The sequence below is a fragment of the Paralichthys olivaceus genome, chromosome 5 (genome assembly GCF_024713975.1).
Source record: "Paralichthys olivaceus isolate ysfri-2021 chromosome 5, ASM2471397v2, whole genome shotgun sequence".
NCBI classification, from domain to species: Eukaryota; Metazoa; Chordata; class Actinopteri; order Pleuronectiformes; family Paralichthyidae; genus Paralichthys; species Paralichthys olivaceus.
Window position 1 is genome coordinate 5,286,730 of NC_091097.1, and position 129,751 is coordinate 5,416,480.

At 39.1% G+C, this 129,751-nt stretch overlaps 6 protein-coding genes and 1 long non-coding RNA gene across 13 annotated transcripts in view; 4 read left to right on the plus strand and 3 right to left on the minus strand.

Annotated features, from left to right (window-relative positions):
* Positions 1-18,274, minus strand: part of unm_sa1261 (un-named sa1261) — an 18,686-nt gene extending 412 nt beyond the window's left edge. The window contains exons 1-4 of the mRNA XM_020094198.2: positions 18,035-18,274; positions 7,190-7,408; positions 2,906-3,108; positions 1-1,663 (exon numbers count right to left, since the gene is read on the minus strand). The exon at positions 1-1,663 is cut by the window's left edge and continues 412 nt beyond it. Of these exons, the coding sequence (XP_019949757.2) occupies positions 845-1,663; positions 2,906-3,108; positions 7,190-7,361 (1,194 nt within the window). The 5' untranslated portion in view covers positions 7,362-7,408; positions 18,035-18,274 and the 3' untranslated portion in view covers positions 1-844. The remainder of the gene's footprint in view (positions 1,664-2,905; positions 3,109-7,189; positions 7,409-18,034) is intronic.
* Positions 18,275-32,233: 13,959 nt separating this feature from the next.
* LOC109634168 (uncharacterized) lies at positions 32,234-42,330 on the plus strand. 4 transcript variants are annotated; one of them, XM_020094468.2, is made up of 6 exons: positions 32,234-32,416; positions 34,943-35,033; positions 35,205-35,376; positions 36,494-36,614; positions 36,700-36,795; positions 38,781-42,330. In XM_020094468.2, the coding sequence occupies exons 2-6, from the start codon at positions 34,968-34,970 to the stop codon at positions 39,148-39,150; spliced, it is 825 nt and encodes a 274-aa protein (XP_019950027.2). In that variant the 5' UTR covers positions 32,234-32,416; positions 34,943-34,967; the 3' UTR covers positions 39,151-42,330. The 4 variants fall into 4 exon arrangements, 3 of the variants coding, with proteins under 3 accessions (XP_019950027.2, XP_019950028.2, XP_069381151.1); XM_020094469.2 differs by having other exon boundaries at positions 36,706-36,795; XM_069525050.1 differs by lacking the exon at positions 36,494-36,614 and having other exon boundaries at positions 35,205-35,407.
* radil2a (Ras association and DIL domains 2a) lies at positions 40,829-69,889 on the minus strand. Of its 2 annotated transcripts, none has more exons than XM_020094128.2 (16): positions 69,000-69,889; positions 67,005-67,229; positions 66,597-66,832; positions 63,853-64,178; positions 60,425-61,120; positions 60,201-60,238; positions 59,147-59,316; positions 58,944-59,056; positions 55,395-55,614; positions 54,803-54,975; positions 51,088-51,232; positions 48,906-49,087; positions 48,403-48,784; positions 43,450-43,577; positions 42,494-42,633; positions 40,829-42,402 (listed from the first exon to the last, which is right to left on the minus strand). In XM_020094128.2, exons 1-16 carry the CDS (start codon positions 69,125-69,127, stop codon positions 42,306-42,308), a joined length of 3,399 nt encoding a protein of 1,132 aa, XP_019949687.2. In that variant the 5' UTR covers positions 69,128-69,889; the 3' UTR covers positions 40,829-42,305. The 2 variants fall into 2 exon arrangements, with proteins under 2 accessions (XP_019949687.2, XP_019949685.2); XM_020094126.2 differs by having other exon boundaries at positions 67,005-67,343; positions 69,000-69,887.
* On the plus strand, positions 61,127-66,600 carry LOC138407732 (uncharacterized). The gene is made up of 3 exons (XR_011241066.1): positions 61,127-61,914; positions 65,858-65,945; positions 66,044-66,600. It is a non-coding gene; the product is annotated as an uncharacterized lncRNA (long non-coding RNA).
* A 4,355-nt stretch (positions 69,890-74,244) lies between the features above and the next one.
* Positions 74,245-87,342, plus strand: grap2a (GRB2 related adaptor protein 2a). The gene is made up of 8 exons (XM_020094440.2): positions 74,245-74,423; positions 79,973-80,132; positions 80,229-80,320; positions 80,911-81,030; positions 83,163-83,352; positions 84,074-84,166; positions 84,288-84,404; positions 86,733-87,342. The coding sequence occupies exons 2-8, from the start codon at positions 80,055-80,057 to the stop codon at positions 86,910-86,912; spliced, it is 870 nt and encodes a 289-aa protein (XP_019949999.2). The 5' UTR covers positions 74,245-74,423; positions 79,973-80,054; the 3' UTR covers positions 86,913-87,342.
* Positions 87,343-88,934: 1,592 nt separating this feature from the next.
* fam83fa (family with sequence similarity 83 member Fa) lies at positions 88,935-103,264 on the plus strand. The gene is made up of 5 exons (XM_020094413.2): positions 88,935-89,522; positions 96,652-96,819; positions 98,542-98,663; positions 100,818-101,590; positions 102,515-103,264. The coding sequence occupies exons 1-5, from the start codon at positions 88,950-88,952 to the stop codon at positions 102,562-102,564; spliced, it is 1,686 nt and encodes a 561-aa protein (XP_019949972.2). The 5' UTR covers positions 88,935-88,949; the 3' UTR covers positions 102,565-103,264.
* A 2,870-nt stretch (positions 103,265-106,134) lies between these two features.
* On the minus strand, positions 106,135-117,976 carry LOC109634127 (cytohesin-2-like). Of its 3 annotated transcripts, none has more exons than XM_069524802.1 (13): positions 117,421-117,976; positions 116,727-116,803; positions 116,394-116,449; positions 115,176-115,242; positions 113,358-113,476; positions 112,075-112,155; positions 111,841-111,953; positions 111,490-111,638; positions 109,804-109,915; positions 109,636-109,712; positions 108,883-108,954; positions 108,513-108,661; positions 106,135-107,487 (listed from the first exon to the last, which is right to left on the minus strand). In XM_069524802.1, exons 1-13 carry the CDS (start codon positions 117,458-117,460, stop codon positions 107,409-107,411), a joined length of 1,191 nt encoding a protein of 396 aa, XP_069380903.1. In that variant the 5' UTR covers positions 117,461-117,976; the 3' UTR covers positions 106,135-107,408. The 3 variants fall into 3 exon arrangements, with proteins under 3 accessions (XP_069380903.1, XP_069380904.1, XP_069380905.1); XM_069524803.1 differs by having other exon boundaries at positions 116,394-116,446; positions 117,421-117,568; XM_069524804.1 differs by lacking the exon at positions 108,513-108,661.
* Positions 117,977-129,751: the final 11,775 nt, after the last annotated feature.

Sequence of the window (129,751 nt, forward strand, 5' to 3'; positions counted from 1 at the left end):
ATTTAAGGTATGTTTGTCAGGTTCCAAAGTAGATGATTGTTGGGATTAATTAAGACTTGTTAAAAATTGTTGGCCACACGTGTTCATATTGTTGGTTGCTACTGTACAGTGGGTTGAGGCATCACAGGTAAACATGAAAAGGACATTTTGTATGAAAAAACGCTCGACATACATCTACGTCCATGAGCGAACACAACAACATGTTGGTGAATATTTTTAAAGTAAAAGCTGTAACTAAAACTTTTCTTCAATTGATCTTTTGATTTCTCAGAGATGAAACAGAAAGGCAGCTTCAGATGTCCGCCACCACTCAGTGAATCAAATCATAAATATATGCATCAGACATAAATAAATAATTTAACCTTGAATAAAATAAGACACACACTTCACAGAAACGTTTCTACCAAACTCGACAATGGTGCACGACTATAAACACACATTATTACCATCAGTCTTATTGACAGCTGATCACATTCCTCTCTTTTTTTCTTCACAGACTAGTTTAATCCAAACGTTTGAACATATTGCTTCTGGATCTTTTTTTTTTTTCCTTTAATTTTCTTTTATTCCATTGAGTTTCACATCTTGTTTTATTTCAGGAACGTAAGTAAAGAGCACAGGAGGCTACAGGGTGTAATTGTCTCTCTGGTCATTTCCTCAGAGTCGGTCGTCATCAGAAATGATTCAATCCGCAGTGAAGCCGCAACAACGTGTACATCAGACTGTTGATAGCTTCTTCTGCGCCAAACACTTTTCTCCTCTTCATAATCGGAGAAATCCTCCTCTTCGGCTCACAGCAGCCTCACACGTGAGCATGTCGCCTGTTAAGCAGCATCAGCAGCCTCTACACGCAGATCTCGATGGGTGTGGCCACCAGGATGCGTCCCCTTTCGTTGTTTTCCCTGTTGGCCCGTTCATAGCTGCCGGTGGAGGACGGCGAGCTGTTGGTGGACATAGAGGAGTAGTGGGTGTCCATCATGATGCTTCCCTTCGCCGCCACACAGGCAGGTGACAAGCTCTGTTGCTTCAGTCTGTCCACTAATACGTCTTCTTCAGATGAGGACGAGCTGATGTCCAGTGGAGGAGCGCTGCTCGCTAAACCTCCGTTGCTGTTGCTGTTTCCGTTCTCCGTGTCCAACATCCAGCACTGGTTAAAGTAGCTGAAGACTTCTTTGACGGAGCAGCGGCGCTCCTGCTCGATGGAGAGGAGCCTTCGAAACATTCGTAGAGCTTCATCTGTGAAGCGGCGCCACTGTGAGGGCACTGTGCCCGTCCGGCGACGCTGCCAGCGCACAAACTCCTCATAGAAGGCGTCGTTCGGCATGGCCTTCTCCCAGGGGAAGTTTCCTGTCAGCATGCAGAAGAGCAGCACGCCAAACGCCCAAACGTCAGTGCTGTAGTCAACACAGAAACCCTCATGTCGCGAGGTATCACACAGCTCGGGCGCCGTGTACGGGATTGTACCGCTCACCCGCTTCACCGGAGAGCCGGCACGCCGCGTCATCCCAAAGTCTGACAGCTTAACCTTTCTGCACTCTTTGTCAAAGATGAGGATGTTCTCCGGCTTGATGTCCCTGTGGACCAGCTTCTTACAGTGCAGGTAATCCAGGGCGATCGCCACCTGGTGGACACAGCGCTTAGCCACCACCTCAGGGAGTCCCACCTGAACAAAGAGAGCAGACCAATTAGGGAACACGTACCGGACGACACTTCCTTAAAGAGTAACTAGAGTTTCAGTGAAACGTTAGCTACACATGTACTGGTTATCACAGTCCCTCTCTCGTTCCAATGGCGATGTTGTGTGGTCCTGTAGTTCCACACCTCATAGTTAGTCACCACACATAATTAACAAACCAGATTTCTAGACTGAGTCATTATTCATTAAAGGTTCCCTGTGCGGCGTTTGACCACTAGTAGCGCTACAGAGCTGATTTATCAGTGTTTTGTTTGTCTCAATATCTGGCTGTCAAACTAGCACCATTATAGAACTTGATGATGTTTGGTAAGACTGTACTTAAAGTTCCCCTTATTGCATTTATAAACAATATATTTAAATGTCATCACAACACAGTCTTCTTAGATATTTGTGGGCAATGTCTCATCTATTCACACGGATGAGGTGCAGATTATGTCCTATATTGTACAATTACAGCTGTGACTCACTTCAGAGGCTGGCCTCTGAGTCAGACAATCTTTTTTTTGTTTTTTTGGCCAGACAATCTTTTTTCCCCAGATTCATATGAGGTCAGTGTGACCTTTGACCACTGAAACCAAATCACTTTATCTTTGACTGATCAACTGATTAAACTTTAAAGAAATTCCCTCGAGCAGTCTCCAGATAGTACATTCAAGAGACCAAGTGAACATGTGTACCAAATATCTTATTTCATTAAAAACATTTACTTTGTGAGGCCACACAGACCATGACCTTTGACCTTTGGTTATAAAAATGAAATCCTAGTTGAAGTGAATGTTCCTTGATGGTGTTCCAGAGATATCGCCTTCACAAGGCAAAACATTTGCTTTGTCACCATGACTTTTGACCTTTGACTGCCAAAATAGAATCAGATCATCCTTGAGTCCAAGTGAATCTTAGTAACAAATGTGAAGAAATTCCCTCAAGGACGAGAATCAAACGTCTGGACAACCTGAAAACATAATGCCTCCGGCCACTGACTGTCGCCGGCATGGAGGCATAAAAACAAATTATTGTCGTGTCCATCTCCAGCTCTGTTGCTAGGTAACAGCAATAAGGGTGGAACTAGCTGGTGACAGTGATCAAGGAAATCCTCTGCAGACCCGACTGCCTAATTTCGGTTCGGCCTCTGCAGTCTACGCTGGAACACCACACCTAATTGTGATATGTTTACTTCCACCCACAAACCGGCCTCTTTGCCCGTCTCACCTGTGGAGGGATAATGTCAAACAGATCTCCGGCCAGAGCGTACTCCTGAGCGAAGATGTAGTACTCGTCCGTCTCGAAGGCGATGCCATACATGTTGATGATGAAGGGACAGGGCGACAGGTAGAGGGAGATGCTGTACTCTCTCAGGAAGCTCTTCAGCTTGGTGGTCTTCTTCCTCAAAAACTTCAGGGCCATTTTCGTACCTGAAAAACACAGAGAGCAAATGGTTGTGTAACATTCAATCACATCTCTCACTGCTTATTCTCTTCCACATGATAATAGCATGTGGTGATGTATTTCACAGCCCCCAAACTGCATGTGGGGAACTTAATTAGAATGATTTCCAATTTCAGGAATAATTGCCGTCTCCAGTGTCACAGTTAAACCCTGATAGGCCCAGCAGATTTATTCTGTAAGTATTTCAAATCCTCTGCTGGATGCCACAAAGACCAGAATGTTTCTGATCTGCTTTTCATGTCTGGGATTTTGCAGTAAAGTGATGTTTACTGCTGCAAACATGTCCTCAAAGAGAATCTGTAACAAGATTAGAAATCCAAAAAGAAGAAGAGAGTCTCATTCTACCCTGAAGTGAATCATTTCATTTGATATAATAGTGTAAGGGATGCACAAACACATGTGGTGGGAGAACAGAAAGAAGGACGTGCTTCAGAGGCTTGACTCACCTCAACAGCCTCTCACTGCCCCTGAACAAGAGGAGAGGGAAATTACCAGGACTAATCCGAGGGCTGGCAGAAAAACCCCAGACAATAAAGCTGGAGAGCTGCCATGTCTGCCTCTCCGTGTCAGCGGAGACGAGACGGGACACATCTCCAATACCACCGCCTCAGCTCTGCAAAGTGCTGTGTGCCTTTTACAGCCATGTTAGGAGAGGCCAAGTGGAGGAGGGGGGCTTTGTTTTTTAAGACGTGCTACAAAAGTAATGTCTACAACGCAATAACAAAAAATGCAGTGTCACATCAGCACCATATTAGTAAGTATAAGGACTTTGAAAAGATTGAGCAAGAAGAGAGTCTTTTCTGAAGAAAGACCCACACCGAGGAAATTGCCTCTTTAGTGGAGGAGGTGATTGTTGCTCTCATCTGTTCAAATGGGTTTTGTAATTTCTTTTTGGATCCAGAGAGAGTGGAAGTCTGACAAGCAGCATTTATTCCGTCTGTATTCTCTTAAAAGTGACTTTCTTCACAATTCTGTGTTTGATCTAAAGTGTACAAATTGTTGTTTAATTGACCCTAGAATGAGAACTTTATATTGAAATACTTTATATTTATATTAGGAGTAAGTCCTCTCTACGGAAGCTGCCATGTTTTTTGCAGTAGCCCAAACTTGACAAACTAAAGATCTTTTGAGTTTTTATGACAACTGAAGGCTACCACAGGTTCTCTTTCATGCATCACATGCAACTTCACCATTAGATGTCACTAAATATCATCGATATCATCCTCTTCAATTCGGTTCTAATACTCGATTTTAAATTCCCCCATGTTGACAGAACATTTAGAAATAAATAGATCAACTTCTATCATGCACTTATTATATTTTGCAACAGTTGCCATGATACTATATAATTATAAAATGTTGCTATGGATTTGGTGAGTTAGCCGTGGGTTACATCTTGAGTCAACCAATTTTTGCCTAAATATAAACATATTTTGTCAAACTGGCACCATTATCAGTTCCTGTTTGCAGACAAATATTTAAAAAACTTAAAAACGTGATTATTTTCAGGCAATTTCTGCAGTTACAACTAGAATGTCACTAAAACTCTAACTCAATAGATCCAGATTTTTATTTGAAGATGTTTTAATATCCCCAAAACCTTTATTTAATCAAGATCCATAAATTGTTCCCTGAGAAATGCATGTGTCCCATCTCACAAGTGTGAAAAAAAATTCCTGGCTCATCACCGTGATCTAGGTCCGCACCAAGTGTGATGAGCCCAGTGTGTTTCTCTGCAGTCCAACTATTGAGTAAATAACCACAGTCCTGTCCAAGATGCTGTGAACACATGTGATTCACAGAAGTGAGAAAGTGTTGGCTTGTGTTGCAGCAGTTTTGTGTTTACATGTAAAATGAATCTTTGTTAAGCTGGCCTGTTGCTAATATGCAAAGATAAACACAATCTGTTCAGAGACACTAGAGCTGACGCCTGTGGAGCCACAGCTCTGAGTGTTTTGGGTCCGAAACAGAAGTTTTAAATTGACCCAGATTTAGAACCTTACTGACCCACAATGTTGCCGTCAAAAGTTTATTGTCTCTTTTCCATCCAATCGTTGCATAATTAGCTGCAACTCAACACTGAACAACGCTGTTTTATCAAACACAAATTAGTCAATCAATCCTCCACATTTGAAACACATTTTTAATGATGGGACTTAACTGTGTGCAATCCAATGGCTCATGTGCAGTCTGTTTCACTGTAGATATATTCTGCTCTCTCTGTATATATAATTTATATTCTATTTAGAATGTATTTCCTTGCTAAGGAGCAGTAGCGTCTCAGGAGATATAGTGGGTCATCCATTAACCAGAAAGTTGTTGGTTCAATCCCAGTCTACCCCATTCGATGTCCCGAAGATACTGAACCCCAAATTGCTCCTGACTGCAATTCTGGCACAAAGATGGACTGTATGAATGTGTGTGTACTGTAAATCGCTTTCAGTGGTCATCAAGAGTGGAAAAGCTCTGTATAAATATATTTACATTTGTATTAACTTACACTTGTACTTTACTTATATATTACCTTTAATGAAATCTATTTTTGACTGTCCTCTTTGCTGCTGTTGCAGCAAAATCTCCCTGTTTTCGGATAAAGGATTATCTTGTCTTTTAATCAGGCAGCTGTTTTTTTAAAAAATGGTCCTGTTACAGTGCCCCTGAGTAATTTTTGGTTTTGGTAACTTTTTTAAAGAAAACATTTTAGAAAATTAAAAAAAATCAAAAAAACAGTTGCTACAACTTCTGAAATTAGAGAATTTGGTTCAAAAAAAAGTTCAAAATCTAAATATTTTCAGGTTTTCTACTGCATACAAAAGAATAACCTTATTTATAAACCTAATTATATTGAATGTTAGAAGCTTAAAAATAATGAAATTGTATGTATCTTCCTATAGCAGAGCTGTGCTGCTATAATATAGTTCATTGTAATATTTTGACTTTAAGGCCTATTTAATGATCCACTAGTGCCCATTACATACAGTATGTCCCATATTCCGTATTACATTAAAATTCTTCTGGCTTAGCCTCGAGTTTCCTGATTCAATAAAATGCATTTTCACACAATTAAGATTCAAGGGTCAGAAACGATTTTACCTTCAGTCTATTTACTGTGTTTCCACTGTTGGCTTGACATTTATACTGAGACATTTATTCACGAGACGTTTGAGGGCAGGCTGATTCAGAAAAGATTTCCATTACCACTCGCCGATAATGAAACCACAGGTTCACATGGATTTTCATGCACCCATCAACAGCACGTTTTAGTGCCTTGTGTGCTCCATATAAGATAATGAGCTTCTGAGCAGAGCAGACTTTGGATTTTATTGTGTGGAGGTTAAACTCAATTTCTTTCAGAGTTTGTTTCTAAAAGGAAACGCTGAACAACAGCACAGATCACATGTTTCAGAGGAACGCTCTGTACGTAAAACGCTCCATCCTTCTGCTCTGAATCTCAGAGTTTAGATCGATAAAACTGAACAATATCCTATTTTCACCAACTCCAAGTCTGAATACATTTCTGGAGGGAGGTGAGTTTTGTCCACCCACAGGAGAGAAAGAGCTGGGACTTGTAAGTGTAACTGTAAACATGTCTCCTGCTCCGTACAAAGAAAGATGGACTAAATGTTGGATCATCAAACACAGGAAGTCTTCAGGTAATTATTTATTAATAATTAATTTAAGTTAAAGTAGCAAGAACAGCATAATTTAAGTAAAAGTAGCAAACACACTGTTCATAAATGTGTTGCATTTGATTGCATAAATAAAGATTATTATTATCGTTGTTATAATTAATATTATTGTTTGAATATCCAATTATAAGTAGAAGTAAAATTGCTTTCAAATAGAGAACTAATGAACCTCCTGGGGGCATCATTGAGACTCACCATCATTACTTTCTCATGTTCCCAGAAACTTCAAGAATATTTCTAGATTTCATTGATGGCAAACTTAACTTTAGTTTTTTGTTGTTTGGACAAAAAATAAGAATAAAATATGAAATGAATTTATTATCTAATAAATAAATAATTAGTTGCAGCATCGTGTTACCTCTGATCTTGTGGACGACCAGGTCCACTTTCCCGTACGTGCCCTTGCCCAGTTCACGGACGACCTCATAGTATTTGTTGATGTCCAGTTTTTCCAAGTTCTGCGCTGCAATCAGCTGGAGTTCCTCCAGGATGTCGATGGAGGCGCGGGAGCCATGGGGCAAGGAGTTCATTCTTGCGGTGGGGCGGGCCTGGGCCGAGGGCTGGTCTGGAGACGTTCCTGTAGAACAGGCGGAGCAGGAAGGAAAGCAGGGTTCAAATGTTGAACAGTATCCACCCACATCCCTATTCCCACACAACACATATTGTACTGCATGCACACACACAAGTATCAATTGTACACAGGGAAAGGAGAAAGCTTTGTGTGCAAAGTACCAAATTAATTGTTATATAATCTGTGGTTTGATTTTTTCCCTGAAACCAGAGAGCTCCAGTACAAAGGCTTTACAAAAATGAAAAGTTAGGTGTCGATAGTGTTTGTTTACACTTGTGGCTTTTCTACAACAAACGAGAATGATTAGTCTACAGCAAGGCTAGGTTTGTCAGGCTGGATTTTCTTATTGATTTTACATAATAATAATGAGGTAAGTTAAATTAAACAAGTTTAGGTTTTAAGAGAACTGTTAAGTGATTGGAACAATCTTCAGACCCGAGGTCACACCTTTTCAAAATAAAGGCGCTACAATTCTAAGTTTTTAAATGCGTTGAATCTACGTCCCCTTAAAAAAGACGTGGGTAGAACATTAGTTATAACGTTAACTGATAGGAAACAGATTCATGGAAACTCACTGACCTACAATACAATGATTTTATTACAAAAAAATGTATTCTAAAGATCCTGCTCCTTCTGACCAACATGACCCCACTCAGTCACCTGCTGCCTTCCATTCTCAGCAAGTCTGCCTCACCTTCCTCCTCCCCTTTCTCCTACTGCTACTGGGAGAGGAAACCAAACAACACCAATCTGCTCTATCCTCTGCCGTTCATCAACCCGTGGCGACCTATGTGTCTGAATGACTGGAGAAACTTTCGCAGCCCTGATGGTGAAGCAGAATTGCACCATCTCTCAGTAACAGGGATGAGAAAGTGTGGAATGAGATGGGACTCGAGCCACATCCGGTGCATGAGGCCCATCTGTGCCCGCCATAAGAAAGGTACTGTCTGCAGTTCAAGTAAAATGTGTGAGAACAATGAAACCAAACAAACACGTACAGTATGTTTCATGGATAAAAACTGTGGGGATATTTCATCTAAATTAAACTGATCAAACACTGAGAAAACCAATGCTCTTCATGAAAACATTATCATTGAGTTAAATAAAGTCAGGAAAATGTCAGAGCAGAGTAAGACATTTTTAATGTCTCAGCAAAGTAAGTCATATAAATGTCAACGTAGAGTCAAGTGCCTCAAGTAGTAAACAGAAATGTCACAGTATCTTGAGTCATAATATTACAAGATATCAAAAATGTCATAATATGGTTAGCCATCAAAAATGCATAGCATAGTAAGGTATGAAAAACCTCATAAAAGTCAAGAAGAGTATAGTAGGCATAAAAACATGATTTAACGTAACAGTATAGTAAGTTTTATATGACACATAAAAAAAGTCATTGGGATAGTCAGCGATCAAAAACATCATAAACATGTCATGGTATAGTTCGGCATCAAAAACAGTACAGCTTTTTTGCCATTCACCCAAACATTCATCCAGTCAGTGCATCTATGTGCAGCACTTTATATGGGAAGGGGAAACTTTGGGGTTCAGTATATTGCCCAAGGAATCGAACTGCCAACTTTCTGGTTAGAGGTCAACCCACTCTAACCCCTTAGCCACAGCCACCCCCAAACTCCTCAAACACGTGATCAAAAAAAAAAGTCCAAGTATTGAAAGGCATTAAACATTTGATCATTTGATTATTATTTGAATTTTGACTACCAATTAGATTATGTAGATAAACATTTTTGGGATTTTGTGTTGTATTCTTTTACAGCAAGTATGTGTGAACAGTTCTTCTGTTATGTGTCTGACGTTGCTCTGTTTGACTGGTTGTTTTCCAGGTGGTCAGATCAACAGGTCGATCGGGGAGAGTGACAACAGGTTTGCGTGATCAGGTCTCTGAGAGAGGAGGGGCCGGGCAGACTCAAGCTGACAGAGAATGGGTGAAGTGTGCTGCATTGAATTACATTCCAGTCAACCCATTGCATTTATCTTCTGTATTTGTGCAGATAGGTTGAATTGTGAGGTCAGCAGTAACCCAGAGTCCAAACTTGGTCTTGTGTTGAAAGTGGTTTCTATTTGTCCTCCTGTTTAGCTCACCTTATACTTACCAGCGCAGGTGGTAGGTTCCAGGCAGGTGAGGGTATAAAGGAAAATGCCAGTGTGTAGAGAGGAGTTGGCAGGTTGCTGTGAGCCTGCAGAGTTTTCTAGTCTGGTGCTATTGTGTTTTCTCTAGTGTGATTAAGTTTTGTTATATTTCCCAGGGATCTTTTTGTCTTTCTCTTGTTGTACCTTTTTGTTAATAAAATGCAATTCTTTTTCATCTACTCCTGCTTCTTCGGCATTGCTTTTTTCCAAGCCTTCCAATTTTTATACATCCATTTATAAAAAGCAAATTTTTACTATCTGCGTCTCTAGTATCTGAACTTGCTGTTGCCGCAGACACCACCCTCAGAATGAAATGTCAAATTTGAGAACACTGCGAACGCAGACTGTATGTGCTGAGTGTGAAACTAGAACAAGCAGGTAAAAAGGATGAGTCAGCTGAGACCAGAGGAAGCCGTCAGTCACTGGAGCGCTCAGCATCTGTCTGACAAGCTCAATAAAACACAAATGGATGCGACAGACAGTTTTTCTAGGTGCAAACACATGTCTCTTCATTTTACGGTCTGGTTTTGTGATTAGAATTGTCCAATTAAAATTCAAACTGTAATAAACCGTGACCGTTTTGCACAGTTTATCTTCACAGCTTCGCATCACAGAGTCCACATTACCAACACAATATATTGAAGTGGATTTTGTCGCTGCTCATACAGCTCTGATTGGATTTCAAAAGTGCCTGAAGAGTGCACCTCACCTCAGCCTTTCAAATGAGATGCTGGCAGCTCCAAGAGACTATTTGTCTTTACACAGCTCTTTGTTTCCAGCTCTTGCCAATAAGCACAAAAAACTTGTTTCAATAGAGGAAAAGAGTGGTTACTCATCTACAAATTGTTTTAATAGTGCGATGTAACCAGGCTCAGGTTATACAATTAAAGCCTATCAGATGTTTCATAAGAAGCATGAATCCATAAACCTGTTTTTATGTGTGTACTTAAAAACGTCAGATGGGGGGGGGGGGGGCAGATGGAGAGAAAGAGATGTTCTTAAAACCGAAATGTCATATTTCCATCTTACTGCACCTTCTTCACCTGTAATGGTTTCATTGTATTTGACTGGAGAATTCGTTTCCCAATATCGGACTGGTGCAGACATTGACAGGGGATGCAGGTGCTTGTCAATTTGACAACAAAGTAAAAGCACAACATTCATTTTGTCTATACTATATATAGAGATGAATTACAGAGCATTTCTTTTGAAACGTTAAGAACTTGGGTCTGAAATGGTGTTGATTGCTTAACCGACTTCTGAAATAGCCTATATGCAATGTATGAAAAAAAGCACCTGTTCAGTAATTATCAGTCAAACTCATAGATGAACAGTAATGAAGCACATTCAGTTTCATTTTATGAAAGACATTAATTATAAAATCTTCATTGCAGATAAACCAAGTAGGATGAACACAAAGTTTTCTAACTTCACTCTGCACCATAAACAGTTTAGAACAGGCACTAGCTGATCCATATACACACATCTTTTTGTTTATTATTATTTATCCTACAATGTAAAGCATCTTGGATGTTGTGAAAACTTCATGAGAACATCTCAGCAGGACCACATTTTTACTGCTGCCTTGTTTTACTCTTGGCTTCATTTAACCATGAAAACCTTGACATGTATACATGTATTATGCACAGGTTCAAACTCATATCCCTCTCTCAGCCAATAAGATCCTGAAGACAAGTGTATGCTCTTATGTGCTTTCACGCTACTGTCATATCAAAGAACCTGGGGATGAAAGAAGTCGCAACCAGCACTAATTAGAAGCATATTCGGTTCGCTGCAGCTCCCAGGAGCTCCTTCACGGTGTAACCGTGCTACGACTGCTTCCTGGAGGCCCTCAAGGAACGCCAAGCCCAGTTTGCCTCACCGACAAGAGGGAACGAGAACCGCTCGCTGTCTCTTTTCAGTGAAGTGCTCTTCAGTAATCAAAGCACAGCTGGAACTCAGCCAACCTGCGTTGCGTCATTGCTGCTCGTCTCCACTTCTGCACCTCCATAATAATGTTACATGCCTATTGAACCACACAGGAGGGGAGTCTCAGGACGAATGACAGGACGGTGTCATTCCTACCATATCTACTGGATGATCTGCTTTAAGTTTTCAACAGCTCCTTGTAGACTACGCTTTCTAATAATGTGGAAATCTTGACACTTGTTGAACTTAATCTGTTGATTTTCCAACTGTAAAATTTGTATTTCGGTCACACGTCTTAAGGAAATCCAAGGAACTAGTAGAAAGTTTGTTTATTAATTGTGTTCATGCAGCGCCTCCTGCCTCCCAGCTCCTGTTTCAGTTGTACTGGTTTCTCTTTGCTTGTGTGGAGCTGAGTGGTGATGAACTAAACTACCAGCGCCTTGAGTTTACAGCTAATAAGCCTAAAGACAAAAAAATATATAGTTAACTTGTGTCTTGCTAGCAAACAGACAGAGGGTAAAACAAACCACATCTAAATGTGTATTTTTGGACATTTTCTTTCCATTAGAATGAAAGAATACGACGAAGCAAAATTGACTAGTGCGCGAAAAACAGTTTTTGCCTTTTGTGTCCTATCTTAAACTGCATAATTTTGATTGAGGCTCCTCATCTAATAACTATTCATCCTACTACTGTTGAGTATTTAACAATTGTGTGAGTGTGAAGGTATTACAATAAATTGTAACACTAGTCAGAGATATGATACTATATTTAAGTTTTTGTATAAATAATTATAAGTGCTGTTTTTTACATCCATGAAGATAATGCTGAAACAAACTGTATTTTTAATAGTTTATGATATTTGAAATTAAAACTTTCCTAGAACATGTACAGTCTGACTCACACAAAGTCATGGACCTTAAAATACATGTTTTGACTGAGTATCGATTCACTGTGAACTTCACAGTGGGAAGTCATTCGTTTTTCAACCTGCTGTTTTGAAGCCTTTAGTTTGGCATTTTGTTTAACGCCATCTTGTTTTTTTGAAACCAGATGTAACCATGTTTGAAGGAGTGGAGGTAGAGCCTGACTGAAATCTCTAGGACACTGCATGCCCACCCACATCTGTGACCTGCACCCATTGGATGTTAGTAAAGACTATAATAGGCTATGGCTGTGGCGTTTCTTAAAGCCTGTGAGAAAAGAAAAGAAAATGGTGGATATAGACCGAGTAAGACTTTCAGCTGTGACTGACTGGTCCAATTTTCTAGTCACACAACATGGAAATAACTATAGAGGTCAAAAAATGTCTTTCACCTCTTCACACAAAGGAGCTTGTGCAAGTTTTTATTTTGTGCAGACTTCAGCTCCTGCAATGCAAAGCTCTCAGGTATCACAAAAAAGTCAGTAAATCAATTCAGCTTGTACAGAATGATGCTGCCAGAGTTTTGACTGGAACAAAAAGCCTAGATCAGATTGTTCCTGTTGTGAAGTCCCTGCAGTTTTCCAGTTAGTGTTTGGATAGATTTTAAGATCATGGCACGTGTTTATAAATCTATTCATGGCCCCGGACCATCGCTGATATGCTGCCAAGATACAGTTTGTTCCTAGTGACTCAGATGCACAGACGTTGTGCTGCTTGCTAAACCAAAATCACAGACCAAAAATAAATCAAAAATCAAAGACACTGCTTTCTTCATGTTTTAAGAGAACATCAGTGGATTCAAACCTGATAAAAGTGCTGAGTAACCATGTCCCTTTGATTGTGGATTAAGCACTGCAGGAACAAAAAACAGCCTCTGCCACCTCATTTGTGTTTGAGCCAACATTGACTTGTAAAAAACATCAGCACCCAATTAATCATTTGCAACGTTAAATCAATATGTCGCCCAACTGAAAAACACTTAATGAACAAGTGCTACCATCTTAAACAATATGTGGCTCCATAAAAGTCTTTTAGCTCTGCAAAGGGAGAGACGAGAAAAAAAACAATTCATCATCTCTTGTTAAATTAGATTTGAGGGGGTTCTGTGGACAGTCTGTCGCTCCAACCACCACTGGACTATCTCAATAACCACCACATGGATTGACGTGGACGTCAGTGTCCTTCAAAGAATACATTTCTAATGACTTCAGTGTAAGGCTGATTTTTGTTATAACGCCACCATAAGGTTAAAACCTCTTGACTGGTCTGTTCAAAAACCTATTGGATGGTCTAGAATGAGATTAGGTCCATATATAAATAACTCAGGTTACCCTCAGGTTGAACTGTACAACTTTAAAAATCTTAGTTTGTTATAAAACAAAGCCAATCTGAACAAATACCTGAAAACCTGACCGGACGTTTCTGCATCACATCCCTACATGCAGGTGTTTTAAATGTCTAAATGGTTCCTCTACCATTCCCAGTGGAGAAGCTCGCCCTTCTGGTGCCTCATGTTCGATGTCACCGATTGTTTCCATTACTGCCAATCTGAGCCAGAGCTGATATAAACATGCTTCTGCTCCAGAGTCACTTTGACCTATGAATGCTGATTGTATCTATTAACAGCATGATGATAGTGTTTTCTGACCAGTGGAAAATGGGCTTTAGTGATTAACACAATCATGAGAAGCGTGTGGCATGTTTTCTTCTTAAGATACTTTCTTGATCCCAACAGGAAAATGTAAGCATTCAGCAACTTGTACGGGAGTTAAAGAAAAGCAGCACAGCAGGAACACAAGAACGCAAGTAGTAAAAAAAATTGCGAAATAAACAGAAAGAGCAGCAGAAACAAGATTAAAGAGCTGATTAATATATAAAAATAAAATTATATAAAATAAATTGTTCAGTCATGTGAAAAAAAGGGCGAACAAACCTGACTGAATACGAGAATGAGAATGAGCGTTCATTATTATTGCACCACCGAGAAAATCAGCTGTGATGGAAAACCAACGCTTTTGATTTGTTCTCACACTGCATGGATCAATCGTCAAGCCACGACCCGACTGGTCACACTGTACATACCCGTCACCCCATTCACAATGCTAACAATGAAAAACACTTTGCCACAGCTCGACCAGCATAGCCTCCGCTTTTTTACATGTCATTAATTCAACTGACCGTCTGCTGGGAGCACCATGTCCACCCTATGATATTAGGAGCTTAATCTTGTGTCCAAAGCGCCGCCTACGCCTCCACCTCGACTTTTTTTTATGTGTAATATAAAACCTTAATAGCTAACAACCCAAAGAGCTTATTTTAATGGAACAGACTAGTGCCTGTGAAACCAGTCATGCATCATTAAGTGCGACTGCATCAGAATGAACGCAGAACAAACACCAGAGGAGGACGGAACACATCGGTTTCACCAGGTCCACAAAACAACGACACTGCAAAGGAAATGATATCAGAGCTGTTTGACTCATACACTCTGACGGTGCAGGCAGCTCAGAATAAAATGAAGAACGGCCGTCTCCTCTGTCAGAGTCTGAGCTGCAGAACTGAATGTGATCTGAGGAGGAATCCTGACGCTCAGCTGCGCATTTTCCAGCCTGAAACATTCTTTGATCTTTGACAGTAAACGGAAGATTAACTGGTTGTTAGTTATTGTTGCTTCAGCATAAATCTGAGGCAGGTAATAGTTGCTGATATAACAGAAGTGGATTTTGAGTTGTGCCAGTCAGGCAGGTTTGTTTTAATTAACCTGAACTTTTGACCTGAGACATTTGTATTGTGCTTTCGTAAACACAGTGGAATTTTTTTAATGCTTGACTGGAAAACGAAGGCTTATAGAGCTGAGATGACTCGTCAACTGACAGAAAAAAAATCAACATATATTATGTGCTCTTTTCAAGCACAAACTGTGAAGAAAAGCTAAACTTTCTCCTGTAACTACTTCTAAAATGTGATGGTTTCCTCCTCGGACAAAACAACATTTCATTTATTAGAAAAAAAATGAATATTTTGAGTGATAGTGGATAAGAGCAATACCTGATAATAGCAAATTATCTTACCTGAGGAGCTAAAACTACAGAATCAATAAAGATCAGCAAATATTTTCATCATTTTGGCAAAATTTGCAATAAGATTAAGACAAAAATTCAAATATTAGGTTTAAGCCTTTTGTTGAGCAAGACAAAAAGTGTCGGAATGTTTCTGTGACATTCACGAAATAAAAACTGAAACTATTCCAGTTTCAATTTCATTGTAATCAGGAGTTGAAGTGGGCCGGAACGATCTGGGACAGACACCTTCAGCTAATAAGTAATTAAATCTGATTGGCAGATTCATACATAACAATGTGGGCCGGTGGACCGTCCAAAAAAAAATCCATTAGGTTTTCAGGGACCTTTTCTGTGTTTCTGTCATTTGACCTGCTGACAGAACATAAACAGCTGTATTTTCCAGACTGATTATAATTATATTATGAACTTAAATAGTTGAGGAGGTCATCTGTAGATGAATCATTAAGAAAAAATGTTTTTGGTGTAGCCAAAGACCAAATACCCATCACACCTTCCATAGAGCTCAAGATGGCACCAGACTACAGAAAGCCTGTCCACCTGCTGTTAAAGCTAATCTGCAGAAATTGGTTGTAATTCCCCTGGAGGGCAGTAGTGACATAGTCCTCAATTAATCAAATCAGAGTAAACAACTAAAATGATTCTTTAAACCTGCAACAAAAAGGCCACATTGTATGTTTATCTTTATTATGAATCAAAAAAAAAAAATTCTAACAGGAGGCAAAATCTAAATGTGTTCAGTTTACAGTGAGCTGAGCCCGGGGGCAGGGGAGGCGCAGCTTCATCCTTATCTACAAATGTTCGTGAAACTGCCTCAAACTGCAAATTCTGACTGAATGATCAAACAAAACTGTCTTTAACTGCTCAGTCAACAGTAAAAGTAGAGTAATGTTCCGTCATCAAGAGTTTTCACTGCTGCATCAGACTGTTCAAGCCTTAAGCTCCGTCCTCTCATTCTTACTTATTCAAGTCAGAGTCAGTGAACTTGACATGTGCAGTGAGACGTTCCGACTCTGCCCACTGACACTAAACAAAACCAGTGGGATTATCTCTGCCCTGTGAGCACCTCTCTCCTCTGGAAATGTTTGTAGAAGTAAAACTCCGTCCTGCCGACCGACACAAGTGTGTGGACGTGGCGCCTCGTGCGACTACCTGCAGTCTTGGCCCTGCCAGTGGGGGCCCCTGGTGGTCAGCTCCTGCGGCGCTCGCGGAGCCATGGAGCACATCAAAGCTGACCAGGCTTTAACCGGTTCGGACCACAGCATCTGCACTGAGGCTTTGTGCCCGCACGCTCGGCGGCACTTCACTGAGCTGCTGCTTTAATGCCAACCTGTTTCTGCTGCTGTGAATCCTACACTACAGTCAACATTTCCCTCTTTTGTCCCCTTTAATCTCCATCTCTTTCTTCTTCTTGGACTTTGTCTCCTCTTGGCTGTGCGGACGTCTGCATCAGTGCAATGTTACAACCAGCATCTCACAATGAAACAGCTGTAAGACTAATGATTATTGTCAGTATCCATTAATCTGTAGATGAGTCAGTTCATTTTATTCTCTGTGAAATATCAAACATGTATTAAACACAAAGTTTCCAGATCCCACGTTCACTTCTTCTTATTCTGTTGTGATAAGGAGGGAGAGCGAATCGTCCATCTGAGGAAGCTGAGGTATGGCGGTTCAATCTGAGTCTCCCCCATTCTGCGTGCCAAAGTGTCCATGAGCAAGATACCGAACCCTAAATTGCCCTCGACGGCTGCTGACAGTGTGTGAGAGATGTGTGGTATAGGAAGTGCTGCACTGTATGAATGAGTGTGTGAATGGGTGAACTGTGCTGTAGCCTCGGGTGGTCAAATAGACTAGAAAAGAATTTATCATTCTAAACAAAACCTAAAAGATCATTCAAGTGTCTCTGGTGATACTTTCCTATGGAGGCCCTGAAGTGACAAATCACAACAAATCCCAAAATACATCCAACACAGAAAGTGCAGCTCTGCAGACACAAAGCATTGCTTCACATCCTATAGCTGCAGTGCATGTGAACCCAGGCAGCACTGGGGTGTGTGCACGTGAGCATGTGCACAAATGCAGAATGTGCAATCAATAAATTTACAAATGTCAATAAGCAAAATAGACACACACACACACACACACACACACACACACACGTGCAGCTGGGACACAATAGCTCCACAGCAGCTCCATTGTTCTGCTCAGTCACTGTTTGATCACATGGTGCAAGTTAAATGATTAAATTTAAATTCAATTTAAATGTGATTAAATAATAATAAAAACATCAACAGAGTTAAAATGAGGACAGTAAACAGTGTGAGATCCTCCTGGGCTTGTAAACACACCAGTGGTTCAGTGTGATGAGAACACACTCACACAGCAGTGCAGCAACACAACCGCAGACACACAACCTCAGTGTGAGGGTGCATGCATGAAAACACAGCTGGAGAATAAAGGAAGGTGTTTGGTTCACAGTGTGTGTGTGTGTGTGTGTGTGTGTGTGTGTGTGTGTGTTGAAGATGAAGAGAGGTGATGTGTTACCTCTGAGAATGAGCAGCCTGCAGCATCAATCCATCCACACTGAGTCCTCAGCTCCCAGGAACCCTCACAGACCTGACTGACAGTGATGATACTGACACTAATAATGAATGGTTCTATCTATGATGGTGATGGATCCTGCAGGGAGACAGTGAGTCTGAAGCAGAGACCTCCACCACCGCCTGTCTGTGTCCCTGTCTCTCTTTCTGTCTCTCTCTGTCTCTCTGTCTTTTTCTCTGTCTCTCTCTGTCTCTCTCTCTCTCTATTGTCTCCGCACTCGGCCCGCAGACCCGCCCACCGCCTCCGACGGCCAATCAGAGCGTAGAGCGGTTGTGCGCTCCCCTGCGACGACGATGCCTTCACGTACTGTCGGTATTATTTCGACTTCGACTAATGATTATTGCCTCTGCAACTTTAAAGACCAGAGCAGGGAGCTGCTGCTTATGTTGGATGGTTGGTTTTACACGAGATCGTCTGACTTTGTCATTTATACAGTGCTTTGTTTGATCTGATTCATTATGTTTTATTGTTTTATTAATGTTTTCATGATCTTTGATTTGATGGTTATCTTGTAGAGCACTTTGTTACTGTATTTTAAAAGGTGCTTTATGAGTTAAGTTTAGATTATAATGGATTTATTGCATAATTAACTTCTAAATATTTGTGTGCAATAACTACATTGCTGATATATACTCAATACTCAGTGTATATTCTTAATTTTTATGTTTAATTTATATATTTTTATTGTTTCTGCTATAATTTTAGGTCTGTGTGTTACTATCCTTGGTTAGGGCCACTGTAAGCAAAGACAGTGTGCTTATTTTATTCAGACTGACATGACTTTATTTAAATATCAAGTTGACACAAGAGGAGAAAACTGTTGAAATTATGATTTGGGCTTAAATTGTGTTTGTACACCAATTTGAAGAAAATAAACGTTAAAATAGTCAATTATTGATAGTTTCAGTTACTTTTCATTAAGAAATGGAATAATATTGCAATGTACGTTTCTATACTGTTAATATAACTAAAAACCGTTGCGTTTTTATATGTGTCTGTGCCATGTGTGTCCTATGTATGACATGAATGTGTGGCAGCTTTGCACTTTGTTAAATTGAAAAATTAAATAATTCAGACTTGCGGTTTGTGAGTTTTTATTGAAAGTTTTAAGAAAAAAATCCCCTGCTTCAGATGCTCAATTAGCACTATCTGAAACTGGAGAGACATTGTTTCCCCACGTCCTTGAAGGCAGCATGAGAGAGTGGCGGGCACGAGCACGGCTTGTGCACGGTCAAACGTGCAGCTGCTCGTTGAAATCGATGCTTTTTGCAGCTCTGCAGCAGCAGCAGTGAATTAAAGGTGTGAGCTGACCTCAGTCAAAGCTAAAGTGACCTTGTGATTTTTATTGTTGTCTCCTGTGGCGGAAGTTGTGCTGCTGTAGTTTGGTGCATTGACTGAAGTTTACTTATCGCTGGGCTCATTCATCATCATCCATCTGCAAATGGATCATTACCTCTGTTTGTATTTTGTTTATACGTTTTGTTTCCTCATGTCTACGAAAAAACAGAACTCAAATCTGTGACAGAAACATCTATATCGAACAAGTTCAAACATTGGTGAATATTGATTGCAGATAATCCAGGTAGGATGAACACAAACTTCACTCTGCACCATAGACTGTTTATAAAAAGCTCTGCACACAATGTCCAGCCCACAAACAATAACAAAGTGACAGTATATAGTAGAACTGTTTGAGGAGGACTCACTGATGATAATTCTGAAGTAGCTCTGGAGCATTAACACAAGACAAGAGAACAGCCCATTACAAACAGGCAGGTGTAGAGCGGGCAGTGCTCCTGTAAAATAATATAATAATCATAACTATGTCTTCAAAAACAATAGCTTCCTAGCACCATCACTGCTTGGGGCCATAAGAAACACTCACTGAAGCTATAACCTGTGATGAGGGACCATATGTTATAAAGTCTTGACCTTCTATGTAAAGTGCCTTGAGAACATGTATATTATGATTTGGCTCTTTACAAATAAAGTAAATTGAATATGTAGACTGCTGCTTCATTTTGAAGTGGACATAGGCTGAAAAAAGAACAGGATCCAAAGGACTTTATATGAAATCTATATCATATTCTACTGCAAAACTTCCCCATTGTAGGACCGATAAAAGAGGATCTTATTTTATCTTATCTGAACGACATTTACATTGGAATGTGTGTTACAGCTGCTGCCAGGAAATTTAGTAGCCCTAATTATCTATAGCTGAGAAAATAAAATAAATAAATTCGAAGGAAAATATTTTCTACTTAGTATTCGTGGTGTTTTTAAGATCTAAAGTTATGAATATTAATATTCACAGCAACATGAAGGAAGAAGACAGTACAGATAATCATCTGTACTGTAGACTGTAAATAAAGATGGACAATGTGTCGCCAATCACAATGTTTCACTTACACTTCATTCATTCTTCTCAGTATACAATACTGAGAAGAATGAAATATAATAAAGACTTTAAGTTGAAAGGATGAGATTAAAATGTTTCATTGTTAACAACTAATTTTAAATTTTTAAACACTGATTTGTACTAATGAAGAACATAAAAAGGTATTTAAACATAAGAATGCATGCGACGCAGATAAAGGTTGAGGTTACCACATGATCATCCTAAGTCATCGGCTGTGTTGCCACGGCAGATTTGTATTCTGCAGGAAAACTGATTAATCTTAGAGGAGACCATTTGAGCAGCAGTGAGGAGAGAAAACACACCCATGTTTTCGTTTTACTATCCAATCACTGCTGGCTTCATTCAGGAGTTGATTATTCAGTCACACCTCACAGTTAAATGTTCAAAGTGGTTCCCTCGACAGTTTTGCAGTCGTGTCCTCTCGATGCCCGGGATGAGAGCTCGTTTAAAAAATTGACTTTCTGACAACACCTTAAATCAGACTGGGAGCAAACAAATCCTGCAGAGTGGGAGGAAGAGGAGAAGGAGAGGTGACTCATTTGTGTATTTCTCCAGTGCGTGTCCTCACAGTCAGGGATTAAAGGACGGTGTATGTACAAGGACACTGGGGCTGTTTTCAGACATGCGGAAAATATCCAGAAAATTGTTGTCAGGAAGGAGTTTTCCTTTTGCATATGTGGAACGCAGAGGGAGATTGTCTGAAACATATAGATGAGGGGTGGCACCAGGGCATGAGTACGCAAGAGCTAGAACGTGGTGTGGAAGACACACTGTTACCTATAGATATATATTGTCTTTAAATATCTTGTGTCCAAGTTTAGATCTTTGTCGGTGTCTTGCACATGTATGGCTCCTCTTTTTCATTTCATCAGAGCTTTGGCAGGAAGATTTCAAGAGGAAGGAGGAAGAACTGATGGACAGATGGATGGATAGATAGATAGATAGATAGATAGATAGATGGATAGATAGATAGATAGACAGATAGATAGATGGATGTAAAAACAGCTGAATGTAAAGCTGCTGTTGGCTCAAACTGAAGGTGGAGGACACTCTGCTGAAGGATCCTCTGCTACAGTTTTCCTGTGGGGCGTTTAAGAGCAGATCATTAGTCGGCTGTTGGCTCGTTATCATGACGACGTGTCTGAATGCATCGTCTGATCAATTCTCCTCGGGAGAGAATAATGAAATCCCAGGGTTGGAAGGAAGTCGTGGATGCTACAGTCGCTATGCCTCTTCGAAGCTGACTGGGTATCTGCAGTTCAGGAAGAGTCTTGTAAAGCACTGAATTGATTAGAAAAAGGCCTCAGAAGGTGTTAAAATGTCTTGAATACTTTTGCTCTGCTGTCCGAAGTTTCTATTTTAGCAAATTATTACCTACTGAATGCATCAATTGTCTTTAAAAGATTGTCTTTTACCAGAAATTCTCCTTTTGTTGTGCACGCTTCTGTCCCGGACAATCTCGTGCTGCATTCTTCATATGTGAAAAATCGACTCCAGAAAATATGGTCTGGACATTGTTTGTGATTTATTTTTCTATTGTTTGTGATCATATAATGCTTTTAAAGTCTAACATTTGATGAACACACGCACACACAGACACACTGAGCCCTGGATTATATTTGTCATGTAAAAGTGCAGCATTAGTGATCCAGAGGAATTTGTGCCTCACATTTGTCCTCAATCGCACCCACGTAGTTTATCGGTGAACAGCTGGGACTCTTTCAATCAAGGTTAGAGGCAATCTCCCAGAATGCCAGGCAGCAGCATGAACCCCCCCCCCCCTGCTCTGGGCTGACATCCAGTGTTTTTAATCAGGAGTCAGACTCAGCGTAGCCAGTTACTGCCCTGTCGGTTGGGGCATCTCTTCAGATAAACAGACTCAATATCCTGACGACCGTTCCTGTGAGCGCAGGCAGGCCAAAGCCCAGAGAAAGATCAGGTGAAAGATCGCTGCTGTTATGTAATTACAGGCTAAAACGTGGCTGTGGCTGCATAGCGGGCAGTGGCTGGGTGGGGGTTTGGATGGGTAATTAATCCAGACGCAGTGGCCTGGAGCTGCAGCAGTGATTGACTGTGCTGTTGTGTTGGAACATTATTCCAGAAACCTGCTTCACTGGAATCCAGCCTTGATTAAAAAAAACACCATGAATTTAACATGTGGAGCTGCCTCCACATCTAATTAAAGCTTCTGATAATGAATACTAACCTGCTCCGCTACAGGAGCCGCCATCATCCTATTAAGAAGTGGAAAACAACATTGTGTGCAATGTTTTATTGTCTCCAAATAAAGCCCCTTCTCCATTCGTCAAATAAGCCACTAACACCAAAACATCTGGTGTTTGTCTGCAATGGGAACGGTTTCAATCGGCAGTCACTCCTGGGTCATATCACTTCCTCTATCACTTTGGTAGAGAGAGGTTTTAATCAGCTCCGAGCTATGATCAGCAGTGATGGAAACATGACACCTGGGTGCTAATGTGGTAAAACAGCGAGGTGAGAGAGTGCATGAAGTCGGACAGAAAGGCAAACTCCTCTACTGGCAATGGGAACAAAGTCAATCTCTTTTCTTTTTTAACCTTTCTTGTGCAGTAAAAGTGTTATTAGCAACTGCAGAGTAAACAGTCTGCTTCCTGTTTATACCATCACATGAGATGTGTGTTTTCAGGTGTGCTAGTATGCACAGACATTATTTCTGATAAAACACTTTCAATATTAAAACACCATTTTCTCTGTAATATCGAAATTGGCCTTAAAAAATCCTCATCTGTCTTTTTTTTCTCTGTATTTGATACTAATGACATTCACAGACATATGAGCCTCAACAGTATGTTGGGCCTTATCCACCAATGTTTTCTTAAGAATTTTCCTAAATGTGTTTGTGAACAAAAACAGTCTTCCACAGCAGAATGTATATGTCCTGCTTCCTGCATACACAGGTGTCTGAAAACAGCTTTAGTTGAAAAGAAGAATGGAAATACAAAATGAAATGGCTGAAGATGCTCTATGGTTTGAGATAGATATGCTGTGTGGTCGCTCAGACGCCAACCACAAACCAGTCAATCCAAACGGAGGTCTACATTTCACCACTTTTCATCGTATGATCTACTGCTCCCATTGTTGTGGAGATTATCTTTCAACCAGACATGCAGCAGTGAAATTAAGGGCCACACGGGTCAGTGAACTGGCACAGCTGGATTACATCTGGATGGAAATGTGGTTACGGTAAACATGAAGCTGCAGCTTATAGCTGTTTATAATGAGGAACAAGAAAAGGCACATTCTAGATGTTTTGTTCCGCTTTTTAACCTCCTTCCACCACACGCACACAAACAGTTTTGTTCACCTGAATATGATTCATGCAAAATAAAAAGGTTCCATTTATATTACAGTCATAACAAATTAAAACTTCAGTTTCAACAAACAGAAATGTGGATGCTAAAATGATTTCTAACAGTGTATTATTTGTCACTCTGGTAAACACACCTACAACGTGTATCTGTGTGTTTCAAAGGGTAATGGGAAGCTCCAAGTTTTTTAATTTTGCATGATGGAAAAGCTACAATTACAAGTACAGTCATTCATCAATCTAAACATACACATTTTGTACAGACTAAGGATGACACGATAAATGATACGTTTTAAATGTGCTAGTATTTGGATTTTGATACCTTTGCATATATAGCTGTATCCCCGTTTACAGTCTTAAGGCTAAGCTAAGCTACCCACACAGCCAAATTATTGGAGCCAGATTGGACACATCCCACACATACCACATGGGATGATGGCAATTGGGTGGTCTGCTCCTGTTTGCCAGATCTGGGCCACAAGCAAGACAAAGAAGCAATACCACCTGTCAACAGAAGGTGCCCCAAATGAGTTTTGTGCTAATTGGGCCATATTTCCATTCAACACATGGGCTTTTTTTGTTTCACATCCAGATTACACCTTGACGAGAGCACAGGTCCATTTGTTTTGGGCCAGAAGTGCTGCATCATTGCCTGAAGTGTCCAACATTCATTAGCTATCTGGGTAAGAACAATAACAGTGACATATTTACTGCACAGACATGAGGGTGGTATTAATCTTATCACCTCACTCTCAGCAAGAAGGACAACAAGGTGAGTTTATTCGTCAACAAGGTCATTTACATAAGTAAGTGCATTACAGGAGACATGAAGAAACGCATTCAAAAAGTTTTCAGCGTTTCACTAAGTACAATTAAAGTGAAGTAAAGGATTATGTGGTTAGTTTTCTTATAGTGTTAAGAAGTTAGTAGTTAGGCAAAGCAAGCAATTGCCTGGAGTTGAGAGGGCTGTCCAAAGCGATCCAAAACAATGAAACTTTAGTGAGAACCACCTTAAAATTCAATGTTCGGCTACAGAAATCCCCCAAAGAGTTCCCATGTCCCATGTCTTTGTGTCAAAAGCTGTGTAGTTTTAGAGATTTGGTTAAAAGCTAGAACGTCTAAGGGCTGATTTATTCTCAACTTTTGATACGGAAATGAATGGAGCCCTCTCTTTGTATTCTGCATTCATTTTGTGTGAATGTGGCTCCGAGGAGGAAATTTAGGCTTAAAACTTGTAAATGATGCCGTTTTGAGTTGACACCACAGGAGCAGTATGGAGGCATTCAATGTTTTTTTCTGTTGTTTTTTGACGTTCGAAAAATGTATAACCAGTTACTCAAATTGTATTGGATTTTGCTGCAACACTGTTCACCCCTGAAACTCTAGAAGTGCTTTGTGGACTCAAACACTTCACCCTCCCCTCCATCACCATAGCAGTGATAATGAGTGGATTTTCAATCCCTTTAATTGACTGCTCTGGTCAAACCACCACCAGCAACCCTGCTGCCACATGCTCCTTCCTCCACAGATATGAGGGACAGAAACGAGAACAGGTGATGGGTGTTTGGATCCGCCACAGTGAACATCTGTCGTGTGGCATGTGCAGGGTTTTTTTTAACCAGCATAGAAAAGCAGCCGCCCCCACACAGGCCAAAGCACAGCACTGGAACAAATGACTGTCCTACATGTAGCAGACACAACACAGCTTAGACGAGGAAAACACATTTCTCCCTGACACCGCTCCTCTGGCTTCTCATCTCATTTATTCACTTATTTATTTCATTTCTGAGCACTCCCTTGACAAAGGCTCAACAGAGAGAGTTTTTATCTCCACCCCTCCTGTCCAACAAGGCTCCTCTCTTTGTCCACTCTGCTAACCGAAACGAGCGGTTTATAATAATCATTTAACATTCTCAAAAAACAACAGCATAAATTCACCAGCCTGTTAGAGATGCAAGATGAGAACAGTTAAAATGATTAACTGTGTCTTGGCTGCAGCCTGAATTTCAGGGACAACAGACAGCAGATTACCCAGAATCCTCTGGCCATAAATGGTAAACTCCTGAATTTAAGCTTGCAGTTGTGGAGGAAGTTGATTAATTCAGGCTTGGACACTGGTCAGTTGCCCTGTTTGACCAAAGTGCGTCTAACTTTATAAATATCCTGTATATCATCAGACTTATGTATGTGATCTTACAGTTTTATGTAGTGTAACTATGAGCCACTGCTTCAAACTGTCTTTTGAACACACACCTTGTTGAACCACATGAACTCAAAAACAGTAATCAGGCTAATAGCAGCAGAAGTTGTAACGTGAAGCTGATGCACATGGCTGATAGCTGCTCCTCGTTTCACAGACCAGTATGTTGCACTTTGTACAACGGTATCTTTCTGTTCATTTAATGAACATATGAACATCTGATTTTCCTCTTAAAATGATCGAATCTTTTCCTTTTTAAATGTTCACGACATAGACTGTAAATAAAGATGGACAATAGAACAGCTCCCAAAAGTGAAGCCAAAACATCTCAGTCCCCCTGGTGGATGACTGCAGTGTAGGGTGTAAACCCCACCTCCTCCATATCCATGTTTGACCAAAAATGGATAAATAAATAAATATATAAGTACAAGTAAAATAAATGTTTTCTTCAAGGTGGTTTATGTAATTTTAGGCAGTTTTTATCACTGATGTATGTTCAAGTGTGATGTTTGGATATAATTCGTTTTAAGATGAAAAATGATGATTGACAACAAAGACTGACTTTTTGTTGTTCATGATACATATATACAATCTAACATACTTATTTCACCTTCTGCCCCCAAAAAGCAGAGTCTTCTCTGATTGGACAACCATTTAAATTAAGTCATAACTGGGCAGCTGCCATGGTAACTACGGCATTGGTCCTGCCATTTCTATTTGAGCCAAGATGGCTGGTTCACAGACAAAAACAGATGAAGGTTTCCCATTCTTCCCATTCCCAATGGAGTTTGTGCACAGGTGACACTTACAGCTTTTATTCCAGCTCGGTATTTAAAGAGGAGCTTCTTTGTGTTGCAGGTTATTAAACCTCAAGGTCTCGTCTGGTGGTGTAACAGAGGCATTATTCAGATATTTAGAGATCCGACATGAATGATATAATAATTTTGTTAGTAATGAGAGAACACTGTGTTCAAGCCAAACTCACTGCACAGTGGATAGTTCACCTTTTAAACTAATTACATAGATCTATACATACTGTTACCAGCCACCAGGGGGAGATCAAGATCATTTGGCTTCACTCTTGGAGAGCTGTCACATTTTTCATCTGATCTTTATAAACTGCTCAAAAAAATTATGGGAACACTAAATCACACTTCAGATCTTGATGAACAAATTATTCAGGTTGAAAATATTTACTGATGTACATTGTATAACTCGTTGAGAACAAAATTACATAACAACAGTCAGTTGAAACCAAAATCATTATGACATCGAGGTCTGTGCGAATCTCCAAGCATAAGCCTCCCCAGATGATGTTACATGCAGCATAACGTTCACCACAGTGTCTCAAGACTCGATACCGCCTGTCACATGCTCAGTGTGAACCCACTCTCATCTGTGAGGAGAACAGGGCGCCAGTGGCGGACCTGCCAATTCTGGTGTTCTCTGGCCACAGCCAATCTAGCTGCACGGTGCTGGGCTGTGAGCACAGGCCCCACTAGAGGTTGTCGGGCCCTTATGTCACCCTCATGGAGTCTGTTTCTGACAGTTTGGTCAGAAACATGCACACCAGTAACCTGCTAGAGGTCATTTTGAAGGGCTGTGGCAGTGCACTTCCTGTTCCTCCTCTCACAAGGGAGCAGATATTGGTCCTGCTGCTGGGTTGATGCCCTTCTAAAGCTTTGTCCAGCTCTCCTCGTGTACTGGCCGGTCTCCTGCCATCTCCTCCATGCTCTTATGACTAAAAACCTTCCTGGAGAAGCTTGACTACTTGTGCAACCTGATTGGACTGCAGGTACCGCCTCATGCTACCAGTATTACACAAAACTAGAGAAGAACCAGTCAGGAAGGATAAGGAGAGCACAATTGTCTGTGGGGCCATTTCTCTTTTTGGGGGTTGTCTTGCTTTTGTCTCTCCACTGCGCCTAGTGTTACTTTAATTTGCTTAAAGCAGTTGAAATCGATTCTCAAACACTTATGCTTCCTAAAAGGACAGATAGATATCCATGAGGTTAAACCGACGTTATACTGTGACCATCAAGCGTTCCCTTCATTTTTTTGAGCAGTGTATAAATTCTATGATCTTGACTTGCAGGTGACTGTTACCTGAGTTCAGGATGCTCTATTACCATCAGCTTCACAGTCAGACAGAATCTCTCCTCCATCTCCGAGAATCAAAGCCAAAACATTAAAAGCCGCCCTCTGCCCTTTCTTCAGATTCTCATTTATATATTTATATCCACACAGACAGGAAGGCAGTACATGAAATTTCTCTTTGAACCAACTTCTGAGGAATGTTTTCATAGTTACCTGCTTCAGACAGCTGTCGCGAGACAGGGGAGGACTCTCAGTTAATAACATCAGAGTTAAAAGAGCAGATTCACGTTTGGATTCAAGAACTGAAAGAAATGGAAAGTAAAAGTTAATGATGAGAGGAAATGTACAAGACCTTGGCTTAACACAATCACAGAAAATGTTACCTGTTAATGACATGCATAAAATTGGAAATTTGTGAGACCCATTGAAGTTTTTCAAGTTTATACTACTATACTACTACTTTTGGGATGTTTGGAAATGTATTTCAAAGGAATCACTGAAATATTACATTTAAGCTTTAAGATACTTGTATGCATACACATGCTCGACCATCTGACCTGTCAATCTCCACATTTCACCACCTTTGTATTTCATCAATTTATAAAACCAAATTCAGAAATGAACACTTGAACAAACATAATTGTCACAAGAACAAACTAAAATGAACAGAAAACATATTCTATTATACACATTTTTTTTTGTTTTGTCCATGTCTGGAGAAAATGTCTCCTCCACCACATCAAGGCTGCTCAGAGAAAACACTCAGTGCACAATCAGCAGCCTTTGTCCTTAATCTGAGGTAAATCTGAACGTGCAGAGTGCCATTTTCTGGCATCGAGCCTGAGGATTTCTGGGTAGTGAAGGTGAAACTTTCCTCACAGCGACCTCTCTCTGCCCCCAACGCGCTCCACGGCATGGTTTTGACTTGTTTTTTCCCTGCAGTGAAGTTGAAAAGGAGCAGAAATGTCTTTGTTTTGCACTCGAGCAGTGGACTGATCCCCTCCGTGCAGGAGCTGCCAAGGCCTCAGCAAACAAGCAGCTAATCTAAGTGAAATCTATCTTTACTGGATTCACAAGGCAAGAAAAATACTGTCATTAGTCTCAGTGTCAAGAATAATTCAGGCCTTTGTCTCGGTGCTGCTGCTACAGCTGCAGCCACTAATTTATTCAGAAACATAATGGGCTCATGAAATACACCGGATGCTCCATGAGCACCTAAACAACACAGAGAACAAATTTACATCTATTTACATCACTGGCAAAAGGGACCTTCTTTTGTTAGAGCAGGTTATTCTGCATGGCAACCAAACTACTGACTCATTCAGTTTATATCATCTGTAATCTCCCCAAATAAACACATCACTAGATAATGTCTTCAGTCAGTTGTGTAACAAAATGTAATAAATAAGTTCCTCTATGCACATCAACATCATATTGGTACATTACCCAAGAGGTGCAGCTTTAGTTTTCTTTCACAGTATTAATTAATACTAAAGTGGGACTTTTTATCAGTTGTGACACAGAAATAATCGACTCGATTACAAGGACAAGTGGTATCAAGGTCCCATCGATGCACTGACCAATCACAAACCAGTCTGACTATCTCTGACTGTATCTGGCTGCTGTTTGCTGCTGAGCAGGTAGCATCCAGTGGGTTGTGGGAGCTTTTATGTTGAAAATGACAAGATGGGAGTAAAATAAAACCTTAACAATATGAACCTGACAGATAAAATGAGCTGGAGCTGAATATAGAGCTGTGACGTAGGAAGAAGCTCAGGATAGTCGCTCATTTACCTTGAGGGACCGATGACCACATGTTTTACTGCTGTGTGAGGGGTTGTAGTGTTGGTCTGACTGTGGTCGGCCTGCTCACCAGTCCAGCCACGCAGGGACAATAACACGCAGCGAGGCCGGACTGTCCTGGATGCTTCACTGAGGCAGCAGCAGAAAACAACAGGAGGAAAAACTGAGGAGAATATAAACGACCTGCAGAACGGACATATTTACTTTTAAGAATTCGGATACCTGAAAAACACATTCTTTTGTTTATTGCATGTTTTAGACGACAAAACATGCCCTGTAATTAATTCTCGACTCAGAGGCTACGGGTTGTTTCCCATTTCGTTTCATCAACATTCAAACAGTTTAACATGCATATTCAATTAGTTCATCAAAGAAAAGAGGAAATTGTGTCACTGCAGCATGAAATTATAATTAATACCAGATAAAAAGGCAGAAAAACGAAGCTGGCAAAGTGAGTTACGTTAAGTTATGCAAAAAGGTTCAGCACATGATAAATGATAATATATTCATGGTAGTTCTATATAAAAATATATAAAAAATGGAGAAAAAAACCTGAAAAGGACCTGAAAATATAAAATATACATGATGTACTGTATGATGTGCAGTGCGTAGGGTGAGAGACGATATGTGGTTTCACACAACACACTGAAGTGTAAATAGGACATCTGATGAGACAGTGTTGTACCACCCACTTCTTATAGAGCCACAGAAACATTATATTAAATCCAAAGCTGGTTTTAAAGCTCAGAAACACAGATACTGAGCTCATTTCTACTTAGAAGCTGCAAAACAAAAACTAAAAGGTTGAATTTGAAGTGAGCACGTCATACTGTACATCATTTAACACAGTGACATGGAGAGGCCACCATTACCTGCTCGTTTCACATAAGGACTTGGTATGGAAGATGGTTTTGTCTTGTTCACTCAACCACTGTCATCCTGTCTTATCTTATCATATGAACTAATGGACTTTTTCTTTGACAGTGAACTAATCTGTAGTATATTAAGATTTGTGTTCAGATGATTTTATTAGAAGAAACTTTTTGACTCACTACGATAGTTTAAATTTCATTAGCCGGGGGCTGTGTTGAGTTTATGAGCAGTTAATAGCACAATTCAAACCAACGTATCTTCAAACATTTCTCATCATTTTCTTGACATTTGTGTAGATTTAGTTGAAGAAAAAAGATTCAATCTCAACATTAAATAGAATGAATCAGGTGAAGGTGGAAAGATTCAATACCATCTAAATACAGATGTAGTTTCCTTTATATTCTACAAGCAAATATGTCACTCCTTGTCATTTTCATGCAATATACAAATGCATTTTCTCAGAAATACAAAACGAAAGGACTTTTAAAATAAAACGTCAACAATTTTCACAATCCCAGATGTTTAACCTCATTTTATAATGAGTTTATAATGTCGACCACATTAATCATTTTGTACCATATTCTGTTATAAATCATATTGTGTTTCTTATCATTTAGTTTTTTAAATTCATACTAATTCCAATAGTTTCTTTATGTCTCAGTATCTCAGTATCTTATAATTTGGGTATTTTCAGCATGTATATTATTTCATACCTTTCTCAACAGCAATAATCTTCCGTAGCTCAGAAAGATTCACTTTATGTAAAATGTGAGATGTCCCCTGTGTATCTGAGCAGAGGAACAGATTTACATCAGTGTGGCTTGGCTCTGATATTAACTCTGCATCCTCCCTGGTTTTCATATGTTGTGACATCAGGGACCAGTCTGTCCCCGCATCTTGTGTCTCATCCTGGCAGAGAGCAGGCCGATGAACACAGATGGAACATGTTGTCAGAGCAAACCAGAACACAAATGTGGGAAATGTTTCAGAAATTAAAATGCTGAATTTGTTCCTGCGGACACGTTTGCATTTGTTATGTGATATATTTGTCTGTGCTGGGTATGGTCAGAATTTTGGTTTGTGATATCTATATATCTTTTCACAGGTTGCCTGTAAAACACATTGAGAACAAAATGGACTGATGGAAACAACAATCACAACATTGTAAAAATATTCCACTAATTAAAAAATAATAATTCATGTTCATCAAACACTTCATCTCATCTCAAATCAGCATGTTACTGACACCTAGTGGACAAACGTGTCCTTTAATTTCACTGCAGATTTTCAAACTATTATATTTTGTTGCAGATGACCTAGATTGAAAAATCTTTCCTCTGCAAAAACAAAACCTTAACTTCTCTTTCATTCCCCTTTCGTTCGTCAACCCTCCCTATAAACCACTGCTTGTTTGAAAGGACCTGTTACCTTAGCAACTGATCAACACAGTGATTCAGCTCCAGGCCGAAGCAGCACAGGAAACAAGTTGTCAAATATCCAACATTTAAAAGAAGAAGAGGAGGACACGTTCAATGATGAGCCACAATTTGAAAGCGAATGAGTCACATTCCCAGATCCTCACACACGGTAAGACTCATGCATCTGTTACTCACTGATGATCAGATATCAGACATGATGTCATGCATGTGATTGATCATTAGAACAGGTCTAAACCAATCAAAGCTGATTATAAAGCTACACTCGTTTACACTGGTCTCCAGATTCTTAATAATATTGTTATATTTCTACATTTCAACACATTTCAGAGGGAAATGTTGTTCTTTTTATTCCACCATGTTTATCTAAACACTATGAAATGAATTTGCAGGGCTGTGATCATCTGTGTGGAGGAACCAGGGGTAAATTATGATCTGTTATTACATTTTAACAGCAGAAACCAACCAATGCTGTGGTGGGATGATAATTATAATGTTGTCTCAGATTGTACCTCAATGGATACATGTTGAACTGACTGGAGAAATCCGTAAAAGGCTATTCAACTGAAATACTCCTAAAATAATCGTTGATGAAACCTGTTCATCCTCCTTCATATTGTTGTGACATTGACTCTTTATTTTGAGTTTTGCTTGTTTAAAAGGAAACACCCGTGTTCTTTTTAATCCAGCAGAGGGCGCTGAAACCACACACATGATGAGTTAAACTGCAACAATGTCAGGAGGCAAAGGACAATTCAAAATGAGTAGAAGCTGTACTTTTGTTATAGAACGATTTACTTTCTATGAGCCCTACAGAGGATGATGAAATACTACATTAGGTATATAAACGGAAACAGAAACATTATTTAAAATATACAGTCAAATAATTAATATATATACAATATTATATATAACATATAATATCCCTATATTACATGTTATATATAAAGAAATATAAAGATATAAATTGTGATTTGTGAATGTAGGCTACACAAATAAAGTTTGATACATTATTGATATTTTCTATACATACTTGATATTGTTACTTCCTCCAGGATCAAATCAATTTATTGAATCAGTGTTCACAGACGTCAGTTTTCAACACTGACCAGTTTGTAAGAATACTTTTACATACTTTTACTGGAGTAACGTTCAGTTTGAGAGTTCTACATTTAATGGAGAATATCAACACAGAGGTTAAAGGATCTGAATACTGCTTCCACTTCCAGAGTTTTGTCTGAGTCTCCATGAGCGACTGCAGGAAAGCGTTCTTGAATTCTGCGTTGCTTCAGTGCACACGTTGACACTCGTAGTAAAAACTGACGGCCCTGCCCTCGGCCCCCACCCTGCTCTCCACATACCAGCAGTGCACCTGTGCTTCTCCATGTGAAGAGGGGTGGTTGGGAGAACCTGAAATCTACTTTGAAGTGATCTGCTTGTTGTCGGGACATAAATATGCATGAGACTTCAGCAATTTTACAACAGCAAAGATGAAAGGCTCTCATAGAGTCCGTTTTCTCACAGGTTGAGGTCAAATCCATTTTTTTTTTAAAAGGTGTCCTTGTTTTTATTGTGTAGCGACTTCAAGGTGTTTCTGAAGTTTCATTTTTATCCTCAGAAACTTTGGCACATTACAGAAACTAGAAAGTTGTGTTGTTAGTGTACGAGCACAAACCATATATCACTTCATTCCTATAAAAGCCTGTAGATATACACTTTGATGTACTGTCCTTGAACTTAATATTATGTTGTTTTTTGTTTGAAGGCTCTGAGGTCAGTTTATGTGTCTTTCTAGTTATGTTGTGTTTTTTATGGACATATTGTGTCTTTTTGAAATGATAGTTTCAGTGTCTCCTGGTGGTCATAATGCATCTGTCATTGCTACTCTTTAAATACTTTTACTTTACATTTAAGTCAAGTTTTTTTTAAACACCAAGGGTGATTTACTTTTTGAACAACTTTATAATAATGTACAACTAATACTTTCCTCATCTCTACCCCAGTACAGCTTGTATGAACATAATACTGTATATTGAATATTAGGGAAATGAGTTCATCTTTTAAGCACCATCAGTAAATCAAACTTTGTTCTGATGGGCCCTCCCACCAGGCCAGTCGTCACTCCAACACCTCTGTCTCCAGACAGGATATCCTGTCTGATTCTGAGGGAGGGGCTGGATCTCAGGAATCCTCATCCCAGCCCTGACACTGGGACGTGGACTGGGTCTGAGTCTGAGGAAGCCTGGGACAGTAATGAGCTCACTTTGCCCTCGTCGTGTTTAACTGGTCACCATGCCTTTGTTTCCTGTCTTCATTGTTTTAGACGAGCAGGAAGGATGAGACATTGCGGAACCATCGAGGCTATTCTTTCTCGTTGTCACTCTGCTGCTGTAATGGGTGATAGTTGGAGTTTTGCTGGATTACTCACTCGATTGGATTGTAAATTAGTCCAGTGATTCCAATCCACAGTTTCTTGGGGGCTACATGGAAACATTGTGATGTAGTTTTATAAAAAGTTTAGAAATCCATGTTATTTTTTGAATCTTAATCTACTAATGATTGAAAACCACATGTTAAAAGTATATTAAAACGTTTTACTGAGATAGTAGTTCAGATAGATAAAAGTGATTCCCAAATGGTTTTGAACTTACTTTCCTCATATCTCTTGTTAACACAGAGCTGATGGTCCTAGACAAGACATCATGATGAAAAAGAAAAAGCAGCGTCCCACAAAACCGACCAAAGGAGGACGAAAGAAGAAAAATAAAGTATGAGTCTAAACATAGAATCATTCATCTCATTACATCATAGCCAAGTGCAAATTAGACACTACATCCAAAGTTTATTTTCTTTTTAAATGGGAAAATGTCCAACTTTACTTGTTGTCAACCCTGGCCAGCGTTTCTATCACATGTAAACTTCATGAAGCATTTTTACAGGTTTCCATGGACAAAACCCACGAGGAGCTCAGATCCAACAGGCCAGAGTTTGAGGGTTTCCTGGATCAGATGATTCAGTGGTTTTCTGATCATCAGCAGCAGGTTGATGAGCATTTCAGTCCCAAGGACGCAGACCGAGGTGGATCAGTCAACCTGAAGGATTTCCAGCTCGGTATCTACTCCACACATTCATCCTCAAATCTGTGAGATAAACGTCCACCCTGTAAATTGTAAACTGTAAATTATAAACTAAAGATCTGTCGGGCTCAGATTGAGACTCTCGAATCATTTCTGCTCCAGCACCTTTGAATGTCAGATAAGGATAACCTCTAAGGAAAGACAGATTAGGGAAAGATATGCGGGACAGTGTTAACCAAAAGCCACAGTGTGGTTGTATTGAAGCATTTATGCAGGGTACTGTGAATCAGACTTTTGATAATGGGAGCAGTGGCTCATTTCCTCTCATCCCCTCCCAGATAAGAGCAGCTGGCTCTGGGAAACTAAACCAGGACAATGTCCCCTTTGTCTGTCAAACTTCAGACACACAGAGTAAACTCTACTTTTGTACTGAAGAGCTCCAAGAAGCTCAGACCTGCAGGACAATACTGTAGCTCTGGAGTTGATTCACTGAGAACAACTTTTCTCACAGGAGACGTTTTGACATGTCACAGCAGCAAAACAAAGGAATAAATACATATTAGATACTGAATATTTATTACCATTATTATCCATTACTATTACAGTTAGTGGAGGGATGATGGATGGGTTCCATTTAGCTGCTCCAGTTTTGAAATATAAATATATTGTTTGAAAAATTATTCAAAATTGATCACAGCAGAACTAGCTAAATATTTAAAAACCATGGAACAACGGTGGCTGTGGCTGAGGGGGGTTGGGTGGTCTGAGCAGAAGGTCGGCGGTTCGATAGTTAGCTAAATAGTTGAACCTTAAGTCATGGATAAGTGTTCACTTAACAGAAAGTGGTGTGAAGTTTCTGAGACAAGACATTTAAAAGAAACAGAAGCGTAAATAGCTTCTCACTTTTTTGACATTGCAAACAAAACATTTGTAAATATTCCCTTTAAATTTCTAAGCCTGCAGACAATAACTGACTTTTTAAGAGCTTGAACATGATCAGAAACCAGTGAGCCTTTTATGAATGCATGTTCCAGGAAAGAGTTTAATGTTGATTTAAGGGCTTTTGTAAGAATGATTCATCAATTTACACATAATGTGCAAACAGACCTGTTTTAAACTCCATCATCAGAAACTCGAGTGTCTCTCTGCAGGTCTGATGAGCTTGGGCGCCCCCTGTCAGCAGATTCAGCTCCACATGTTGAGTGAGCTGCTGAAAACCAACTACAACACAATCACTTACCAAGACTTAAAGAAACAATTACAGAGATTAAGGTAAAACTAAACATTTACTTTGCTTGATATTTGTGCAATATTGTTTGTTAACAGCGTGTTTGTGTGTTCGTTTGTCGTCATTAAGTCACAGCAGCGCAGGGGTCGACACTCTGATGTCAGAGGACGTCTCCGGTTTGAAAACCTGTGATCATGATCGGCCAGTAAACCCTCACAGAGACAGGTATCTACTCCACAACAACACGAATGAAGAAGAAATACAAATTAATTTATAATCTATAAATCACTTGCTCCATAAATGAACTGAAAACCTGAAGGCCCGTTTTTTTGTTTTGTCTGACCAACTGTTCAAAACATTACAATTTTGACTTGGTCGTGTTGTAGGATCATGAAATACAGAAAATTAGAATCTGAGAAGATGTAGCTGTCAAATATTTATCACTTTTTTGGAAAAAATTAAACAATCAGTGACCCAAACAAATTATTTAAGTACCCTATATATTTAAATATCTATAAAATATATTCAGCACAATATCATTGGGTTTTTTTCCCTTTTCTTTCCCATTAATCATCTCATGACCCCTTATATTTATCTTGTGACACCTTGGTTTGAAATCACTGCACATAACTAACTCTGTATAAAGTATATAAATCCCACTGTTGCTTTTATTTAGAGCAAATGAGAGAAACAGATTCAGCATCATGTAAAATAAGATAAAGCCACAAAACCAGACATTAAATGTGTCCCAGGGAAAAAAAACACTTGTCTCTGTGATGGCGTTAAGCCACAAACTGCAGCGTGTGTGAGGTTAACCAGAGTTATTTCTGACCTCCAGCTATCAGCAGTAAATCACACTGTGACCCACCTCCTGCAGTCTGATCCCCAACGTTTCAGCTCGGTGACCCGACAGCTTCACAAACACAGGAGACCTCACTCAGGCCTTCAGACAGGTGCTGGTGCCTTGTTTCAACTGGCTGCCATAATTGTTTGTGTGCGTGTGTGTGTGTGTGTGTGTGTGTGTATGAGACAGTATAGCTGCTACATTTTACATCTTACTGGTGTTTGTTATTGCATTTCAAAAAAGAAAGTCCAATATAGTGCTTAAATTAAATGGTTCATTTGGAAAATATGCATTAAAATGTAAAAATCAGGTCTCTGGCTGTGTGAAGGAACATGATGAAGACACAAAGCAAACACTGGGGGGTCAGTTCTCAGAGGAGTAAAATGGCAGCTTTTATAGAGACAGGTCCAGGTGCACGCTGTCAGCACAGGTGACCTGAAGAAACAAGGTGCACCCTGGGCTGCGTCCAGCTCAGACAAAGGTTGCAAAACATTTATTTAAATGTAAACAGTGGTGTGTTTCACATACAACAGAGCTCTAACACGGATAACATGGATTTAAATATTATGTAAACACCAAGCAGAAGCTGCTGCAGAGAAAGTCCACAAATGAATGTAACTATAAACTAAACTAAACTGTGTTTCCATCCACCTGTGGAAACAGGAAAACAGGGAACAGGACATTTTAAAGAAAAAATATGGGGAAATGGCAAATCACAACTCTTGGTGAGAGTCAGTAGTAAGTTGGTGTCTTGATAAAAATAATTTCTCCTAATATTCACATACTTGTTCAGAAAACAAATACTAAACAGGGTGAGACATCAGACGCCTTTATTGTGAAGATTAGTCCTGGAGATTCAGTCGTTCTTCTGCAGCAGACATTAAGAGAAACCTTTGACTCATTTCATTCATTTAGAAAACACGTTGGTTATGAGGCAAATCCAATAAAGTTTATTTCAAGAAGAAATTCTTTGGTCGGTTTGATGTAAATATGTAATAAAGCTATTACATTTTTATGAATCAAAATTAACAAACAAGGATTTTCGAATTCTCACAAAAGTAATTTTCAAAATAATTCATTAAATTGTCAAAAATATTTTTCTGCGTTGTTCATTAGATTTGTCTTCATGCAGAATTACTGATTTATCTTTTTAGAAAGTGCGGTTTTGTTTTGCGCCTCCGTAATCATCTCTTTATTAAACAGAGCACATTTGATTTGACTGAGCAAAATGTGAACTGAATGTTATGTGCAGATATGAAAAAGACATTCCAGGGTTTATGAAACATGTCATGTCAGGTTGATTTGTGATTTATATCATATTTGTATTCTCAAAGCTTCACAAACTCTTGTTGTCACCTCCACACAGGTTCATCCGTCTGACTGTCAGACTCATCCCCTTCGACTCCTTCACGGAACATCCTGCCAACTTTGAGGTGGTTCTGTCGAGCAGCTGCAGAGTCTTCAGTCTGATCCGGATCATCCAGGACCGAGTCGGTATCCAGACCTCCAGGCTGGATGTTTTCAGGAGCAGAGCGGCCGCAGAGGAGGTCCGCCTGCCTCCAGAGAGCTCCCTGGAGGAGTGTGGCTTCAAAGGAGGAGAAGAGGAGCGACCTCCGGAGGAAACGGTGTACTACGACTACAAACTGGAGTTTACAGACTGTCCGCTCCTCAACTGTGATCACTACTTCAGGTCCAAACCAGAGTCTGGGGCCAGGACAACCGGAGACTGTTGGTAAAAGGGTTTTGGCCACTGCTCCACTCTGGTTAAAATATTCTAACAACTACTTCATGTTTCAGGCGTTTACATTCACGTTTCCAAGAGAATTGATTTTGGTAATCCTTTAACTTTCATTCTCATGCCATCGTGCCTATCGTCTGTAATTGTGGCTTGAATGTTTTACAACCATCTGTTACGTTCATGTTCGGCTCAGGATGAATTGTAATTTGATCTGTTGACCTTCAGTCTGGTGCCATTATCTCGTCAAAAGTTGCATTCTATAAGATATAAAGGTACTTTATCACGATCAGTCTGGTTGTTGTGGTTTAAACTGGTTTGTGGACCCATGAAATGTAAGTTTAAGTTCATGTCAAATTCACCGTCAAAATCATTTACTCGTGTCTGAACACGATAAATATTTACCAGGTTGGTTGTTCAGACTTTACAGGTCCAGTGTAACGATATCAGGAGGATATATTGGCAGAAACAGAACATAATATTCATAATGATGTTTTTGTTCATGAACAATCATCTTAAACTAATGATTGTTGTGTTTGTGTTGAGTCTGCTTTGTTTCTACAGCAGCCCAGAATGGACAAACCAGCCACTGGCTCTAAAAAGAGCCTTTTGATTTTTCTGTGTTACCTGAAGGCCACCATAGACTCCCCTACACACATAAAGAAGCAGAGTGAGGGGAGGGGCAGTCAGTTGCAATCTGCAACCTAACCCCTAGATGTCACTAGATCCTGCACACTGAAGCTTTAACCTTACATTTCCGACATTGTCAACATAAATATCAAATGTTTCCTTTGACTTAAACTTTGACAAATAGCTTTAAATTTGATCTGACGGAACCCTCTGAAATAACATCACGTCTCTGTGGTATGTGTTTATATATAGCTCCTCCTCTCAGCTCCTTTACTGTCATCTGTTAGTAACTGGAAAACTTGTTTGTTTGATCCAACTTATTCGTTGTAGCTTGACGAGGATTTGTATTTGCAGGGGTTAGAAGATTTTTTTTTACTAACCAGTGAACTCTGATAAACTTCCACATGCTTTTAAGTCTTAACGGCCTCTTACCGAAAAAGGATTTGACTTATGAGGCTGCTGTTAGTAAGTTCTGAAGCGGCTCTCTGACTAAATTCCACGCTTGAATCTACATCAATCAGTCTCCTGTATGGATGAATAAATATGAACATGCATCTCAAGCAGCAGTTCAGAAGTGATCACTGACGCCTGCTGTGAAAACACACACTTCTCTGCACAATCAGGAGAGTTTGGTCTTAAAAGAGGATTTACTGTGTGTCTGAAAGCAGCAGGCAGCTTCACACTCAGCACCTTGTGGCCTGTTTTCACTTTAATTACACACTTATGTGTCTTCACAGGGATGTAATTTTAGCCAGAGTGTTCAAATCTTTATGCCAGCATAAAGCAGTGTTTTCAGTTGTGGCCTCAGGGGGCCACAGAGGTTCAACTGTGCTGTGTTGGAGTCAGTGGAAAGTGCTTGGCTGGTGGAAACCACACAGCAGCTATAAACAGCGGCTGGTGGTGTCCGCTAAAGCGTGCCATGCAGCCGACACACCCAGCAGCCTCCCCGCTGCTCCACCCAGCACAAGCTTTTAAATCCCAGCTGCACATGTAATTCACTGCAAAACCTTCTGCAAAACCACCAGTGTAAAGTCAACAAGAGAGCAACGTTTTCAGAGAGAAAATAGTCATTTATTCAGAAATACTGCTAAACATAAATATTTAAAAAATTGAATACTTTTTGTGTTTCAATAAAATTGAACTTTACTCAAACACTGTTTACGTTTGGGATAAAAACAGACTTCAGGCTTCAGGAAGTAGTAGTTTGCAGTAGATTGTAGTTAATGAAAAAAATCACATAAGCTCACAAAAGGCTGTTGGTTGATTGGATTCTAACTTCATGATTTGGACCCAATCTACAGACTGAAAAGCTTTTAAGGAAGGTCCCTCAATATTTATTAATAGATGTTTCTACAGAGGAAGTTCATTTCAGACTGTCGCATTTTAAAAGAATGTCTTTCATTTCTGAAACTTGAGCTAAAATACAAACTTATGGCAGTGTTTTAGTTTTATGAAAATATATATTTGGCGTTATCGTCCAGTTGTTTTCAAGTTGTGAACACAACACAGACATTTCATCACCTTACAACTTGCATATTTACACATCCAGCACTTACAGAACATTATCATTAGTTAGGAGTCGTGCTTGTGTCCCACTGATGAATACAAGTCCCATATTTACTCTTTTATCTCTGTGTTTGGTCTCCACCACCTCTAGATGGATTCTTCTAAGCTCTTCAACAGTTTCTGCATGATGTTTGATAATGAACAGTGGTTTTTTAGCAGAAAAAGACACTGTGATGGTGGTGAGAGTGAACTGAGACAAAAGGTTTCATTCAGACACATCTTAACGTTTGCATGACACTCACTGTACAGCTTCATAAAGATGAGGGAAACTGCAGATTCCCGTAATTCTCTGGATTTTCTGAAAACAAGAATATAGTCTATGTGATATCATCTGCATTTTCATGTGTGTTGGATGCAGAATGCTGATCCTGCCTTAACAGACTAAATGACAGGGTAAGATGTGTTTTTTTTATTTAATCCTGTTACAGACATTTTAAAATAGCCGTAAAAACCATTATTTAAGCCATTTACCCAGACATGAACGATCCTGCAGCAGCTCCTCAGACAGAATGCTGTTTTCAAATGGATGTTTTAAGTCTGCGAACAGCCACAGACAGTTATTTTCCTAGTTGGTTTATGAGCACAGAGAGAAGCCTGACACAGGTTGTTTATAGGCCAGAAAGAAGCTGTGACTGCAAAACAACCTTTTAAAAACGTATCCTCACCCTCGGTCTGCCCACAGTCTGTGTTTGGTATAAGCAAAATGAGTCAGTCGTGCTGCTTGGGCTGATTGTCTTGATGCTTTTTACACACACACACACACACATGCACGCACACACACACACACACACAGCTCTACTTAACAATTACTCTGAAATAAGAAGAAGGGAGTGTGTTTTCCTTTGGTCGGAGAATCCATCCTCTGACAAATACTGACTTTGGATGCAAGAGGAAGGATGAACCCGACGTCCTCCAGGATTCCCAGATGCATTTAATTGTCCCCCAACGTTTTATTTTTCTTCAGCATTTAGTCGAACCCTTGCTGCTCGCCTTTGAGTCGATCTTAGCGATGAGCAGTCTGAGCAGGTCTCCTGATGATCGAATCAGTTCTCTACCACTGAAATGAAAACACAAGACACTGGTTGGAAACACAGCATCACTGAGAAGAGGTCAAAACATAACGTAGACCTGCTTGTATTGATACTCACATGTTATACTCCATACCGACCAAGCTGATGCCATTAACAGCAAGGATGCGATCGCCCATTCTCAGTTTCTGACACTGAGCTGCAGGAGAGTCGGGAACCACTGACTTCACATAAATCCCACTCATTCTAAGTGGCGTTTTCTATAAACAGGAAAAAAGATTCCTGTTATCTGCAGAGACTGTACAGTGTGCACACTGAGGTAATCACTTCCAGACATTAGTGTTGATTAGATAAAATAAAAAAGGTAAAATATATAAATGTACGTCTTATTTGTTGATTTGTGTCCCAGTGTTAGACAAGAAGCTTAACATCTGTCGTACCTAAATGACGAAGGTGAGATGTTGATGTGAAAGAACTGATGTTGGACAACTTTGACTTAACCTCCATACTGTGGTGTTGACGGAAAAAGTTAGTTTTTTTTCCAACAACAATAAACACAGCACACCAATAGCTGTTGAAATGTTTAATATAAGTTGTTAAATGTATGAACTGGACCAATACACGGTCTATGTATCCAAATGTTATTGGGAGAGGAAAAATGTTATTAGAATATCTAACATTTCTAACGCTATAAACTGTCTGATTAAGATTCTGTTGATGATATTTTAAGAGCTGCTCTCCTGTTAAAATAAAGTGTATCATACCAGCTCTTGCCCAAGAGACTGAACTGTATGATCATCATTGTGACAACGTGTGTCGCTGTGTAGTTTCAGTGTGTTGAGATCAAATCCCTCCACTATGGTTTGATTTGATTCATCTCTTACATGAGATCTGAGCAGCTACACAAGGTTTTTCTTTGCTACTCTTGTGGATGTAACTGTTTGAAACCATGAGACTCCTGAAGCCTCTGATCTGAAACAATCCACATAAGAGCTGAACTCTGTAAACTGCTCAAAGCAGAGTAACAGAGGAGAGAGGACTGAGTTGGTGGAGGATGGGTAATATCAGGACCGTACCGTTCCATCTACGAGCGCCAGCCCAAGACCATGAGGTCCTCTGTGAAGCTCCACCATGAGCACCTCCTCTCGCTCCTCTTCTTCTTTTTCTTCCATTTTTTCTTTCTTCTTCTCAACACATCCACTCACTGAAAACAGAGAAACACATAATCATATCAAATAAATGTACTATTAGATTTGATTAATAATATGCTGATTTAGTTCAAACATTTGGAGACCTCCTGTGTAACAGCAGGGAATATTGTATACACAATTAAAACACAATTATGCTCACGACTTAATGGCTGTAGTGTGAATACATTCAAACATCCACAGGTAAGTGTGATCCTGGTCAACATTTAAAAATAACAAAAAAGTAATGATATAAATGTGCCAGGAATGTTTTTAGATCAACCACTGATTATAGATTGCAGTGAATTACTCTATCTGCATTCTACCCGTTAACACTGACGTCTGACCAGCCCACTAGACACATTGGTTTGTGAACTACCACCAAGCCTCAAGTTTGGCATTTTGTCCAGTGCCATCTTGGTTTTTTTTCGAAACCAGAAGCAACCATTATAAGAGGAGCAGGGGTGGAGCCCGACTGAGAGCTTGAGGACCATGATTTACAAAATGACTGGAAGAAATCAGTGGCCTATTTTTTTAAAAAGAAAACAGATTTCAAGCACTTCTGTATTGGCTTCACTTTCAAGACCCAGAGTCTACGTCTGATTTTATATTATAGTCTATGGTGGAAACACAATGACTCTCAAAACATGAGTAGCAACTGGTAACAACAGTAGAGCTCCATGATCATTTTCAATATTGACTTATCAGCTGCTGAACAGTTAAGTCAAAAATACTGAATACAAGTTTGCAGTGTGATGCCTTCGAATGTCTCAAGTTTAAAGACATATTGTACGAATGGTGGCAGGACAGCAAACTAACCATTCACCTCCACCAAGGAGGTTATGTGTTCGTCGCCTGTGTCTTTCTGTTTGTTTTATCTGGTTAGCAGGGTAAAACAAAAGCTACTGGATGCATTACCACGAAACTTGGTGGTAGGATGTGGCATGTGCCCGGGAAGAACTCTTTCTCAAACATTGTGAGATTCTGAGACAGTTTTGTGACCAGATTAAGTGTTTGAAGCCTTAATTTAGCCTCTGAGTTGAATTCAGATGTGAAACATGATGCTGTGGACACGTCACCATGCTCACGGAACACAACCTTCCCAAACACCCTGCTCCCACCCTTGCAGCTCCTGCTCCCACCCTTGCAGCTCCTGCTCCCACCCTTGAAGCTCCTGCTCCCACCCTTGCAGCTCCTGCTCCCACCCTTGCAGCTCCTGCTCCCACCCTTGCAGCTCCAGCTCCCCTGCTCCTCCTCACCACCAGCTTCCCTCTGCCTTTTCCCAACATGCAGCCCGTCTGCCCCCCACGCAGGACCTGACCCGAACAATGCGCCCAGCCTCCCCCCGATTAAGATTCCACGCACCAACCCAACTGTAAATTCCCATGACGGATCGGCCACTGCTCTTTTCTTTCCTGACATCACCACCTCTCTGTAACTCTTGGGGCCAGATTAAAGGATTACCAAACTTTGAAAATAACATTAGCTGTGAGCCAAAACCACAGAGGTAGGTACGCTGTGAGCCGATATAACAGAGTTCCCATCAGGGTGTAAAAACCCAGCACTTTCCTGAAATAATAAAATGATGTAAACATTCAATTCATTAAAATAGTTCTATGGTTCTCTGAGGTATAGAATTAAACTGTATTAAAAATTATAAAATATTTGTCAAATAAAGAATCCCCAATAACAATTTTAAAAACCCTAAATAAATAGCTACGGGAGAATATTGTAAATAAGGTATAATAATTCATTCTCATGAGAAATTATCTCATATTGGTTCAAAATATTGAACCTGAAAATATTTTAAAGTTTAATTTTCCTGCTTTAAATTACTTAATATTTGTCCCAATAGGACAAGTATAAATCCTGAGATGGTGCCAGATGGTTTGTTTACGTATAATCCTTAAACCCTTTAAGCAAATTACTTTTGATAAAAGTATTAACAGAGAAAACACAAAGCAGCAAGTAACCAATGAGAGTGAAGATAAAGAAAAATCCCTCTGCTTAAACCCCCACTGTTCGTGCACACAGCCACACCAGGGGGTCTGTTCGTGAGCACGTTAACACAGGTTGAACCTCTTAATGAACAAACAAAATCACATGCGATGAAAAGTGGTTTTAAAGCTCAGGTTCAGCTCAGAGTCACTCCTGAATCCACCACGCAACTGTTCTACTACAATCACACATGTACCCTAAACATTTGGTTTTACTTGGGTATTTTTTCGGTAAATAATTTTGACTATGAAAAAAAGAAGCAGCTAAAACAGTTCAATCTGTCGAGATGCTCTAGAAAACCCTCTAACTTTTATGATTGATCTTTAACATTAAACAAAATTCAATAATAAATATAATAATAAATTCCAAACAATCACAAAAAATAAATGAAATATGAATTCACCTAATTTTCCATCCACTCCTTAGATTCACATGCTTTATGTATGTCATGATTAAAAATCTTTTTCTAATGAGCTTTGACACATTTTGTTTACATCAATACTAAGGCTTGTTGTGGAAGTCTGTGGTAATGGTGTTACCCATTCTCTAGATGCTTGAGTTCTCAAAGTGTCGGCTCCATGCAGCAGCGGAACAGAGCTGTGGCACAGAGTGTCATCGTGTGACAAGCGGAGAGTTCAACCATAAGACGATGGCGAAGGATTTAATGTCAAAGCAAAAAGCAAAAGGCAAGATTTAACCTGAACGCCACGAGGGAACCTGATCACATTGTTAAATTTTTTTTAAGGTTGCGCTTCCAATATGTAAACATGGAACCAAGTTTGAAACATTCAACGGTATGGATGGTTTTTAATTAAAAAAATTTTCAGGAATACTCAAAATTTAACACTGTGCACAATAGCACAGCATTAGTTTCGTTTATAGATGACTCATACATTGAAATTGTCCAATCTCAACTCCCTCTGAGTCCTACAGATGACCTAATGATCGAGATGTACCAAAACAATAAGGGTGGGAGAGGAAACACTCCTTCCTCTGCACAGCGGACCCACCCAACGCCCCCTTCCACTTGAAATTCCTGACCCCTGGAGTCAGTAAAAGACGGAGCAATCCACCTCTTTTATGTCGCGGCAGCTTTATGTGGAACCCTGGAACTGCCGGGGACAAATATGCAGCAGGTCCGCAAGGTCAAGTCACTAACTACTTTCCTTAATAGATTCAGTCAGTCAGAGGAGGGAAGTGAGGTTTTTGGGAGGACTGAGTGCCAGTGACCTCATTCCAAGACGTAAACAGAAACAGAGGACGAGGTTTGAGCTGAGGGGACGGAGCTGTGTGATACTGAATCAAAACCTGCTGCGCCTCAGTGGAGTTATGAATGGGCCTTTTCAGATGCCGATGGTTCGTCATCATGTGTGGTGGCAGAGTGTTTTACTCTCAGTTTCTGTGCACATGTGAAACACAGTCTTACTCTCAGTTATTATCTGCTGCTGTCAGGCTTCTGTTAATGTCTTTCAGCTGTGAGTGGAGCCTTGTTAAAGTGTCTTAAAAACCAGTTCTAATTTTAAAATGACGACTCTTATCAAGCCAAACTTTTCATTTACCTAATGACACTTAAAAAATACATGGCAGCTAAGTTAAAGTCGTAGAATGGAGAAAACATCAGACAACATTTACAGACAATTAACTTCAGTTACATTGTCTGTGTTTGTAGCACGTTTCCATATTTGCTTGTGTCGTGATCACACCCACTGGTTTATGTTGCACAAGTGTGTTGTTAAACTGCGGAATGTGTTTTTTTTAGTTTGTCTGTGTTTTATTTCTTTGCAGAATTTTTTTCCAACAAAACTACAAGAGTTCAATCAGTCGTCTGTGTCTTGTTTTGATTTGTCTTCTTTAGTGTGTTAAACAGAGAAAGGAAGCAAAACCTGATGAAAGGTACAATATGTAACTTCAGCCGCTGGGATGTGTCAATCAAAACAATGAGAAAAGATGTTTGATGACGTAGTGAAGCAGCGTGGGATCATGGGAGTTGTTATCTTCACAACCATTGCTGATGGAAATCGTTATGCAGCAAACAGCAATGAATAACCATGATTCATTACAAGTGACTAATACAAACAGCAGTGAAGTGGATACGACACAATTATAAGGCAACCAAAAAGAAATGTCCAGTTACCTGGAATAAAATTGGGCATTTCTCTTTGTTTGAGACATTTTGGATAATGTAAATACACAAGTCAACAAAATACATAACCAAATTGTTTTATACGCTTTAGAGTTGTCACTTTAACATCTTTAACATAAATCTCAAATACGCTGACCACATTTAAGAAATGTTTTTAAGGATTAAACATTACCAAACATAAAGAATATTTTCTTTACTTCAACTTTTTAGGCACTAGCCCATAATCTCTATTCCTCTTTCATACCTAAAGTATTAAGTAGAACATTTATGATGTCACCAACTCTGCAATTGTTTCAGTCTGAACTGGGGCTGAATATCGTTACTGATCTTCTTGATCACACCAGAATCGATTTATTTTAATTTCCTTCTTTTGATTATTGAAGATTCAGTTATATCAGATAAATATCAATGTTTTAAATGTGTTGTTTCCAGAATCTTTCATTTCTTTAACATTCAACAACTGAGCAACACTCATGTTTCCTTGAAAAGCACCTGTATTGTTGTGGTATGAGTCTGGGAGTAAATTAACTCTTACTGTTGGAATCATAACCACCTGAGTGATGAATCTTTGACCCAAAATAGTCTCCGAACCTTTGGACCCTACACATATATACAGTATATATCTGCATACACAGTATATATGTCAATACAGCATGCATTGATTCTTCTTATAGGCTGTAGCTCTACAGACAGCATTTTACCTTTCTTTTGCTGGCGGGCACCCTCCTGCAGATCAGCCTCAAGCTCGGCCAGCTCCATACCCTGTGGGGTGTTGGGTGGCGTGAGCAGGCAGGATGGGTCCAACGCCAGGCTCTTGTGGTAGCTCATCTCTGCCTGTCCTGGGAGGGCATTCTGCAGCTCCAGGCTCTTCAGCTTTTGGGTCAGGACGGCCTCGCAGCTGCTAAGGTCACTGTGAGAACCATGGGCCTGAGCAGGTTCTGCAGGAAGGGCGGTAGAGTACTGGTCTGCCTCAGGGGAGGAGGAGGTAACCGGGCCAGAGACCACCTGATGGACAGGATCCTGGAAGACTCTGACTGAAGGTGAGGTCGTAGACAGGCTGGCTGTGGTTGTCCCATTGGGAGCCTGAGTTTGGGGTACATAAAGTAAATCAATAACAGATGTAGAAAGATCAAAGTGTCTTGTTCCTTGACCAACACCGGCTTTTCGTTATGTTACTGAGTTGTGGGGTGAAAGAGCTTGTTACCTGTTCCTCCACATCAGGTTCGACTTGGGTTTCACTGCGGGGGAGCTGGCGAATGAACTCCTGCAGACGACTGAGCTGTTCGAACAGTGCTGGCTCCACGACGGGTTTACCCAGCTCCAGGTGAAAGGTGCTGCTAGGCAGGATGAGCGGCGGGTGGTTGTCAAAGCTCTCCAGGATGTTGCCTGCAGGAAGAGAGAGAGTGACAGGCCCATCTGTTATCATCCATCACAAAGGACCCGACCTTCACCACAGCTTTCTAATGAAATTCAATCCACGAGTAAAGCTGCCATATGTGGCTTAACAACTAATTAAGAGCTGTAAATAAAGTAAAGGATTGGTGCCTTCAGTCTGACTGAAGTAAGAGGTGAAAATTGAAACGAGCTGGATTTTGGAGGTGGTTGTGGACTGATGCTGATTAGTGGAGACTCACAGGGTTGGATTGATAGAGAGGAATTCTCACAGTACGGCCAAAATAAGCCTGTTAAATTTGTACTTTTTTTATTGTGACTGTAAATAAAGATGACAATGCATTCTTCCCACTATCCTGAAATGAAATCAAAAAGTTTTCGTATAACATTGCCATCTTGCAGCATTGATGTCATTTGAGTCGGGGTCTGTGCAGCAGCGATTGTAGGAAGGAGCCACAGTATCGAGGTCCTGTTGATACACATGCTTCATTAATCCTGAGTGAGGTTTTACTTTGCATCAAAGGGCAGATCAAAACCAAACGTATATGAAACATGAACTCTTACACATACATCAGCATGATGACAACTATCTAAAAAACCAAAACAATTATATAACATGTACTTCAACTTTTTAGTTTGGTCCTTTTCCCATTTGATAACATGGAGGAGGCAGGGTTTATGACCTATATAGCAGGCGATGATCAAGGGGCTTTAGCTTCCCGTTTTGGGAGCTGTCATGTCATCCATCTTTATTCGCAGTTTACTGTCTTGACTAAAACTATAATTTTCTCAGAAAAACTGAGACGTTTTTCAGCCTCCAGATGTTACAGACTCAATACACTGACTTCATATGACAGCCCAGTGAAGGTCCTTGGCTCTGTTCCATAATGACAAGTATAGTTGCCTCTTACTTCCTCTTTTTAACTGTCAATGCAGCAGAGCACACAGTGCAGCTGAACACCCTCTGGACAGTACAGTCAGAACCTCCACTTGCTAACATCAATTTGCAATCACACATGAACTCATGGTTTCATAAGTTACTTCCTTTCTGATGGATGCCACAAATTTGAGCTAATAAACTTTACATTTTTAAAACAATAACTTCAGTATTTAGATTTAGAGATAACCAGACTAAAGCTGTGTTATGAAACATTTTGTGATAATGGACTGAGTTTTCGATAATTAAAAAAAGGATATTTAATGCTTTGGGACTCAGTTTGGGAAAAATGTGGTAAGTTGATAGAAAACAGAAGCACATTAAATTATGCTTCAGACACAGTCACACTCTGGACACTGTTTTTTCAAAGCCTCTCAGTAGTGTTTAACCCTATTTTTTTACATATCAAATTGCTTTACTCGTTGCACACTCTGTTGTTTATAATGAAGTCTTGTGCAGTGAAGCGTGCTGACTGTCAAGTTGGAACATGAAGGAAACACAATACACTGTTCTGATTCCTGCTGAAAGAGGAGTTTACAGTAAACACTGTCGACCTTAAAAACACGCATATCAGACAATGCTGCTGGTATTCAAACACTACAAATAAGGAAAGAATAGACATAACAAAAAAAACACTTTGATTGTCAACTATTTATTTACTTCACAATTTAAGTAAATCATAAAAAAAAGATTGATTGATGAATGAAAATATATTAATTATCAGTCTAAGATAATGTCTCAGTCATTCCCAGACAGAGAACCCGTTATTTACATAATTCAGTCATCACCAAATTATTGTATTATTTCAAATTATCTATAAATTGTCTGCACAATATAGACAGAAAACCTGAGTTACGAAAGCTCAATTTGACATCTTTTATTTGTTTGATAAGATAAATTAGAAAATTAACTGCATATCCCCTCATCCGAGAAGCTGAAACTTTTTTTGTTTGAAAAATCACCAAAACAATTAATTGATAATTTATTATTCCGCTCATCGATTTGTCAGCTTATCATTACAGTTACAAAATACAATATCTCGACGTCGCTTGCTCACCTGTCCTGACAGCGTCCTGAGCGTCATCCAGTGACGGGTTCCATCCGCTGGGACAGGCTTTACCTGAGTTATACTCCCTCAGCATATGGTGAAGCTGGGCCGGGTTCAGAGCAGCAAACTCGGTCCTGAGAGACGACCATGATGCCTGAATACAAAACAACAACAAAAACAGCTTAGGCAAACGTATTCTTAAAAATGAAGCTTTTAAATAAAAAAGGGTCTCTTTAGGGGACTGATATCAGTGAAATTTGGTTCAGCTTGATTGAATTAAAAAGAATGCTGGGGCTTGGTATGGAGTAAAATTCTAGTTATTTTTGTTGACATGGTGAGAATTACAGTGTGGGAGAAACAAGTCATTTGTCAAAGTGCTTTTTTCCATAAAAAGACAGAAAATCATTGCTTCTCTCTCATTTAAATTCAAAGCTTTTTAAACCAATTATATGATCTAGTAAATAGCCTTTGTCCCTGTTGCCCCAGGGACAGATGTGGTAACAAAGCCTCATGGGAAAGTTTTTTGCTGGAGAAAAAACTGTTCAACTGTCTCTCGTCACTGCTGCTTTTCTTCACAGCTCTATCCTGTGTTTATGTGTTTACTCTGCTCTTTAATTTAACATTTTACTGATTATGTCGCTGTATCATGAAATATGAGTGTTCCCTCACAGCAGCTTTAGCTCAAACTTGAGAAGGACTAAATCTGATCTTTTGATGACTAAGTAAAAGTAGCTTGAGGACAAAGAAGCAGGTGAGTCCTTTGACATTCATGGGATTATTGCAAGACAAACATTACGGACGTTACAGTCAATTCAATCTGTTTCCAGTTGAATTGGTGGAAGTTAAGACTTTGCCCAGACATCCCGGTGCCACAACAGAAACCATAAGTTAATGTTGCTTAGTCCCTGCCCCTCTCCTGTAACACAGAGGCCACACTCGACTCATCAGAGGGTTAAGTTTAAGTGCTGCTTATAAACAGCAGAAAATTAGAAATGTCTCTTTTTGTTATGTCTGAGTGTAAATGTTTGGAAGCTATTTTCTCCTAAAATAACTTGTTGTGTTCTCCATAACTGCTGGCAAAACAAGCCATGCCACATCCCTCCAGTGTAATTTGCAATTGTGCCCGTGAGCCACTCCAGTCTTAAGAGTCCAGAAAACTCCAGATGGAAAACTAAAAATCTGTTGAGGGTGTGTGCTCAGTCGCTACAGCCACAGGGTGACCTCATGCCAGGGCTGGGACACATAAAACCACCAGCCTCCCAGCTATCAGCCAATCCCACCAACAGATGAGACCCAGCCATCGACAGCTGTGTCTTGAGTGAGTGCTGTGTAATGCACCAGTAAGTTTTAATGGTGGTAACACGACATACAGTCATACAGTGAAAACAGGTGTCAGCTCAGAGTGAAAATCTAAGACTCATACCTGACCTAGTTCCTCTACACACAGTAATATGGGCTGCCAAACAGGAGGATCATTTCTGTGGTTGAATCCAAAAGCTTTATTAGAAAGCAAAGCTTGTTTTTTAATCTATAAGATTGTTTTTATACCTAACAGACAGAAACTAAGGGTCATGTCTTTGTTCCACAGTTTACCATTGATCTGGTTAGTTTTGGTTTCATATAGTAATTTAGGGAGGGCACTAAAAAATGTTGAGAGACCTACGTACGTCCTATCATAATCACCTACATGGGCTGCTAGGTAGAAGTATTTCTGTTCGAATTGAGAAACTGATGTAGAAAGCTCAGAGAGAGCCACATGTGAGGGATCCCTCTCCCAGGACGGACAGAAGGGCAATAGATGCCATGTGTAGCTGAACATAGCAACAAAATTACAATATTTACAATGATTATAGTGTGTCGGTTATCTGTTGTTCACACTGACAGTGTGTACGCTACTGGCGACGGAGCTGCAACTTTATCTCCTGCATTTCCTTCAATACAAGTTCGGTTATGCACTAAACTAAATGTCAGGACTCTACAGTATGAAGACACGTAGCTTCCGGTCTGTCGACAACAATCAAAGCCCTGTTAGAACAAATGAATGGATTCGGAAGTGAAACGCTGGAGTGGTTTTACTTTGAAACGGGTTCAGGAAGTGTTGTAAATACTGTATAGTTCTGGTATTTATTTGAGAACACTGGACAATAGTCATATGTATAGTCATAATCCATGCAAATCCTATACAAAATCATAGTGCTGCAGTAGCAGCTCCTCTGCAAAACATATTGTTGAACTGAGAAGCTAAATAGTGTGCATTGAACAGATAAAGTAGCATAACTGCCTTTCTTTGTGTATGGTTATACTCGGACATTGAGCCTTTAACAGAATTTGCCAAAATAATAAATACCCTCCTAAGTGGGTTTTTTGCAAGATATCGGGTGGTAGATCTCTGCTTACGTTTGGAATTAAAAGTGATTTTGTGCTTTAAAAGGTTGGTGACCACATATCTAGATCCATTAATTATTACCTTGGGAATGTAAAAAAAAAGCACTATCTTACATGTTAAAGAAATTGAGAAAAGAATTCCTGGATCCGCCCACTGACCTGGATATACACCAAAATCTAAGTTTACAGTTGTGCTACGAATCAACATTCTGTTTTAATAAATACATTATATTGAAGATGCAATGAAGAATACGCTTTCACCGAAATTTGAATGTAAAAAAAATATTTTGTGCTATATACTGTTTTACGATGTATAGCTTGGTGTGAGGATATATAAAAAAGCCAACAAGGCTTTCAGGAACACATAAACAAGAGTAGCACGTGACTTCACCACAAAAACATTCGACAGAGCTCACGTCATCTGCAGCTGCCATAAACCTGTGAATCAGTTTTGTTTGGTAGGTTTGTGCGACCTTTGTTTAATCTTCGTTCTTCATGTGTCATACCTGGCTTGTTTTATGAGCTAGTTTCTCTTTACGACTCTGAATACCAAAGTGTTTGGTAACCAGCCAGGTGAGGGCTCAGCTTCCTTCTGTGGTGCAGAGTGTACACTTTGAGTTTGACTGTGTAATTATGACAAGAGGGATTAGGTGTTATGTTGGCAGTGAAAGCAAATATAAACTTGCTGCTCTGGTGATGTACAGGCGTATTTTATGTTACTAAACATATACTTCGTATGGGTATGAAAGGTTTAACATGCCTTTACTGTGATGGTATTTCTGTGCCATTTGAGCTCTCAGCCACATGTTTCCAGTAGTCAAGTGAGCTTAAAAACGGATTGAGCTGATAATATATTATTTACATACTCTGGGGATAGGACAAGGACAGGATATACTCAGGTCTGAATGATTTTCATTTGGATGAATGATTGCCAAGCCTTTATTAGCATGATGTCAAGATTTCTTCCTGTTAGTGTATTTACTTGGTCTGTTCCTGGAGGTTATTTCCTCATGTCGAATCAATGATCATCTTCTCACTGTGGTATTAAAACCGTAAAACAGTAACATGCCTCCACAGACTTGTCAGATTTTATGGTGTCAACAATATCAGGAAGTTTGAGTTACTGTAAATTGCTGCTGTGGACAAAGCAAAATAAACTTCAGATTTATACAAATATAGAAAGTTTTGCACCCAATAAATTAAAATATGAAGCTAATGTTGCACTGACACCTCTAAGACAATGAAAACATTCAGGCAGTGTGCAAACATGACTCAACTTGCAAAGCTACCCCCGCCTGTGGTTAGACAAATGGGGAAGGAGGAGGGGACATCATCTGACCTGCAGGAGGGTTTCTTTGGGTGTAGCCAGAAGATTGACAGCAGCAGAGAGCTTCTGGAAGTACTCAGTGGCCAGGTCGCCTAGTCCAATGCTCTGAATCCAGTCCATCAGCAGGTCCAGGTTTGCCCGAATCTGAACACCTCGGGACCACTGGTAGAACCCAGCAACAGATCCTGAACAACAAAGTGCACCCACATTAGTCTTGAAAAAATCTAAGAACAGCAGTAACCTCCTCTGTAACATTGGGGGGTTGAATGTTTTGTTTAAACATTTAAACCCCCAATTTTTATTCTAAAATGCTAAATTGTCATCCGACAGTAGCTGCTGTTCATCCCAAAGTTAGGTTCTGATGAAAAAAAATCAATAACATGGAGGAGACAGGGGTTTGTGACCTAGACACTTTGACTTCACTTTTGGGAACCGTCATGTTGTCCATCTTTATTTACAGTCAATGATACACACTAAAATATCTTCACATTTACTGGATGAAATTTGTATAAAAATGTATCTAATTCTAGTTAATGCAATAACACAGTCTGCAGTGGACCGAGCAAACAACAAATGCAATCTAAACAGGGGACAGGGAGTTTACCTCTCTCCATGAGTGCGTTGAACAGCGACGCGTTGATGAAGAAGAACAGGTAGGCGCAGAGCTGTAATGAGATGTCGGGATGCACCTGGAAAGCTGTGAGAAGCTTCAACGCCTCCTTCAGCACCTCGAGGATGCCACTGAGTCCGTCAGGCACTCGCAGCTGGCCGCTCTCTGAGAAAGGGTTCCCATCCAGCAGACCAGGCAGTGCTGGATACATGCTCTGTGGAGATAGATGAAGACTTTGATTTAGTTAAGACCAACAGGATGTTAAAGAACATGCTTTTTGCCGCCATTGTCACTGCTGAGGGACCATGAGAATCCAACGGTGATGATGCTAATTCTAAGTGATATTCCTCATTAGTCTCACATGATTACTGATAGTATTAAGTACAGTACAATAAAGTGAGTTATCTTGTTTAGTGTTGCTATGCAGAGAAAATAATGAAATACTGAGTCACAGTGAGGAAGACATTCAGACTATACAGGAAACTTTACAGGAAAGCTGTTGTTACAAAGTACAAAGGTCAACTGCAGAAACATGAATGATTCTTGACTCCAGGTACACTGTGCTAGGTCTCACCCTAGGTACATGAAATGATTATAATACAGTATACTTTCACACGGTATCCTGGTACACTAATAATGGGGCACCGTCAAAATGTTTATGTGTGTGTGTGTGTGCGTTTGTGTGTTAATACAAACATTACTGGTGAGCAAACAAATGCTTCAGAATCTGTTTTATTGAACATCAGCTCCTTCTTAGCTCTCTCACAGATCCGGCTCTTATCACAATTCCTTTTTCTGACACAGTTCTGCCATTGTTTCAGACACATTACATCACCCTGATAGGTACACATACACACTCTCACTCGCTCACCATGACTAAGATAATGACCTCAGACAAGCTGGGAGAAGTCACTAAGTCGACAATAACCCTGCATGCCTGAGGCAACAGGTCAGCTGATAGTTCAGAAGATCTACAGGTGCTTCTGTGCTCTGTTATAATGGAGTCAGACTGCAGTGAGACAGTCAGTGGCTGAGGGTTTTATACAAAGAAAGACTGAGAATAGATTCTAAAAAACATCTGCAGCTGAATCAATAATCGAGTTTTGTTTTAATCTAAAAAAAAACTTTGCCCAAAGAAAAAGAAGAAGTGGAAAAAATTGCCTGTGTACATTACGAATATTCAGTCATAGGTCACAGGAAATTAACAGAAAGACCTTATACTTCCTCCCCTGCCTCCCCCATGTTGGGTGTTTCTCTGATGACAGTTTGTCTTCCTACGCAGGAAACAGGCTGCTGCCCATAGCTGCAAATCCTTCTCCTGTTTTTCTACTCAACAGAAAGACAGTTACCACAAAACAAAACACATGCAAATACATATATGTATATGCAGGTGATACATATATCTATCTATTTATCTATATCTATATATCTATATATAAATATATATATGTGTGTGTGTGTGTGTGTGTGTGTGTGTGTGTGTAATTAAGGGAGAAATGACAGCATATGTTAACTAAGCTGGAGCCAAGTGACTTATCAAGATTAAACAGATCATAAATTAATGCTATGCCTCCGAAAAAGCTGCATAAAGAAACTTGATTCGACTGAAAGGCACTAAAGCTTCCCTAACTGTTTTGCTGCACAAGCAATAGAAAAATGAGTTTTCAAAACAACAGCATGGACTGTTCCTGCTTCCTTCCCTCCCTTCCTCAGGCCGTCACTGTGCAGGGTGGTGCTGTTTCTACAGACTCTGCTGTTACAGGTCTGTGCTATAATGTTGGCTGGACTCTACAGAAACCAGACAACCTTTAATGAGCCATGTTAACGTCAGAAAACTGCTTAAATCTAACTTGGAAGTTTCCTGTGGGGCTGTAAAACAGAAGTGTTGACTATTGTCATTGACAAGTGTCCCAAAGAAAATCTAGACATACCAGACTTTAAACAGTGTGAGTCCAGATGTAAGTGTGGCCTTTAAATGGCATAAATCATATCTGTAACCCAGATCAGCATGAGTGAAGATCAGTTACTTTTCATTATTTTTTCTCCTGTGGTGTACCCCAAGGCTCTTTTTTAGGTCCCAATTCTTTATCATACGCTTCAAATGGGGTCTTTATTTAAAGAAAAAAAGATTCAACACACATTTGTACATCCCCTTGAAACTGAGTGAAACAAAAAGTCTTCACTTTTTAAATTTACAGTAAAGGTTCTGAAATTCTGGATGGCCAAAAATTTGCTACAGCTCAAGTCAGAGGTCATTGCTATCAATCCTTTAAATTTCCATAGAAGTTATGCTAATTGTGTCTGCCTTTACATCTCTGTACAAATGCCAGTGAAGCGTTTCCCATAGAATTGATCAACTATGAGGTCTGCCTGTGTGGACGGTCACAACTTTATGGATGATAGCGCAAGCAAACATGTGGCAAAACACACTGCAAATAGCCCTTTACACACAGCTTTACAATGCAGAAACAGAGCAAAAATTTGACATCTCTGTTGTTATAATGAGAAGTGTAAAAAAATGTGGCTCTTACCAAATCATTCTGTATATAATATTCAATAAACCACCTTTCAATGACCTTGAGGGACAAGATTTTCTCTGTTTATATTCCAGCTGGTGGAAAAGATACCGTGCTCACTATCTCACAGGCTTTTCCTGACTGAGAGTCTGTTTCCATTCTGTTTCTGTGTTTTCTGTCTGGAATACACTCAATGGAAACAGAAAACCTGTTTACACAGTCCGATTTCCTGCTTCTCATGTGACCGACACTCAAATTCTGCAGGTCAAAAGGATGTGAAACATGGAGGTTGTATGACTTTATGCTGTGCCTTGCATGCATGCAGCATATGGTCCAGAATAAAGGACATCCTTGATTAAAAGACCAACCCCTCATTTCTGTTTTTGGGAAAAAAGCCTTTATGTGGAAGGAAACACTTGTAAAACCTCTACAATCCAATACAGTCTCTCCCGTTTGGCTCATGAGGCTTTCAAAATAATTGTCTTTCACTTTAAACTGACTTCTGTAATCATTCTGCATTAATTTCCTGCATCGCAGTAAACATGTGACATCAGCGTTCCGAAAGTCGTGCAGGTTAAACCGTGATAACGAAACATTTTTCAAAATACATTCTTAAAGAATCATTACACATATGGATTGAAAGCACTTTTGAGCCAAACAATGTTACAGCAACAAACAATCCATAATTCAACACCTAACGTGGACGTTTGAGACTGGCATTATAAAAAAATTATCAAAAGAAACCAACACTTTAAAACCTAACTGTTTCAACTAGTATTGCTGCCCCAAAGGGTTGTATGCTTCTGCCAACCAGTGCAGTTTCAGTCAACATACAAGAGGACATAACATGTTTGTGAGGCCACCATGACCTTGAATACAGAATAATCAGTTATTATGTGAGTCCAAGTAAATATTTCTGCCAAATTTGAAGAAATGAGTTGTGTACACAAGAATGGGATGAACAGACAACCCAAAAACATACAAATTCTATTTTATACTGGTGTTGTATTGATGTGTGGCAGCCAACCTTTGTGAGATAGTAGACAGACTGCTGAAAGGTGAACATGATAACTTCCTCCACGACTGTCATGGCTTCCTCACAGGCTGTCCGAGTGGATGACATCTCAGAGTCCAACACACCTGGCCCAAAAAAAAAAAAAAATACTAATCTTAATAGTAGACCCAGACTGCAGGTCCAACAGCTGTGATCTGAGCAGATGTTATACCCACCTTCACCCTCGTGGTCCTGCCTCCAGGGCAGCAGCTGAGGGACTTCGTGCTGGATGAAGTGCAGGAGTTCAATGGAGTTGGCCATCCACAGCACCAGGGGCTGCAGACCTGGGATCAGCTCCTCTGTGCTGGGCAGCTGAAGAGGATTAGACTCCTTGTCACTGGAGCTCCTGGTGTAAAAAGACAGCCAGGTGTGAGATCAATGCTTGATCTGATCAATGTGAAATCTCAAAAGCTGTTGTACATTTCACAAACATTAGGTGTTTTGCCAGAGGATGAAATCTAGAGACAGTGATGATAGACATTGACATTTGCAGTTTATTAAAGAACACTCACAAACTTGGATTAGTAAATTACTTAGTGATCACTGATATAGTGATAGTGAAAAGCTTGGAAACAAAGTTGTTATGTCTGTTGTGAAAAAGGACTACTCTCCTAACAACAAATGTTTGATTAATAATTGGTTTAAGTATGATTCAGTCAACGGACTTAATGTTTAAGGAGAATATACATTTAATATTTCTTAACAAAATAATAAATCAAAATAATTGATTGCCATTATTTGAAAATAACTAATATTAACAGTCCTTACAGGGACATATTAAACTTCGGCCTTGATAATATTCACACCATCAAATTTGCTTTTTTCTGGTTCTGAGTTACTGGGGAAAGTTTCTGCAGTTGAAACGCGGCTTCAGTCAAAAGACATTTTCAGTCAGCATGAATGCTTTCAGTTCCTGTTGCATGACCATTATATGTTGCATGACACTTAAGATTGAGTTTATGGGCCTTTGGTAACTTTAATCATCTGCTGAGATGACTAAATGTGATCCAAGCAGCACTGTGATCACAAGAAAACTCTCAGCTGCTTCTACTTTTCTCAGAGAAGACAGTGAGAAATCTTTGCACAACCTGCATTCATGAAACCTCACTGTAAATCAGACTCCAAATCATAAAACTCAAGGAGTCAGGTGTCGTATATAGTGGCTGCTCATTGTCATGTATTTCTGGGACAATCTGAAAACAATGAGTAGTGTTTAAGTTGTCTACTCACTTTTCTGGCTGCATGGTTGCGAGTTCCTTTGTCTTCTCCTAACAGAGTAAACACATGCAGGAGTATTTACCAGTAAACTTCAATCATACATTCAACTCTGATGACACATTTGATTACTTCTTCATTCTTTCGGATTTGGGCTAAAAATACACAGATTAACACTTACTATTCACTTCCACAAAGGGAAGTTATGACAGAGAGAAAGAGCAGTGATTCATCCTTACCCACATGATGAGCTGGATCTGACTGGCAATCCGGAGCAGCAGCTGCCTCAGGTGCGTCAGCTCGAACGTGGAGGCAGAGTGCTGGATGCAGAGGCTCAGCAGGAAAGCAGGCGTCAGCTTCGGTTCGTTCCCACTGGGGTCCAACATTTCCAAAATCTCCTGGAGGACTCGTTCCTCCTGCTCCAGCTCGTAGCTTAGCAAAGCCTCTTTGCCCTCCAGGTCCCTCCAGCGAGGAGGCAAAGGCTTCCTCTGGAGCCTTTTTGTGGCGATGGAGGAGCCACACGATAAGCAAGAGGATGACGCTTTTGTATCAGAGTTTGGGCACAGTCTTATCATCCAAGGAGGCGTCTGGAGGGATCCAGATAAGCTTGTAGGATCCTTGAACATGAATAGGTAGTGTTTTCCCAAACCCACCAGGTCCCCAGGGTTTAGTTCCACCTCCTCTTTAAGTAGAAAACCATTCCTGGTCACGGGAGCACCGTGGAGGGGCTTCAGCATTGTCAATGTCTTTCTGTGCTCCCCAGTGGAGGTTTGGCTGTGAGAGTCCAAGCGTCTGACACTGCAGTGTTGAGGCAACACATCAGGAGCAAAGAGAAGGATGTCGACCTTTAGCCTCTCCTCATCCTCACCATTACTGTGCTCCCTGCAGCAGCCAAAGATGGTGGTCGTCCCACTCATCAGGTAGATGACAAAGTCCTGCAAGAAGATTGTTTTTAATTCATATATATTTCATTTTCTTGAATTATGTTTTCTGACAAATAAATCTTAGAGATTATCAGAGCACATCCTTATTTCTTTAATATTTCTTTAAGAATGATCAGCCTTGGCAGGTATGAGCCTACCGAATATCATTCAGAATTTCTCAATTGATCGATTAATCATTTGGTCTATAAAAAAACGTAAAACTAAAATCCTCTCACAATTTCTGAGAATTTTCCACATTCTCTATTCTCGATAGACGAATCACTTTGTATATAATTGTTAAAGATAACATATACAAATGTTTTTTAAATGTTTTTTTTTAATTTCCTAGAGCCCATGTTTTATCCAAAAACCAGAAATATTTATTTTGAAATATAATAAAAGAAGAGGGAAAAGGCAAATTCAAGAAACTGAAATCATCAAATTGAACTGTTGCTATTGGAAAAATAAATAAATTATATTTTTTTCAAATAGTTGCAGACTAATTTCCCTATCAACAAATCTTTTAAACTCTCATTTATTTCCCGTGTAGGATTTTGGAAATGAACCAGCCGCGTGTATGTGAACATCAGTGGGATCAGGTGGTGTTAAGGACAGCCTGCACTGGCAGCATGCGGCGAGACAGGAATGGAAGGGCTTAAGAGTGAGACGTCGGTGATGTCCGTGACCTGAGGGTCAACGCATTAAGACTATTAGTCAGGCGATGATACTGTATCAACTAAGCTGCTCAGACCCGAGCAGCCGGAGGAGCCGGTGGTAAGGAACAAACCAACAGCCTGAATGTGAAGGTAGAGTCTCAACATTGTTTGTTATTTCTAACGGTGGTGGATTACAGAAATCTCTATACGAGACAGCAAATATTAGCATTAAGTCCCCTTTATCTCCTTGGTGTCCACACACACAGAGGTGTTAATTAAATGAAGAGGTTGTAATTAGTGATGGTGCTGCACTGAACTACATACATTCAGTGGTGTTTTAATATGTGCTGCTCTTCTCATACGATAAGAGAGTAGAGCCCGGTTGGTTGATTGAAATCAACTGATCCGAACCTTTCAAAGACACATCAGCATCATGTAGGAAGTATCATATCCCGTAACTAAGTATTTTGGACTTTTCATTGAACATAACCAAATATCATGTTCAGATGAAATTATTTGACACTTATTTCTACGTTTCATAAACCAAATTATTTCACCCAATTTTACTTTGTTCCACCAGTCTATGAAGCAAACTTTTGAAGCTATGCATACACGAAAGCTTTTATTTCCTGTTATACAACAACTGTGCAACAACCCTGCCTGGTTCCTTTGCTTTCCCTCTGCTTTGACCTATTGTTTCGAAGCATGATTATGCCTGCTTTGCTTCTACCAGTTGTCCTGCACACTCAGCAGTTGCTAAACAGCGTTGCGAGAAAGCACTTCCTGTTCGTGGGAATTAGTGGCGCCAAAGCCACAGCCTCAAAATGGTTATACTGAGAAAAATGAGCTGTGGAAACAAATTGCACCTCACATCCACAGGGACGAGAGATTGAGGTGATATTTTTGTTTTCAAATGAGGCACAGTTTCAAACCCTGGTATGTAGACTACAGCTCCCCACAAACAACCCCCCAACAGACTGTGTTTATGCAGCGTACTCTAAGAATAGCTCCTGTTGCTTATCCACCTCTCCGGTGTGTCTTTAATCAGGGTTATCTCCTTCTTTTAAACGTCCTGTGCAGGTTTCCTTCTGCCTGAATGGTGAACATTCAGTCCCTTGTTCCTCATCATTTCACTGGAACATGATGACAGACATCTTGTCCTGAGTGGAAGTCACTTCTTTTTCCGTTTTGGGATCCAGTAGAGCCGTGAACATGTTCACACCCTGTTGTCTCCGCTAAGCTTGTGTTTGTCTCAGCCAGCCGACATGCTGCCAAGACAAACTCAAAGGCCTTGTGAGGTCTTAGGTGATGTAATTACAACAACTGTTTCAATCAGGAGTTCTCTCCCTACAATAAGAACTTATCCTAGGATAAATTAGTGGTAACCATTAATTCAATGTCATTCTTTACCACACAACTCATTAATTATATATATTTCTATATATATCCTCACTCTCAGTTAAGCTAACCCAATTTCCTCAGTACCCCTGTGCTTTTTTGAGACCTTATTTACAAAAACATACAATATAAATTATATGCATATTATTTTCCAGTAACAACTACCTTATTATATTTTCCATGAATTTACAATTCATAATTCAAATAATTGTTTATATTCTCTATTAATATTGTTAAATTGTGAAAACTACTTCATTTTAATTGTCAATGTCCCAAAGTGATGGCTTCAGATGTTGTATGTTTTGTCAAACCCACAAACCAAAATCCACAAATACTCCATTTATAATAATCTAAAACAAATGAAATCATCATATCTGCACATTTGAAAAGCTAGAAACTGAAAATATTTTTTTTAATTAAAATTTAAAAATGACTAAAATAATAACTGATTGAATCAAAATACAAACAATAAAGTTGTCCTTTAAATAGAAATATTTGGAGGCATTTTTCTACTATTCGAAGTATAGAAGTACCACGTAACTATAAAGACGATTATGCAACGGTCTTCATACAAGTTGAAAATATTTTATGAGCACCTTTATGAAGTTTATGGGGTAGAAGGAAGCCTCAACAATCAGAATAACGCTGTTCCTCCAATTTTGACGATGATACCTTTCCTCTGTCTGTTACCTGTCTGTGGCTGTAGCCCTGCAGCAGGAGGAAGTATGGGAAGTCAAAGGGGGGATGAATGGAGTACTGGGTGGTGTTGTCGTCACTGCTCTCAGTCTCCTCCTTCTCCATACCGAGTCGCAGCACCTCCTTGTCGGCCTCTGCCTCAGGATCCTCTCTGATCCTCTGTTGGGCCCGGCTCGCCTCTTTCCCCATCGTAGACAGATCCATCTCACTCAGGCTCCTCCAGATCCCGAGTCCGTCCACATCATCCCCACTGCCATCCACAAACAGAGAGGTCACTCTGGAGCGGCTCTTCTGCAGCTTACGAGCCTGAGCGTTGATGCCTGGGTTGAGGAGAAAACAGCATGTTATGACCACGATGATCTCTTTGAGTGGTGCCTCATACAAATCTGTTCTTTACATGCCACAATTAATGTGATAAATTAACAGTTGCATGTTCATGTATTGAGGGACCTCCTCAATAGAGTTGAATAAGGAGCTAATAAGTATGAGATGCAAGGTACTTTAGTGCCTGATTGCCGCAATTCACATTTTTCCTGGGAGTCCAAATCTGTTCTTTACATGCAACAATTAAACTTCCATTAATCAGCTTAGAATCATAGACCTCATAAAAGCACACTTCACAATCTGCCCTTCTTTTGCTCAGTTATGGAGTTGAATCGCATCCAGTTAAGTGATTGTGCAGATCATTATGATGTCACGGTGTTGACCTTTGACCTTTTGGATATTAAATGTCACCACTTAGCCTTGGCCTTTGATGAGAATGGGACGGACAGACAAATGGAAAACCAGACGACATAATGCCTCAGGCCACAACAGTTGTCAGCACGGATACACAGACATTCACATGATGACCAAAAATTCCCCCAAAAATCGAACATGACTCGAACAACATTCATTCAGTGCACTGGCACCAAGTCAAATGAAACACAAGCAGAGGAAAGAGAGGAAATGTGTGGGGAAAGTGAGATGTGGCCACCTCTGTCTGATACCAACAGCCACTGTGTCGGCCACTGACGTAACACAAACACTGTTCAGCTCATTTGGAGCCATTAAGCACCGTGGAATGTCCACAGAGGCTGACTTCACACCGCAGCTCTGCCGCTCTTATCAGCTGTGGAAATGGGTGTTTTCCATATTATTCAGCACCAGGGTGATACACCGGGCAGAGTGCCTAAAAACCAAGCGGCAATACCCCACACCCCCATCCCCCGACAGGAGAAGGAAGAGGAGGAAAACTTGAGACTGATAATATTCAAACCTTTTTTATCTCAATTTTTTTCTCATCTACAGTAAATCTGTAAAAAGTGACTTTACCAATATATTTGATGTTTCAGAATAAGAAAATCTTAAACTGTGACAGCACCTTTTTTTTAATTAACTTAAAACCATTAGTTTTTTAAATGTATAAAATATCATATGTTCAATATACAGTACATGATTAAGTAATAGGGTTACATGGGATCCATTTAATAAAAAAATATATGTTGGTAAAAGTTGTGATTTAACAATAATAAAGTTGTAATGTTTTACAGTAAAAGTCATAATATTGCATGAATAAAGTCTTAATTTTAGGACAAAAAAGTAAATATTATGTAAATGAAATTTTTGGCTACATGACATTTTAAATGGGACAGACAGGAAATCAGCCTGTTGCCACTTTATTATTGGTTTCATAAAAAAAGATGTGCTGAATCTTTTGGCCCATTATCATAAGAATCAGGAATTTTGAAAAGATTGTTGGATGCTGAAGATTTTTCTTTTTCCCTAATGACTTTTTCTCATTAATTTACAACTTCATTCCTGAAATGAATTTTAATACTAGGTTAGTATATACGTATCACCAATAAACATTTCACAGATTTCTTAAAGAATATCATTGTATTTATTTAAAAGGTTTTTAATTGAGAAAATGTGCTTTAAAAATATAAATTAGGAATTTGTAGAAAATAAATAACATTTAACTTTTTGAGACATTCAAATGACAATTGTGATTTTCCAGTGTTTCCTGGATTAAATGTCTTCATGCTGGGGGTTACCAGCAGATAGTGATTGGTTGGAGTAAGACAAACATCTGTTTAAACATAGAGGTAAAGCAATAGTCACTTTACTCCCATCTTTAAATGTGTAATTATCAAACTATGTTAAATGTGGAACAGAGCTCTAATTTGAGTTTTGCTGTTTTCAGGCAGCTGCGATCTGGAGGAAGCTTCATTGTATTAACTGTACCAGGACAAATATTTTTTAAAAGCTAGTATCAGCGGAGCAGCAGATCGGTCGACTGCAAGAGGAGAACCACAACAAATGTGCTAAAGTCAACGGGGGGGCAGAATCGTCAGTGTGCAGGAAGTGAGCTGTGATAGAAAGAATAACACAACATTGAGGGTTCACCTTCTGGCAGCTACCAGCTCAGTGGGATGAGTTGCTTCACAGGGGCCACGATGGGCCCTTGCAATAAAGAAAAGATAAGAGCAGTGCAGCTTTTGTTTTCCTCTTCACCTCTTTCACATGCCTGCAATCTCCCCTGCTCTGGCTGGTGATAAGATGGACAATGAGGGCTGATAGCCTGCAATAAGAGACCAGGATAATGGCTCCTCATGCCACCACTGCAGAGACTGAGTGACTGATTACCCCGGCCAGAGGACATCACATTGTAGCTACGTCACTGAAACTATTCAGATTTGTGTTTTAAAAGATGAGACCTGGTCGTACAGTATAAAGGTGTCAGCAGACGCATGTACCTGCTGTGACTGTGTCTCTGTCCTTCAAACTTTGCTCTTCAACACTCGCTCTCAGCTGGATTTCAAAACGCCTGGAGAAACCTTCCTTGGGTTTCCAAAGCGACTGCAGCATCAGGGGCTTCTCGTTGTCCCCGACAATACGAAAACACTCCCTCTTCCAGTGGTTGTCTGTGCCCGTCTTGCCAATCACGTCGCAGAGAACATAGTCTGTGGGGTCTTCTTTTTCCAGACAGTACCTAAACAACAAAAATAGAAAATCTAAACTATTAGATGTAATAGAAGATAAAGGCTGTTTTTAGGCCAGGATGACTCATGTTCTTTACCTCCAAGTTTTTTACCAAATTATCTCAAAAACTGATTTGATGAAAATTTGTACAGACATAATGATTGAACACTGAGAGCTCTCACCTCTCCAGGGCCTCCTTCACCAGTTCCTTTGCATTGGACTGAGTGGTGGCCAGCACACTCTTGTAGTTGGTCCCCTGACAGATGTCACTGCCGAAGATCTTCAGGATGCCAGGGACAGACATTTGGCTGGACAGCTCAGCCGGGTCGTCTGCAGCCTGGTGATCTCCGCCAAGGCTCCCGCCGCCATGCGCCTGGCCACGGCGTCCACTGTCCCGCAGGTTGGGGCTGTAGTTAAAAACAGATGAAAGCCTGTTGTTGTGGCGGCGGATTTTACTCTTGGCCGGCTGCCGAACACCAACACTCTCTGTAGAGCGCACAGTGTTGTCTGAGGTGTTGGACCTGACACACAACAGAGAGGAGAGTGAATACTTTTAAGTGGAAACCATTAATCATACTCACAAAAACAGTCAAGTATCTTAATGCATACAGCAACTTAAAGCTTCAACGATTATCTCTCATTATTGATTTTCTTGTATATGGCCTGTAAAACATCAGAAAACACCAAGCAACAGTCCAAAACCCAAACATTATCATTTTACAACAAAGCAGCCAGTTTTGATCTGATCAATGAGGTATCATCAAGTGCACAGACAATCACTATTTCCCTGATGTAAAAACTGTACATCAGGGCTGCAACTAACAATATTATTTGGATTAGTCATCTTCTTATCACCATTAATCAATTAATTATTTGACCAATAAATTGTCCAATGACCTTGAGTTTTTAACCAGGAAAGTCTTATTAAGATCCAATATCTCTTCTGCCAGGGAGTCAAGATGAGCAACAATTAGGTAAAAAAGTGTCTAACATAAATACAAGCAGGGACAAATAATAACCCAAAAAGACACCAAAACACAGATCATACATTAGAACATACAGGAATAAAATAAAACAGAAAGCTGTTAAAATTACTGACATTGATCTATGGAAACTGAATATGAAAGATGTTTAAACATAGAGGGTAATGGGTCTAAGTCAAAGTTAAATGTTTGTTTAAGCTTAATGTTGGTTTAAAGTCAAGATATGACAAAGTAAACATCAAATAATCACATTTTAAAAGTAGATAGGTCTGGACAAAATGGACAAAAATGATATCAAGGTCAAATTATTCCCACAGGAATCACGATAAATATTATATTATTATTTATTTTAAGTTTAAAGACTTAAAAGAAAGACTTTTAAAGATGTTTGCTCCTGGGTGAAGTTGGTTAACTCGATAAACCTGATAAACAGCATGTCTGAGGTAGATCAGATATGTCTTAAAACTCCATGGGCTTACACAGTTCACATTACATTGATATATATTGAACCTTTGTTATTTGTTAGTGAAATTATTTCATTACCCAGCACTTCTATAAGACATTCAAACATGTGAAATAGAACTGGTGATTTCAGCCACAGCTCAAGATGATGGAGTCAAATGTTTAGGGTTAACTAGAATATGTTCAGTCACGAAAATGACTGAAACGATCATTAGATTAGAACGATTGTTGCTGGTTCATCGACTCCTGGTTGCAGCTATACGCTATACTTTACAGTCAGAGCATCATAGGTTTTAGACCCTCGTATGTGAACAAAAATATCAGTGGATAACGTTAATTATCACAATATACGTCACATTATAGTTTCTCTTGCATTTTAACACTGATTTTTGCTCCTGAGTGAAGGCTGTTATTTTAAACTCTTATTCATGACAAGCACTTGATAAATAGATTTTAAAAATCTGAGGTGAATGTGTGTTATATCTCGTGTTTGCTCAATGCATTAGCATCATATAAATAAACATTGAACCTTTGTTATCTCTCTACTGGTGAGAAACACACTGTGTCTTATTGCCCAGCCCTGGCAGAAGCTGGAATATATTCAGGGTTGAAAATGACTGAAATGATGAATTGATGAGAATATCTACAATACGTTGTGTTTCTCCAGTATTGATCTGGGGCCTGTGGAAAGCAGATCTATGTGTTACAACAGAGTAAAGCACTCAGACTCACTGCAGAGACCCATTGCTGGGTTTCCTGCCCAGCTTGGCCAGTCGTCTCTTCGGGGAGCGGATGAGCAAACCCACAGGGAAGTTCAGGGCTTGTTTATGGACGTGGCTGCTTCTCTCCTCTGAAATCATGTTTGCTTCCAGTCTCACATTAACACGTGAACACAGCTCACATGAGCAGAATATAGCATTATTAGCTCGCGCTGTGAAGTCATGAGAACTTCTCGGGATGAGAAGAGTCCAGAGGAAGAAAAAAAAAAAAATCCAAATTCACCACAAAGTGCGTAAACACTCCAACTGTGTCTTCACGTATCCATGAAGAAGAGAAGATGAAGAAGACGTTCAGGTGTTTTGGTGAAGTTTTGAATTTAGCGTCACATTCCCTCACAGCTCGGTCGGTTTAAACTCCCGCATCAGTTTTCCTGGAGGTAAAAATCCAAACTGAGACTAATGTTCGGAGGAAGAGGAGGAAGAGGAGGCATGTTCTCCCGCCGTGAGTTCATTCCCTGGCCGAGGAAACAAAGCAACTGACGGTCCGGTCAGTTATTTACATGTGCAGAAGTGAACCGGTGAGGTCCGTTATCTCTGGGAGCGCGAGCGGACCGAATGAAAGAACCTGCTCGCGAGCTGCTACTACAGCTGACGTCACAGCAGCTTCACGCGCGTGGTCAGCAAAGAGGCGGGACAACACACACACACACACACACACCGGCGCGCGCGCGCAGAGGGCCCCAGGGCCGGGACAACACTTTCTGGGGCCCCTGCAGCAGCAGCAGTTATCCAGCCCATCCAGGAATACAGTTTTCAGTCCTTCAGTGTAAATAACACGATGAAGTCCATATTCAGTCAATGTTGCAACAGAACATTCCCACAAGCTGTGTCTCAATTCAGGGGCCGCATCCTTCAGAGGACGCGGTCTACCCTGCCCACATGACCGCCTCCTTCCTGAGCCGCATAGACCGAAATGACACAGTCACGTCAACTGAGGATTTCCGCTCATCCCGCCCTTAGTGCTGTTGCCTAGCAACAGGGCTGAAGTTGTTTTTTACATGAGTACCATTAGCTGTTCGATTAAAGTATTGCCTCTTCCTCTTGACTCTTAAGCACAATCGATCTTCAAAGTCAGCCTTTGAAGGATGCTGCACCGGAATTGAGACCCCACTGTGGACTGTAACTAAGACACACGACGTGGTAGCGACCCAACAGTGAAATCAAATCATCTGGTCTGCCCCCTGGTGGCTGACTGCACTAAACCCTGCCTCCTTCATGTTTGTGAATGGGACATGGACCAAACTAAAATGTCAAAGTATCCATACATTTTTCCGTCATTTCTGTTTTCTGTCATACAGTTCCTATCACATGTGTCCAAGTAATATTTTTTACAATAAACTTGAAATTAATTATTAGATACTAAAAATAAGGGAAAACATCACGGTTGATGCTGACACTCGTGAATGGTGATGTGTATGAATTTGTTAACATGATCACAACCGATGACATCAATACTGCAAGACGGTGGCACCAATGTTGGATTGAAATGTCTTGGATATTTTATAACCGACTAAAAGCCAAACTGAAGTTAAGGTAATTATCCTGAAACCAGATGTCTCCCAACTATGGTTCGGAGAGTGCACATTTTACTTCTGGAACCAGGAGAGCCCAAAATACCTCCTCCCACTTGTCTTGTAGTGCCTATTGTAAGTCATTTTAAGAGAATCAACATAAACTGCTGTCAAGGTAAAAACAGACATTTGCACTTGAATGAAACATACAGGCACTTTCATAAATCTGCTACTCATTAAAGAAGTGAAAACAAATCACTCCAGGAAAACAAAATGGCAATATACAGAGCTGCATCTTCACCTATTTAAGTACTTTGCCGGGCTTATGTTTAATTTGTGATTCTCCTTTTACTCTGACCAATGTAATTAACAAAGCCTTTAGCTCTATTTTGGTCTCAACCAACTCCAGTAGGCCACAGAAGGACATTAAAGAGTGGACTTAAGCAGCAGGTTTCATTTAAGTCAGAACAGTATAACACAAAGACAGTTTTCATGACCAATGCATAGTTCTGAAAGCTGGCGGTAAACTGATCTGAAAAGGCTATGTGGTATTTTTTGGCCTGATGAAAGCCTTGTTATTTTACATGCATGAATATTGTGGAAATAAGGCGACAGTCAGCTGGGCTTGTGCAGACTGTGTCCCAAAGTTTCAGGTGACAGAGACTCCTCCAAGAAAAGGAAAACTGTTTTGGCCAGGTTCTGAACTGAGACCATTGACCCAAGATCAACGATATGGAGGAAACACATTTACCAGAGGAAGAAACAACTTGTTGCAATGAAAAAATATCTTTAAGATATCTGGAGCATTTGCTGTTAAATATTACCTTTGAGTATGTTGGTGCTGGACAGATCGGGCCAATGGTATACCACTGATTTATTAACCCCACTAAAGTGATAATGTATCCAGGATGTCCCAAAAAAGGTTAGATGTTTCAGAATGATGTGATGGACAGTTGAGGCATGGCTCAAGCAAGAAAAGTTCAACTTTATCATTTATTTAAAATATTGTATTTAGCCATTTTGAATCATTTGTCTTGAACCATTGCATGTAAATGGGGAACAAATCCTGTACATGTGATACATGAATTTTAATGACTGTGAAAATAGATGATTAAAAATATATAAACATTTTCTGCTATTTAACTAATGAATTTACGGGGCCATGAATTCTTATTGATTCTATAGGCTCTGTGTGCTTTCCAATTCAGTTTCATTTAGAACCAATTTCTATACAGTTAGCAGATGACTGAAAATGAACTGTAGAATGTAAAGAAAGAAAGCAATAAAACACATTAATATCCAATTCTAAAGTTTGTAGCTATATTTTTGTCCATTGTGCTGTAGGTAATTTTTAAATACATGCTTACAAAACTATCTACAATCTAATATAAAGTCTATTGAGGTTTATTTGTGCATGTTTGCAGCAAGGCCTCCATCTAGTGGCAATTCCACTGAATTAAATAAATCTGCAGATTACATTATCGGGGAAAAAACATGTATGAAATGATGATAGTTTAATTTACAGTGAAACTATTACTTTGAGCTACTTTGTTAATATTGTACTAATGTTTAATGATAACAGTTTGAAGTGGGAGGAAACAGAAGTTTTTTTTATCAAATGTAAATATTTTAAATGAGTCTCTTTCACTGTGGACTCATATTTGTCAGAAAGCGATACATTGACTCATGTACTGTAACAATTTTGAAATGCTAGCATTTTTCATATTAGCAGACCTAATACATCTGATTAAAAAGCAAACAATGATGGTATCAGCTTCTCAAATGTGACTACATGTTGCTTGTTTTAAGTCTAAAGGATGTTAAACTGAATATTTTTGGGCTTTTAGACAGTTGGTAGTTACTGTATATACACTCATCAAACTCCTGAAATGAGAATGGAAATCAGAGCGAAAAAATATTGCAGCAAGACCAAGACAGATCGTGCTCTCTGTCAGCATTGCCTCTGAATACTGAATTAAATATTTCTATGGTGTGACTATTTCAGATCTCTGTTAAAAGACAAGACTATCCAGACTGTTAATCTGCACTAATGGGCGCTCACCAAGTTTTTCACAATAACAAATACATAAATACTCACACATATCTGCTTACATCTATTTTATAATACTAACTGAACTACTTCACAAACCCAAGTCATGTCTCAGTTACACACACACACATGCTGTAGTTTTTTGTGGTATTGAGTAACAGGGTTTGAGGCGGATGTGAGTGTGCTCTACCTGCAGCTGCTGTGCACAGTAAGTGGTTTGGAGACGACAAGAATCAGGTCAGACACGCATCACAAGATGATTCTGCAAATGGCCTGTTTCTGCTGTTTGGCTCTGACATGCTGCACACAGCTCAGGATCCATTCAGTCAACTGATCAACAGCCACACTAAGAGATTTTTCTCTCATGTTACAAAGTTTGTATGGAAAGAATGGATCTTCCCAAAAAAAAAAGGTCAACAAAATTGAGTCTTCCATGAAACAATCTACCCAAACAATGCTAAATGAAGTAATAAAAGTAATAATAATGATAATACTGATAATGATAATAATAACAATGATAATAATACTTTTATTAATGTGTAGCACTTATTTGTAACCAGTATATAAAATAAAACAAAATAAAGTGAATAAAAACTAATGAATATGAGAGCATATCCAACAGCACTGAGCCCACACATGAATAGATGGGCCAGTGTAATACAAAAAAAGTTAATTCTCATATATAAAGAAGATAAGATTAAACCAAATAAGAATATATAACTTTTTTTTTTTTTCATTTGATAAAATTTAAGCATGACACAGGATGTAGTCACTTAGAGTTAAGATAACGTCTTTATATCGTGGTTTCTACACTGGTCGTATCTGAAAGAAGAATATTTCATTCATAAATGCAATTTTATTATTACCAATATGTGGATGAAATAAAATCTGGACAAAAACAATCGTATAAACTTAAAAACATAAAGAAAATGCTAGCTTCTGCATTTTAACTGTAGTATTCCAAACCTTCTTTTAAACACCTTTACATATTAGTTGATATTTTGCTTTCATGTTGCATATTCTTAAATAAATGTGCATGCAATGTAATTTTCTCGAGATAATGACCAAATTCAAAGTGGATTATATACCATTTTTAAAACTAGGTTTTAAAACAGGACCCTTGTACATGATAGGGCCTCGAGATTACTTAATTGCAGAAAGTATTTTTTTGTTTGATGATCTATTTTTCATACTACTACTTTTATATTGTGTGTTTGATTAAGGTGCACAGTTCAGCCTCTTGCCCATCAGCCCACCTGTCTCTCTCTCTATTGTTGGTCATACAGTGTCATACCAATGTTTCGCAGGGATTATATATACAACACATAACTGCTCTCTTCTTTTTTCCCAACTAATTGTTTAATATCTAAACTAATGTGCGATCACCTCCTGTGTTCTCTCCCCATTTCAAGAGTTTTTATCCCATTCAGCTTCATAGTAAACAAATAAGATTAGACAAGTGTACTTTTCTTCCATAACTCCGATAAACAAAACGTCAAACTAATTACTTTAATATTCAGACGTTGACCCTTCGGCTTCACGAAAACACTGTTGCCGGGTTGTATTTTGAAAATCCGTCCGGAAACAGCACGTCACACTTTGTGCGGCTCTTTAGAGAGGGGCGGTTCTCGATCCACCGGTTTGTTCATCTTCCGTCTCAACGCGACATCACAACACAGAACCAGCACTCTCAATTTGTCCTGCCATCATTTGTGGGATCATTAATATGCAGGCGTGGTCTCAGCTCAGAGGGAGAAGTGGTCAACCTTAGAATAAACCTCACACAAGTTCAACCCCGGACCACAGAGGAGGGAAGGTGAGCTGATGGATTCTTTCACATCAGGAAACTTTAGAGAGATCACACACCAAACTTCACAGTCAAAATCTACTTATCTCTCTTCCTCTTTCACTTTCCAGCTATTTCTCACTTCTCTATTGTTCATGTTAAATATTTACTGCAATGTCTTACTAGAAATATCATTCAAATGCATTTGTATAAATGTCTGAACATTGAATCATGTTAATTTGGTTTAGTTTTTAATTCATTACAATGGTAAAATTAAGGCTGCTCTCAAATCTGGGCATTAATATCCTCAAATACAGGGAATCAAGGCTAAATCTTAACTTCTGGAGCATTTGTTTATTAACTTGTTTATTTATTTGTGTTGTTTCTGTTTATTTACTGGATCTTTTGTGTTAAGTTTGTCCTGCCTCGGCGGCATGGTTTAGCGTGCCTTGCTTTGAGGAAGTGGTTTCAAAGGCTGCTATTGGTTTATAAGTGAGAGAGCTTAGGGTCATAACAGCATATTGTAATTAGACATTACTTTGGCCAATATTGTTATTTTGTGTAGAGCAGTTTATGTGTCGTTGTCACCAGAGCGGTCAGACCTCAGGGTAAATACACCACTGCACTAAATAATGTCATTTATAAAAGCATATTAATCACAGGGACGTTTAAGAGTTAAATGTAGAAAGCAAATCCATTATTTCTCATAGAGTATTTTTACATCGTCGTATTGGTACATTTACTCACATAAAGGATTCGGGCACTGATCCTCCAACAGTTTGTACAGGATAACTGAGCCGGTGTAATTCCTGGAATGTAAATGTTTGATGAATAATTCGCCTGTCTGCAGTGAGGACAGGGTTATACTGTACGTCTGTTGAAATGTTTAGCCTACTCTTCAATGACACATAAGCAGCCGTCTCCTGTCTCCTCTTTCCAACTGTAAAAAACACCTGCAGTAGTCATAAACAGTGAAGAAAAGTAACAAAGTACATTTATTCAAGTACTATAAGCAAGTAGGATTTTGAAGTGCTTGATTAATTACATTATTTTTATGTATTCTACTTCTACTCCACTATACATTTCTGTATATGCTCCACATACGCTGCACTTCGTATTTATAAAGTAGGTATAAAACAGAGTAAAACACATTTTTATGGATTTTAAGTACTTTTACTTTGGGCTAGGCAACAAAATAATATACATAATTATTGCAATATAACTTATCGCGATAATAGCGACATAACAATAGCACAGTAAATATCGATAAAACGCTTATGCATTGTGCGAGCAGAGTGAGGAGATGTAATAGATAACTGATGTGCCTCAGATTTGTAATGTTTTGCTGTTTAGCATGTTTTTCATTGTCATGAAGAAGAGTTTAAAACCACAACCTTCACTCAGGAGCAAAAATCAGTCTTTAAACTTAAAATAATAGTGTGACATTTATCTTGACAATTATCAATCAACCAATGTGAATACTGTATCTTGATATAATTGTTTTGCCATTTCGACCAGCCCTACTTTTTATTTTTGGTATCGCTTAAGTTTGCCAACCTGGACGTTCAGGTGTTGTTTGTTTCCACCCTCTGATAAAACCCATGATGTCCCCTGAAATAACAATCCAATGGTTGCAGGCCTACCAAACGTTGGTCACAATGATACCAATTACCTCCTCGATTAACGTTGAACGGTCATGGAGACAACAAAGACTGTTCCACTTAATAAATGAACAGTGGTGTCGACCCAGCCACCTCAACCTCCTCCTTACATGGACTGGGACTCTTTATACTACTTTACCTGACTTCCTTCTTTTGTCATAATAACAATTAGAGGTCGCCTAACAATTAAACGTAATGCTATTGAAAATGCTGCACAGACGATCTATGAGGTCATCTTTCATTTCTTTTGTTTATAACTGACTGTCTCGATTTTTTAGGTACATTTTGCTCACAAACAGAAATTTAACTTTAATTCAGTAAGTAATTAAGTAATTGCAGGGTTGCTTAGTTAACTGAAGTAAAAGAAAATGTCTCTGGTTTCTGATGCTTCTCAATAGTTTGCAAAATGTTGCTTTATGCAATTTTTTGCATTTGCAAAATGAGAAACCACCTGAAACAGTGCAGATGCACCACTGCAAGCAACACTTCATACAGCTCAGGTTATCGGATATCACCCCTGAGAAAAATACTGCATGTTGATATTACCTCTAGATATCCTCAGATTGTGTGAAGACAAAACTGCATTCAAAACACTGTACACCATTAATACACCGTTAAATACATAATATCCGGTAGTCTGTATAGATAAAACATTAATTGTTTTCAGCTCATTTTATTAAGCAAAAAGATCCAAGTTCCAGCCCCTCAAAAAACATTTATTTTCATTCATATTTACATTTCAGAAATAATATTTACTTTTTTTTAGATAGATTTCCAATAATTGTTTTTGTTAATCAATAGTGAAATTAACTGTTAGTTGCTGTCTTTTATGTCGAAAGTATCTAACTTTCTGATTATCTGTAATTTCACAAGTACTATAGCGCTGAGACATAAGTTGGTTGCAAGCTCAGGAACACTACTGGTGCTGCTGAAATTCTGACCAGAGTTTAGTCAGTGATATAGTGGTTCTTTCCAAAGCCAATGAGTGCTACTTCAATCACAATTATGTCAAGATTAACCATCTGGTCTTTAAATGTTAATAGTTTTCTAAAAACACACAAAAACCTGTCACATTCACTGGTATTTGATGTGAAAACCCAACATGTTTTACAATTTCCTGAATATAAGCTAATGGATGTTATCTGCACCTCTGCATTTAACTGGTCCTTCTTCTTAAAGGATCAAAAATCTGTCCCCGGATAAACCTAAATCAGGAGTCAACGTGATTTCTGAACCAAACCATCCACAAGGTCCAGTGGTTTCATTCGTGTGGTGAAACAGTTTGGCTCGTCACGGTTAATGAATTGACCATCACTTCCTGCTCTTCCACTCTTCAGAGAGTCCTCTTGTAGCTAGAAGCTGCTTTAAGGCTGTGCAACATCAATCATTAAGTGTTGACACAAGGATGGGAGGTGTGAGTTTGAGCTGATAAGATAAAAAGAAAGAACAGCTTTATGCACCAAAACTGTCCTCGATGTCCCCTCTATCAGCAGATGAGACAGGAATACGAAAAAAGGAGTTTTCTTTTACAGCTATGAAGACAAATTGAGTGTCTAAATTTGAAACCGTAAGCAAATTAAACTTTTCATATCAAGATTAAGGTGACGTGTGTTGAATAAGGGGCAATAAAGAGCGATCAACTGCTGTAAATAACCAAAAAGTCATATTGACAGTTTTGATTCTTAGACTTCCATCAGGTTGATTTGGATCCTTTACTGTCAGATTAACAACACTGAAAAAAGAAAACAGTTTTTCAACTAACTTGAAAAAAGAAACACTTCAATTGGTAACACACAAATAAATCAAGTTTTTTTCAAACTAAGGTTACTAAAGTTGACGATAAAATCTTTGTAGATAAACCAGGTAGGATGAATACAAAGTTTTCTAACTTCCCTCTGCGCCATAGACTGTTAATGAAAAGCTCTGCACACAACGTCTAGCACGCAAACAACAAAAAGTGACCGGATATTGTAGAACTGTCGGAGGAGGACTCACTAATGACATGGAATAATTCTGAAGTAGCTCCGGAACATTAACACAGGACAAGAAGACAGACAGATTTAGAACAGGCTCTGCACCTGTAACTTCGGAAGGCAGAGCTGTTACAGGCTAGTGCTAATAATCGAATACAAACATCATTAGCATTAGCACAACGGTGTAGAAAAAGTTTCAGCTGCAGTTTCTTATTTTTAGCGGGTGTTGAGCATAGCAAACATCCTGGTGGTGGTCTAGCTTCAAACTAATGAACTCATACCTATATTAAACTTTGTGAATCACACCGGTGGGCTCAAAAATCATGACGACTACCCAACTTCAGACCTGTTCTACATTTAGCATCAAACTGTTGATTCATCACTTTTACTTGACAATTGTCACTGCTAAGATTTCCAAACTGATCAATTCATTTCAGCCATTTCCACCATTTCTCGATGACTTCTCGCTATTACAGCTGTTTATTCATTTATTTTAGCCAAATATGAGGTGTTACAGGAGTCTACTTTTATAAGTGAGTGTATTGGTCTTTCTGTGTGTAGATTCTTTTTATTAATGGAGGTTTGGGTAGAAAGGAATAATAGAGGATATTTTACATCTCTTCAGATCTCCACAGTACTTGTTCGTTGTAATTTTGCAAGGCGCTCTACAGCTGCATCAGCAAAGGTAGTGCGTTTTCTTTTTTTAAGAGGGCTCACCACATCCTTCGTAACCTAACCACAAACAGAGTGAAGGTTTTTACATCTGTGGGAAAATCAACCAATTTACATGTCAGAAACAGTTATAATGGGAACTTGACATTTCATCCATGTGTCACTGTGCTGCTGTTAACTGCACTGCTCTGTAACTCTGCCATGTAGATAAACAGTAAAAGGGGAAGTGGCGTGCATGTCTCTTCCTAATTTAAAAATAGCTGAATTTGCTTTACTTCCCACATGTCATCTCCATGTCCTTCAGTCAGACAAGTGTGGTTGTGTCACATGCAACCACATACTGTGAATACAAGCAACTGAAGTTTTAATGGTTGAGTTGAGTTAAAAACAACATGCTTGAAAATAAACCATTTCAATAAGAAATGATTCAGATCAGCTCAATGCCTCAATGCAATTTTAATATGCCACTGTCTTTTAGTCTTTAGGGCTGCAACTAATGAATATTTTCGTTATCGATAAGTCTGATGATTGTTTTCTTTGTTTTAATTGCTTGGTCCATCAAAAGCTCATTTTAACCCTCCAGAGACCAAAGTGCATTTATTTTTATCTTATTTTGGTAAAAGCCTCAAAGATTAGTTGGTTAAGCATTGAGCTAATTAAACGAAAAAGCTACTTTTGATAATCAATTCATTCATCAGAAAATGCTAAATAGTTCTTGTTCCAGCTTCTCATGAGTAACAATTTACTGCTCCTTTATGACTTATCAATGAATCTAATAATTATCACCTCTCAATTGTCTTGTTGTCTGTTCCGTTGCTTTAAAACCTCTAAAGATATATTCATCTGAATGGAAGATTCTATACTCTCTAAATAACGTTTAGATTTAATAAAATCGATCAAGCTTGAGAGTTTAGGAGATCAATTCCTGTTTGTACAGTACATGACATCATTACTCTGCAGGCAAAATAAAGCTTTCAGTGTTCTTTAAACTTGACATTTCTTTACATCTTTCTGAGAAAACAAAGAGTACATTTTGGTGACTTCCTAAAGATAAACCTGCGACCTTCCTCAAACCTCTATCTAGGTAAATAGAGCTGCTCTCGTTTTAGCAAATTGAAACCTCACAGAAAGCAGTCTCTGCTTCCATACATCAGATTTTGAAGCACCATGCTGCTTGACCTTGGAGTAGAACTCTTAACTTCAGGATAAACTGCAGAATTTAATCTTTTACTGGATTAAAATATTCCTGTATGCTTTCTTTCTCTCTGCATAGAAACAGTTGCTGTGGACCCTCTGATCGCTGTTCTCCTCATTTCTTCATTTTCCAAACCTCTCTGACACTCGAGACCGTCCTCATGGAGGCAAAAGCAAAGTATGATTTTGCTGCAACAGCACGAGATGAGCTCAGCTTTAAAAAGGGTGATTTGCTTAAGGTCAGTGTATGAATATAATAATAGTAATATATATGTTGTGGCTTCAATATTTCATCACTAATGTTCGGCCTATTGTCGTTTTCTTTTTCTGATCAGCTTTTAAACTCGCAAGATGATTGGTATAAAGCAGAGTTGAACGGACAGGAAGGATTCGTACCACAAAACTACCTTGATTTGCAGATTCCGAAGTAAGACACAGTCATCCTCATTAACAAACACTGAACCTGCACATGGGTTTTCCACGATATGCACCACTGAAAGCAGAAGTGGTTGTGATTTTATCTTTGCAAACCATTTCTTGAAATGTGTTTTCTACCTGAACTCCTTTTCGAACATGCACTAGTCACTTTTTGTAGTCATTTCACAAAAGTCTTTTTTTTTTACTGTAAATGCTGCTACTGCTGTGTACTTTTTTTTTTCTCACCAGGAATCACAGCGAAATGGCATTTCAATCCAGTCTATGTCATGTGGCAGAATTGCCAGTAAAGTTAAAAAATTATAATAATAATATCACAGTGACAATAATTTTAAAATTCACAGCAAGAATGCTGACAAAATGTTTTACAAAAGACTGTTTTTACTGTTTGTCAATATGGTTTAGTCTGACTTTCACCAATTCTGACTTTTTGATAATACAAAGAGATCAGGTTCAGGACTGAAATCTAACGAACAGGAAGATTTCATGACATTTTGGTAGAAAGAAAAGCAGCACCTCTGGCTGTAGCTGTGTGTGAGGTTAACAGCAGATGAGCAGAAGCCTCATGGTTTGTGTTTCCAGATGGTTTCAGGAGAACGCCACTCGTAACGCAGCAGAGGATCTCCTGCAGCACAAAGATGTTGGAGAATTTGTGATTCGAGGGTCCCAGAGCTCCCCGGGAGACTTCTCCATCTCTGTCAAGTCAGTAAAACAGTCTTATGTTCTTTATTGTGAGTAAACATGTTGATACAATTGAAGATAATTCTTATAACTCCAGTCAACTGTCAAGTTTTCTGCTGTCATATTACCCCAGTGAAAGTTGTCAGTGCAAATGTTTCAGGGAAGTTTTTACCTCTTCCAACGAGGTGATGTATTCACCAATGTCAATTTGTTTGTTAGTTTGTATGCATGCTAATTTGTTTTGGAGCAAGATTTAATAACAAAAACTACTAAATGGAGATTAACAAAACTTGGTGGAAGGATTTGTTATGGGTCAGGAAAGAACTCATTGAGTTTTAGTTCAGATCAGGAGTCAGGAATTATTTTTCGACATTTTCACCAAAAGTTATTTATCTTGATGCAAATGATCAGGTATGTTTAGAGGACTGATGTTTAGTGTGTGAAATGTAGTGCAGCTTGATTTAATATGAGGTGACTAATAGGCTCCATTGAGTGACATTCTAGTTGTCAATAAATTGAATTGAATATTTGAGAGAATTATTATTAACTTGGTGGTTTTAAGAGATCTGTGAAATAATTTAACCAGCAAAAATGTGGACCAATATTTCTACTCTGCTCACACTATGTAAACAGTAAACTGACTCAGGTCACCATCTTTTAGTTTCTTACTTATGTGCTGCAAACTCTGCAGGAGTTTATTTATAACCAGGAGACTGCAGAAGCAGCGGCAGAATAAACAAGACAGCGGAAGAGACGTGAGGTGATGTTGATCTGAAAGTGCAGTCTCTCAGACCACCAGGGAAAACGATCAGTGTAGTTTAACGGCAAAGCAACTTTTCTGTCTCTCATTTTTTATCTCTGTTCACTGCAAGAGTTTAATTAACTTATTTTTACTTTAAGAATAAATACAACCAACAGTGTATGGAATTGTTCAAATTTGAAATTAAGTAATTACAATTAAAATGCATTTTAATTTTGTATTTCATTGCAGAGTATGGAACATAAGTACCTCCAACATGTATCATATCTGAATGTCACTGTAACTCTCCAGTAAGAGCCTGGTAGGTCATCAAGTGAAGTGATGTAGTTTTCTGCACTGACCAGCAGAGAGCGATGCTGATGAGGAAACAGTCCAGAGATCCAGGCATGAAGGAGACAGGGCTCAGTGGTGGTTCAGCTCAGTTTTCTTTTTGGTGATTGTTTTTAACTCTCGAAGTTAAGAGGTGGCAGACAGGTGGGAGCGTTCAGAGATATGCAAATTAGAAAATTAAACTCTGTCCCGTCCTTTTCTGAGCACCACTTTGACTCTGTGGAGGAAACTCAGGGGTTTTAACAAGAAGAACAAGTTTTGACCAGAAAGTCACTGAGCTCAGCTGGTTGCATCGCCTCAGTTCAGAAATAAGAGGCATCCAAAGACACCTGCTATGTGTATTAATTGTTTTATACACACTGTATTGACATGTGAACATATTCAAGATGAAGACATTGTTTCAAAGTTAAATTTGGTTTTTAACAATGAGATGTTTTTGGATTCATAATTTCTTCTATTAGGGTGTTAACCCAAAAATCAAGGAATTTATTGAACTCACAACAGTCCCAGAATGGCATTCATTCAACCCATGGAGTATTTAACATTTAGAGGTCAAATCTGATGTATTTGATCAAATATGGATTCCATTGCTGGAATGGATTCTTGAAGGCACTTTTTAAACCAAGGACAGATGGTTGAATGCTGAGGGGAAGCCTCGTTTTTGTGCATGTTTATTCTTATTTTACTTCCTATACTTGAGAAGTGGAACTGTGCTGTGCTCTTTGTGTTGTCGAGGGGGGTAATCAGATGAGGGAGGGGAGATAAATGTTATATATATACATATATATATATATGTGTGTGTGTAATATTTGGATTTGATATTTAATGTATGATGTTCTTTTTTTATGAGTGTAAAAGACAGACACTGAGTCAAACTGTGTAGTTTTCAAAAGTAAAATCCAAACTTTATTAGATCATCCACCAGGCATCACTACACACAGATCTTGTCGGTGACATTTACGCCACATTTTTGGGACATTTCAAGAACATTTAAATTTTGGTAAATCTGCAGTTTCTATTTGGAATTTTTTTCCCAATTCCAATTCTCCATCTTTTCCCTCAGACATGAGAGTGACGTTCAGCACTTCAAAGTGTTGAGAGACAACAAAGGCCAGTACTTCCTGTGGTCGGAGAAGTTCACCTCCCTAGACAAGCTGGTGGAGTTCTACAAGGCCACGTCCATCTCTAAGACCAGGGAGATCTACCTCCATGACGGCTGCTCGCCCAATAGGAACGTCTCCATCCCCCAGTCGGTACGAGGCGTTTCTGTCCTTTGTTTTAGCTTGAAAACACATTTAAAGTCTTTATTTTACAGTAAAAACTTTTAATAAAAACGTCTCTTTGCTCAATGGGACCATCAATTCATTTAAAATTAAAGCACTGTCTAATTTTTTTAAATCTTTTATCTGTTTCATGTGTGGTTTGATAATGTTTTCTGATTTCAGATTTGTTAAATTCAGCAACAGTTTATAGCTACTCCTGCTAAAGCCAACAAAATCATAACATTCTATGATGTTGAAAGAGGAGTTTGATTCATCAATTAGTTAATATTATAGTATTATTATAGAATAGTTAATGTTGAAAATTAATTAATTTGATTTAATTATGAAGGTATTTTCTCATGCAAAAACGTGTTGCTTAGTCCCCTTGTTTCTATGTGAGAATTCGCTGCTGGTCTTTGCTGTTTGTACAGAACTGCAAGGAATGGTCGATTAATAAATCAACAGAAAAGTAACCAACAATCATTTTGATAACTGATTTAAGATATTTTACTAAGAAGAAATGCCAATATTTCATGACTCCAGCCTAATGTTTTTTTTGTTTTTTGAAAGTAAGATGAACATTTACGGTTTCTGGACGGTTACAAACAACAGCCGCTTTGTTAATATATAAAACAATATATATTATAATATTCCTAATATATTTATCTTGATGATGCAATGGTTACTACATTGTTTTGTCTCCATCTTCCAGGCAAAGAGGGGAAGTTTGCCTGAACAACATCACTCTGCTGCAGCGGTTGCTGCTACACCACGCAGAGCATCAGACCAGCCTCACAGCCAGCTGGTACACTCTCCTTTTATAAATACATACAACTCAAGAGCCCTCATAAACTCTCTATCTACCTTTATGGTGGTATCAGTTGTATTCAGTGAAAGCCAAAACAGACTTTTTTCTACCTTTCCAGGCTATGAGGGTGGGTCTGGAGGAACGAGCTCACACCATTGGTTACACAGGAAGAAACAGCCCCATCAGCGCCGCTCATCCTGCCCGTCGTGTATCTGAAACCTTGCCTCTACCACAGGTCAGCTCGCTGTCTGGGATTTGGTTGAAGTAGTCCAAAACAGAATTCCTTGGCTGGCTGTGGAAAAAAAGAATATACACCGCTGAAATGATGCCAAATCCCCAGGTGGCATCATCAAATTGCTTACAATGAATACTTCGTTCAGCGAATTCTCCATAACTCAATGTACAGAAAAAGTAAGGAAAAACAACAAGTGATCCCAATTTGAAAAAAAAAAACAGCAATTCATTCTTGGTGACTGACTTGATTGATTAATTGACTATAAAGTGTAATGGTAATAATATATGATAATGTTCTGTCAAATGACTAATTTTATCATTTAAGCAGCAATTCCAATTTAGAGATAATCGGGGGTAGTTTAAGTAGCAACATCAAAACACCCATTTTGCATAAATATACTCATTTCATTGGTACTTTTCTGCAGCAAATATCACACACTGATTTTCTTTATCAAGATTAATGACTTCCTGTCTGGGAAATTGGTGAAATAAACCCCCCAAAAAATACCCTCTGCAACAACACATTTAAATCCATTTAAAGGTCCAATTCAATTCAATTCAATTCAATTCAATTCAATTCAATTCAATTTTATTTGTATAGCGCCAAATCATATTATACATTATCTCAAGGCACTTTACATAGAAGGTCAGGACCTTAAAATCTAAATATAAAGAAATCCAACAGTTCCCACAATGAGCAAGCACTTTGGCGACAGTGGAGAGGAAAAACTCCGTCATTAACAGGGAGAAACCTCTAGCAGAACAAGGCTCAATGTGGGCGGTCATCTGCCTCGACCGGTTGGGGTGAGCAAAGAAAACGGGGGAAGGAGATGAGAGAGGGGTTGGAAAAGAGGGGAGAGAAGAGAGAGGGATAGTGGGGAGAGGGAAGTAGGTGAGAGAAAGACCGGGGACACTTGGGCGCCATCAGGTATCAGATCTGACTAGTTAAAAATGGAACAACAGTGTAAAGACTATTAATTACTGTGGATAACAGACACATTTGATATCATAATGAATTACTGCAATATTGTAATTAGTAATAGGAGAAGTTGTTGTCCTGAGGTTCCGGGGTCGGAGATATCTGAAATGAGAGAGAAAAAAGAGAGAGAGAGACTATGGGAGTACAAAGTGAAATAGTCATTGACATGTATTAAAATAAATAAATGAGTGAATGTGGAGGGACAGAGAGAAGTGGAGAGGTGCTCAGTGGATGATGGGACTTCCCCCAGCAGTCTAGACCTATAGCAGCATAACTAAGAGATGGTTCAGGACTCACCTGATCCAGAACTAACTATAGGCTTTATCAAAAAGGAACGTTTTGAGTTTAACTTTAAATGCTGAGATGGTGTCTGCCTCCTGAACCCAGAGTGGGAGTTGGTTCCACAGGAGAGGAGCCTGGTAGCTGAATGCTCTACCTCCTGTTCTACTCTTACAGACTCTTGGAACCACTAGAGAGCCTGTGTTTTGTGAAAGAAGTGATCTATTTGGATAATATGGTGTTATCAGCTCTTTGATATATGAAGGTGCTTGATTGTTAAGGGCTTTATATGTGAGGAGCAGGATTTTGAAATCTATTCTGAATTTTACAGGGAGCCAATGTAGAGAAGCTAAGACAGGAGTAATATGATCTCTCCTTCTAGTTCCTGTCAGCACTCGTGCTGCGGCATTTTGGACCAACTGGAGATTTTTTACCGATTTCCTGGGGCATCCTGATAATAAGGAATTACAGTAATCTAATCTAGAGGTAACGAATGCGAGGACTGGTTTTTGGACTTAGACAGGATGTTTCTAATTTTGTTAATATTGCGCAGGTGGAAGAAAGCTGTCCTAGAGACTTGTTTTATATGTGGGTCAAATGACATGTCCTGGTCAAACATCACTCCAAGGTTCCTCACAGTGGAGCTGGAGGCCAAGCTGACACCATCCAATGTAACTATCTGTTCAGACAGTGATTCTCTAAGATGTTTAGAGCCGATTACAACAACGTTTATATTCAAACACTTTATATTTACATTGAGGGGACCCTCTCTATGGAGGCCGTCATGTTTTTTGATTAGTCCAGACTGAACAAACTAAACACCTTTTGAGTTTTTATGATAAATTAAGCTACCACAGGTTCTTTTTCATGTTTGGAAGGAGAGGGTGAGGTGAGGGGTGTTCACCTGCAACATGCAATTTCAACACTACATATCTCAAAATTCTACACACTGTACCTTTTAATCAGTACTCAAATTTGTAATTTGAGAAAGTTCTTCATAATTTTTTTTCACTGCAGTGCTCCACTGTCAAGTGTTGATCAGTGTTTGGTTTTTCCTTCACTGTCACACAGAGGCCGTCCGTGGTGCAGGTGAGGGCACTGTACGACTTCACCGCAGAGGAAGGCGATGAGCTCGGTTTCTCTGCGGGAGATATCATTGAAGTGCTAGATCGCTCGGATGCATCTTGGTGGAAAGGGAGGCTGCGGGGGAACACCGGGCTGTTTCCTGCCAACTACACAACGCAGCTGTGAGAAAACACCCCAGGCGACACTCTTACTCTGCCTACACATTCACAGACTTGCTCTGCAAGTGCAACGGCCCTGAATGTGCGTTGTTTTTTTACACTGACCCAGTCAGTGACTCATCTAATCACTGCACTGCATGTTGGCACTTCATCAACACGCCGGTTTCGGAATGACTGAGTCAGTTTGTGTTTTCAGATCATATTATATACATACAACTCGGTGCTATGCTTGATCAGGTTTTATTGGACTGACTTATTCACAAAGGAGCAAAGGCACATCCCAAAACAGGAGCTGCTGCAGGTGGCAGCTGTACTACAACATGTCTGTCAGCATATTTATTTGCTCGTTTGCCAGTCTGCCAGTGAATTGACGGTTTCTGCTCATGCTATTAGTTTTGTTATATTTTATACCATTAAAAGTTTTGAATTAAAAAAAATGTGGATTTCTCAATGCAATGTCCTCAATGGTCACTGACGTGGTAATAAATAGATTTGTATCTCCGATTTGTCAACTTTGAATGACAAAGGCTCTCTGGGGATATATAAAGACTTCCTGCTTTTTATTCCCCATAAAGCACAGTAGATTCTTGTATTCTACATTTATATGGAAACATGACTTATTCTTTCATTAAATGATTTCTGCAAAAGCCAGAACTGCTATGAATAAAAGCAGAAATAAGAGGCAAGAGGTGGCCTTTGGAAAAATAGCTGCACCAGAGCCTGTACCCTAGATTGAGCTGCATCCTTGGTGCTGGATGCTTCAAAGCATGTGGTCTCATATTTCTGCCGGTGTAGAGTTAACAGTGGATTTGTCAGCAACTTGTAAAGTTAAACATTTCATGGATTACAATCACAAAACCCGAAAATCTTCTATATGCAAATGACAAAACTTTGACACTTTGTCTTGTTGTCTGCTGATAAATGTATTTATTTACAAATGAAATGCTTCATTTGGCACAGCTCATTTCATGGAAAACTTCCTCATAATTTAATCAAAAAGATTTTGTTTTTTTAGTCATAAAGTAAAAAAAGAGAAAGTGTTGTTTATAATGGTTAAGTAGCTTAAATGTTGTTGTTTTTTTTTGTTTTTACAAAAAAGTAGAGAAATCCAAAGTAGGTAGATAAGGGGGGAAAAAATCATAAACTGCCATCAATATCCATAATTTCCCCAGAAATGCTCATTTGAAACACAACATCACTAAATGTCACCTCTGAGACGTTTTCAACCAAAAATTGACATCAAAAGCATCAAAAGCATAAAAAGCATGATGCAGAACAGTTGTCCTGGATTGCATTGGACAGAACCATGTACTTAGATAAGTAGTTTGGTGAATTATACAGTTAAAAGACCAAATAGACGTACACCTTTGTCAATTACTAATCCTTTTTCTAATGTTTTAGAAAGAATGTTTTTACAGAATGTCTATTTTTTGTCTCTGTGCTCAGCAGTAAGGGTTACAGTCCTTTATGTTATATATATTTTAACTAAGGGATATCTGCATTTTATTTTTTTACAAAAAACATGTTTAACATATGACGCTGTCCTCACTTTCCCCAGACAGTGTCTTGATTTATCTGCTGCTTGTGTTATTTATTTGTGATAAAACAGGAATATAAACTAAGTATTTTCTAAATGCCGCGTCAGTCCCATGATGGTCATGAAGGAGCCTCCAGATTTTGCAGGTCAATCAAACGTACTCATCATTTTCAAGCCCAGCTAATCTCTGCAATGCAGACTCATCGTTTTTCGCTGTGAGTATTGAAAACTTGTTGACTCAATTGTTTGCCAAACAAACGATGTTGATTAATAGAGAATATAAACAGAATATCGGTTTACAGGAAAACAAAAACAAGCTAATAAATAACAGTGAGAGCAACACCATCAAAATAAACTAACACACAGCATCAACATTGTTCACCATATATAGCCTATATACGTAGATACAACTATTAAATCACTCACATTGGGTTTCCAATCAGGAGAGTTATAGATAGAAGAGACCAGCTTTATTGTGAAAGCCGTGTAACCGGAAGCTGTTCAATAATGGAAGGTCTTTATTCAAACCGTGGCCCCGCCCCCTGCTCCTACCTGTGCGCTCAGGTAGCGTCAGCGGCCGCTGGACCAGAGGAACTGTTATCTGTCATGGCGGAGTCTCAGCTGCTGTGTATGGACGATGAACACGTCAACGAGAAGATCCTGGAGTCCAGACCCGAGTTCTACTACAGCGAGGAGCAGCGAGCGGCCCTGGAGCAGCTGCTCCGGAGCGGGGACGGCGCCTTCAAGATGCGCCTCAAAGACGACAACGTCAAGGACTTCCTCTCCGCCCGGGAGGTGAAGTCCCTCCGCAAAACCTTCCAGGAGTATGACTCCGACAGCGACTCCGAGTCCGCGGACCAGGACAAGTCCAAGGGCTCCTCCAGCGCCGACTCCGGGGTCCACTCCACCTACTGGCCCGAGATGTCCGACACTGAGGTCCCGCCCCTGGACATCGGCTGGCCCGGCAACGGCGGCCACTACAAGGGGGCGACCCGGGTGTCCGTGTACACCCACCCAGCCAAAGAGAGCGGACCCCACATCAAGGAGGTCGTGAGGAGACTGATACAGGAATCACACAAGGTGAGTTCACTTCCAGCCCGGGTCTGCAAATCCCGATCATTTTGTTGAGTGATCACTTTGTCTAGTGAAAGGTCAGAAACTCCCAAAGGAAAGCCTCAAATCCTCACACGGTGAGAGAAGCATCAAGAGCAAGGGTGAGTCATGTGTAATAGATTTAAAATAGTTGATGATTAATTGTGTTAATGGAGTCATTCTGAGAGAGGAGATGGACAAACTGCAGAATCACTGCAAACCAAGTGAATCTACAGTTTACTGATGAAACCTTTAGGGACTGTGTCAAAATGACTTGTATTGGGAATGCTGCTAAAGCAAGGCCCTTGAAATGCTCAAGTATTAAAAAAATAATACTTACACCACAGGAAAAGAAAGCTGGAATCGACATCTAACAATGATGTGATCGTGGCGAAAGCATCTTTATTTTAGTGCGTATGCCACTTCTCACGCAAACGTTGGGATCTATAAAAAACAAACTTGATGGGAGAATGTGTGCACTTGTACGCACTTGCAAAAACTTGCAATAGCTGCAGTTACTGCAGTGGTAACTAGAAGGAGGATAACAGGACATTTATGCTAAAAACATGGTGTAAATGACGCTTGGATGACACCACAGGAGCAGATGCAGGCGTTTCTGTTTTTTTTCAGTTTTTTGTCTTTTGAAAAACATTTACATAAATTGTGTTGGATCTGTTTACCCCTGAAACTCACCCCCTGGACTCAAACACTTCACCCACCCCTTCATCGGCATAGTTGTGCGTAGATAATGAGTGAATTTTTCGTTTTTTGGTGAGCTACCCCTTTAACTTAATTAACAGTATCAGCAACTCGTTGCCACTCCGCGGTCTTTCTTCACCTCCACCTCTCTAACAAGCTCCTCGATGTCGTTGTCAGAAAGTTGACACTGATTCTCATCACTTGATGATTCATCATGGAAACCCATTGGTCTGCAGGGTAATTTAATATTCATGAGGTGTTTTGTGTTGAACATTTATGGTTCAATGTGGCCGTGTAGAGGGATATGAGGCTGATTCATGTGTAAGTTTCAAGGTGGAGTTTGATTTAAAAAATGGAACCTTTTTTGCGTACGCCATTTTCGGTCTTTGTATAAATAAGTATGAATCCTACGCACTGTTTTTATAAACTAGGCTTCAGGTCCTTTAACTTAATGAAACAAAAAAAAGAGGGTAGCCCGTGATAGATCCAATATTGAAGAAGGTGGTGAGTTTTTCCAGTACTTACCTTCATTACTATATTATAATATTTCTTCACGCACATCTGACAGTTTGAAGAACTGCTGCAACAGTTAGCACAAAGGTTGAAGTTTCTTCTTGAGTATTTACTTTGACAAAGCTCCCATGTGTTTGTAAACAGTCCCAGCAGAGCACGTTTGGTTCATTACCTTTCTGTTGTGTCGCCTGTTGCTTGATCCTCCTGAAGTACTGAGCAATTGCTAAAGAGAAATATATGAAATAATCGACAAACGCATTTTAAATCTGACTAGATAGAAGAAAAAGCTCTGCTACTAAATGTGATGTCAACAAAACACATTCTGATTGGATTAGATGTGTAGTTAGCACATTTTTATTATTTTGCAAAGGGCCTTAGGATTCAATTAGTGCCTTTATGTGTGAACTCATTAACTCTAAATGTAATTAAGTTTTACACTGCTTCAGCGTTGCATAATAACCAACCGTGTAATAAAACTTATCACTGGCTGTTTATTTACTTGGCCCACAGCCAAGTAACCGATCTGAAGTTTACACACACAGATATCATTTTAAACTCATTACATCTGGTATTATAATGTGTTTCCAGTGTCCACAATGAGATCTAATCGCTCTGTGCACGTCATATCCTCCTTTTGTCTCCACTTTCTCCCATTGTACAAAGATGAAGGCAAAATATCTCAGATTTGACTCATTTGGAGCCGGCCTCTGCAGTAATGATTGTGCTGTGCGATGCACGATATCCAAGTCTGACTGATACACATGCTAAACCCATCACGAGTGACTAATTAAAATCAAACTTATCAGAAACACTTGAACAAACATCAGTGTGATTAAAAACTACTAAAAAGGACAGGAACCATTTTTGAGAAAAAAACGATTTAACGTGTATTTCAATGACTTTTTTGGTTTATTGTGCAGCTATTCACCAGGCAGCAATCAAGACGGGTTGGCTTCACTTTAAAGGGAGCCTTCATGTCCTCCATCTTTCTGTACAGTATTAGAGGGAGATATTAGCCATCCATGACAATGTGAGGGTCTGACATAACATGATATAACTATTTCCTTTCATTTATCGTGCTGGTTTTTAACAACCGCGTCCGATCGGTATTTTTGTTCTCGTAGTTATTTCATGTGGATTGACAATGTAATTGCATTTACACTTGCAGTCACTATGCATCCCTTATCACCTCCAGAAGTAATTGGTTGTTTCTTATTGTGTAGCATTCTCCAACAAGACATACCACTTCCTCCTGGGCAAACATTCAGCTGATTAACCTTAGTACATTTTTAATAACTGAACATTATCACCTTGAGTGAAGGAAGAGCTTGATGCAGGACCGTTGTATAATTACTCTCGATTATTTTTACAGTGTGTACTCCTGAGTGTAAATCTTGAAATGTACTTTTTTTCAATGCATCGTCAAGGATCAATGTACAAAAACAAATATTATTGCACCTGGTCCCAAGGTCAAACTGTGAAGGTTTATGTCTCTTTAATTTCTTATTATATCATGCAGAACAATACAGTAAAATCAGTTACAGGTAAATTATACAAACACAAGTCGTTATATAACTGTTGTATAACTAAAACACATAAAACCACATGTGTGTACATCATATTTTGCACATGCAGAATTTTCCATGGACTGGCTAACCCTAACCCATGGCAGTAATTTCAGTTGTGAACAAGTTTTAACAAGCTGAGTCACCTGTGGTTCAGACGTTGGAGGCAGAGCTGCTGTAAATGTCAGCTGCACATCAGGACTTGCATCAGAACGATTAGACTCTCAGCCTCCCCCAATATCCTGCAGCCCAGTCATTCAGGGTTTCTTAAGCCCTTCCTTTATTTGTCCCACTCAGATTCCCACTGATCATTGACCTGCCAGGTATGCACAAGCATTAAAAAAAGCCCTGACGAGGCAAACGCTCACGTATGATTGGTTTGATATTTAGCACCAGAGGCTTTAACTGTTTGGTAAAGTGATAGAGTTTGTTCTGACTGGCTTAGAAAGCACAGTTTCTCCTTTTTGAGGTGGGGAGGATCGTACAGCCTGGAGCTTGATTCATAACTAATATGATATTCGTGATCAGGGTTACTGTTGTGTTTTTTCAGGAAATGTATTTTACAGTAATATCAGGTAAATAGATTTTCTTTCAAACGCACAAATTAGAAAGCACAAATGTTAACTGAACTTCAAGAAAATGTGAATAAATGTTTCAATTCCATCTCTGAGCAGAATGTGAATATTTGGAGATAGAGACTTAGAGATGCCAATTCTACAGCTGAGTGCCACAAAAGAAGATTCTTTAAGATAAGGTGATTCAAAGACGTGTTTAATGGAAATACAGCATCTGTGGTTAGACGGTTACTTCCCTCATCGCTCCGCACAGATCTGAAGTTTTCATCTGTTGAGTAAAACTTTTCTGCCATTTGGAGATTTTGTTTTTCACTTTGACATTTCAACTTGTTGTTTCACGTCCCACATGAATATGTTTTAATAAAAATCCACCTCATGTTAACATATAAATTGTTTTAAGTTAATCCCCAGGGAAATCCTGAAACAATTGCCAAACAACTAAACTACAAGCAACATCTGGTAGGAAGTGTGACATTGTCATATTAAAAGCTCTATTGACATTTATGCGTGTGATTAAACAAAAAGTTAGAAATGAGAGTCAGTCGTCTTCGTAACTTTGCTGCCACAAAGTCAACTGTGACCATTTCTGTTTTAGATGTCAGCATGTTAAATAAAGATTTAATCGCAACTAGTTTTGCAGACAGAAAGTTGGAATCTAAAACCCTAAATACGCTCCTCAAGGAAAAAAAGGTTCACAGAAAGTTGATCTGATTTGTTTAGTTGCCTTAATGTTAGGGTTAGGGTCGCCTGGTGCGAGGAAATTGTTGTGGCCTGGAAACTCTATGTTGATCAGCTATTATTCACAGTTAAAGAGGCGAGTAAATGTTGTCCTGACTCTACTGTCCCTGCTCTCCTGACCTTCACTGATGTGTCTTACTGGAAAAGCTCTATTTGACTCACACACAGTGAAACACACTCTGTGGAGGCTGTAAACATGGTTTTAGTCTGGATGAGCAGGAAACAGACGCACAAATAAAATAATTATCCGGCTTAAGCCCTGTGCCCGAGTTCTTATAGGATAATAAATTAATTCTCTTTATTATCAGTTTACAGGAACCTTGACAACTTAATAAGCTGCTCAAATGCTAAGACTGCTCCTCTTGAGGTGAAGTAAATAATTATCTCTGAAAGGCTGCCAAACACTTGACACAGTAGTTCTGCATATCAGGATCCTAAAGTTCAAATTTAATACCGACAGAATGACATGCACAGATTGTGGAGGTTGAAAAAAACTACATACTGTCAGAGAAAGAGAGAAGGCTGTTGAAATGAGCTGTGAATAGTGAGCAGCACAACACCATTATTAATGGACCCCGATGGAAAACGTCTCAAGGTCAAGGATAGATGTGCAGAGAAGCCGTAAGACGTTAGGAAAAGAGAACCACGGTGCAGAATAATTCTGACTTTACTTATCCAGCTTTATTCATAACAGAAGTTACGTACAGACCATAGACTGTACAGGAGAGTGACAAACTCAACTCCAATTCAAGAACATAACAAAATGTCTTAATTATAGAGGTTTTCAGTTTATTTAGAGAATCAACAAAATAGATTTGATTGAAAAATGAACATAATGAAACAGGACTGAAATGTTGAATAATGACAAATACAAGTTAAGAAAGTTGAGATATTGAAATAATAAAAAAAGAAAAAAGGAGCAAGAGGCCAGAGTAAATGATGTTCAGACATGTGTATAATTTGGGCATTTCACAATTTGGGGGATTGAAATTGACTTGTATACAATTTGTATTAAGTTCTGATGATTTTATTGTAAAACTATGAGTTCAATATGCTTGTTGATTATTCCTGACTGGACAGGAATCAGGAGCTCAGACGACCATATGAGGATTTGCATTAGTTCGTCTCATGAGAATAAAACAGCAGATTACATATTGACATAAACTAAAGGGATCCAAAATCAGATTACAAACACAGTGTCACTGTTCAAGACCACTGCCAAAGGATGCAGACGGACTCTATCCATCAGTGGTTAAAGTTCATCAACTCTGTCAAACCAAATGATGTGCGGTAAACTCATCTTTAACTATCTGTCTTCTTGGAGGGACTGGATGAAAATGTCACCACATTTAAAACCATCAGCTAAAAACCCTTCAGGCAGAGGACATGTCATAGCTTGGCTCTTAGCCTCGTCAGGATACATCAAGTTAAAGAGTGCCTTTTAAATAACAGATTCTCTCTCATGACAAAACTCTTGATTCGCTAATTCGTGGTATCATTGTGTTTTGTATAATTGATTAACATTGAAAACATAAGGCAACGTAGCATTGTTACATCGTAGAATTACTGTAAGGCAGCAAAGTTACCAGTTTGTGCCAAAATGTGATGTGTTATTTCCCACCCGTCCACCAAGTTTTGTGGAAATCCATACAACAGTTTTTGTGTCATCCTGCTGACAAACAAACGAGCAATAAAAACATCACCAGCCAATTCAATGTTGTCAGTTCTCTTGAGACAAGATTAAAACTTTGAATCATTAACAAGTTATCACCGGTTAAGCAGTAAACATAAGAGGGACACGAAGGTGCTTTCCTCAATACACGATCCAACCATCAGGAAGGATGAATAATTATTAACCATTTAAACTGATGCACAGATTACTTTTCACATTTCGTGTCATTAATATCGTATGATTGTATGTCTCACGCACACACACACACACACACACACACACACACACGTGTCTACCCGAAAAACTTGTTGGATCAGGCTGATACATGAACACCAGAGCTACAGGAAATAAGGAACTGGAAAAACTCTCACATGATCTGGCTGAACTGACCTGAGATATGCAAACCCAGTGTGGCTGTAAAACGCTCCACTTGTTTCTCTATTAAAATTTACAGTGCAGTAAAATGTACTGTATGTGATATATCTTGTGAAGGTGTTTTAAATTGTCTGGAAAAACAAGTTCCACTGAATCATCAACTGTTACTTTCTATTTCAATGATGAGCTCACAATTTCAATCCCAACAGTAATAATAGTCATTGTGTTTACCTGCGATGGGAGGGGTGGACATGTTTTTATTGGTCTTACTGTTGCAGCAGGCGGGTCTGCAAATATGTCGGCAGCTCCACATCAGAGTGTGGAGTGTCTGCTACTTAATGTGTAGTTTCAGTTCTCACTTCTCTTTCAGCTCCAATCTAGAACATTTAAAAACTTTCACTCAACTCTGCAATAAAAAAAAAAGAAGGTGAAGAAGGTTTACTGTATAAAATTTCCTTTATGTATCAAAAACAAAACTATTTAAAGTTCAAACAAGTGCCAGTTATAAGCTAATATAATCTTCATTGCTTTTTGTTTGTGTGGCCGACTGTTAAAAGTGATCACGCAAAACTACAGAACTAGACTGATAGGAACATGGGTAGAAGGGAGGGGTCATGGGTCAGGGAAGAACTTCTCCAGTGGTCTCGATTAAAGGGGCAGAGCCAGGACACATTTAGAGGACTGATATCTTTGAGTGTTTGCTATCAGTCTAGTTAGTGGTGTATTTTAATACAGCCCCAACCAGGGGTTTTTGGCGATCTTGAAAAAATGTTTAATTAAAATAATGAAATATTGTGCATATTTCTTATTTTAGTTTAAAATTAGGTTATTAAGAATATTTTAATTCAGAATTCAAGACATTTAAATTTGTATTGATATATTACAGAATGTTTTTTGTGTTGGGATCAGGATACAGGAAGTGAACAGCCTCCATCGGTGCCACATTATAATTGTCCTCCACAATTCTAATTGTTTCTCAGGTGGTGGCCATAGTCATGGACATCCTGACGGATCTGCAGATCCTTCAGGACCTGCTTGATGCCTCGTCACGACGCGGGGTGGCCATCTACGCTGTGCTGGAGGCCAGAGGAGTGCCCCACCTCCTGGATATGTGCACCCGGCTGCAGATTAATGCGGTGCATCTGCGGGTGAGAACTGAGCTCAGCAAACAGTGCAGAGCATGACACAGGGAGGGACTTGCTTATACAACCCACAGAGAGCAAATTAGAACGTTTGAAGGAAAACACCTAATGTAACTCCTGTTGTAAACAATGTCAGTGACTGCAATAATGATCATGGCTTAAAGTGTCTCAAGTGTCCTGCCCTTTGAGACGGTGTGACAAAGTTAGTTTGTTTTTTAGTGTTAAAGCATGGCAAATGACTTCTAAGTGGGTCATTTCTAAAGGGTGTATAAACTGTAGTTGAATTCATTTATAATTTCCTAAAGCCATAAGCCAGTGATAAGAACACATTTTGAGATGCCAGGTGATGGAAAATCTTATCTTAGCTCTTTTTATTAGACAAACCTCACAAATGGAATGAAAAATTAGCTTCAGGACATCTGCATTAAAATCCACTTCATGTAAAACCTAACACTGATTAACTATGTCTATAGATATTTGTTTTGTGCAAAACCTAAAGTATTACAATTGAAGAGAAATCACAGTAAATTGAAATTGTTGGTTTAGAACTTTCCTATTTAGTTTAAATGAATAACAATGCTCTGTGTTTCTATTAAGTAATAATGCAATCAAAGATGTTGAGAGACCATTGATAAGAACCCAAGGTTTTGCATTTTCTGTTAAGTCATTGGGTTTGAATGAATAATCGTTTGGCTTTTATTAGTAAGTATTATTTCTTAAGCGCTATTTTTTGTAACTGCATGCGTCCAAATTAAGCAGGTTTTTTTCTTGCAAATCTTGCAAACTGCTCATTAGCTTCATATTTGGCGTGTGTATGAGAGAGAAAGTGCCGAGGAGGTTATGATGCATTTTGGGTCTGAAGGAAGAAATATTTTTTATAGGAAATACCACATAAGATTTTGATCCACTTATGAAACCTGGCGTAGTAATACATAAACTTTATTTTCTTAAAAAGCAAACACAGTGGCTCCAATGGGGTATCAAACATGGGATTTTTTTGAAAAATGAAATGTTGAAATCCTGGGAAAACACAGACCAGTTCATTACGGCCCAAGAATTCCACCATAGATTGAATAATATCATATTGTTTTATTTGTGAACTTTTAATATTATATGTTACAGATCCTGTAAGAAATGACCGCAAGTGCTAAATCAACAGCGAACAGCAGTTCACTGAGCCAGACCGTCATCCTATCTCCTCAGGGACACAATACCCAGCCTTATCTGCTGTAACGCCGAGTTTTCTCGCTCCAGTCTAGTTGAACTGGAGCACTGAAGTACCTGGCTGTGGTGGTGTCAGTTGATAAGGCAGTGAAAGGCCTTTTCAGAGCGCTGGGCTCTGTTACTCTTACTTCTTACAAATGAACATTCATAGATCCTGAGAACAGATCCAAAAACTGTAACTGGATGCTTCACCTCCACACTGGGGTTGACAGGCGAGGAAAGCCTCCTCCCAGTGTGTCTACTAACTATTGATGTCTCCTTTTCTTTCCCAAGTAAACATATGTGGCTAAAGGGTTCGAGTTCAACCCTTTTAGTTCTTGAGAAAATTGACTTTATGTTGAAAGGTGTGACCGCACAGTTTAACTTGGCATCACCTTTGATTAACCAGTCATCCCTGATACAACAGGGCACCTTTAATAGCTGTGGCCCAGTGCGTTTACTCAGGCATACCTGTGTGATTTTAAGCCTGCTGAAATGTGTAATTAAGTGGGTGTTTCTTTACAGAACCTTCGTGTGCGGATGGTGAAAGGTGCAGGACTGGCCCTGTCGTTTGGAAAACTGCCCGGCTCCCTGTGCTCCAAATACATGTTGGTGGACGGAGAGAAAGTTATGTTTGGGTCTTACAGGTGAGCCTAGAGATTTTTGATATTACATAGAATGCAATTGAATGTGTTCCAGGAATGTCTTCAAAGAATTGAAAAATGTTAATATAAATTCAGTAATTCCACTTATCAACTGCAAGCATTTATTTTCTACATTAGATTACTAGTCATTATAAATTTCCATAATTGTTCAAAACATATCGCACAAAAATATTTTATTTTGAAAATGTATGATGATAATTACACTGACCATCAGATTCAAAAGTCAAGATTCTAGCTTTAAATTTAAAAGAGCCCGACATATTAATCAGTTGAATAAAGATAAAAAGGTTTAATGATTTTCACAAATGTCCGATATCGATATCTGATATAAAAACTTATTTTACAGAATAAACAACGCAGATAAATGTGCATTCCTTTTTAAATTTATACAATTATTTAAATTTTCTCATTTTAAGTTTTACATATTTGGTTATATTTGTGTTTGATAAATATCAAACCTCAATAACATTTTTGTCACAAGGGTTTTATAACAAGATCTTAATTATCATCCGCCCTTGACAAGCGACCAATGATAAACATCCGCACATGTGTACAGACTCACAAAAATCTTCATAGGAGTAAAAACTAATAACACCACTAAGTGCAGCACATTAAACATGTTGAATGACTTGAATGCTCTATTGTTGCAGATCGTCCATTTCACTTGTGTTGGCAGTTTTGTATAAAACCTGTGTGAGATTAATCTGTGGCAGAAAGCTTTTTCAATATAATTAACCAGGCTCAGAGAAATAATCACGATCCCTTCATGTGTATGGAAAGAGAGGTTTTCATCAATATGTATGTGTAGGAGTGTGAATTACAGGAAGATGAATTGACAGCTAATGATTAGCACGACAGTTTTTTACCCTGCAGTTATGCTCGCTGCTTATTCTGGCTGTACTATTTTATCATGCTGCCACAATGTTTTTATAAATGGGTCCCTGTTGTGTATGCACATAAAATCCACTTTGTATTCCCTTCTTACTTGAACTTGACACATACTTCACCCACTCTCCTTCAAAAAGAATCAGATTTAACTCTGTAGGATACAGAGTTAAGAGTTAAGCTCCTGTGTGCAGCAGCGTGCCTGCAAGCAGATGACTCATCCGTCAACACATCATCTCTCTAACCTGGAAATGACTAACAACGGAGTCCACTGGTTAAACACGTCAGTTTGTTAGTGATAGACAAAAAACAAAACTTGAAAGACAGATTTGTGCCAAGTGAAATGAGCACAGTCATGTTTTGACTCGTCATGCCTCTTTAGGTTTAGATTACGGAGTGTGTAAAAACTGTCTGTTGTAGCTTCTTAGGGCTGCTATATTACAAAATGCTTTTAAAGGATTCAAATAAGAGTGGTAGCTTCAGCAGTCATTAGTTAGATTTATTACAAAAGCTGACCTATAACAACACTACAGCACTTTCTAGTTTTCTCTGGTGATCGCACATGTCGTAATCTTTATAGAGCTATAGCTTTATAAAACACAATATTGTAAAAAATCCACAGGTTAGCTTGACTTAGCATAAAGACTGGAACCGTGGGAAACCGGTGGCTCTGTCCATCTACTTAAAAGCCCCTCGGATGTTTAAATGATTAAAGTGTTCTTCCATTAATGTAAAAATAGTGGCTGGCGCCTTGATCTATATCAGTGTTAGAGATAAATCAGGCTTTTATATTAGGGCCTTAATTTCCAGTTTCCCTTGTTTGCAAGGCAAACTCCGTATACCTGTTTATCTTGATAAATTAAATTAAATTTCCATCTTTATAGCCCTTGCTCAGTGCACCAACAGTCGCACCAGGCAGTGACTGAATACTGTATTATAGTGACTATGATTAACCATTTGAGCAGTCATAATTGAGGCCCCCAGCTATTGGCACACTGCCATTATTTAAATAATAGCTGTTAAATGACAATATCCATAATCTTGTGTAATTTGAGTGAAAAACAAAGTGTAAAAATTTTATATATATATATATCAGATGTTAATTAATGAGCTGGTGGTTTGTGTTATTTTCAGGAAGGCTTGCTGCTAACATGCATGTTTAGAGGCAGAGTGTGTTGTCAATCTTTTCACCTAACCTTCCCACGATTCCCTCAAGAGTTTCTTTTGGTTTACGCCCTTTTCCTCTTCCAGCTTCACCTGGAGTTCGTCTCGGATCGACAGAAACATGATCACAGTGATGTCGGGACAAATCGTGGACTTCTTCGACAACGACTTCAGGGAGCTCTATGCCGTGTCTGAACAGGTGGACCTCTACAGGGAGTTCAACATCACCAAGCCACCCATCGCTCCGCCAAAGCCAAAGGTGGAGCAAATCGTACCTCTGTCAGTCTCCACATCTCGCTTTCAGGTGTCGGTCGGGGACTCCAGACATATCGACCTGAAGGTGCCAGCTCATAAATACCACAATCCAAAATATTCTCTGGTTATCGGGAACAGAATGGGCCTCACAGGTTCCCTCCAAGACCTTTCGACTCACACAGACTCGCTGCTCGGACTGAACCAGAGGAACGGCCTGCAGAGAGACTTCCTTCACCCCAGCAGAGAAAAGGAGGACTGGGTCTCCCCGCAGAGTCCTGCTTCACCCACAGAGGAGGACGGAAAAGGGAGTTTGAAGAATAACCAGTTGTTAGGCGCGAAAAAACAGCGCAGCTCCTTTAGGCACTTCTTAAAAGGCAGAGGAGCCAACCAATGCTCGGAGACTATAAAGGAAGGAATGGTCTCTCCTCAGAGCCCCTCACCTGCCTGGAACGTGTCCGAGACCAAAGATATTGTAGAAAATGAGGTGGAGGACTCCTTTGAGATCATTGAGAAACCAGGTGCACTGAAATCCAAAATAAAGAAGCCAGCAAAGCTCATTCAGAGGAGCATGTCTCTGCAGACCATCAACACAGGAGATGAAGACGGTACGTGGAGTTTTTACCTGATTATTAAGCCTGTTTGAATGGTCAAATTTAGTGTTTACAGCTGTGCAGAGCCCAGTTTTACAACAATGAGAATCTTCAGAAAATTAACTAATTACTATAGCTCGAGTCCAATCACAACCAGAGTTTTAGTCCCAAGATCAGAATGAGTGACTGCAAATACCAATCATTTTCTTTCTCAACCTTCTTGTTTGTCTATGAAATGTAAGATACCGGTGACTCTGAATCAAGAACAAAAGTTGTATTTTTTGTTCGACAATTTGACAATTTCTTTTAATGTACCCCAGTCCAAATGCAATATGCAGGTTTTTGTACCAATACCAAAACGACTGAAAACTTTATTAGGTACTTTTTGAAGCAGATTTTTACTCCTCACAGTGCAATGTTTAGTAAAACACGTACATTTATGAAACAACTTAATGCCTAAACAATAAAAATAAAAAGCACTCAGATTTAAAAATTGTGTTCAATTGAATCATCTGTAAAAATATTTAAATGATAGTGTTATGGTAAACTAAATAGCTACTGGCTGTAGTTTAACGTTCAGAAAGCACCCCCTTACTGCTAAAAACATCTTGAATTTGCAAATCTGAGGAAACATTTGACTTCAACCTGATTCACTTGGTTTTAAAGATTCTATAATCAATGGTGAATATTGGACTTAGATTAATCAGAGGAAACAAACATGACTCCTATTTAAAGTTATTTGATAATGTAGGTAAAAAAAAAAGAGATAATTAAGTGATGATATTTAAAAAACTTGTTTCCACTGCTGTCAAAAAAGTTATTGTTGGTTTAACCAATCCTGAGACACAAAACTGACCCTGATTGTGATAATAATAAATCTTCACCTTGCTAATTTAAGTCATTTCTTAATGAATCTTGTCTTTTTTTTTGTCTAAACAGGACTGAAAAGCCGGCGGCGTCCTCCAAAGAAGAACTGCATCCAGTCATGAGATCAGAAACAAGAGTCGTGTCTGTTAGGGTCATAAAGAGCAGCTGGAGGATCTGTTGGTCAAACATTATGCAACAGCTGAGTCACCTTACAGTAACCAGGTGATGTTACCTTAGGAGAACCGAGTCTGCGCTGTGACGCTTCAGTGTGGGTGACAGTCCTCTGCTGTGCATCATGGGAATCCCCATTAAAGAGATGTTTAACTAATCATGAGGAAAAACTGCGGCAAACCTTCAACTTTGTAGCCAAAGTGCTGATGGAGGAGATGTCATAGCCATCATTTTGTTTCAGTTTGTCGGTATTAAATTATTCTACAAGTGTTTTTATATTCGTCACTTTCATGCTTGAACACAACAGAGTCGCCACGGCGTTGCCCAGGTTGCGCGGTTGGATTACATGACGCCCCTGGTTGCTATGGAGGCAGGAAAAGTGATCAGTTGTGCTGTTGTCCCTGAGTTTCATTTTACAGACGACCCTTGGAAACAGAAGCAGTTTTCAGCAGAGTGTGTTGTACAAGCTGTGAATAATGTAGAGTGGACACAGTCTTGCTCTGTTAAGAGCATTTCTCGTCTTTAATCCAAGTGACATTCGTAAGAGATTAAAAATGTGAATCCTTGAGAACCACTTCAGATGCAAATGATCACTCTTTTGTAGCAGAATTTTTATAAATAAAGTTATTTTAATTTGATAATAACTTAAAACTGGTTTGTTTGATTAAATGTGAAGTAAAATTTGGTGCAAATAAATTAAACACATTTTCCTGAAGCCAAACGTCTTAATAAAAGGTTCAGTAGATGTGGGATAGACTACATTTATATAATGGTCTTCTTATCTTCAGGACAGCTCAAAGTGCTATCACAAACCAGCCGGGATCAAACTACCAACCTTCTGGAGCTTAATGCCCCTCACTTCACCCTCCCCTTTCAAACATGACAGAGAACCTGTGTCAGCCTTCAGTTGTCGTAAAAACTCAAAAGGTGTTTAGTTTGTCCAGTCTAGACTACTGTAAAAAACATGGCGGCCTCCGTAGAGAGAACCTACTCCTGATGTAAATATAAAGTATTTAAATATAAAAGGTGCCATTCTAGGGTGAAGAAAACAAGAATTTGTACACTTTAGGGGAAACACACTAGTGAAAACATCACTAGGATTATTTTATATTCGATTTCTGCAAAAATCTTACACACTGAACCTTTAAGGAGGACATTTAAGTCATTCCTTGTTTACTGTTAGCTCTATAGCTTTGTGCAAAGCCAAAGAAACGTGTTCCCTCTACAAGCACATTTTATACGTCAAAATAAAGCTTAGAGAATATAAAAAGTGTTCAATTCTTCTTCTGACAAGACAGGGGTACTTCAGGGGCCAATCAGATTTAAGTAGGGCCTGCGTCCCCCTGGCAAGTCCCTCTGCGTCCACCCCTGCCCTCCACCTCCATGAGGAAAAGAATTCTCTCACCTAACTAAATAAAATAACATCTGTCATAGAGGAATGTTTAGATGGTTGAGGTCTGAGTCCTCAGTTTAGTCCACACTGACGGCTGTTGAGCTGATTTGAGTTTTCTTTGAGTTTTTAGATGTAAATGAATCTGAGATTTTACATGCAGTCTGTATTTATATCGGACTTTTCTGGTCTTGAAGACCACTAAAAGCACTTCACAGTACAGTTTAACAAATGTAGATGATGTGAAGTTTTCAGATGCTTCAGGTGTGTGGATCTTACCTCCGTTCTCTGAATGAATGCTGACTCTCAGGCTCCTCCCTCAGCTCTTCTCCTCTGGGGCAGCAGTAGCTCAGTCCATAGAGATTTGGCTTGGGAACCTGAGGGTGGCCGGTTTAAGTCCAGCATGGACCAAAAAGAATGGAAGGTGGACTGGAGAGATGCCAGTCCACCTCCTGGGCACTGCTGAGGTGCCCTTGAACAAGGCACCGAACCCCCCAATTGCTCGCAGGGCGCCTCGCCGGGGCTGCCCACCACTCTGTCATCTCTTTCCATATTTTCATGTCTATGAGCCCTTTGTGTGTGGGGGGTATTGTGTTTCAGGGTTAAAAAACGGCATCTATAAAAATGAGTGTAAAAAGAATCAATAAATGATCTCTTCTTCTTAATTCCTGCAGAGTTAATCCACTTTGAACATTGTTGGGATGGATCCAAAAATCTTGTAAAGGCCACTGTTTCCCCTGAGAACTCAAGGTTCAGAAACAGTGTTATAGTCGTACTCTGATCCATTGTTCAACACACTTTATCACAGAGATCTGCAGATAGTTCCTTGGACAGCTACATTCACGTGCGTGCATGCGTGTCTTATTGGTGTCGTGTCCAAACAGTTCAGTGAGCCACAGGGGAACTTAACATGTGTCATGGTTAAGGAAAGAGAAAACACCTCATCACACTCTGCAGTATCACTTTCATAAATGAGAGATTTTTAATTAAACTTACAACAAACTTAAATGTTAGAATATAAAGAATATAAAGGTCTCAATGCTTTCTAAACTCACTGCAAACAAAATGTATATATATATATATATGTACATAGACATACATATACATACATATATATATACATATATACATATATATACATATATAGATAAAGATATATGGATATGTGACCTTTTGAAAAAAAAATCTTATTTGAAGTAAAAAGACACTGCATCAGTTGCCTCCATCAAACTTAAACCTACGTTTTATACCTACAAAATGTAATAATAATATTACTAATACCAGAATACAGGCCACTGATCCATGCGGAGCATCACTGCAAAATGTCCTTGAGATTTGAGAGTAAATATTTGAATGAATAATTCCTTTGCTCCAAGGACTTGAGCAGTCGATAACTCCAATGACGATAACTCCATGAATTATTCATCAACATTGTTTAAAAAGTGACAAAATAAAAAATCATTGATCCACTCTACAAAACTGAAATGAACAAACCAGCAAACAAATGGAGGGGTGGAGACATAAGCTCCTCGGTGGAGATAAAAAAAAGAACAAGTAGGGTCAGCAGTTGTTTTCATTGAGTAAATCTTCTTGCAAAGCTTCTGTACAAGTTGTGTATTAAAGTGTAATGAATTTTCTGGATGTCAGAAGAAAATTTTTTGAATTTTAATCATAAATAAATAATAAGGACTGTGTTAAATGACCTCTACAGGAGAAATGTACTTCACCAAGGTGGGTCACTTCTCTCACACCTTCTCATGTTTAAAGAACACTGTGCCAAAACACTGTCTCCTTTTTCTTTTTTGCAAGTGTGTCGCTGCTTCCAGGAAACCACAGCTCTGTATCAAATCATCGCACACACACTCAGTCAGGAAGTGCACAGGAAATATCTTTAAGCGTCACAATGCCACTTTCATCTGATAATCCTAAAACTGAAAATAATGAGATAACACACTACGTCACGTAACACTACGTCACGTAACACTATGTCACGTAAAAATCTGATTTAATAATCTGAAACCTTCAGTGTTTTATGTTCAAAATAAATATTTGAACATGAGCTCCCTGATGAAAGAGGAAGTGACATGTGGTGATAGCGCCATCTGTTGGAGAAACAAACACTCAAACACTCTAAGATGTAAACCACTTTATTATTTACAAAAGATAATTGACTGCCTGTTAATTTAAATTCATTGAACTGTACAATACATTGAAATTATGTTAAAAGAATGTATCTACATAAAATGTTTAGCTATTCATTTGTTCAATTAAGAAAGTGACAAGATAATTGTTTCTGTTTTGATTTATGTGCAGTGACATTTACAAGAACAAGGAAAAAAAGTGAATTTACATTTCTTCACAAAGTGAAGTCAGAAAAGTTGAATGTCTTAACCTTCCCCTGCGTTTTTTTAAATCATCCACAACAGGTATAACAAAGTGCCTCAGTGTCATCTCCTAAACTTGAAACTTGACGTGACTTCTGCAGGTTAACATGAATTGTACATGAAAGTTGTGTCATAAATGAAATAAAAAAACTTAATTATATTATTTAAAAAATAAATATCAGTAAATACACAGACACAGGACACAGACATGCAGAAAGGCTCCCTACCCTCATGACGCAAGAGCATTTTTTAAATAATGTTTTGAACTTAGCATAATTTTGTGTCTCTTCATAGATATTATTTTTCATTTCGAAGTAAGTTTTTGTCTTTTGGTAATTTTGTTTCAATAATATATTTACCTTTTGGTCATTTTACATCCCTTTGTGTATCTTGTATCTATTTTATGTGTTTTTGTGGCTGTTTAGTGTCTAGTGATCATGTTGCATCATTTTGTGTCCCCTTTTTGGTCATTTCACATCTAGTTTGTGTCTTTTTGTCTTTTTGTCTCGTGTATAGTTTATTTATGGTTGGTTGTAGCTTTGTGTCTGTTTGTTTGTTTGCATCACCTTGGAGATGTTTTGTGCTCTTGTTTACTGGTTGTCCGGCTCCTTGTGGTCATTCAACTCTCCAGTAAGAAATATTAACAGTCACTTCATGCAGAGGCTTGGTTGGAGGGCCTCTGGGCCTCTGGTCCTGCACACGGTTCAGTAATCAATCCGTGATACTAACACACCGACCTCTACAGTCACTTTCTGACCCTGGTGGCCCCCTAGTTGGGCTCTGCGTCAACCCCTGAGGTTGAAGCAGTAGTGGAAGCAGTTTGCAGAAGTAAGTGGAGGCTTCACACTGTGAACTACAAATAGTTCACTGGTGTCACTTCCCGCTTTTTACAATTGTGTGAAAAGCTGTGTAATTCAGTTTTAGTTTTTTCTGAACAATCTGTGTCCTTAAAGCCCAGAATGTTTCATTTATAAAAACGTGTCCATGAACTCCTCGTTTCCACTGAGGTCAGTTTTCGGGCCTAAGAGGACGTGTTGCTGATGAGCTTCCTCTTACGTAGAGACACCAGGTCATAAAAAGGGTCCTTGGTGACACTCGCCCTGAAAAAGAATAAGGTTAAGTTTAAAACTTAAAATAGAAAAGCAGCAGTATTTTTTTTTCAGTTTTATAAACCAAGTGTCTGTTTCCCTTTCAGTCCCAAGTGTCTGTTTCCCTACATTCATCTCTGTTCCTTTTGTTTGGCATAATTCAATCAATGGCAGAGTCTATAAAATGTTCGAAAATACAGGAAACTGCCCGTCAAGCATCTCTCCATCCCATCACCACTGGTGTTTAGACCTCAGTGGGGTTTCCAATACAACACGCAGCCTCACCGCTTTTCAATCATGATGACATCACAAGGGGTCCAAGCACCAAATAAAAGTATCTGTATCACATCACTTTCTTCTCTTGTTGTGCACAGCAATGATAACAATAATTTAGTTGTGAATTGAAGTCTTTCCTGATTGAATTTGCTGTTGTAGTATTTCTTAGCTGGGAGCTGTTGTGAGGCAAAACCAACTGAGACTCCATCAGAAAGAAACAGTCATATGTCTCTTCATCTGCTAGTTAAGATTGAACTGTCCTGCTCATGACCTCGACTGTAGATAAAGATTGATGTCACTGATGACATGTCGCCACCTTCTTCCACCATCCAGAAGATATGAATCACAGGACTTGCACTGATAAAGTTATTTGAAACCTCAGTCTGCACAAGATTAGAGATAGAGCTGCAGTCGTGTCAAGTTGATACACGTCAAATAGATAATTAAAACCAAACCTATCAGAAACATGAAGTCTTGAACATATCATTGTGATAAAAACTTCCTAAAATGACAGAAACCATCTTCTTTAACATGTACTTTGACTATTTAGCATGGTCCATGTCCAATCTGCTAACACGGAGGAGAGAGATAGTGTTTAAGACCTATACTGCAGCTGGCCACCTGGGGGTCGATTGAAATGGTTTGGCTTCACTTTCAGAGATCTGTCACGTCGTCCATCTTTATATTCAATCTGTGGTTCTACGTGTCCCCCCTGAGGCACAGGTCTCCCATGATTCGTCCACAGCATGAGCAGCTCTCACCTGATGGCGTCCAACCAGTTGTCCCGTTCCTCTGCACTAGTGGCGCTCAGCTTATAGGACTGGTGTTTACCCTGCACCACTCTGCCTTTGTTCTCCGTCTTGCAGGCCTTGATCTTTTGTCCTTTGGGATTGTATAACTCCAGACAAAACTGTTCAAACACAGACGCCGTGTGAGCACCACCATCTCTGAGTATGTGTATGTATGCATCTCTGTGTAATCACTCCTCTGATTTCCTCACTCTTTGGAGCACATGTGTTAGAAATGTAGCAGCTGCTGTGATTCATTAAGTTCTGTGGCAACACAAAATGTGTGAGATGAAGCTTAACACTTGTTAATGCGCTGTGATAACAAAGGTAAAAGGTACTGTACCGGTCTACTTGTGTCCTGTGACTTCCTGATGCTCAGGTTCTCCAGAGGAATAATCCCAATCGGATCTTTATCCTGGAGGAGAAGATTGTGTAGAAGATACTAAATACGTTGTAGAGCAACAGAAGAAAAATAGCGTTATGTGCAACAGCAGAGCTAAAAGAAGTGTGTTTCAGGTTATGTGTTGTATTAATTGTTTTCTCATTATATTTTCATCTGTTTACAGAGATTTAAGATGAAAATAGCAAGGGGAAGTAGTTGGTGATGTCATGTCAGGTGCACAGCCTAGAGAGGGAGGTCTAAGTCCTTGTCTCAGTCACTAAAAACACTGACTGAACAGCCGCTGTGTTTCCGATTCAGTTATGTCTGTAACATAAGCTTCTGTGTGGACTTACTCCATCTACTTACATGATTTTATCACAAAAATGCAATCATACTAGAGACACTACTAAATTAAACTGTATGGTTCCATTTAGGTGTGGCCCATTTGAATGGACTTTGCTGTCAGAAAAGGGAAGTAACAGTTGTAATGGCCTCCAGCTTACAGTACAGGAACGTCCCACATATTGAACCACAGCATTCCTCTCTGCTAATTGACAGGCCATTTCTTTTTGGGGATGAATAAAGTAATCTATGTATCTATCTATCTTAATGTAGACATTATCGCCACCTACTGGCCTGGTATGTTTGTCTGAGCGTTAATTGTTGTTTTTGTGAAATTTGTGAAAATTGTGTTTTTCATTTGCATATACTCACTGTGGTGTATTTAAAGTAGTAGAGGCAGCTGTCTGTCAAAATAAACCACCTCCTCCTCCACGTTTTAACACGCCCACCTTCAACAAAGACAGACAAGAATTTACATTATCTCACATGAAACCTACCCCCCCCTCAGGTATGTATGTGCAGTAGAAACATCATTCTCACCCATTTTAACAAGCCAGCCCTCTCTCTCTGGATTGAAAAACGTCAGCGTCAGGTCGTTCCCATCATCCTCTGGGATTTTGAACGGCTCGCTGCGGATGCTTGTGTACAGTTTCTGTGAAACAGTTTTTAAGCAGAAGAAAACAACTTCAGCATCAAATGTATGTACGTGACATTTTAAAGATAGATTTAAATTACTTAAATGAAGCTGTAATGTTTTTCATTTTATGTCTCTGCACTGGAGACAGCCAGTGACAGAGGCATTTTGTTTTTGGTTGGTTCGTCCATCCATCTTACTCTTCTGAACGTGTTATCTCAAGAACGCTTAGAGGAATTTTTTTCAAATGTGGTACAAACAGTCAGTTAGACTCAAAGATGAACTTGTTATATTTTGGTGCTCAAAGGTCAAGGTCGCTGTGAGCTAGCTCGCAAGACACTTTTTTTACCTTGTGATCAGACGTCATGTTCTTTGAATGTAACAGGAAAACCAATAAGGAAACGTATTACATCTGGTGCAACAATTCACTCGGACTCAAAATGAACTAATCAGATTTTGTTGGTTGGAAGTCAAAGGCCAAGTTGACTATGACCTCATAAAACCCTTATTTGCCTCTTGAATGTGTTATCAAGAGGCTGCATTGTAAATTTAAATTATTCGCTGCTATTTATAATGACTGGTATTCAGTATCAGTAGATGTTATTCTCGCAGACTGTATGTAGTACCTCTTTTGCAAATCACTGTATCACCTACTACTCTTGCACTCTATTATGTTTTTATGTTCTTATGCTTATTGATTATTGAAACATTCAACTAGTCTACCCTGTTTTAACTTTAAATTTGCCTCAATTTAGCTCTCTCTGAACAACTCAGTCACCGTCCTACATGTATGCTCTTCTATGTAAAAAAAATAGTACTTATTGCACATGTCTGTACTGCTGGAACACAAGAATTTCCCCTCGGGGATGAATAAAGTATGTCTATCTATCTATCTATAAAGAGCGCCTGAAGAAAATCCTTTTATATTTGGCAGGAAATATTGACTAAGACTAAAAGATTAACTTTGACCACTGAAATCTGATCAGTTAATCTTATCGCATTCACGGAATGAGACGGACAGAAAACCCATTTTTATGTATCATAAAATGCCTGTTTTGTAAAATGGTGGCATCTTGTGATCACGTGTGGCAAACCAGATGTTTGACGTGTGTGGTGTCTGAAATGCTATGTGTTGTCTTCCCTTTGAAGGAAGTGTATCCTTGGGTTTGAGGCCCCCAGCTCCTGAGAAAATCGGAGGAAGTTTAGGTTGTCTGAGAAAAACTGAATGTATACATTAGGGCATTAGATCACGGCTCTAACTGTCACCCTAAATTTGAGCTGGTGTTATTCCCTTCCTGCCACCGGACAATCTGGAGGAAAGCCAGATGCATTTTCTTTAGGTTCACGCAAACAACCCTCCTATATAAACGAGGAGTTGAAGTTGCCTCGAGAGGAGATTTACATTGGCCCCGAATCTCTCTCCAGACAGATTGCTTTGCTTGTATTGATACTGAACTTTTTGTAATAAACCTTTATATACAATCAAGACGGTGTCATCGGAGATTCCTTCATCATCTTCACATCATCGCAACCCCAATATACGACACGTGACAGAAATAAAACAGGGATAAAAAAAACATTGAGCCACTGACCGCGAGCAGCTCAGTGGGCAGATCCTCCCCGTTGTTGATGCCTTTGTTCATAGAAACAAATCGCTGCAGACTGGGTTTGTCTTTCACGTTGGGGTTATGGAGACTCGTGTTGAGCATGATGATGGCGAAGGACAGGATGTAGCAGGTGTCTGTTTCAACAGAAAAGCACAGCGCGTTTTCTTCAGCTGAATATTCTGCAACCATTAAAAGTAATAGGTTTCTATGTAAAAACAATTGTATTGAACAGACTGTGAAAGAAAACATGCTCCTGTGAAAAGATTCAACATTGATTCCTTTAAATTGCAGACGACGTGTTTCCTGCAGGTGAGACAAAGCCTAATGAGCTGGTACCTGTGGACTGAAACACCCCTGGGTTACAGTCACAGTATCGAGTTGCAAATGCCTCCATCATCCTGTCAATCTTCTGAGCTTCTCCCGGGAGACGAAAGCTCCACAGAAACTGCCTTTAGAATAAAAAAATACACACACACTCAATGACAAGCACATGCTGATAAGAAAAAGAATAGAAATCAAACTGAAGGTAAAATTGCTGCAACATTTTCACACATGGTTTGTGGAACAGACCTAAGCGCCTGCACCAGATTCAGGTCTGAGAATTCATGCAACTCCACGTAGGCTTTCAGGATCTCCAGATGCATCTCCTCCCTGTGTGACAACCAAGACAAATGCAGACAAATGGAGAAAATAATAGCTGAAACCACAAAATTCAAGGTTGTTCTTAGAACTGTTGTTAACAGTTCCTTTTTTTCAAAAAACAGAACCTGCCTTCTCCACGGATTGACTTCCTAGTGAGAATGAACTGAAAAAGTGTCTTCACATTATTGTTCTGTAAAGGAAGACATTTCAGAAATGGACTAAAATCTAGATCAACTTTTGACCAACAGCTTCAACAAACGCTCTTTCACGTCAATAACAGCCTCTTCATCCGCCACAGCCCCCACCACAGGCAGTAATGAGGATTTATAAGACGTAATCAATGATTCATTAATGGTTAACAATTCATTTACACATGCTTCATATGAGTTGGTATGTGCTGCAGTTATACACCAACCATACAGACATGTGAACTCCAGAGTTTGACTAGTTGTTGATATGCCCTCAAAAGATATATAACAAGTTAAGAAAGATAATGAAAGATGAACGATTATGATAGAAGAGAATAGATCCATTATCGAAATGGCTTGTCCTGTAAGTACATATAGCATAATATAATGTAAGGTATTTGAGATTTGCAACTTTCTATTTCCAATTCAACAGTTTAGTATTTTAGTGAAAGTAAGTAAAAGTATAATCAGCTTAGAAGTCAAAGTACTTATCATATGGAAATAAAGGCCTCCATGATTGATGTATTTCATTATATGGTTATTGTTTCTGATTATTGAATGTATAAGCAGCATTTTAATGTTGTAGTTGCTTAAGTTAGAATAATCTGTTTAGCTTTTTTGTTTATCTCCAACTATGAGGTTGTGTTTTCATCACCGTCTGTCAGCAGGATCACTCAAAAGCTACTGAATCATATTCAATGACATTTTGTGGAGGGGAGGGTCATGCAGTGAGGAACCCATTACTTTTTGCAGCAGATCCAGTGGGGGCTTAAGCCTTGGAGGGCAAATGCCTTTCTATCCTCTGGGCGGTTTAATCTTCAGCAATTCATCATATTTAATGAGCTGCTGGTGTGTTTTGTATGTCGAGGCATCATCAATAGTTAATACATAAATGTAGAATACTGTGAAGTAAAATATCTTTTTAAAATGTACTGGAGCTGAAGAATGCACTAGTATGAAATGAAAACAACCAAGTAAAGCATCTTTCTGTATTTGAGTGAAAGTAACGTGTGATTACCGTACCTCTCCCCCAGAACGTTTCCAATAGCCGTCTTGCTCAGTCCCTCCTCTTTGTACAGAAACTCAGCCACAGACACTGCTCGCCACTCCAGCAGGTCATTTTCAACCAGGTAATTGAAACCCTGCAGGAATGAAGGATGGGAAGTGGATTTATATGAAAAGCGTTTGGAAAACAGGAGCTTGAAAATCAGTCAAGTCCACGTTTTCACACAGAAACGTATGTGTAACATGATGCTGGATAGAGAGTTTTATGTTTAGACATTAAAAAAAGGATGTGATGTGTTTTCACACAGAAACTTATGTGTAACATGATGCTGGATAGAGAGTTTCATGTTTAGACATTAAAAAAGGATGTGATGTGTTTTCACACAGAAACTTATGTGTAACATGATGCTGGATAGAGAGTTTCATGTTTAGACATTAAAAAAGGATGTGACCAGTCAAAAACTTCAGTTATCAGTTCTTTGATCTGAGGTTTTATTTGTGTTTCATGTTGGAGGACAGGAACTAAGAGCCACAGCGATCTCCCCTGTTAAATTAATTTAAATTCTCATCAGTGTTGCACAGTCTTAACCAGTCGTATTTTCTTCTTCCCTTTTGAGTCACTGCTCTCATTAATCACTGGAGCAGAAGAGGAGAAAGGTTGATTGAATATTGCATGCTGGTATCTCTTAATCTTACTGGGTGTTCGGAGTCAAAACTTAAAAATACGACCCATTATTCTGGATGGGTATACTCCTGCTAAGGTTACTTTCCTCAATTCCAGTTGAAGACAAACTTAACCCTCAAAAGATCTGAGTCCAGAGGGTTCAACTACTCGCACGCATCCTCGGACCAAAGGTCACAGGCCGCAGGACTCAAGTTCTTTTTACCATGGAGACACGCAGACAGGAAAGATTGAAAAGATGAAAGCTCCCGGGGTGAAGTGGTGCTTCTGCCTCACTTCAGGGAAAGGAAGTGGTTTTTTACGCTCTGTGCGCCTGTACACCGAACACTTCTGCACGTCACACACACAGAAACACACACCGCTCAAATCCACATCCGCTGTATAACTTATCTCCGCTGTCAATGTGTCAACCGTCGGATGAAAAGGAGCTGAAGTCAGTGAAACAACACATTTCATCCACTGTCCCTTTACTGTGTCTCAGGTGGACGACAGTAACAGGGTTTTCAAGCGCCGAATCAAAAGACGTGTGGTCAAGGACACTTAAAGAGATAGCTCTGTTCTGTGTACTGTGTGTCTATGTGTGTCGGTGATCTATATTGAAAGGTTTTGTCTGAAGTGAGTATACAAACACATTCTTCAACATATAGAAAATTGAGCTTCATTGAGCAAAAATGATTGGGATGAAAACCTTATAACCACTTTAAAGATTTAAAGGTTCAGTGTGTAGAATTTAGTCATTCTAGTGTTGAAATTGCATGCTGCAGCTGAACACCCCTCACCTCACCCTCTCCTTCCAAACATTAAAAAGAACCTGTGGTAGCTTCAGTTGTCATAAAAACTCAAAAGGTGTTTAGTTTTTCCAGTCTGGACTAATGTAAAAAACATGGCGGCCTCCGTAGAGAGGGTCCCCTTGATGTAAATATAAAGTATTTAAATATAAAGGGACTTTTCTGGGGTAAACAAAACTGCAATTCATACAAGTTAGATGAAATGAACTAGTGAAAACATCATGAGGATTATTCTACATTAAATTTCTGCCAATAGTTCCCTTTCACCTAAATCTTACACACTGGACCTTTAAGACTACATTTAAAACATGCAGAGCAAGAAACTGTATACAAAACTATATAACTATATAAAATATATACACTCACAGTTTTGGGGTCCATGTTGAATTTCTTTTTTCCTCGTAAGAATCTTCTGTTCCTCACAACATTTTTACTGCAATAGAAAGAGATCAAATATGTTGAAACAAACTAATATTTGTGTATAAAAACTTTGTTGTCAAAAATGTCCTTTTGTTTGCCACATATTTGAGCAGGCGTTTGTTTTGTGACAATTTATTATTGATTTGTTGAGTCCGAAGGTTGGGATAGAGAGAAGACATGCAACAATACAGAAACAACAATTTAACAACAACAATTTAACAAAATCTTGAAAATAAATAGCTGAATAGCTATGTCCGAAATCATTCACTAATTCTTTTCCATTTTGAAGTGATGGTAGAATGTTAAGTGAAATGTGTACACCCTGTATAGTGGACTAAAATGGCAGAGAGCTGAGAAAAGAAAGGGAAGAACGTCTCAGCCTTCTCTTTCTGATGATTCAACTCCTTTCTATTCTTATCAAAAAGACCTGAATTATTATGAGGAACGACAGACAGGTTTATAGATGCAGCGTGTAGATTTCTGATGGAGTTTTGTTTAACTTTATGTATGCATGTGAGTTATGGTGGTAACATTTCTAATAAGAGCAGAGCAGCGCAAAACTGCGCCAAACCAGTTTATGTCTATTCATTAAAAATGGTCATCTAACATGCGTTTGACCTGGAAGTACTGATACTCAAGTGTAAAGTAAACATTTAAAATGCATTATGGGAATTTCTCCCGCCCAACGCAGACATAATAACCAAGTAGTGTCCAAAAGTGATTTTTCTTTTGCGGATGAGCTCACTGTATAATCCTAAATATTAAAGTAGGGGATGGTGAATGAGAGGGTGATTTGGGACTCAGTGGAACAGTGAGCTAAAAGTAGCCTTATGTATACAGTTGAAGCAGGAAAATAAAAGTAATGGATGACAGCTAAGACAGTTAGAAGTGATGGTTAAACTATTAATCTTATTAGTCAACAACATAAACATGTATGGTTTAACGTTGATCGGACACAACACTTTAAACTGCTGAGGCACCATGTGGAACATTTTGGGATGTCTGACTCAGGCAAATAAACCCTGCTCCACAGCATATTGCACAGCTGACCATATCAAGCCGAGCATTACGTGTTGCGTGGGAGACTAAGCTGCATCGACGTGTAACTTAAGGAAGGTCGACTGACTCATGGAGGAGCTGCTGTAAAAATGTGCTCACACTCACTTCTGCTCAGAGCTGTGGATTTCAGGTTTGAAGTGATCCGTCTCCAGCCTCAGCTTCTGGGAATGTGATGTTACATGAGAGCAGGGATGTTAGTCTGGGCACCAAGGTTTGATATTACATAACACACACATTTTATTTTCAATTGTAGACTATATGACCATTATAACCCCTCCCACCACTGTTATGTATTAACCTTCATTTTTCTATTAAAGGTGTGCAAATAGAATTCTTTTGTATGCTGTGAAAAACTTTGCTGAGGCTGCCGGCTGTGGGTAGAATGAGGAGAATAAAGAGGGATTGTAATGTAAGACCTTGGAGAGACATATTCACCACCTGAATGTCATCCAGCAGCTCAATCTTAACGGTTTCACTCGGCCCTCTCTCAGCCGGGGGCAGACTCGGTGGTGGAGCTGCGGGGAAACAAGACTCATGAATGCTGGGATGGGCGGCGTTCAGGATGGAGGCACGTATTCTACTTGATAAAGCAGATGTTCAGCTGCAGCACACAGCAACCTCTCCCACACCTACGCTCGCTCTTACAGAACAGAGTGAATCAGAACTTTATCCTTCGCTGCTTAGAGAAGGGGTCATTGTCTGAGAAAGGGGAAGAGAGGAGAAACTATTTTTTTCTTTTCCTCTTTTTAATGAGCCAGGCTGAATTTGAATGTGCTTGCAGCCATTAAATGACAGCTCATCTTATATTGTGAAAGATAATAATGATAACATTAAAGTTGTTTGCTGTTCAGGTATTAAGTTTCAAATAATTTAATAACTAAAGAAACTGAATAACAAAATCATCTAATAGGTGCTACTTGTAGCTTTTGAAATATATATATATGGACATTTACTGTACAGTTTGTAACCCCCAAAATCTAAATTAGCAGCATTTAATTTGAATTCTACAGACTAAACCAGACATATGATTTGAACCAAAAGTACTCCACACCACAACAACCATATTATTTATTTTTGAGCAGCAGCACTATAGAAATTTAAAAGTGATATAATAACAATAATTAAAGCCTACCTTTTCCCCAGAGGAAGCTGTCTTTTCTGCGTATGGCCATGTTTTTAATGGTGCAGAGCGACTGAGCGACTGCACAGGAAACAAACGAGTCAGAGTGAGAAAAGGGCCGGCGCTGCCATTCTGAGCGCTGTGACACTGAAGAGACTCCATTTTTACCCAACACGCTTAAAGCATATCAGATGACGTGCATAGCAACATGACGACACGTATGTTTGTGGACAAATCTTTGGGGAAACAGAAATGTCATCGTCCTGCTACGACTTTTGTTACCCAACATTACATTATGAAAGCAACAACTGCTGCTGCCACTGATACTAACATCAGATCAGTTAACATATCATATTTTAAAAGACTTTTCAGGGCTTCAAACAGTCAAAACTGAGGTAGTTACAAACATATTATATTTTGTAGACTACACCATAATAATTCTTTACTTGTCACGGACCTTAATTCAAAACACTGAAATTAGTTTTTATAAGAATTTGTGCTCAATTAAATGTACTTTTCACAGCGGCCTGGTTCTTTACCTTCGTATCAGGGATTAAATTATCACTTCATTTAAAATGAAAGTGGTGTTCAAACTTCTTCTGCAGGAAGGAAACAAAACCTAAACAGAAAGGGGCTTCTTTCATTTCCAAATATGAAGCCCCATCTAGTGGAGGAATTCTCTTCACCTCTCAAAAATAGACCTTCAAGAACAAATCTAGCCGTATAATATTAATGATAATTATATATTTGTAGAGATGAAACTGTACGTTGTATTTCACCTTAAAGGAAAGGTACCTCAACCTTTTTTCAATACTTGCAAACTGGTCATAGAGATAACATATTTATTTGATTAAATACTATATAAATAAAAAAATTAATGAATACATAAAAAGCCCCTAAACCCTAAAATTGTTGTATAAAACTTGAGGCCCTAATTATCCCAAAGAACAATAGATTTGAGGTAATTTGCACACAAAAAAAACCCCTATCACAACTGTTGGTGTCGATTGAAATACTATTCCTCATATTTCTGTAACGACGATTGCTTGAATATGCTACTTGTAATTGTTTTTAATTTGATTCATAGAAATCATCTTGTGAAACAGACGGCAAAGAGTCACAAATGACCCCAAAGCACGAGCAAAGAGACAATAATGACGAGATACAGATAGCAAAAACAAATAGTACTTTACTGAAACCAACCCAGATGTGGTTTTTTTCATCTCCATCTTTCTTCAAATTTGACTTAAACGCCAACATATACATCATGTTTTAAGCCTCAATTTCTGATGTACCCTTGGGCAAGAGCTTTTGTGCAGTGTGTGCGTGTGAACGCGGCTCCAGATGAAGGCTATCAGACGACACAAACAACATGATGTAAATGATGCTATTTCGAGTTGAGTTTGAATGACACTTGGATGACACCACAGGAGCAGTATGGAGGCATGTTGGGTTTTTTCCGTTTAAAGAATCTGCCACCATTTTACTTCAATTGCCTTGGATATGGCTGCAACGCTACTTACCCCTGAGACAAAAGTGTTTTGTGGACTCAAACACCAACCCCTCCATCAGTATAGTGGTGAGTAGATAATGAGTGTATTTTCATTTTTCTGTGAACTATCCCACTAAGACTCTTCATATGTGTTCTGCACATCTATCACTGATCCTTACATCAGTCAAAGCCAACGTCATTGCCTCCAAAGTGGGACCCGACAGCTGTTGAGAGTCATGCACAGCAGCAGCACATTAACTGTGGGTGTTGTCAGATTCAACACCTTTGAAATTATTTCCAGCTGGGTACTGTTGCTCAGAGGTGACAGCATTCGTGTATAAATGGGACCCCCAAGGTGTTCTCAGGCCAGATTAGATATGCAGTGTCTGGTGGTGTGTTCTGGTTCCAGCCTCTATAAGAACTAGAATCGTACACCTCTGTCAACCAGTGCAGTTTCACTCTATATACATTTCATCTACCCAGACTCATATGGGGTCACCATGAATTCGGACCACTGAAAATGAAGCAGTTAATAGTTGGATCCAATTGACAACTGGTCAGATCTAAAGGAAATCCCTGAAGACAAACTTGAGATATAATGTTGAGGAGGCCAAAAACCTGTTTGGAGGTCCCAGTGACCTTCACCTTCGACCATCAAACTCTATTCTGTGGATCTCTTTGTCCAACTGAATGTTAAGGATAGTTCCTCAAGGTGAGATATCATGTACACAACAACAACAACAACAACAACAAAAGGATGGACAGATGGACAACCCCAAAACATAATGGCTCCAGCCACTGACTACTGCTGCTTTTTCAACCGGAGAGATTTGTTATGTTTTAGTTTTTTTCATTTTTGTGTCTTGTGTTACAACACTGCAGAGTTTAAAATGATATTTAAAAATCTATGCTTGATTTTGAAGAGAGAGATATGTGGATTTCTATTCAGCAACATTTTACCATACTCTAAATGATGCTTTTAAATGTGTCTTCAAGTGGATTACCAGCTGTCTCCAGCTGTTTAAATCCTCCCTCCTGGGCAGACATGTCACAATATGGATTTTTTCTCCACACGTTTTTTACAAAACAAGTCATTTTCCTTTTTTTAATTAATAACAGTCTGATGGACTATAGCTCCCATAAACTGAAGCAAAATCATTTAATTTTGATCATCCCCGGGTGGCTGGCTGCATTATATGTCATATACCCTGCCTCCTCCCTGGCTAGGAGATGGGATGTGGACCGAATAAAATAAAAAATCAAGTACAAAGTAAATACATTTTTCTCAAAGATGGTTTCTGTCATTTTACGTAGTTATGATAACACCGATTATCTTCATGTTCATGTTTCTGATCTGATTTTGATTATTTAAACAGCTTGACAGCTGTGACACTGCATTGTGTTTAGTCGAATGTGTGTGTGTGTGTGTGTGTGTGTGTGTGTGTGTGTGTGTGTGTGTGTGTGTGTGTGTGTGTGGATACCGCAGCTCCACTTCACGATCATTACTACGCTGACTTCATATGATTTCACCAGCACAAGATGGCAGCCAATGTACAGTTTAATGATATGGAGACAAGTCATCCATCTTTATATAAAGTTATTACATTCAACTTTAAGGGAAAGTTCACAGAAATACAGTGCAACATGCAACTTCACCACTAGATGTCACTAAATTCTACAATGCCTATGAGTATGGATGTGACTAAGTTCAAATTTCTCTCCGCAATAAAACACTGAGTGCTTTGCAGAGTCTTACTGACACAATTGTGGCTGAGAGAAATATTAAAGGACAACCACCAAAGTTGTGCAAGTTTATACACACTCTCTGCTCTCATCACACAAACACACGCTTAACCGCTCACACACACACACACACACGCACACACACACACACACACACACACACACACATCAAAGCTATAACACTAACGTCATTAGATTGATGCATTCCTTTTTCACTCAAGGACCCTTGAGTGTGTGGATCCAGTATTATATCTACAAACGTATTTAGGTCCACAGGTTGCCACAGGAGAGCAGTGCCACATCCAGTGTATGGCTACACAAAGGAGACCACACAAAGGAGACCACACATGGGTTTCAACACGTTTATAGAAAACGGAAATGGACATTTACGTAAAGACAAAATAGAACAAAATTAAAATGGGGTGGAGGCCAGGAGGGACTTCGTCCTGTTCAGTCCTGCAAAGCTGGCTCACTTATCGTCATGGTAACATATGCTGAACTGTTAGCCTGTAACTTTGACATAAAAGAGCAAATCCTATCCATCTACAGTATCTTGACAGGGAGAAAATAATTTAGTCTACATTAAAATGAGAAATAATAAATGTCTGCAGATCTCTTTGAAGATTTAGATGGATATAAAGATGAGTAACAGCCCGTGAAGCCGAATCCCCTTAATCACCCCCTATCGGCCGGCTGCAGTAAGGTCATAAACACCTCGCCTGTTAGTAGATAAAAAATCCAAATACATGTTAAATCGTTTTTGTCATTTTAGGGACTTCATATCACAAAGATGTTTGTTCGAGTGTTCATGTTTCTGAGAAGTTGTGTTTTAATTAGTTATTTGATGATATAAACACATGGTTAAACATCATGACTGAGAGAACAATTTGCATTTTATAAAGTTCATGTATCGATGGGACCTCAATACTATGGCTTCATCCCCTGATCACTATTGCTCAGACTCTAGCTCCAAAATACATCATTGCCGCAAGATGGCAGTGTTTGTATCCAGGATATTTGGTTTCATCTCTGGATGGTGGGAGGAAGTAGGGATAAACATCCATCTTGATACACAGTTTATGGTATAGCCAATGCATACTGATATGGGAGAGATCGGATTTAAGACCTTTACTGCAGCCAGCCACCAGGGGCCGATAAATTGTCTTGGCTTCAGTTTTGGGAGTTGTCAAGTTGTCCATCTTAACACACACTTTATGGTGTAAACATGCAAAGCAAAGTGGTCCTGCCTGGTCTGCTAACTCATAGGATACAGAAGGGTATTGACACATTTGGATTCAAGTCATGACGACCAGCAGCACAACAGCAGGAGCATAAAAAGAAAGATTATATCCCCCAACACTTTTGTCAATAAACTTTGGGTGGAGATGAAAGTGACGCAACCCCACATGGTGCTGTGTGAATGAGACATAAACACACATTATCTGCAGCGGAGGAAGATGCATCTCATTTTGGCCACAACTGGACATAATTAATGCACACACACCCGGCTGTAAACACACTGCAAGATTGAGCAAGATGCACGCTCGGAGCCCACAGAGAGTTTGTGAGTGCTTCACTGCTGGCAGCAAATGAGAAAATGTTTTCCACATCAGAGCAGCAAATTTAAGAACATACAGCAGAAGCTGATTTAAAAAGCAATTCCCAAGCAATTATATAAAGAAACTTAGGTACATAAACACAGCTTCTTAGAAAAATATGTTGTAAGTGTTTTAATTATTTAAGTCCGACAGTGGTTGTCTTTGAATGGCTTTACACGTGCAGAAATGTTTACGTAATATGAATCTATAAAAGCGAGGAAACGTGCAATATGGAGCATGCATATTGGCTCTCATGCTCTAAAGTAGATTCAACTTAATGCCAGGAGTTGATTAAGAGATACAGGATTAATGCTATCTACTTGATCTTCCTTTTCCTGTTGAACGTCATTTGTGCTTCTGACATTTTGAACCGTAGTGAGACGCCCATGACAAAGGTTCCTTCCAGAGAAAATTTATCATGTAGACGAGGATTAACTTAAACTAAAAAGCGGCGCTGGGAAGGTGACAATCTGAAAGGAGAGCTCTTATCTAATAACAAGAGCAGCTGGTTCCTGTCAAAGCAGATAAAGGGTGGATGGAAAACAGCTTTACTTTTTGATTTAGCGAAGCGATGATGATAAACATAAGCACCCGCCATACCTGAAAACACAAATGTGTGAGTGGAGCAGTGATTTGAGATCTGACTGACAGACTAAACCGAAGTTATATAGAACTACTTTCAACTTATCTGCATGAATCAATAAAAGAGAAAGCTGTGCTGATTTCTGATCTCATCAATTTCAATACGACTATAAACAGCCAGGCAAGCAGCAACAAGGTAAGGGAAAAATATCTTCTCTTCACCAAATTAAGCAAATTAATTGTTATTCTATATACTATGACATGGACTGCTCTCTGAAACTGTCAGGTTTCAATACATCTATAAGAACACAAGTTGAGGAAATATTAACAACACCAACAGGAATCTTCCGAGAATACAAAAGTGTTTTGTTACTTTCACAAACAAAACCAAAAATCACAAAATATGTGTACAATTAAACTAGATTGAGTGGAGTCATGCTAGAAACTATTGGTGGTACTCATTTTGCGTTTACACAATATCGGTAGAATTTGAAATATAGTAGCTGTTAAAAAATTTTTTAAAAGTACTTCATGATAGCACCAGAGGGAAAGTCAATAATCATTAAGGGCCGAGGTAATTATCTAGATCCTAATTTCATGGTAATACTTTTTGTTTTGATATTTCACTCTGGACCAAAGCAACGCAGCATTTCACCAACATAAGGGAAAAACTAATACAGTCTGCAGCCTTGTTTTCATGATTAAAGAACTATTCCTCATTACATGTTCTATGATACAAATGTCAGTCCCTCTATGATGTGCAATGTCATGATTGCAACAATTAACCTAAATTCAACCAATCCCTGCAAATTTTGTAATTTTGTCCAGTCTCTATATCTGTGTGTGAAGGTGTCAACATGAGACATGAATGTTGAATGACAAAGGTTTCTGCTGAAAATAATAGCACCGGTGTTCTATAAGAAAATAGGGGTTGAAAGGTTTTTGTTCTGCAAGTTTGACCAAAAATACATTGTTTGTGTAGGTTTCAGTAAAATGAATGCATATACAAATTGTTAAAGAATGATAGAATATATTTATTACATCAGGGTTGAAAGTTTTACATTGTACACAAATAACTGCAATTTTCACTTCACTGTGTCATTACGAAAAAAGCCTATATTTATTGCTGATCATTGACTGCAACAACTCTCGAAATCTTTAAGAAAAGCTTTGGTGAAATCTAAAGGCTGCAACAATTTCCCCAAAATCCTGGAGGGACTGAACGTCTGATGAACATATGCCACAGGAACCATCAAACTGTTTTATCTTGAAAGTAGAAAGAATGATTGATTGATTTCCCTGATGGTTTCAGTCACAACTGGAAGGAGGAGCCATCTGTTCCTGTAATGTTTTTCTTAAAACCTGCACTAGGCAAGATGGTGGTATAATTAATCCAAATCACAAAGTCTGTCTGCAAGAAAAGATGAGGGTCTGATCCCTACTGAGGCAGTTTCAATCAAGTGGTTTGGCCACATGAAATATCTGAGTGAGTTGGTTCTGTACCAAAAGACATATCTATCAACATTTGAATTAAATAAGAGTAAAATTGAACTGAAGTCGTTGTTTTTACATGTACAAATTGGAAACGGAGCATGCAGAGCAGGCTGGTGGAAGGCCTTTCACTTGCATTTACATGGGTTCACTTCAAGTTGTAATTTTTGTACTTTGGACTATGTAAAACAAATACAACGGGACACATAACAGAAAATCACAAGTACGATCCTTCCCCTTAAAGGGTGAAGTTGGTGACTTCCTAATTGATATAGAGCTCCACTGTTGTCCAAGATCTAAAACAAACACATCAGTAAGTCACATCATCATAGTGTACAATGTGGTTTGTTTAGAAATGGCTCCACAGACTAACAATGATTTCTTTTCTCTCTCTCTGTGGCACATTCTTCAAATTGTGTGAAAACAAAGAAAAAACATTTGTGGGCTGTTCATAACTTATTGTTGAAGTAAACAATATGTCTACAAACAACACAGGCCCTCAGGTGTCAGGCAACTGTTGCCATGGGAACCCCTACTTAGAAATGAGTAATTAACTATAGCTGATTTCAGAGGAGCACTCAACTGGGATGTTCTTCTGAGAATCACAGCAGAAAATTCATGGAAAATTCATAGCGAGTGAGCTTGTTTGGTAGCACATGAAAGAAAATTGAGGGTTTAGCTGATAAGGGTCGACGTCACAGAAATAATTGCATTTTCCTGTGTCTGACCTAAACAATCTCCTGCTGCGTTCTTCATATGTGAAAGACAAACACTGGAAAAAATCTGGATGCAATTTTCTGGACTTTTACAAGATTCCATGTCTGAAAATGATTAATGTTGAGCAGCTAACGCAACCAAACAACAACACTAACATTATAATGACCAGTTTAGAAGAAGTATAGAAGTAGAAGGGGAAAAATAGAACACGTTTGCGAAAAAAGTTCAGTCTAATGTTCATAATTTGTTTTATATATATATATATATATATATAAAATTTAAAAATATAGGGGGGTGACTTCTAGCTAAGAGACTGGACTGAAGGTTTGATCAGCATTGCCAGATAGGAAATAGTATCGTAACAGAAACTTAATATCATCGTATTTTGAGGAAAGTTACCAGAGTAGGGATGGGACCTCTTTATATACAGTCTATGGATGGGACGCTCAATACCGACATATCGAAGCTGTACCAGATACTGAATCTAAGTTGTAACACTGGAACACTGCTCCGAAATGTGGTTCGAAACGGTCATGTCACATGACTAAGTGACACTTCAGTGCATTACACCGTAGGTATGAGCTATGGGTATGATGCTTGAAAGTCAGCAAATAAAGGTTTCATGTGATTATACAAATACTGGAGACAGTCTAGCCAGTAAAACAATCAAGCAGTATAATCAGTTGTAATCTACATAGTAAAGTATGGATCATGTCTGTGATTGCACATCTGTTCTCATGCGATGTCTTTCCAGCAAATAATGCAAGTTGTGATGAGGAAGGTGACGTGACCCCCGAGCATGATGACAGCGCATCACGGTGGCTACACTTAACCTAAAAAGATTTTTTACAGGCTAGACTGTCTCCAGTCCTACTGCTTCGTAGTCGGGATAAAAAAAAATGTTATGAAACACTGGTTTAACAACCAGTCAGTAGTGCATTGTATTCATAAACGTATTCATATCAAACTTATCAAACGTCCTCTAATTTAAATACCTAGTAACTAAATCTGTCAGATAAATCTGTGAAATCTCTTATGTTGGAGTAAGTAAATGTTTCTTCAATAAATATTTATTTTATAAATGTGGTGGAGTAAAAAGTGCAAGTCAAATAAACTTTATTTCCCACCACTGTGAAGCAGTGAACTATTAAACCTTCCATATTAATGTTTGCGTCTTTGTGCTATTTTACATACAATTGCCCACAGATTTTCGAGGCCATGACGCCTGACAGGATCCTCTTTTAGTTTTAGCACAGCGTTCTCCCACACCTCATCCTTCAGACTAATTTATCAGAGTCCGGCTGCAGAGCTATAAAAATGGTCAAATAGCTAAAAGTCAAAAAGCCTCTCCCACTCTGAACCATGATGCTTTATTTGATGCGGTGATGCTGGCTGCTCTCTCTCTGTCTCTCTCTCTCTCTCTGTCTCTCTCTCACTCTCTCATTTATTTGAAGCATGACAACTTAAATACACATTGCACCTGCTTATAAACTCAAGATGGAAACAAAGACTCTGACATCTCCATTCACAGGCTAAAAAGACATTCAGAGGATTTTTTAATCCGAGAGTTTCATTGACTTTTATTTGTGTCCTATAGGAACCAGAGTGCAATTTGCAACCATGTTATATGTTATTGTAAGGATGAAGGCAGGCAGAAAGGACGTGGGCGCTGTTCATGACCTTTCAGACACAGTAGGAGTCCAATCCCTGAGGCAATGATATGAGGGCTATAGAAATGTTATCTACTGTTGGCTCCAGGCTGTCAAATAAGATGTATAACCTTGATTTTACCAGGTAGGGCCAGTTTCCAGGCCTGTGAGTTCCTGTAATACACACGCTTCAGTGACAACATTAAAACTAGTGGTTTATGCATGATTACTGTTGTGGAAAATCTGCTGGTCAATGGTCACTCATCAGTGAAGAAAATGTTCACAAGGCTTTGATGTCTTATGCTGAAATATTTATTGAAGTTTGGCCAAGGAGAAAATCAGAATCCATATCTACAACAACTCTGCATGATGTCCTCTCATACTCTGAAGTCTCATTTCCTGTGGTCACACTTTAAATCTATGTGTCTGCTTGTTCCTAAACAATGAAATGTATTTTGGAGACAGCACTACCTGCTTGTGCAGTCTCATATCTGTGGTGTCTAGGGACTGAAAGCCTTTGACCTTGGCCAAGCTCTCGCACTTCCCCAAACATGACATACAGCTGCCCCAATGCCTTAGAGAGAGGAGAGGAGACGGTGTCTGCAAATAACCAGTGAAATACTTGGATACCTGAATAGCTTTGAGTCCTAATGCAACTGTGTCTAATTTATCTTTTGGGTAATAATGATTTCCTAAAGTTAAATGTCTTAGTTGTATTTCTCGCATTTGGGATTAGATCCAGCAGTTAAAAAGACAGAGCGTCACCTGTGTGTTGTCACACTGATCCTTCTTTTGGCTCATTTATGCTCAAGTACATACAGTATAAACAGACAAAGCCTTCTGTCCATACTCAGTTCATTTTGTCTGTATTTGTGCTCATCTTTTTAAATTTTACACATACAGACGATACAGGGCAGAATACCACTGGGAATCATGGGGGACAGTGTAGCCAATAGTTTAAGCCAAATGATCATCAGGACACAAGGAAGAATGTAACCCATATTTGATTTTCACTTTATTGCTGGTAATTTATTTTTGATGATGATGAAAGATTTTAAAAGTCTCTGCACACCTGAATAGGTGACAAAAAAGGAGCAAAAGCCCCACTCTCTCGTGCACTTTCAGCTGGAATATTTATAATTTACCTTATTTAAAGTCAAACTGACCAAAACAACATTGTAAAATCTAGTACATGTAGAAAATATCCTCGCAGAAAGTGAGACTGAGCAGGAGTTTTTTTTGTTTTTATTCAAGCTATGCTACAGAAATGTGGACTTTTCTATGTATTTGGGCACTTGTGTCATCTGCATTATGTTATCTACACAGTAGAGTTTAAGTTCACTGTCAATGTGCTGTTGCTGTTCCGTGAAGCAGTCTAAATGCAGATTGAGTTGAAAAAGATTTAAAACTTGAAAACCGGTCATGATTCAGTGGAAACAAGCTGTGAACAGACTGATCACATAATGAAGTTGATATGTGAAAGCGTTAACAAACAGTTGCCTATGGAGCTTTTTTCCCTGGCAAACATTTTGGATTGTCATAGCTGAGAATATTAAAAACCACTTCATTCCACTGAGGTGAGCTTTTTCCAGGCTAATGGTTTTGTGCACTCTGGCTCACTCACTGGTTTGATGAAATTTGGTTTTCTTGCTGCGACAAGTCCAAATGTCTGCTGTGAAGATGGTGTATTTGCTCAAAACTGAGAGGCACCTGAGGTAGAAATAATCCAGCATCTGTTTTTGTTGAACTAGTTATTTGTATTTTACATATTTGCAAACCTCATTCACATTTACAAATGTTTTTTTTTTCTTATTTTCATGTTTACGTGTGTTCATGTTTATACATGTACATATTTACATGTTCATGTACAAGTACACAAATCTAGTAAACTAGGAAAAAATTGTGAACCCGTTAACTTTCTCAGTTCACAAGGACAGACTTGTGCACACTTTTTTTTCAGTCCACTTTTTCCTATCGTGTACACATTAACAGATTCTTTTTCACATTTACTGAAAAATAAACATTTATAGATTATGTCCATGTCTATGCTCATGTGCACTTTTTCCGTATACTTGTGGGTTTTTTTTACATATTCACAACACATGTGGATGCACATTTACAGATTCTTAGACACTGAAATTTTAAACTTTGGTTGGTCCTATGTTTAGGTCTGATGTATTGTTAGGTGTCTATGCCTCTTATTGCCTTTGTAAATATTCTTGTGTTTATATGTGATGTATTAAAAGAGGCCTGTGCCCTGGAATTGATTTTAACATTTGGTTTCATTTTAAATTAGTCTTTTTTTTATTTAGGTTATTGCGCAAGGTGTCCTCTGTGTTTAGAAAGGTGAAAATGAGATAAATGTATTATTATTATTATTATTATTAATGTAAGTGCATTTTCACAAGTCTCCGCACACATCTGCAAATAATTCATTAACAGCAATACCCTCCTACAGCTGGCTGCTGTGGCGGAAAAACACAAATGTGGAAAGAATCTTCATCTGATAGACCCACAGACAAACTGATCATCCCTGTTGTCATGGGTATTTTAACAGCGGAGAAGACCTTGTGTTTCCTTAGTGGGAGAACAAGTCTTTATGGCAGAGAATGGTCAGCTTGTGAAAGCACAGCAGGGCTGATAACAGTGTGCCATTGTGGGGGGCTACTTCGGCACATACCAATCTATTGATCTTTTGCACCCATGTTGTTCAATCCATGAAGACACATCTGCTTTATGAGACCCAAGACAGCTATCAGCCTGAGCTACAGAAGCTGAGGTCTGTGTGTGTGAGGGGCTGTACAATTCCCCACATGCACATAATGAAACATCTTCTCCTATTTATCACTGAACCACAACCTAACTTAATCCAGAATGTCAGCAATCACATGAACACTGGGTGCACATATGATATCTTCAATACTTTTTTTATTGCTTTTTCAGGAAACGTATTATTAAAAAATCTATTGTGACATCCCAGAGGGCATCGTATATTACACTAGGACATTAGGAGACAACAGATTGGAATTATCTGAATATAAAGGTTTATCCTCAGTGCAGGTTAATGTCAG

Excerpts from the sequence above, each read along its gene's own strand:
- LOC109634168 (XM_020094468.2), top strand. The coding sequence starts at position 34,968 with ATGATGAAAAAGAAAAAGCAGCGTCCCACAAAACCGACCAAAGGAGGA. Across the intron at positions 35,034-35,204 it reads GACGAAAGAAGAAAAATAAA|GTTTCCATGGACAAAACCCA; the intron begins GTATGAGTCTAA and ends GCATTTTTACAG. Across the intron at positions 35,377-36,493 it reads CCTGAAGGATTTCCAGCTCG|GTCTGATGAGCTTGGGCGCC; the intron begins GTATCTACTCCA and ends GTCTCTCTGCAG.
- radil2a (XM_020094126.2), bottom strand. The coding sequence starts at position 69,127 with ATGATTTCAGAGGAGAGAAGCAGCCACGTCCATAAACAAGCCCTGAAC. Across the intron at positions 61,121-63,852 it reads AGGGCTACAGCCACAGACAG|GACTTTGTCATCTACCTGAT; the intron begins GTAACAGACAGA and ends ATCTTCTTGCAG. Across the intron at positions 59,317-60,200 it reads GCAACCATGCAGCCAGAAAA|GAGCTCCAGTGACAAGGAGT; the intron begins GTGAGTAGACAA and ends TTTTTACACCAG.
- grap2a (XM_020094440.2), top strand. The coding sequence starts at position 80,055 with ATGGAGGCAAAAGCAAAGTATGATTTTGCTGCAACAGCACGAGATGAG. Across the intron at positions 80,133-80,228 it reads AAAAGGGTGATTTGCTTAAG|CTTTTAAACTCGCAAGATGA; the intron begins GTCAGTGTATGA and ends TTTTCTGATCAG. Across the intron at positions 84,167-84,287 it reads ACCAGCCTCACAGCCAGCTG|GCTATGAGGGTGGGTCTGGA; the intron begins GTACACTCTCCT and ends CTACCTTTCCAG.
- fam83fa (XM_020094413.2), top strand. The coding sequence starts at position 88,950 with ATGGAAGGTCTTTATTCAAACCGTGGCCCCGCCCCCTGCTCCTACCTG. Across the intron at positions 96,820-98,541 it reads TTAATGCGGTGCATCTGCGG|AACCTTCGTGTGCGGATGGT; the intron begins GTGAGAACTGAG and ends GTTTCTTTACAG. Across the intron at positions 101,591-102,514 it reads CAACACAGGAGATGAAGACG|GACTGAAAAGCCGGCGGCGT; the intron begins GTACGTGGAGTT and ends TTGTCTAAACAG.
- LOC109634127 (XM_069524802.1), bottom strand. The coding sequence starts at position 117,460 with ATGGCCATACGCAGAAAAGACAGCTTCCTCTGGGGAAAAG. Across the intron at positions 115,243-116,393 it reads ATCCACAGCTCTGAGCAGAA|TAAAAATGTTGTGAGGAACA; the intron begins GTGAGTGTGAGC and ends TTTCTATTGCAG. Across the intron at positions 107,488-108,512 it reads AACTGGTTGGACGCCATCAG|GGCGAGTGTCACCAAGGACC; the intron begins GTGAGAGCTGCT and ends ATTCTTTTTCAG.